This window comes from Neoarius graeffei, chromosome 18 (genome assembly GCF_027579695.1).
Source record: "Neoarius graeffei isolate fNeoGra1 chromosome 18, fNeoGra1.pri, whole genome shotgun sequence".
NCBI lineage: Eukaryota > Metazoa > Chordata > Actinopteri > Siluriformes > Ariidae > Neoarius > Neoarius graeffei.
The window spans coordinates 61,307,237-61,416,649 of record NC_083586.1 but is presented as its reverse complement, the minus strand read 5'-3'; the positions used below and the strand labels follow the sequence as shown (position 1 = coordinate 61,416,649).

Here is a 109,413-nt window from a genome sequence, read left to right as displayed (position 1 = left end):
CACAGAACTGTCATGTTGTTTTGAGCTTTGCAATGGTTTTAAAACTAGCGTTTTGTATCGGCAAAAAGACATCCCCCAGCCACTGCCGTGTTAGCGCTTTCCGGTTGAAATCGCAAAAAACAAATTTTCTCAAAACACAACCGATTGATGTGATTGTGGTAGCAACTCAACGTATGTACCCCCAATAATGCAAAAATACACCTAGAAAGCATTTCACTCCGGAGTATTCCTTTAAAACTAATTTGAAGTTCAAGGAGGTTTACAGAATTGAATGGCTTGTGTGTCTATTTTGCTTCCATTCCCCATGTGTAGTCCTGCTTTTGGTGCTGTGTGGCTCTTATTGAGGTTTTTCACCCACGTGACCAAGTCATGTGATGCATCGTTAGGCTGCCATTTTGGACGTCACGGCTCGAATCAGTTTGAATGCGAGGAAGGCGACAAACGAAAAACATAAAAAGGAGCGAGATGCAGAAAACACCTTCACTATCCAGCGACGTAGGGCATTTACAGGGCGAGCAGAAGGAGAGGTATTTGCAAAAATTGAGGTTAGCAGGCTTAGAGAACGACGTTTACCTGCTTCCACCAGGATTGTTCACTGACGTACGGAAGTACACCAAGCCCTCGTCTTTACCTGACTTCGGCCCACATGATCTGTATACCTATGTCGTTAAAAACCCATCGCCATACACAGGTATTGATCTGAAAGCGTATAAGAGTTTGGATGCCTACAAATATTTTGTGTCAGGCTGGGTAACATGCCTATCAGTGGGTCGTCCCTGGAGCCGGTGGTCGCCATCTTATTACAGCTAAGGTTTGTTCACATTTTCATTTACTTTCGGTCCTCAGGATAAACAAAATGTTATTAAATGTCATTGAAATAACTTCTTAGTCTGTTGAGACATGGCCCGTTATAAATTTGCTGTTACCAGGCAATGACCAAGAACTGTATTATTAAGGTCGGTGTCTGTGTTGTAGCAGTGTACTAGCAGCTAGCTGTTAGCACTAGCTAATGTCAACAACATAGTAGCTAGTATGTTACTGTAGCAATGTTTACGTTCAGTCATTTGGATGACTGTTAAAACCTTTCAGTCTCAAGTTTTTCCTTTACTGTATTTACTAGTTTACTGTAATTATGATCCGGCAGCTATTTACACCGGATCCAGTGTAAATAGCTGCCGGAGCGTGCTTCGGCTTGCTCCCCCTCAAATTAAGCAGCGCGCTCCGGCTTGCTCCCCCTCAAATTAAGCACTCCGGGAGCAAGCAGGAGCGCGCTGCTTAATTTGAGGGGGAGCAAGCCGGAGCGCGCTCTGGAACCTCGGCTGGAGCACTCCAGGAGCAAGCCGGAGCGCGCTGCTTAATTTGAGGGGGAGCAAGCCGGAGCGCGCTCCGGCAGCTATTTACACTGGATCCGGTGTAAATAGCTGCCGGATCATAATTACAGTAAACTAGTAAATACAGTAAAGGAAAAACTTGAGACTGAAAGGTTTTAACAGTCATCCAAATGACTGAACGTAAACATTGCTACAGTAACATATTAGCTACTATGTTGTTGACATTAGCTAGCTTGACCTTCAAAATGGCGGACACCGGGGCGTCACATGACCTTGTGAAATCAGGTGAAATGCCTCAGTTGGTGAGCTGAGTTCATTAGTGTGTCTCTCAGAAAGAGCTGGGATTCCCACCATGTCCTCCAATCCTGGACCTTCATCACATTCTGATCTGTTTCAGGTCTCCAGGGTCTGTTTCCTATAAACCACACTGAGTGCTGAGGCTGAGACCTTCACTACTGAATAACATGACAAATAACAGAGTAAACACTGCTTTAATGGTGGAATCTTCTACATGTTTAGAAATTCTTGAGTATTTTCAGAAACGTCAACAGGACGCTCACTGCGTTTCCAGTATTCAGGACATCTGTCTTTTAAAAAGGAGTAAATACTGCCCCATCTAGAGGCAGGATCACATAACTGCAGCATCATTGAAGGGTTTCAAAAGGAAAGCATGTTTTCCCAAAGGCCAAAATAATGGAATTAAAAATATTATAAAGAGCAGTAAACATTAATAAATGAAATAAAGTTAGTGTTTATTGTGATGACCCTTTGCGTTAGGAAAAAAATAATCTCAGGGACAATGTGTGCAGTTTTATAAGGAAATGAGCTGGTGAGTTTGGGTTGTGGGTTTGTCTGGGAAAATGCAGCCATATTCTGAAGTTGAAATGTTGGTTATGAGTCACAATTAATATCATATTTTGACTTATTTAAAAGTAAAAATAAAGCATTTTTCAGCATCACATTACTGTGTTTTGACAATCCATTTGTTTATAAAGTTGAAAGTTTAAATAAAATTAAAAGTTATAAATGCTGAGATAATAGCTATCTGCTATGCAACAAACTAGCAGGTTGTACATTTTATCAGTTTATAATTACATTTAATGTTGAACTTTCTAGTTTGTCTTGTCGTGTTCATGACATGGAATGTTTATAATCCTGCTAATTATGGAAATCAAACATGTTTAATTGCTTAAGTACATTTTACCAAATCAGGTGGGCTAATAACATGGTGCTGTTTACCAGTTCGTGTCGATATAAAGCTGTCTGTTAGCTGAACACTGCAGCTTTTAGTCGGGGAGCCAAAGTCTCAAAAACCCTTTAAAATGGGTTGAACCTGACATGGCTTGTTATACTTTTTATTTGTGATTTATTTGATAGTTTTATCCCTAAGGACAAATAATTGGAGGGTCTGCTCTGTCGGAAATATCGCGAAAAAAAAATTGTGCCTATTTTAGTGTATGTACCCTTCATTTTTCGACGAAAAATGAAAAATTCCCTGAAATCCTCAGTGGCTTGGGTAAGTTGTCAATAAATGCTTTCCAGGTGCAAAGGACACATATGTTGACAACATTCAGTGAAAAAACAATTCTTAAACCACATTTCTACATGGCTCCATTTAATGCAAAAAAAATTAGGCGGTTTTTCACTTTTTTGCAATATTTTCATCTTTACTTCATTGGCAATCAACCTTTTCCCCAAGTTATGACATCAGACAATATGCCATTCTTTATACCACGCAGTATACTGATTCCACAGAAAAAACTATAAAAATCCAACCAAAATCAATGGATCTGTGGTGATTTCACTTCTAGTTGGTGATCAACAGGCCCAGAAACTCAATAGAATTTCAGGCTACAATCAAAATTCTGAAAGGCACACTGAATACTTAGCAATATGACACACATTCTCTCTCTCTCTCACACACACACACACACACACACACACACACGAGTAATTTGGGGATCCTACAATGATTTGCACCCCTGTGACACCCCCCACAGCACCCATTTATCTGAGGTAAGTTTTATGTTTTGCCTTACTTTCTCTATGGCTATGGCTTAAATGTCATGAAACTTATACCATCTGTGTGTAATTAAATCTAATTTAAGAGTGTTTATTTACAATTTACATTCTACTATTTTGTACACATATCATCAATATCTGAGCTACCAAGTTGCATCTGTTAGTTAGCAAGCTTATTAGCTAATGCTATTACAGCTATACCTAATTACTGGTTTGGTAGATTGAGGGTACTGAAGCATGAATTTTAAACGTATATCACCTAAATATGTCAAAGGAAGTAGTAAATTATTTCTTGTCTGTCCTAAAGTTAGCATAACATAGCTTAATGATTAACTTAGCATGCTGAGGCTAGCTGATGATGGCATGATATTAAGGGTGAAGGAACACTTTCGAATATACAGCTGAACTTGTAAGAACAATGTAAAACACATGGTTAAGCATTATATGTGATTTGATTTTGTAAATAAATATAATGTAAATAAATAAATACAGGGTGTCCCAATAAAATTTACACACACTTTAAATCTATGTAGAATAGGTGTTTTTCGAAATTCATGTAATTTTCAAAGTGCAATGGAATGTACAGTCATCATTTTATTGTTTTATCACCACCTGTTTTCAAACTGACATCCATTCTGGTCCAGGCACTGTTGACAACCTGAATCACACATAATTCTATCAGATTTTTTGTGCTTTCACTCCCAATGGTTTCACTTTCAGTGACTGTTGCAGGTCTTATAGCATGGGCATTAGATATCAGTTTGAGAATCAGTGGTGTCAAAACATTAAATTGGTGTCTGTAAATTCTTTTACACTTTGAGAATTACATGGCATGTCCATGGCATTCAAAACCAAACAGGTCTATGAGGAGGAGAGTGCAGTTATGAGGAACCTGTACTTTGTTCATGACTTAGAGGAAGACAGGAAGGTGGAAGTGTTTAGCCATGAATGGACAAGTTGCCCTGCCTCCCTGTTTGAGCCAGATCCATCCCTTGACCAAAGGTATGGTATGCGCAAAAGAAACAAGGCAGACTACCTGGCTGCAATTAAGACTGACCTTGGCAGCTCATGGGGGGGGAAGTGGACACACTACCACCGTCTGACAAGCCTGTTGTAATGGTAGTTGATGCCATGGCATTCATTCAACGTTACCAGCATCTTGGGAGCAGCACCTTCTATGAACTGCAAGGGAATTATCTGAGGCAGCTACTTGGAATGCTCCCAGACCAGTGTGACTGCATCCACCTTGTTGGTGATAGATATGATTTCTCTCCAGCTGAAAGTCTGAAACATGAGGAGCGAGAGAAGAGGATGAAGACCTGCCCCAGCAAAATGAAGGAGTATAAGCCACATGACACACTCCCTGTACCTGAATGGAAAGGCTTCATTCACAATCCACGGAATAAAGCTAATCTGTTGAACTACCTGGGGGAAGCATGGACTGCTCAGAACAAGTCACTTCCTGCAGGGTGCACACTTATTCTTGGTGGAGTCTTTTGTGATCCTGGTCGCACTGTGCTCTTGTCAGCAAATTGTCAGATTGAGCTTCCAGAACTTTCCTGTGAAAAACATGAGGAGGCAGATACTAGAATGTTTGCTCACATTGCATATTCAGTACGCATTATGCACCACAAACGGGCTGTGGTAGTTGCAACTGACACAGATGTGATCATGATGTGCATCTACTACATCAGACACATGATTGGGCTGCAGGAGCTGTGGGTGAAGATGAATGACAACTTCCTACCTGTTCATGCCATGACAGAAGCTCTGGCAGGGAAGTATGACACTGCACCTGCAGAATTTACATCCATTCTCCTCAGCACGTACATACTTACTGGATGTGACACAGTGAGCTATCTTTACAGAAGAGGGAAAAGGCGGGCCTACACAACTACCATTAAACACCTGACAGACCTTCTGCCACTCTGCAGGTACGGTGACCCTGAGGAAAGCCTAGATGTTCAGGAAGAGGTCATCACAGCAGCACGTCAATATATGGTGTGTCTTTATGACAGGAGTGACTTTGTTGGGACACTGGATGCCCTGCGAGCCCATCTCTTTGTTAACATCAAAGGAGACATGCGTTGCCTTCCTCTAACAGAAGATGCCTTCTTATTACACCTTCGCCATGCTCTTCATCAATTAGCTGTGTGTAAGCGGGCGCACCTGGTTCAGCCAAACCACCCAGCTGCTACTGAGTTTGGGAGGCAACTTGTAAACGGCAAATTGGTGCCAGTTATGATGCTGAAAGAGGCAAAACCATCGGAACTCAAACTCAGCAAATACTGCAACTGCAAGAAGAGCATGTGTGCCCGAGGATGCTCCTGTGCAAGAGCAAATGTGAGGTGTGGCATTGCATGCCTCTGCACCGGGGACCCCAACAGATGTTCAAGGATTGAACTTGCGCTTGAAGAAAGAGACATGTAAGTTGACTGTGTGTGTGTGTGTGTGTGTGTGTGTGTACACGTGTGTACACGTGTGTACATCAATGTGGAGGGGGGCATCTTTTATCCAGCTGCTGTATGACCCACCCCGTCGGTCTTGTTTGTTGTCTCATCAGGTGACAGGAAGGATCTGCAGTGTGCCACCCTCCTGATTATCCCAATTCACAGGGACTCACGCAGGGACCCCACGTTTACTTTTAAATTACTTTGTTCTATTAAAGTTGTCAGTGAGTCAATAAAATTGTGAGATAATAAAGTATTTTTGTTGAATTTTTTTTTTCTATTTTATTTATTTCCATTGGGAGAACAGTTTTTTTTTTTATTTAAAAGCTCCCTAGGCTATGATGTTTAGTAATGTGGACATTAAAACCATGTTAAGTACACAGTGTACCTTTCAGAATGTTGAGAGTAGCCTAAAATTCTATTGAGTTTCTGGGCCTGTTGATCACCAACTAGAAGTGAAATCACCACAGATCCATTGATTTTGGTTGGATTTTTATAGTTTTTTCTGTGGAATCAGTATACTGCGTGGTATAAAGAATGGCATATTGTCTGATGTCATAACTTGGGAGAAAAGTTCATTGCCAATGAAGTAAAGATAAAAATATTGCAAAAAAGTGAAAAAACGCCTAATTTTTTTGCACTAAATGGAGCTAAAATCATGTAGAAATGGGGTTTAAGAATTGTTTTTTCACTGAATGTTGTCAACATATGTGTCCTTTGCACCTGGAAAACATTTATTGACAACTTACCCAAGCCACTGAGGATTTCAGGGAATTTTTCATTTTTCAGAATTTTTCGTCGAAAAATGAAGGGTACATACACTAAAATAGGCACAATTTTTTTTCGCGATATTTCCGACAGAGCAGACCCTCCAATTATTTGTCCTTAGGGATAAAACTATCAAAAAAATCACAAATAAAAAGTATAACAAGCCATGTCAGGTTCAACCCATTTTTGGGACTTTGGCTCCCCAACTATTTATATCTCCTGCAGGTTGTAATAACATTGTGGTAAATTAATGCTAAACCACAAGAAGTACACAGTGTTACATTTCAGAGAAACTCTGGCCTTCTTCTCGCCTCCTCATTGTTGCACACAGGAAATTACATCAGCATCATCAGCAGTGAACAAAGCAACATAAATGTTAGACTTACATTACAGGTATTTAGCAGACACTTTTATCCAGAGCGACATACAACATACCCAGAGCAGCTGGAGGTCAGGTGTCTTGTTCAAGGGCACTTCAGCCATTCCTGCTGGTCCAAGGAATCAAACCAGCGACCTTTTGGTCCCAAAGCTGCTTCTCTAACCTCTAGGCCATGGCTTCCCCATGAATTAGTAAATAATCATGTCGAGTTTCATGTGCTTTTGTTTAATGGTCAGTGTGGATGAGCGTTAAATGGCATCATTTGTCTCACTGCCGCAGTAAACATCTTTATCATATTTGGTCATCATGAGCCTTGTGTGAGTGTGAGAAGAGCGCTGGTCTGAGGTCAGGTTTGTGACCAACTTCTCGATAAACCAGACAGGAAACTGACCCTGAATCAGCACTGAGCTACAGCGGAGCTTCAACACAATGAATAGTCTCCTACAATACAGTAATATTGTTTATAAAATGACAACACGTGTTGAAAATGTTGAGTAAAATCAGTTGCATGTTTCCTGATTAAATAAAAAAGAAAATAAAACATGCAATTTATTTTAAAGTATATAACATGTACATTATAAACATTGGGCCAAAGTGAACAGGGAGTGTCAGTGGTTTGGGTATTTCTTAATACGTAGAGGGAGGAAGGACTGACTCAATCACAAAAGAGGAAGAAACCTGCAAATCAGTGTGAAATTTAAACAGCAGCACATTTGAACTTGGACAAGTTGAACAGTTTAAACCCTCAGAGCTGCTCCTCTTATTTCTGGTTTTCTCTCTCTGGATGCAGGAGATGAACATCTCATAATGAGGTCAGAAAAGATTTTTGTTTGTTTTGTAGTAATTTATTCAGTTTGAATTTTATAATTGTATTACTTGTTTATTCTCTTATGAACTGAAATTAAACTGTGCATTTTTCATAATTTATAAAACAAAACACTCTCAGAGCAACACAAGACTTTCCCCATTCAAAGTAGATTAATTACTTACACACACACACACAATGTGAAATGTATTTTTGTGTCCTGTGCCCCCCCATGTTTTCATTATTGTATTGCTTTTACTTTTGCAAATGACAGCTATTTTATCTCATTTTACTGATTTGATTCAATGATTCCTGTAAATTGAGTTTTGTGAGCTTTGATTCAGTTGATTCATGACTCAGTGGGACACACATCCAAACACTGTGTACAGTAAAGGAAGGAAATGATTCAAAAATTTACATTAATGTTGATGAATCAGAATTTTTTTTAACTTTTTTTTTTTTACATTTTTTTACTCTGAATTATTCTGTAAAAAGTATCTGATTCGTACACATTTGGGAATCGATTCATTTGATTCACTTAAATGATTCTTTTAAAAAAAGAAAGTCTCATATGAGTGTATCCATTGTGCATTGTATATTAAAGAGAGGATTTACAAATATTTTATTTACTCCATGTTATTCCTCCCACACTGAACTGTACAACACATGATGTCTAGAATGGAGAGTTAAAAGTGCTGACTGCAATGTCATCTGAAATTTAAAAAAAAAAAATTTAAACTATTCATGGCATTTTCCTCTGTTTCACAAGAATAATATAATGCGGACAAGATGTGATCATGTTGATGTCCTGAGGGTCGCTCTTCTCCGTTTTGGGACCGTTTTCCTCCCTCTTGAGATAAACAGTGCGGCCCTGCGGAAACAGGAAACAGCCGAACGCGAGGGGCTTTAACTAATTAGCATAACTATGGAACTGCGTCACGCCAAGATGGCGACGTGCAGAAAACATCGTGACTCTGCATCGACCTTGGAGAGTTTTGAGCCGCAGGGATGTAATTTGTGGTTGACATTCACGAATAGATCTGTGAAACAAAAGTCAAATACATCTTTTCTCTGTTCCCGCTTTTGTGTTCTCGTTTCTTTCTCTGTAAGATCAAAACATTAGGTGTAAAACTCCAGACTCAGACTCACCAATCCAAGACAAGTGCTGCAAATTCTTTGTCAGATTTCGCGCCCGCTTCATCCTTCAGTTGATTCCAGTGGTCGATCTGTCCCTTCACAAAAATTCTTGCTGACAACCTTTTGGTTACCGTCACTTTTCTGGAGCGCTTTCTTTCTGATTTACTTTTATATTTTTCTTTTCCTCTGGCGGGAGGGCGGAGTCCACCATGTTTGCCCTCACCGACTTGTTTTAGTTAAAAGTAGGTCAGACACGCCCCACGGTGGTCACGTGATCTTGTTGCTCACTTGCTTCAGCAATCTCCGGAATCGTAAAATGAGAGACGCTTTTTATCTCGGCAAAACATTTACACACAGGATCCACGGTGTGTGTGTGCAGCAGCGAAACATCTCGAAACTCCAACAGCAATAGAAATAGAACATTTTACCCAGAATTCAACTTTGCAATCAGAACCTTTAATGTCCCTGCAGGTGGAAACCCACAGCACTTTGCTTTACATACATTTACAGGGTTCCCACTCGAAGTCCAATGTCAAGTTCACTGACTTTCACTGACTTTCAGTCACTAAACAGCTGGATTTTCATGACCTATAATGAACAGAAAAACAGCTGCCTTTATGCTGAACAGACAAAAACCAGCCACAGTTTTTTAAACCCATCAGTTTGAGCTTTATTTACGAATTCACAGATGTTTTCAGGACAGAAATTAGTTTTCGCTGCTTAAACCCAGTGAAATGCTGCAGGGAAAATATTACCCTTTTACCAAAATGGCAGCGAAAATTTCAACATGATCAAAACAAAATCTCCTGACTTTCCATGACTGGAATAGACTTTTTAAAATTCCATGATATTCCAGAAATTCCATGACCCGTGGGAACCCTGTAATTATGAACACACCACAGATTTAAGGGCGTTTTTATGACATTAAAACTGAACATTATTTTCTCTCTGTGATGTTTATACAGGCAGCAGTGATGACGTCACTCGGATTGACTCCTCCCCTTTCTCTGCTGTTTCTGCTCATGGTTTCAGGTGAGTCATTTGAAAATGTGTGCTGTTTATTTTTCTAAATATATAATATACATGTTCATATTTTTAATGGAGCCTTGAGCTTTATGTCATTAGTGTTTGTTCAGCAGTTCAGGGTTAAATTCCTCTTTTCCACAGCTCTCTCTCTCCTCCCCTTTATCTCTCTCTCTCTCTCTCTCCTTCTGTTTAGTGCTCTCTCTTTCCCCTTTAGTGCTCCCCCCCCTTTAGTCAGTGGCATCAGAAGCATTTTTAATGTGGGGGGGACACACTGGCGGGGGGTCTGGGGGTCGTCCCCCAGAAAATTAATTAATTAGATGCCATTTCCTGCATTCTGGTGTATGTTTAGCAGGTTGTTAAACACCTAATTTTACCTACAAAAGTCACTTAATTCAATGACTATTTTAGAGAGTCAACAATAAATCCTCATTCAACTCGTCCATATATTCATCAGCCTGTTTTTAAACCCACCGCTCTGCCAAAGATAATGAGATGAATGTGACACAGTTTATCACCAACAATGACTTTATGGGTGCATTTTACTTTTTATTTTGTGTTTCCTTTTTTATTTAGTTTTAGATGTAACACAACATGCCACTGCGCCAAGCAATAGTGACACTCAACTGTCTGTTTAAAAATAAGAATATTCATAACTTCACACAATGAACAGGCATGACATGGCATCATGCAAACTTCATAACACACAATCACACTGTGTCAAGCAACGACACATAAAAAATAACTTCACACAATGAACAGGTGCGATTTTGTTCACCACCAACAGTGACTTTAGTGGGTGCGTTTTACTTTTTTCCAATTTAGTGATACGCATAACAAAAATGACATGGCATCATGCAGTCTTCATAAGACAAAATCACACTGTCAAGCAACGACACATAAAAGAGAACTTCACACAATGAACAAGTGCAGTTTTGTCAGCCTACATGCGATGGCGGTACTACAGTAACATTTACAGATCAGTATAACAAATAGATTTATAGATAGAACTCCTTCTTACATTGGTGCCACCACAATTTTATCCCCCTTTCCTTCACAATCCACCTGGAATAACATCCATCTCTCTCCATTGCTTTCCTTTCTACTATTCCTTCCCCAGACACTGATTTCTCATGTTACTTTCCAGAAAACTGGCAAAGACCAGACAAAACAAGTTCTTCACATCACAACAGGGAATCAGTAAATATCATCAGAGCAGACTTGACCTCATTCTTGGCATTACAATAAGGCAGGCCTACTGGGTTTGAATTAAATGATAGCTAACATTAAGCTAGCTGATACATCTCCTAACATTGACTAGCCAGCTAACTGCACTAACATTTCCATTGGGACAAAAAACCCTGTCCTGTGGGGAAATTCTGACTGACTTTCCGCTTCTTTGTAAAGAATGTCCTTATGTCCATTGTGTCTGGGGAGGAGCAAATATTGCAAACAATCCATCATCAACCAAGAATACCCCATTAGGCTAAGCTCATTTCATTGTTTAGTTGAACATTAATTTAACGTGGCCTGGGGTTAATTTTGAGGGGATATAACAAAAGAATAAGATTTTAGCAAAAGCTATCCATTGAGGTGGCAATGGGGCTGACGTCACCTCCTCCACTTTCAAGCAGCTGCACCGAAATGTCTCTGCTCACGCTGAGAGTCACTTCACTCGCGTGCGGTGAGTTGTTGTAGGGAACGCCCGGAAAACCCAGAGTGGATTTTCAGTGGTCTGTGTATTCTCTTATCGATCAAGTGGAATGGATTCTTTCACGAAGCAATAGAAACGGCGCTGGGTGAACTAATGTGTTATGTTAAATGTGGGCGGGTCCAAACGAAGAATTATGAAATGTGAAGGGGACACACCCCTGCCACATTGAATGGTGGCGACACCCATGCCTTTAGTGCTCTCTCCCTCCCTCCCTCTCTCCCCTTTAGTGCTCTCTCTCCCTCCCTCCCTTTATTGCTCTCCCTCCACCAGGCCCGGCGCCAGGAACAGTTTACTAAGGGGGCAATTAGAAATCGCAAGGGGGCAAATATTTTTCATATAGTGTGTAGTAGTGATGGCGGTCTGACAACGTGTTTCAAACAATTAACTGCGCCAACCACAAAACCACGGCCCCGAAGGTTGCTTTAGTCCGGGAAAATCATGTGACATATTACCAGGGCCGTTGCGCTTTATCAACCCCCGTGCCCACCTGTTACCCCTCCCCTCCGATTTTCTCACAGACACGTGTTACAACCGGAAGGATGCCAAACATAAAACAACACACACAAACCTACAGGCAAGTCCTTTAAAATACATACAAATAGCTCCGCGGCATGAAAACAAAACGTCAATGCAAGTCTAAGGTACTTGGCTCGGCGGCCAAAATCATAATTTTAAAACTAGACAGGGACACTCTAACGAGTGCAAACCCCGCCTTTTCCCTATTAAAATACATTGGGCGAAAATTTCGAAGTTCTGCCATGACCTTGACCTTTGACCTCCAAAATTTAATGGTTTCCTTCCTGGGTGATTGGCAACACGTACAAAATTTGGTCCAAATCGATCCATTGGTTCTTGAGATATCTTGCAGACACACAGACAGACAGACAGATACACACACACACAGACTGACGCAGGTGAAAATAATAACCCCTCCGACTACTGTCGGCGGGGTTAAAAATCAACAGACCCCGCGGCTGCACCAGTAATAGCCTTCCTGACTCGCACCGAGTCAACGCTAACCACTTAATCCGCGATCCCAGTTTAGGCGTGTAGGGGACAAAACACTCTGAAGTGATGAATTTTCACCCCCGCTGCATGGGGGGTGACGTCAACGACCCATATTCTTACGCTATTTGCGCACAAAGCGGACCATATATGAACACATACACCAACATAAACGGAGATAAACTTAGCCTACAAAGAAAGAAAATGGATTCACAATATTGTGATTTAATTCGGTGGGGGAAAGACTACTCCCGTAAACTTGACTGCATATTACAGGATATTGCAGAGACAGTGCACTTGTAAGTGTGCATGTAAAACCCCCGCCCGCCCGCCCGCCCGCACGCCCGCCCGCCCGCACGCCCGCCCGCACGCCCGCCCGCACGACCCCTCCCCTTGTCCTTATCACAGGTCTGTGTGTGCGCGGCTGTGTCAGCATTTCACACATACACCCACAATAACTAGTCCCCAGTAGTTAGGATTGATACATATGTCTAAAACAGGGTTAATATTAAATTCAGGCTATTTGAAATAATCCTACCTTAATACAGTTGAATTCTACGATTTATTAATACGTCTATTATACATTATATTTTCATAAGAAAACAATTAAGTGATCTGAGTCTCCGTTGAGGGGCGGGGCTGTAGCCACGAGGGGGCGACGCCCCCTTTCGCCCCCCCAAGACGCCGGGCCTGCCCTCCACCCCTTGAGTGCTCTCTCTCCCTCCCTCCCCCCCTTTAGTGCTCTCTCTACCTCCCTCCCTTTATTGCTCTCCCTCCACCCCTTGAGTGCTCTCTCTCCCTCCCTCCCCCCCTTTAGTGCCCTCTCTCCCTCGCATTTTCCCCTTCAGTGTGCCCTCTCTCCCCCCTTTAGTGCTCTCTTTCTCCCTCCCCTTTAGTGCTCTCTCTCTCCCTCCCCTTTAGTGCTCTCTCTCTTTCTCCCCTTTAGTGCTCTCTCTCTCTCTCCCCCCTTTAGTGCTCTCTCTCTCTCTCTCCCCTTTAGTGCTCTCTCTCTTTCTCCCCTTTAGTGCTCTCTCTCTCTCCCCCCTTTAGTGCTCTCTTTCTCCCTCCCCCTTTAGTGTTCTCTCTCTCTCCCCTCCCTTTAGAGCTCTCTCCCTCCCCTCCCCTTAGCGCTCTCTCCCTCCCCTCCCTTTAGTGCTCTCTCCCTCGCCTCCCCTCCCTTTAGTGCTCTCTCTCCCTTCGTGCTCTCTCCCTTTAGTGCTCTCTCCCTTTAGTGCTCTCCCTCTCCCCTCCCTTTAGAGCTCTCTCCCTCCCCTCCCCTTAGCGCTCTCTCCCTCCCCTCCCTTTAGTGCTCTCTCCCTCGCCTCCCCTCCCTTTAGTGCTCTCTCTCTCCCCTCCCTTTAGTGCTCTCTCCCTCCCTTCCCCTCCCCTTGATACCCTTTCATGCTCTCTCCCTCCCCTCCCCTCCCCTCTCCTCTCTTTAGTGCTCTCTCTCCCCTCCCTTTAGTGCCCTCCCTCCCTCCCCCCTTAGTGCACTCCCTCCCCCTCTTAGTGCACTCCCTCCCCCTCTTAGTGCACTCCCTCCCCCTTTAGCGCTCGCCCCCATTAGCGCTCTCCCCCTCTAGTGCTCTCCCTCTCCCCTCCCTTTAGAGCTCTCTCCCTCCCCTCCCTTTAGTGCTCTCTCCCTCCCCTCCCTTTAGTGCTCTCTCCCTCGCCTCCCCTCCCTTTAGTGCTCTCTCTCTCCCCTCCCTTTAGTGCTCTCTCCCTCCCTTCCCCTCCCCTCCCCTTGATACCCTTTCATGCTCTCTCCCTCCCCTCCCCTCCCCTCCCCTCTCCTCTCTTTAGTGCTCTCTCTCCCCTCCCTCCCTCCCTCCCTCCCCCACTTAGTGCACTCCCTCCCCCCCTTAGTGCACTCCCTCCCCCTTTAGCGCTCGCCCCCATTAGCGCTCTCCCCCTCCCTCCCCCCTTTAGCGCTCCCTCCCCCCCCTTAGCGCTCCCTCCCCCCCTTAGCGCTCTCCCCCCCCCTTAGCGCTCTCCCCCCCTTAGCGCCCTCCCCCTCCCTCCCCCCCTTTAGCGCTCTCCCCCCCCTTTAGCGCTCTCCCCCCCTTAGCGCTCTCCCCCCCCTTTAGCGCTCCCCCCCTTCCCCTCCCCTCCCCTTGATACCCTTTCATGCTCTCTCCCTCCCCTCTCCTCTCTTTAGTGCTCTCTCTCCCCTCCCTTTAGTGCCCTCCCTCCCTCCCCCCCTTAGTGCACTCCCTCCCCCTTTAGCGCTCGCCCCCATTAGCGCTCTCCCCCTCCCTCCCCCCCTTTAGCGCTCTACCCCTTCTCCCCCCCAGCGCGCTCCCCCCTCCCCCCCTTTAGCGCTCTCCCCCTCCCCCCCCTTTAGCGCTCTCCCCCTCCCCCCCTTAGCGCCCTCCCTCCCCCCCCCCCCTTTAGCACCCTCCCTCCCCCCCTTTAGCGCTCTCCCCCCCTTTAGCGCTCTCCCCCCCCTTTAGCGCTCCCCCCCTTTAGCGCTCTCCCCCCCTTTAGCGCTCTCTCCCTCGCCTCCCCTCCCCTCCCTTTAGTGCTCTCTCTCTCCCCTCCCTTTAGTGCTCTCTCTCTCCCCTCCCTTTAGTGCTCTCTCCCTCCCCTCCCTTTAGTGCTCTCTCCCTCCCCTCCCTTTAGTGCTCTCTCCCTCCCTCCCTTCCTTCCCCTCCCCTCGATACCCTTTCATGCTCTCTCCCTCCCCTCCCCTCCCCTCCCCTCTCTTTAGTGCTCTCTCTCCCCTCCCTCCCCTCCCTTTAGTGCCCTCCCTCCCTCCCTTTAGTGCCCTCCCTCCCCCCCTTAGTGCACTCCCTCCCCCTTTAGCACTCGCCCCCTTTAGCGCTCCCCCCCTCCCTCCCCCCAGCGCGCTCCCCCTCTCTCCCTCCCTCCCCCCCTCCCTCCCCCCCAGCGCGCTCCCCCTCTCTCCCTCCCTCCCCCCCTCCCTCCCCCCCAGCGCGCTCCCCCTCTCTCCCTCCCTCCCCCCCCAGCGCTCTCCCCCTTAGCGCCCTCCCCCCCCTTTAGCGCGCTCCCCCTCTAGCGCTCTCCCCCTCCCTCCCCCCTCTAGCGCTCTCCCCCCTCCCCCCCTTTAGCGCTCTCCCCCCTCCCCCCCTTTAGCGCTCTCCCCCCCTTTATAGTAGCTAGTATGTTACTGTAGCAATGTTTACGTTCAGTCATTTGGATGACTGTTAAAACCTTTCAGTCTCAAGTTTTTCCTTTACTGTATTTACTAGTTTACTGTAATTATGATCCGGCAGCTATTTACAACAGATCCAGTGTAAATAGCTGCCGGAGCGTGCTCCGGCTTGCTCCCCCTCAAATTAAGCAGCGCGCTCCGGCTTGCTCCCCCTCAAATTAAGCAGCGCGCTCCGGCTTGCTCCCGGAGCACTCCGGGAGCATGCAGGAGCGCGCTGCTTAATTTGAGGGGGAGCAAGCCGGAGCGCGCTCCGGCAGCTATTTACACTGGATCCGGTGTAAATAGCTGCCGGATCATAATTACAGTAAACTAGTAAATACAGTAAAGGAAAAACTTGAGACTGAAAGGTTTTAACAGTCATCCAAATGACTGAACGTAAACATTGCTACAGTAACATACTAGCTACTATGTTGTTGACATTAGCTAGCTTGACCTTCAAAATGGCGGACACCGGGGCGTCACGTGACCTTGTGACGTCAGGTGAAATGCCTCAGTTGGTGAGCTGAGTTCATTAGTGTGTCTCTCAGAAAGAGCTGGGATTCCCACCATGTCCTCCAATCCTGGACCTTCATCACATTCTGATCTGTTTCAGGTCTCCAGGGTCTGTTTTATATAAACCACACTGAGTGCTGAGGCTGAGACCTTCACTACTGAATAACATGACAAATAACAGAGTAAACACTGCTTTAATGGTGGAATCTTCTACATGTTTAGAAATTCTTGAGTATTTTCAGAAACGTCAACAGGACGCTCACTGCGTTTCCAGTATTCAGGACATCTGTCTTTTAAAAAGGAGTAAATAGTGCCATCTAGAGGCAGGATCACATAACTGCAGCATCATTGAAGGGTTTCAAAAGGAAAGCATGTTTTCCCAAAGGCCAAAATAATGGAATTAAAAATATTATAAAGAGCAGTAAACATTAATAAATGAAATAAAGTTAGTGTTTATTGTGATGACCCTTTGCGTTAGGAAAAAAATAATCTCAGGGACAATATGTGCAGTTTTATAAGGAAATGAGCTGGTGAGTTTGGGTTGTGGGTTTGTCTGGGAAAATGCAGCCATATTCTGAAGTTGAAATGTTGGTTATGAGTCACAATTAATATCATATTTTGACTTATTTAAAAGTAAAAATAAAGCATTTTTCAGCATCACATTACTGTGTTTCAACAATCCATTTGTTTATAAAGTTGAAAGTTTAAAATTAAAAGTTATAAATGCTGAGATAATAGCTCTCTGCTATGCAACAAACTAGCAGGTTGTACATTTTATCAGTTTATAATTACATTTAATGTTGAACTTTCTAGTTTGTCTTGTCGTGTTCATGACATGGAGTGTTTATAATCCTGCTAATTATGGAAATCAAACATGTTTAATTGCTTAAGTACATTTTACCAAATCAGGTGGGCTAATAACATGGTGCTGTTTACCAGTTCGTGTCGATATAAAGCTGTCTGTTAGCTGAACACTGCAGCTTTTAGTCGGGGAGCCAAAGTCTCAAAAACCCTTTAAAATGGGTTGAACCTGACATGGCTTGTTATACTTTTTATTTGTGATTTATTTGATAGTTTTATCCCTAAGGACAAATAATTGGAGGGTCTGCTCTGTCGGAAATATCGCGAAAAAAAATTGTGCTTATTTTAGTGTATGTACCCTTCATTTTTCGACGAAAAATTCTGAAAAATGAAAAATTCCCTGAAATCCTCAGTGGCTTGGGTAAGTTGTCAATAAATGCTTTCCAGGTGCAAAGGACACATATGTTGACAACATTCAGTGAAAAAACAATTCTTAAACCACATTTCTACATGATTTTGGCTCCATTTAATGCAAAAAAATTAGGCGTTTTTTCACTTTTTTGCAATATTTTCATCTTTATTTCATTGGCAATCAACCTTTTCCCCAAGTTATGACATCAGACAATATGCCATTCTTTTTACCAAACAGTATACTGATTCCACAGAAAAAACTATAAAAATCCAACCAAAATCAATGGATCTGTGGTGATTTCACTTCTAGTTGGTGATCAACAGGCCCAGAAACTCAATAGAATTTCAGGCTACAATCAAAATTCTGAAAGGCACACTGAATACTTAGCAATATGACACACATTCTCTCTCTCTCTCTCTCTCTCTCTCTCTCTCACACACACACACACACACACACACGAGTAATTTGGGGATCCTACAATGATTTGCACCCCTGTGACACCCCCCACAGCACCCATTTATCTGAGGTAAGTTTTATGTTTTGCCTTACTTTCTCTATGGCTATGGCTTAAATGTCATGAAACTTATACCATCTGTGTGTAATTAAATCTAATTTAAGAGTGTTTATTTACAATTTACATTCTACTATTTTGTACACATATCATCAATATCTGAGCTACCAAGTTGCATCTGTTAGTTAGCAAGCTTATTAGCTAATGCTATTACAGCTATACCTAATTACTGGTTTGGTAGATTGAGGGTACTGAAGCATGAATTTTAAACGTATATCACCTAAATATGTCAAAGGAAGTAGTAAATTATTTCTTGTCTGTCCTAAAGTTAGCATAACATAGCTTAATGATTAACTTAGCATGCTGAGGCTAGCTGATGATGGCATGATATTAAGGGTGAAGGAACACTTTCGAATATACAGCTGAACTTGTAAGAACAATGTAAAACACATGGTTAAGCATTATATTTGATTTGATTTTGTAAATAAATATAATGTAAATAAATAAATACAGGGTGTCCCAATAAAATTTACACACACTTTAAATCTATGTAGAATAGGTGTTTTTCGAAATTCATGTAATTTTCAAAGTGCAATGGAATGTACAGTCATCATTTTATTGTTTTATCACCACCTGTTTTCAAACTGACATCCATTCTGGTCCAGGCACTGTTGACAACCTGAATCACACATAATTCTATCAGATTTTTTGTGCTTTCACTCCCAATGGTTTCACTTTCAGTGACTGTTGCAGGTCCATGGGCATTAGATATCAGTTTGAGAATCAGTGGTGTCAAAACATTAAATTGGTGTCTGTAAATTCTTTTACACTTTGAGAATTACATGGCATGTCCATGGCATTCAAAACCAAACAGGTCTATGAGGAGGAGAGTGCAGTTATGAGGAACCTGTACTTTGTTCATGACTTAGAGGAAGACAGGAAGGTGGAAGTGTTTAGCCATGAATGGACAAGTTGCCCTGCCTCCCTGTTTGAGCCAGATCCATCCCTTGACCAAAGGTATGGTATGCGCAAAAGAAACAAGGCAGACTACCTGGCTGCAATTAAGACTGACCTTGGCAGCTCATGGGGGGGGAAGTGGACACACTACCACCGTCTGACAAGCCTGTTGTAATGGTAGTTGATGCCATGGCATTCATTCAACGTTACCAGCATCTTGGGAGCAGCACCTTCTATGAACTGCAAGGGAATTATCTGAGGCAGCTACTTGGAATGCTCCCAGACCAGTGTGACTGCATCCACCTTGTTGGTGATAGATATGATTTCTCTCCAGCTGAAAGTCTGAAACATGAGGAGCGAGAGAAGAGGATGAAGACCTGCCCCAGCAAAATGAAGGAGTATAAGCCACATGACACACTCCCTGTACCTGAATGGAAAGGCTTCATTCACAATCCACGGAATAAAGCTAATCTGTTGAACTACCTGGGGGAAGCATGGACTGCTCAGAACAAGTCACTTCCTGCAGGGTGCACACTTATTCTTGGTGGAGTCTTTTGTGATCCTGGTCGCACTGTGCTCTTGTCAGCAAATTGTCAGATTGAGCTTCCAGAACTTTCCTGTGAAAAACATGAGGAGGCAGATACTAGAATGTTTGCTCACATTGCATATTCAGTACGCATTATGCACCACAAACGGGCTGTGGTAGTTGCAACTGACACAGATGTGATCATGATGTGCATCTACTACATCAGACACATGATTGGGCTGCAGGAGCTGTGGGTGAAGATGAATGACAACTTCCTACCTGTTCATGCCATGACAGAAGCTCTGGCAGGGAAGTATGACACTGCACCTGCAGAATTTACATCCATTCTCCTCAGCACGTACATACTTACTGGATGTGACACAGTGAGCTATCTTTACAGAAGAGGGAAAAGGCGGGCCTACACAACTACCATTAAACACCTGACAGACCTTCTGCCACTCTGCAGGTACGGTGACCCTGAGGAAAGCCTAGATGTTCAGGAAGAGGTCATCACAGCAGCACGTCAATATATGGTGTGTCTTTATGACAGGAGTGACTTTGTTGGGACACTGGATGCCCTGCGAGCCCATCTCTTTGTTAACATCAAAGGAGACATGCGTTGCCTTCCTCCAACAGAAGATGCCTTCTTATTACACCTTCGCCATGCTCTTCATCAATTAGCTGTGTGTAAGCGGGCGCACCTGGTTCAGCCAAACCACCCAGCTGCTACTGAGTTTGGGAGGCAACTTGTAAACGGCAAATTGGTGCCAGTTATGATGCTGAAAGAGGCAAAACCATCGGAACTCAAACTCAGCAAATACTGCAACTGCAAGAAGAGCATGTGTGCCCGAGGATGCTCCTGTGCAAGAGCAAATGTGAGGTGTGGCATTGCATGCCTCTGCACCGGGGACCCCAACAGATGTTCAAGGATTGAACTTGCGCTTGAAGAAAGAGACATGTAAGTTGACTGTGTGTGTGTGTGTGTGTGTGTGTGTACACGTGTGTACACGTGTGTACATCAATGTGGAGGGGGGCATCTTTTATCCAGCTGCTGTATGACCCACCCCGTCGGTCTTGTTTGTTGTCTCATCAGGTGACAGGAAGGATCTGCAGTGTGCCACCCTCCTGATTATCCCAATTCACAGGGACTCACGCAGGGACCCCACGTTTACTTTTAAATTACTTTGTTCTATTAAAGTTGTCAGTGAGTCAATAAAATTGTGAGATAATAAAGTATTTTTGTTGAATTTTTTTTTTTCTATTTTATTTATTTCCATTGGGAGAACAGTTTTTTTTTTTATTTAAAAGCTCCCTAGGCTATGATGTTTAGTAATGTGGACATTAAAACCATGTTAAGTACACAGTGTACCTTTCAGAATGTTGAGAGTAGCCTAAAATTCTATTGAGTTTCTGGGCCTGTTGATCACCAACTAGAAGTGAAATCACCACAGATCCATTGATTTTGGTTGGATTTTTATAGTTTTTTCTGTGGAATCAGTATACTGCGTGGTATAAAGAATGGCATATTGTCTGATGTCATAACTTGGGAGAAAAGTTCATTGCCAATGAAGTAAAGATAAAAATATTGCAAAAAAGTGAAAAAACGCCTAATTTTTTTGCACTAAATGGAGCTAAAATCATGTAGAAATGGGGTTTAAGAATTGTTTTTTCACTGAATGTTGTCAACATATGTGTCCTTTGCACCTGGAAAACATTTATTGACAACTTACCCAAGCCACTGAGGATTTCAGGGAATTTTTCATTTTTCAGAATTTTTCGTCGAAAAATGAAGGGTACATACACTAAAATAGGCACAATTTTTTTTCGCGATATTTCCGACAGAGCAGACCCTCCAATTATTTGTCCTTAGGGATAAAACTATCAAAAAAATCACAAATAAAAAGTATAACAAGCCATGTCAGGTTCAACCCATTTTTGGGACTTTGGCTCCCCAACTATTTATATCTCCTGCAGGTTGTAATAACATTGTGGTAAATTAATGCTAAACCACAAGAAGTACACAGTGTTACATTTCAGAGAAACTCTGGCCTTCTTCTCGCCTCCTCATTGTTGCACACAGGAAATTACATCAGCATCATCAGCAGTGAACAAAGCAACATAAATGTTAGACTTACATTACAGGTATTTAGCAGACACTTTTATCCAGAGCGACATACAACATACCCAGAGCAGCTGGAGGTCAGGTGTCTTGTTCAAGGGCACTTCAGCCATTCCTGCTGGTCCAAGGAATCAAACCAGCGACCTTTTGGTCCCAAAGCTGCTTCTCTAACCTCTAGGCCATGGCTTCCCCATGAATTAGTAAATAATCATGTCGAGTTTCATGTGCTTTTGTTTAATGGTCAGTGTGGATGAGCGTTAAATGGCATCATTTGTCTCACTGCCGCAGTAAACATCTTTATCATATTTGGTCATCATGAGCCTTGTGTGAGTGTGAGAAGAGCGCTGGTCTGAGGTCAGGTTTGTGACCAACTTCTCGATAAACCAGACAGGAAACTGACCCTGAATCAGCACTGAGCTACAGCGGAGCTTCAACACAATGAATAGTCTCCTACAATACAGTAATATTGTTTATAAAATGACAACACGTGTTGAAAATGTTGAGTAAAATCAGTTGCATGTTTCCTGATTAAATAAAAAAGAAAATAAAACATGCAATTTATTTTAAAGTATATAACATGTACATTATAAACATTGGGCCAAAGTGAACAGGGAGTGTCAGTGGTTTGGGTATTTCTTAATACGTAGAGGGAGGAAGGGACTGACTCAATCACAAAAGAGGAAGAAACCTGCAAATCAGTGTGAAATTTAAACAGCAGCACATTTGAACTTGGACAAGTTGAACAGTTTAAACCCTCAGAGCTGCTCCTCTTATTTCTGGTTTTCTCTCTCTGGATGCAGGAGATGAACATCTCATAATGAGGTCAGAAAAGATTTTTGTTTGTTTTGTAGTAATTTATTCAGTTTGAATTTTATAATTGTATTACTTGTTTATTCTCTTATGAACTGAAATTAAACTGTGCATTTTTCATAATTTATAAAACAAAACACTCTCAGAGCAACACAAGACTTTCCCCATTCAAAGTAGATTAATTACTTACACACACACACACACACACACACACACACACACACACACACAATGTGAAATGTATTTTTGTGTCCTGTGCCCCCCCATGTTTTCATTATTGTATTGCTTTTACTTTTGCAAATGACAGCTATTTTATCTCATTTTACTGATTTGATTCAATGATTCCTGTAAATTGAGTTTTGTGAGCTTTGATTCAGTTGATTCATGACTCAGTGGGACACACATCCAAACACTGTGTACAGTAAAGGAAGGAAATGATTCAAAAATTTACATTAATGTTGATGAATCAGAATTTTTTTTAACTTTTTTTTTTTTTTTACATTTTTTTACTCTGAATTATTCTGTAAAAAGTATCTGATTCGTACACATTTGGGAATCGATTCATTTGATTCACTTAAATGATTCTTTTAAAAAAAGAAAGTCTCATATGAGTGTATCCATTGTGCATTGTATATTAAAGAGAGGATTTACAAATATTTTATTTACTCCATGTTATTCCTCCCACACTGAACTGTACAACACATGATGTCTAGAATGGAGAGTTAAAAGTGCTGACTGCAATGTCATCTGAAATTTAAAAAAAAAAAATTTAAACTATTCATGGCATTTTCCTCTGTTTCACAAGAATAATATAATGCGGACAAGATGTGATCATGTTGATGTCCTGAGGGTCGCTCTTCTCCGTTTTGGGACCGTTTTCCTCCCTCTTGAGATAAACAGTGCGGCCCTGCGGAAACAGGAAACAGCCGAACGCGAGGGGCTTTAACTAATTAGCATAACTATGGAACTGCGTCACGCCAAGATGGCGACGTGCAGAAAACATCGTGACTCTGCATCGACCTTGGAGAGTTTTGAGCCGCAGGGATGTAATTTGTGGTTGACATTCACGAATAGATCTGTGAAACAAAAGTCAAATACATCTTTTCTCTGTTCCCGCTTTTGTGTTCTCGTTTCTTTCTCTGTAAGATCAAAACATTAGGTGTAAAACTCCAGACTCAGACTCACCAATCCAAGACAAGTGCTGCAAATTCTTTGTCAGATTTCGCGCCCGCTTCATCCTTCAGTTGATTCCAGTGGTCGATCTGTCCCTTCACAAAAATTCTTGCTGACAACCTTTTGGTTACCGTCACTTTTCTGGAGCGCTTTCTTTCTGATTTACTTTTATATTTTTTTTTTCCTCTGGCGGGAGGGCGGAGTCCACCATGTTTGCCCTCACCGACTTGTTTTAGTTAAAAGTAGGTCAGACACGCCCCACGGTGGTCACGTGATCTTGTTGCTCACTTGCTTCAGCAATCTCCGGAATCGTAAAATGAGAGACGCTTTTTATCTCGGCAAAACATTTACACACAGGATCCACGGTGTGTGTGTGCAGCAGCGAAACATCTCGAAACTCCAACAGCAATAGAAATAGAACATTTTACCCAGAATTCAACTTTGCAATCAGAACCTTTAATGTCCCTGCAGGTGGAAACCCACAGCACTTTGCTTTACATACATTTACAGGGTTCCCACTCGAAGTCCAATGTCAAGTTCACTGACTTTCACTGACTTTCAGTCACTAAACAGCTGGATTTTCATGACCTATAATGAACAGAAAAACAGCTGCCTTTATGCTGAACAGACAAAAACCAGCCACAGTTTTTTAAACCCATCAGTTTGAGCTTTATTTACGAATTCACAGATGTTTTCAGGACAGAAATTAGTTTTCGCTGCTTAAACCCAGTGAAATGCTGCAGGGAAAATATTACCCTTTTACCAAAATGGCAGCGAAAATTTCAACATGATCAAAACAAAATCTCCTGACTTTCCATGACTGGAATAGACTTTTTAAAATTCCATGATATTCCAGAAATTCCATGACCCGTGGGAACCCTGTAATTATGAACACACCACAGATTTAAGGGCGTTTTTATGACATTAAAACTGAACATTATTTTCTCTCTGTGATGTTTATACAGGCAGCAGTGATGACGTCACTCGGATTGACTCCTCTCCTTTCTCTGCTGTTTCTGCTCATGGTTTCAGGTGAGTCATTTGAAAATGTGTGCTGTTTATTTTTCTAAATATATAATATACATGTTCATATTTTTAATGGAGCCTTGAGCTTTATGTCATTAGTGTTTGTTCAGCAGTTCAGGGTTAAATTCCTCTTTTCCACAGCTCTCTCTCTCCTCCCCTTTATCTCTCTCTCTCTCCTTCTGTTTAGTGCTCTCTCTTTCCCCTTTAGTGCTCCCCCCCCTTTAGTCAGTGGCATCAGAAGCATTTTTAATGTGGGGGGGACACACTGGCGGGGGGTCTGGGGGTCGTCCCCCAGAAAATTAATTAATTAGATGCCATTTCCTGCATTCTGGTGTATGTTTAGCAGGTTGTTAAACACCTAATTTTACCTACAAAAGTCACTTAATTCAATGACTATTTTAGAGAGTCAACAATAAATCCTCATTCAACTCGTCCATATATTCATCAGCCTGTTTTTAAACCCACCGCTCTGCCAAAGATAATGAGATGAATGTGACACAGTTTATCACCAACAATGACTTTATGGGTGCATTTTACTTTTTATTTTGTGTTTCCTTTTTTATTTAGTTTTAGATGTAACACAACATGCCACTGCGCCAAGCAATAGTGACACTCAACTGTCTGTTTAAAAATAAGAATATTCATAACTTCACACAATGAACAGGCATGACATGGCATCATGCAAACTTCATAACACACAATCACACTGTGTCAAGCAACGACACATAAAAAATAACTTCACACAATGAACAGGTGCGATTTTGTTCACCACCAACAGTGACTTTAGTGGGTGCGTTTTACTTTTTTCCAATTTAGTGATACGCATAACAAAAATGACATGGCATCATGCAGTCTTCATAAGACAAAATCACACTGTCAAGCAACGACACATAAAAGAGAACTTCACACAATGAACAAGTGCAGTTTTGTCAGCCTACATGCGATGGCGGTACTACAGTAACATTTACAGATCAGTATAACAAATAGATTTATAGATAGAACTCCTTCTTACATTGGTGCCACCACAATTTTATCCCCCTTTCCTTCACAATCCACCTGGAATAACATCCATCTCTCTCCATTGCTTTCCTTTCTACTATTCCTTCCCCAGACACTGATTTCTCATGTTACTTTCCAGAAAACTGGCAAAGACCAGACAAAACAAGTTCTTCACATCACAACAGGGAATCAGTAAATATCATCAGAGCAGACTTGACCTCATTCTTGGCATTACAATAAGGCAGGCCTACTGGGTTTGAATTAAATGATAGCTAACATTAAGCTAGCTGATACATCTCCTAACATTGACTAGCCAGCTAACTGCACTAACATTTCCATTGGGACAAAAAACCCTGTCCTGTGGGGAAATTCTGACTGACTTTCCGCTTCTTTGTAAAGAATGTCCTTATGTCCATTGTGTCTGGGGAGGAGCAAATATTGCAAACAATCCATCATCAACCAAGAATACCCCATTAGGCTAAGCTCATTTCATTGTTTAGTTGAACATTAATTTAACGTGGCCTGGGGTTAATTTTGAGGGGATATAACAAAAGAATAAGATTTTAGCAAAAGCTATCCATTGAGGTGGCAATGGGGCTGACGTCACCTCCTCCACTTTCAAGCAGCTGCACCGAAATGTCTCTGCTCACGCTGAGAGTCACTTCACTCGCGTGCGGTGAGTTGTTGTAGGGAACGCCCGGAAAACCCAGAGTGGATTTTCAGTGGTCTGTGTATTCTCTTATCGATCAAGTGGAATGGATTCTTTCACGAAGCAATAGAAACGGCGCTGGGTGAACTAATGTGTTATGTTAAATGTGGGCGGGTCCAAACGAAGAATTATGAAATGTGAAGGGGACACACCCCTGCCACATTGAATGGTGGCGACACCCATGCCTTTAGTGCTCTCTCCCTCCCTCCCTCTCTCCCCTTTAGTGCTCTCTCTCCCTCCCTCCCTTTATTGCTCTCCCTCCACCAGGCCCGGCGCCAGGAACAGTTTACTAAGGGGGCAATTAGAAATCGCAAGGGGGCAAATATTTTTCATATAGTGTGTAGTAGTGATGGCGGTCTGACAACGTGTTTCAAACAATTAACTGCGCCAACCACAAAACCACGGCCCCGAAGGTTGCTTTAGTCCGGGAAAATCATGTGACATATTACCAGGGCCGTTGCGCTTTATCAACCCCCGTGCCCACCTGTTACCCCTCCCCTCCGATTTTCTCACAGACACGTGTTACAACCGGAAGGATGCCAAACATAAAACAACACACACAAACCTACAGGCAAGTCCTTTAAAATACATACAAATAGCTCCGCGGCATGAAAACAAAACGTCAATGCAAGTCTAAGGTACTTGGCTCGGCGGCCAAAATCATAATTTTAAAACTAGACAGGGACACTCTAACGAGTGCAAACCCCGCCTTTTCCCTATTAAAATACATTGGGCGAAAATTTCGAAGTTCTGCCATGACCTTGACCTTTGACCTCCAAAATTTAATGGTTTCCTTCCTGGGTGATTGGCAACACGTACAAAATTTGGTCCAAATCGATCCATTGGTTCTTGAGATATCTTGCAGACACACAGACAGACAGACAGATACACACACACACAGACTGACGCAGGTGAAAATAATAACCCCTCCGACTACTGTCGGCGGGGTTAAAAATCAACAGACCCCGCGGCTGCACCAGTAATAGCCTTCCTGACTCGCACCGAGTCAACGCTAACCACTTAATCCGCGATCCCAGTTTAGGCGTGTAGGGGACAAAACACTCTGAAGTGATGAATTTTCACCCCCGCTGCATGGGGGGTGACGTCAACGACCCATATTCTTACGCTATTTGCGCACAAAGCGGACCATATATGAACACATACACCAACATAAACGGAGATAAACTTAGCCTACAAAGAAAGAAAATGGATTCACAATATTGTGATTTAATTCGGTGGGGGAAAGACTACTCCCGTAAACTTGACTGCATATTACAGGATATTGCAGAGACAGTGCACTTGTAAGTGTGCATGTAAAACCCCCGCCCGCCCGCCCGCCCGCACGCCCGCCCGCACGACCCCTCCCCTTGTCCTTATCACAGGTCTGTGTGTGCGCGGCTGTGTCAGCATTTCACACATACACCCACAATAACTAGTCCCCAGTAGTTAGGATTGATACATATGTCTAAAACAGGGTTAATATTAAATTCAGGCTATTTGAAATAATCCTACCTTAATACAGTTGAATTCTACGATTTATTAATACGTCTATTATACATTATATTTTCATAAGAAAACAATTAAGTGATCTGAGTCTCCGTTGAGGGGCGGGGCTGTAGCCACGAGGGGGCGACGCCCCCTTTCGCCCCCCCAAGACGCCGGGCCTGCCCTCCACCCCTTGAGTGCTCTCTCTCCCTCCCTCCCCCCCTTTAGTGCTCTCTCTACCTCCCTCCCTTTATTGCTCTCCCTCCACCCCTTGAGTGCTCTCTCTCCCTCCCTCCCCCCCTTTAGTGCCCTCTCTCCCTCGCATTTTCCCCTTCAGTGTGCCCTCTCTCCCCCCTTTAGTGCTCTCTTTCTCCCTCCCCTTTAGTGCTCTCTCTCTCCCTCCCCTTTAGTGCTCTCTCTCTTTCTCCCCTTTAGTGCTCTCTCTCTCTCTCCCCCCTTTAGTGCTCTCTCTCTCTCTCTCCCCTTTAGTGCTCTCTCTCTTTCTCCCCTTTAGTGCTCTCTCTCTCTCCCCCCTTTAGTGCTCTCTTTCTCCCTCCCCCTTTAGTGTTCTCTCTCTCTCCCCTCCCTTTAGAGCTCTCTCCCTCCCCTCCCCTTAGCGCTCTCTCCCTCCCCTCCCTTTAGTGCTCTCTCCCTCGCCTCCCCTCCCTTTAGTGCTCTCTCTCCCTTCGTGCTCTCTCCCTTTAGTGCTCTCTCCCTTTAGTGCTCTCCCTCTCCCCTCCCTTTAGAGCTCTCTCCCTCCCCTCCCCTTAGCGCTCTCTCCCTCCCCTCCCTTTAGTGCTCTCTCCCTCGCCTCCCCTCCCTTTAGTGCTCTCTCTCTCCCCTCCCTTTAGTGCTCTCTCCCTCCCTTCCCCTCCCCTTGATACCCTTTCATGCTCTCTCCCTCCCCTCCCCTCCCCTCTCCTCTCTTTAGTGCTCTCTCTCCCCTCCCTTTAGTGCCCTCCCTCCCTCCCCCCTTAGTGCACTCCCTCCCCCTCTTAGTGCACTCCCTCCCCCTCTTAGTGCACTCCCTCCCCCTTTAGCGCTCGCCCCCATTAGCGCTCTCCCCCTCTAGTGCTCTCCCTCTCCCCTCCCTTTAGAGCTCTCTCCCTCCCCTCCCTTTAGTGCTCTCTCCCTCCCCTCCCTTTAGTGCTCTCTCCCTCGCCTCCCCTCCCTTTAGTGCTCTCTCTCTCCCCTCCCTTTAGTGCTCTCTCCCTCCCTTCCCCTCCCCTCCCCTTGATACCATTTCATGCTCTCTCCCTCCCCTCCCCTCCCCTCCCCTCCCCTCCCCTCTCCTCTCTTTAGTGCTCTCTCTCCCCTCCCTCCCTCCCTCCCTCCCCCACTTAGTGCACTCCCTCCCCCCCTTAGTGCACTCCCTCCCCCTTTAGCGCTCGCCCCCATTAGCGCTCTCCCCCTCCCTCCCCCCTTTAGCGCTCCCTCCCCCCCCTTAGCGCTCCCTCCCCCCCTTAGCGCTCTCCCCCCCCCTTAGCGCTCTCCCCCCCTTAGCGCCCTCCCCCTCCCTCCCCCCCTTTAGCGCTCTCCCCCCCCTTTAGCGCTCTCCCCCCCTTAGCGCTCTCCCCCCCTTTAGCGCTCCCCCCCTTCCCCTCCCCTCCCCTTGATACCCTTTCATGCTCTCTCCCTCCCCTCTCCTCTCTTTAGTGCTCTCTCTCCCCTCCCTTTAGTGCCCTCCCTCTCCCTCCCCCCCTTAGTGCACTCCCTCCCCCTTTAGCGCTCGCCCCCATTAGCGCTCTCCCCCCTCCCTCCCCCCCTTTAGCGCTCTACCCCTTCTCCCCCCCAGCGCGCTCCCCCCTCCCCCCCTTTAGCGCTCTCCCCCTCCCCCCCCTTTAGCGCTCTCCCCCTCCCCCCCTTAGCGCCCTCCCTCCCCCCCTTTAGCACCCTCCCTCCCCCCCTTTAGCGCTCTCCCCCCCTTTAGCGCTCTCCCCCCCCTTTAGCGCTCCCCCCTTTAGCGCTCTCCCCCCCTTTAGCGCTCTCTCCCTCGCCTCCCCTCCCCTCCCTTTAGTGCTCTCTCTCTCCCCTCCCTTTAGTGCTCTCTCCCTCCCCTCCCTTTAGTGCTCTCTCCCTCCCCTCCCTTTAGTGCTCTCTCCCTCCCTCCCTTCCTTCCCCTCCCCTCGATACCCTTTCATGCTCTCTCCCTCCCCTCCCCTCCCCTCCCCTCTCTTTAGTGCTCTCTCTCCCCTCCCTCCCCTCCCTTTAGTGCCCTCCCTCCCTCCCTTTAGTGCCCTCCCTCCCCCCCTTAGTGCACTCCCTCCCCCCCTTAGTGCACTCCCTCCCCCTTTAGCACTCGCCCCCTTTAGCGCTCCCCCCCCTCCCTCCCCCCCAGCGCGCTCCCCCTCTCTCCCTCCCTCCCCCCCCAGCGCTCTCCCCCTTAGCGCCCTCCCCCCCCTTTAGCGCGCTCCCCCTTTAGCGCTCTCCCCCTCCCTCCCCCCTCTAGCGCTCTCCCCCTCCCTCCCCCCTCTAGCGCTCTCCCCCTCCCTCCCCCCCTCTAGCGCTCTCCCCCCTCCCCCCCTTTAGCGCTCCTCCCCCCCTTTAGCGCTCTCCTTTAGCGCTCTCCCCCTCCCTCTCCCCCTTTAGCGCCCTCCCCCCCCCTTTAGCGCCCTCCCCCCCTTAGCGCCCTCCCTCCCCCCTTTAGCGCCCTCCTTAGCGCTCCCCCCCCCCTCCCCTTAGCGCTCCCCCCCCCCTCCCCTTAGCGCTCTCCCCCCCCTCCCCTTAGCGCTCTCCCCCCCTCCCCTTAGCGCTCTCCCCCCCCTCCCCTTAGCGCTCTCCCCCCCCTCCCCTTAGCGCTCTCTCCCTCCCCTCCCTTTAGTGCTCTCTCCCTCGCCTCCCCTCCCTTTAGTGCTCTCTCTCTCCCCTCCCTTTAGTGCTCTCTCCCTCCCTTCCCCTCCCCCTTGATACCCTTTCATGCTCTCTCCCTCCCCTCCCCTCCCTCTCCTCTCTTTAGTGCTCTCTCTCCCCTCCCTTTAGTGCCCTCCCTCCCTCCCCCCTTAGTGCACTCCCTCCCCCCTCTTAGTGCACTCCCTCCCCCTCTTAGTGCACTCCCTCCCCCTTTAGCGCTCGCCCCCATTAGCGCTCTCCCCCTCTAGTGCTCTCCCTCTCCCCTCCCTTTAGAGCTCTCTCCCTCCCCTCCCTTTAGTGCTCTCTCCCTCCCCTCCTTTAGTGCTCTCTCCCTCCCCTCCCTTTAGTGCTCTCTCCCTCGCCTCCCCCTCCCTTTAGTGCTCTCTCTCTCCCCTCCCTTTAGTGCTCTCTCCCTCCCTTCCCCTCCCCTCCCCTTGATACCCTTTCATGCTCTCTCCCTCCCCTCCCCTCTCCTCTCTTTAGTGCTCTCTCTCCCCTCCCTCCCTCCCTCCCCCACTTAGTGCACTCCCCTCCCCCCCTTAGTGCACTCCCTCCCCCCCTTAGTGCACTCCCTCCCCCTTTAGCGCTCGCCCCCATTAGCGCTCTCCCCCTCCCTCCCCCCTTTAGCGCTCCCTCCCCCCCTTAGCGCTCCCTCCCCCCCTTAGCGCTCTCCCCCCCCTTAGCGCCCTCCCCCTCCCTCCCCCCCTTTAGCGCTCTCCCCCCCCCTTTAGCGCTCTCCCCCCCTTAGCGCTCTCCCCCCCCCTTTAGCGCTCCCCCCTTCCCCTCCCCCCCCTTGATACCCTTTCATGCTCTCCTCCCTCCCCTCTCCTCTCTTTAGTGCTCTCTCTCCCCTCCCTTTAGTGCCCTCCCTCCCTCCCCCCCTTAGTGCACTCCCTCCCCCCCTTAGTGCACTCCCTCCCCCTTTAGCGCTCGCCCCCATTAGCGCTCTCCCCCCTCCCTCCCCCCCTTTAGCGCTCTACCCCTCCCTCCCCCCCAGCGCGCTCCCCCCTCCCCCCCCTTTAGCGCTCTCCCCCTCCCCCCCTTTAGCGCTCGCCCCCATTAGCGCTCTCCCCCTCCCTCCCCCCCTTTAGCGCTCTACCCCTCCCTCCCCCCCAGCGCGCTCCCCCCCTCCCCCCCTTTAGCGCTCTCCCCCCCTCCCCCCCTTTAGCGCTCTCCCCCTCCCCCCCTTAGCGCCCTCCCTCCCCCCCTTTAGCGCTCTCCCCCCCCTTTAGCGCTCTCCCCCCCTTTAGCGCTCTCTCCCTCGCCTCCCCTCCCCTCCCCTCCCTTTAGTGCTCTCTCCCTCCCCCCTTAGCGCTCCCTCCCCCCCTTAGCGCTCTCCCCCCCCTTAGCGCCCTCCCCCTCCCTCCCCCCCTTTAGCGCTCTCCCCCCCCCTTTAGCGCTCTCCCCCCCTTAGCGCTCTCCCCCCCCCTTTAGCGCTCCCCCCTTCCCCTCCCCTCCCCTTGATACCCTTTCATGCTCTCTCCCTCCCCTCTCCTCTCTTTAGTGCTCTCTCTCCCCTCCCTTTAGTGCCCTCCCTCCCTCCCCCCCTTAGTGCACTCCCTCCCCCCCTTAGTGCACTCCCTCCCCCTTTAGCGCTCGCCCCCATTAGCGCTCTCCCCCCTCCCTCCCCCCCTTTAGCGCTCTACCCCTCCCTCCCCCCAGCGCGCTCCCCCCCTCCCCCCCTTTAGCGCTCTCCCCCTCCCCCCCCTTTAGCGCTCTCCCCCTCCCCCCCTTAGCGCCCTCCCTCCCCCCCCTTTAGCGCTCTCCCCCCCCTTTAGCGCTCTCCCCCCCCCTTTAGCGCTCTCTCCCTCGCCTCCCCTCCCCTCCCCTCCCTTTAGTGCTCTCTCCCTCCCCTCCCTTTAGTGCTCTCTCCCCTTCCCTCCCTTCCTTCCCCTCCCCTCGATACCCTTTCATGCTCTCTCCCTCCCCTCCCCTCCCCTCCCCTCCCCTCTCTTTAGTGCTCTCTCTCCCCTCCCTCCCCTCCCTTTAGTGCCCTCCCTCCCTCCCCCCCCTTTAGCGCTCTCCCCCCCTTTAGCGCTCCCCCCCCTTTAGCGCTCTCCCCCCCCTTTAGCGCTCTCTCCCTCGCCTCCCCTCCCCTCCCCTCCCCTCCCCTCCCCTCCCTTTAGTGCTCTCTCTCTCCCCTCCCTTTAGTGCTCTCTCCCTCCCCTCCCTTTAGAGCTCTCTCCCTCCCTCCCTTCCTTCCCCTCCCCTCGATACCCTTTCATGCTCTCTCCCTCCCCTCCCCTCCCCTCCCCTCTCTTTAGTGCTCTCTCTCCCCCTCCCTCCCCTCCCTTTAGTGCCCTCCCTCCCTCCCTTTAGTGCCCTCCCTCCCCCCCTTAGTGCACTCCCTCCCCCTTTAGCACTCGCCCCCTTTAGCGCTCCCCCCCTCCCTCCCCCCCAGCGCGCTCCCCCTCTCTCCCTCCCTCCCCCCCCCCTCCCGCCCCCCCAGCGCGCTCCCCCCTCTCTCCCTCCCTCCCCCCCTCCCGCCCCCCCAGCGCGCTCCCCCTCTCTCCCTCCCTCCCCCCCAGCGCTCTCCCCCTCCCTCCCCCCTCTAGCGCTCTCCCCCTCCCTCCCCCCTCTAGCGCTCTCCCCCCTCCCCCCCTTTAGCGCTCTCCCCCCCCTTTAGCGCTCTCCTTTAGCGCTCTCCCCCCTCCCTCTCCCCCCTTAGCGCTCTCCCCCCCTCCCCCCCCTTTAGCGCCCTCCCCCCCTTAGCGCCCCCTCCTCCCCCCTTTAGCGCCCTCCTTAGCGCTCCCCCCCCCTCCCCCTTAGCGCTCTCCCCCCCCTCCCCTTAGCGCTCTCCCCCCTCCCCTTAGCGCTCTCCCCCCTCCCCTTAGCGCTCTCCCCCCCCCCTCCCCTTAGCGCTCTCTCCTCCCTCCCCTCCCTTTAGTGCTCTCTCCCTCGCCTCCCCTCCCTTTAGTGCTCTCTCTCTCCCCTCCCTTTAGTGCTCTCTCCCTCCCTTCCCCTCCCCTTGATACCCTTTCATGCTCTCTCCCTCCCCTCCCCTCCCCTCTCCTCTCTTTAGTGCTCTCTCTCCCCTCCCTTTAGTGCCCTCCCTCCCTCCCTCCCCCCTTAGTGCACTCCCTCCCCCTCTTAGTGCACTCCCTCCCCCTCTTAGTGCACTCCCTCCCCCTTTAGCGCTCGCCCCCATTAGCGCTCTCCCCCTCTAGTGCTCTCCCTCTCCCCTCCCTTTAGAGCTCTCTCCCTCCCCTCCCTTTAGTGCTCTCTCCCTCCCCTCCCTTTAGTGCTCTCTCCCTCCCCTCCCTTTAGTGCTCTCTCCCTCGCCTCCCCTCCCTTTAGTGCTCTCTCTTTCCCCTCCCTTTAGTGCTCTCTCCCTCCCTTCCCCTCCCCTTGATACCCTTTCATGCTCTCTCCCTCCCCTCCCCTCCCCTCTCCTCTCTTTAGTGCTCTCTCCCCTCCCTTTAGTGCCCTCCCTCCCTCCCCCCTTAGTGCACTCCCTCCCCCTCTTAGTGCACTCCCTCCCCCTCTTAGTGCACTCCCTCCCCCTTTAGCGCTCGCCCCCATTAGCGCTCTCCCCCTCTAGTGCTCTCCCTCTCCCCCTCCCTTTAGAGCTCTCTCCCTCCCCCTCCCTTTAGTGCTCTCTCCCTCCCCTCCCTTTAGTGCTCCCTCCCTCCCTCCCCCCCTTTAGCACTCTCCCTCCCCCCCCTTTAGCGCTCTCCCTCTCCCCCCTTTAGCGCTCTCCCTCTCCCCCTCCCCTCCCCTTAGCACTCCCCCCCCAGCGCTCTCCCCCCCTTAGCGCCCCTCCCTCCCCCCCCAGCTCCCTCCCCCCCCCAGCGCCCTCCCTCCCCCCCTTAGCGCCCCTCCCTCCCCCCCTTAGCGCCCTCCCTCCCCCCCTTAGCGCTCTCCCCCCCCCTTAGCGCTCTCCCCCCCCTTAGCGCTCTCCCCCCCTTAGCGCTCCCCCCCTCCCTCCCCCCTCTAGCGCTCTCCCCCCTCCCTCCCCCCTCTAGCGCTCTCCCCCCTCCCCCCCTTTAGCGCTCTCCCCCCCTTTAGCGCTCTCCTTTAGCGCTCTCCCCCTCCCTCTCCCCCTTAGCGCTCTCCCCCTCCCCCCCCTTTAGCGCCCTCCCCCCCCTTTAGCGCCCTCCCCCCCTTAGCGCCCTCCCTCCCCCCTTTAGCGCCCTCCTTAGCGCTCCCCCCCCCCCTCCCCTTAGCGCTCTCCCCCCCCCTCCCCTTAGCGCTCTCCCCCCCCTCCCCTTAGCGCTCTCTCCCTCCCTCCCCTTAGCGCTCTCTCCCTCCCCTCCCTTTAGTGCTCTCTCCCTCGCCTCCCCTCCCTTTAGTGCTCTCTCTCTCCCCTCCCTTTAGTGCTCTCTCCCTCCCTTCCCCTCCCCTTGATACCCTTTCATGCTCTCTCCCTCCCCTCCCCCTCCCCTCTCCCCTCTCCTCTCTTTAGTGCTCTCTCTCCCCTCCCTTTAGTGCCCTCCCTCCCTCCCCCCTTAGTGCACTCCCTCCCTCCCCCCTTAGTGCACTCCCTCCCCCTCTTAGTGCACTCCCTCCCCCTCTTAGTGCACTCCCTCCCCCTTTAGCGCTCGCCCCCATTAGCGCTCTCCCCCTCTAGTGCTCTCCCTCTCCCCTCCCTTTAGAGCTCTCTCCCTCCCCTCCCTTTAGTGCTCTCTCCCTCCCCTCCCTTTAGTGCTCTCTCCCTCCCCTCCCTTTAGTGCTCTCTCCCTCGCCTCCCTTTAGTGCTCTCTCCCTCGCCTCCCCTCCCTTTAGTGCTCTCTCTTTCCCCTCCCTTTAGTGCTCTCTCCCTCCCTTCCCCTCCCCTTGATACCCTTTCATGCTCTCTCCCTCCCCTCCCCTCCCCTCTCCTCTCTTTAGTGCTCTCTCTCCCCTCCTTTAGTGCCCTCCCTCCCTCCCCCCTTAGTGCACTCCCTCCCCCTCTTAGTGCACTCCCTCCCCCTCTTAGTGCACTCCCTCCCCCTTTAGCGCTCGCCCCCATTAGCGCTCTCCCCCCTCTAGTGCTCTCCCTCTCCCCTCCCTTTAGTGCTCTCTCTCCCTTCGTGCTCTCTCCCTTTAGTGCTCTCTCCCTTTAGTGCTCTCCCTCTCCCCTCCCTTTAGAGCTCTCTCCCTCCCCTCCCTTTAGTGCTCTCTCCCTCCCCTCCCTTTAGTGCTCCCTCCCTCCCTCCCCCCCTTTAGCACTCTCCCTCCCCCCCCTTTAGCGCTCTCCCTCTCCCCCCTTTAGCGCTCTCCCTCCCCCCCCGCCCCCCCCGCCCCCCCCCCAGCGCCCTCCCCCCCCGCCCCCCCCGCCCCCCCCCCAGCGCCCTCCCCCCCCCCCTCCCCCCCCCCAGCGCCCTCCCCCCCCCTCCCCCCCCCCAGCGCCCTCCCCCCCCCCCCAGCGCCCTCCCTCCCCCCCTTAGCGCCCTCCCTCCCCCCCTTAGCGCCCTCCCTCCCCCCCTTAGCGCCCTCCCTCCCCCCCTTAGCGCCCTCCCCTCCCCCCCTTAGCGCTCTCCCCCCCCCCTTAGCGCTCTCCCCCCCCTTAGCGCTCTCCCCCCCCCTTAGCGCTCTCCCCCCCCTTAGCGCTCCCCCCCCAGCGCTCTCCCCCCTAGAGCCCTCCCCCCCCTTAGCGCCCTCCCTCCCCCCCTTTAGCGCTCCCCCCCCCTTTAGCGCTCCCCCCCCTTTAGCGCTCCCCCCCTTAGCGCCCTCCCCTCCCCCCCTTTAGCGCTCTCCCCCTCCCCTTCCCTTAGCGCCCTCCCCTTCCCTTAGCGCCCCCTCCCCTTCCCTTAGCGCCCTCCCCTCCCCCAGCGCTCTCCCCCCCTTTAGCGCTCTCCCCCCCTTTAGCGCTCTCCCCCCCTTTAGCGCTCTCCCCCCCTTTAGCGCTCTCCCCCCCTTTAGCGCTCTCCCCCCCCTTTAGCGCTCTCCCCCTTCCCTCCCCTTCCCTTCCCTTAGCGCCCTCCGCTCCCCCAGCGCTCTCCCCCCCCCAGCGCTCTCCCCCCCTTAGCGCCCTCCCCCCCTTAGCGCCCTCCCCCTCCCTCCCCCTTAGCGCTCTCCCCCTCCCTCCCCCTTAGCGCTCTCCCCCTTAGCGCCTCTCCCCCCCTCCCCTTAGCGCTCTCCCCTCCCCCCCTTAGCACCCTCCCCCTCCCCCTCCCTTAGCGCTCTCCCCCTTAGCGCTCTCCCCTCCCCCCCCTTAGCACCCTCCCCCTCTGCGCTCTCCCCCCCCTCCCCTTAGCGCTCTCCCCTCCCCCCTTAGCACCTCTCCCCCTCCCTCCCCCTTAGCGCTCTCCCCCCTTAGCGCTCTCCCCCCCCTCCCCTTAGCGCTCCCCCCAGCGCTCTCCCCCCCAGCGCCCTCCCCCCCTTAGCGCCCTCCCTCCCCCCCTTAGCGCCCTCCCTCCACCCCCTTTAGCGCTCTCCCCCCCTTTAGCGCTCCCCCCCCCCTTTAGCGCCCTCCCTCCCCCCTTTAGCGCTCTCCCTCCCCCCCCTTTAGCGCTCTCCCCCCCCTTTAGTGCTCTCCCCCCCCCTTAGCGCTCTCCCCCCCCTTTAGCGCTCTCCCCCCCCCTTTAGCGCTCTCCCTCCACCCCCTTTAGCGCTCTCCCCCCCTTTAGCGCTCCCCCCTTAGCGCCCTCCCTCCCCCCCTTAGCGCTCTCCCCCCCCCTTTAGCGCTCTCCCCCCCCTTAGCGCTCTCCCCCCCCCCTCCCGCGCTCTCCCCCCCCTTAGCGCTTTCCCCCTCCCTCCCTCCCTCCCTCCCTCCCCCCCTTTAGCGCTCTCCCCCCCCTTAGCGCTCTCCCTCCCCCCCTTAGCGCCCTCCCTCCCCCCCCTTAGCGCCCTCCCTCCACCCCCTTTAGCGCTCTCCCCCCACCCCCCTTTAGCGCTCTCCCCCCCCTTTAGCGCTCCCCCCCTTAGCGCCCTCCCTCCCCCCCTTTAGCGCTCTCCCTCCCCCCCTTTAGCGCTCTCCACCCCCCCCTTAGCGCTCTCCCCCCCTTAGCGCTCTCCCCCCTCCCTCCCTCCCTCCCCCCCCTTTAGCGCTCCCCCCCCCTTAGCGCTCTCCCCTTCCCTCCCCCCCCTCCCTCCCCCCCTTAGCGCCCTCCCTCCACCCCCTTTAGCGCTCTCCCCCCCCTTTAGCGCTCCCCCCCCTTAGCGCCCTCCCTCCCCCCCCCTTAGCGCCCTCCCTCCACCCCCTTTAGCGCTCTCCCCCCCACCCCCTTTAGCGCTCTCCCCCCCCCTTTAGCGCTCCCCCCTTAGCGCCCTCCCTCTCCCCCCCCTTTAGCGCTCTCCCCCCCCCCCTTTAGCGCTCTCCCCCCCCTTAGCGCTCTCCCCCCCCTTAGCGCTCTCCCCCTCCCTCCCTCCCTCCCTCACCCCCCTCCCTCCCTCCCCCCCCTTTAGCGCTCCCCCCCCCTTAGCGCTCTCCCCCTCCCTCCCCCCCCTCCCTCCCCCCCTTAGCGCCCTCCCTCCACCCCCTTTAGCGCTCTCCCCCCCTTTAGCGCTCCCCCCTTAGCGCCCTCCCTCCCCCCCTTTAGCGCTCTCCCCCCCCCCTTTAGTGCTCTCCCCCCCCTTAGCGCTCTCCCCCTCCCTCCCTCCCCCCCCCTTTAGCGCTCTCCCCCCCCCCTTTAGCGCTCTCCCCCCCCCTTTAGCGCTCTCCCCCCCCCTTTAGCGCTCTCCCCCCCCCTTTAGCGCTCTCCCCCCCCCTTTAGCGCTCTCCCCCCCCCCCTTTAGCGCTCTCCCCCCCCCTTAGCGCTCTCCCTCCCCCCCTTAGCGCCCTCCCTCCACCCCCTTTAGCGCTCCCCCCCCTTTAGCGCTCCCCCTTTAGCGCCCTCCCTCCCCCCTTTAGCGCTCTCCCCCTCCCTCCCTCCCCCCCCCTTTAGCGCTCTCCCCTCCCTCCCTCCCCCCCCTTTAGCGCTCTCTCCCCCCTCCCTCCCTCCCCCCCCTTTAGCGCTCTCCCCCTCCCTCCCTCCCTCCCCCCCCTTTAGCGCTCTCCCCCCTCCCTCCCTCCCCCCCCTTTAGCGCTCTCCCCCCCCCTTTAGCGCTCTCCCCCCTCCCCTTTAGCGCTCTCCCCCCCTCCCCCTTTAGCGCTCTCCCCCCCCCCTCCCCTTTAGCGCTCTCCCCCCCCTCCCCTTTAGCGCTCTCCCCCCCCCCTCCCCTTTAGCGCTCTCCCCCCCCCTCCCCTTTAGCGCTCTCCCCCCCCCTCCCCTTTAGCGCTCTCCCCCCCCCCTCCCCTTTAGCGCTCTCCCCCCCCCTCCCCCTTTAGCGCTCTCCCCCCCCCTCCCCCTTTAGCGCTCTCCCCCCCCTCCCCTTTAGCGCTCTCCCCCCCCTCCCCTTTAGCGCTCTCCCCCCCCTCCCCTTTAGCGCTCTCCCCCCCCTCCCCTTTAGCGCTCTCCCCCCCCCTCCCCTTTAGCGCTCTCCCCCCCCCTCCCCTTTAGCGCTCTCCCCCCCCTCCCCTTTAGCGCTCTCCCCCCCCTCCCCTTTAGCGCTCTCCCCCCCCCTCCCCTTTAGCGCTCTCCCCCCCCTCCCCTTTAGCGCTCTCCCCCCCCCTCCCCTTTAGCGCTCTCCCCCCCCCCTCCCCTTTAGCGCTCTCCCCCCCCTCCCCTTTAGCGCTCTCCCCCCCCCTCCCCTTTAGCGCTCTCCCCCCCCTCCCCTTTAGCGCTCTCCCCCCCCCTCCCCTTTAGCGCTCTCCCCCCCCTCCCCTTTAGCGCTCTCCCCCCCCTCCCCTTTAGCGCTCTCCCCCCCCCTCCCCTTTAGCGCTCTCCCCCCCCCTCCCCTTTAGCGCTCTCCCCCCCCCTCCCCTTTAGCGCTCTCCCCCCCCTCCCTTTAGCGCTCTCCCCCCCCTCCCCTTTAGCGCTCTCCCCCCCCTCCCCTTTAGCGCTCTCCCCCCCCTCCCCTTAGCGCTCTCCCCCCCCCCTCCCCTTTAGCGCTCTCCCCCCCTCCCCTTTAGCGCTCTCCCCCCCCTCCCCTTTAGCGCTCTCCCCCCCCTCCCCTTTAGCGCTCTCCCCCCCCTCCCCTTTAGCGCTCTCCCCCCCTCCCCTTTAGCGCTCTCCCCCCACTCCCCTTTAGCGCTCTCCCCCCCCTCCCCTTTAGCGCTCTCCCCCCCCTCCCTTTAGCGCTCTCCCCCCCTCCCCTTTAGCGCTCTCCCCCCTCCTCCCCTTTAGCGCTCTCCCCCCCCTCCCCTTTAGCGCTCTCCCCCCTCCCCTTTAGCGCTCTCCCCCCCCCCCTTTAGCGCTCTCACCCCCTTTAGCGCTCTCACCCCCTTTAGCCCTCCCTCCCCCCCCTTAGCGCCCCTCCCCCTTTAGCGCTCCCCCCCCTCCCCTCCCCTTAGCGCTCCCCCCCAGCGCTCTCCCCCCAGCGCTCTCCCCCCCTTTAGCGCCCTCCCTCCCCCCTTTAGCGCTCTCCCCCCCCTTTTGCGCTCTCCCCCCCCTTAGTGCCCCCCCCTTTAGCGCTCTCCCCCCAGCGCTCTCCCCCCCTTTAGCGCTCTCCCTCCCACCCCTTAGCGCTCTCCCTCCCCCTCCCCCCCAGCGCTCTCCCCCCCGCTTTAGCGCCTCTCCCCCCCCTTTAGCGCTCTCCCCTCCCCCCCCTTTACTGCTCTCCCTCCCCCCCTTACCGCTCTCCCTCCCCCCCCTTACCGCTCTCCCTCCCCCCCTTACCGCTCTCCCTCCCCCCCTTACCGCTCTCCCTCTCCCTCCCTTTAGCGCTCTCCCCCTCCCCCCCTTAGCGCTCTCCCCCTCCCTCCCTTTAGCGCTCTCCCCCCTCCCTCCCTTTAGCGCTCTCCCCCCTCCCTCCCTTTAGCGCTCTCCCCCCTCCCTCCCTTTAGCGCTCTCCCCCTCCCCCCCTTTAGCGCTCTCCCCCCTCCCCCCCTTTAGCGCTCTCCCCCTCCCCCCCTTTAGCGCTCTCCCCCCTCCCCCCTTTAGCGCTCTCCCCCCCCCCTCCCCTTTAGCGCTCTCCCCCCCCCCTTCCCCTTTAGCGCTCTCCCCCCCCCTCCCCTTTAGCGCTCTCCCCCCCTCCCCTTTAGCGCTCTCCCCCCCCCTCCCCTTTAGCGCTCTCCCCCCCTTTAGCGCTCTCCCCCCCTTAGCGCTCTCCCCCCCTTTAGCGCTCTCCCCCCCTTTAGCGCTCTCCCTCCCCCCCTTTAGCGCTCTCCCTCCCCCCCCTTTAGCGCTCTCCCCTCCCCCCCCTTTAGCGCTCTCCCTCCCCCCCTTTAGCGCTCTCCCTCCCCCCCTTTAGCGCTCTCCCTCCCCCCCTTTAGCGCTCTCCCTCCCCCCCTTTAGCGCTCTCCCTCCCCCCCCTTACCGCTCTCCTCCCCCCCTTACCGCTCTCCCCTCCCCCCCTTACCGCTCTCCCTCCCCCCCTTACCGCTCTCCCTCCCCCCTTACCGCTCTCCCTCCCCCCCCCTTACCGCTCTCCCCTCCCCCCCTTACCGCTCTCCCTCCCCCCCTTACCGCTCTCCCTCCCCCCCTTACCGCTCTCCCTCCCCCCCTTACCGCTCTCCCTCTCCCTCCCTTTAGCGCTCTCCCCCTCCCCCCCCTTAGCGCTCTCCCCCCCTCCATCCCTCTTCCTCTAGCCTCCTACCCTCCCCTCCCCCCCTTTAGCGCTCTCCCCCCCCCCTCCCCTTTAGCGCTCTCCCCCCCCCCTCCCCTTTAGCGCTCTCCCCCCCCCCCTCCCCTTTAGCGCTCTCCCCCCCCTCCCCTTTAGCGCTCTCCCCCCCCTCCCCTTTAGCGCTCTCCCCCCCCCTCCCCTTTAGCGCTCTCCCCCCCCCCTCCCCTTTAGCGCTCTCCCCCCCCCCTCCCCTTTAGCGCTCTCCCCCCCCCCTCCCCTTTAGCGCTCTCCCCCCCCCCTCCCCTTTAGCGCTCTCCCCCCCCCCTCCCCTTTAGCGCTCTCCCCCTCCCTCCCTTTAGCGCTCTCCCCCTCCCCCCCTTTAGCGCTCTCCCTCCCCCCCTTTAGCGCTCTCCCCCCCCCCTTTAGCGCTCTCCCCCCCCCCTTTAGCGCTCTCCCCCTCCCCCCCTTTAGCGCTCTCCCCCTCCCCCCCTTTAGCGCTCTCCCCCTCCCCCCCTTTAGCGCTCTCCCCCTCCCCCCTTTAGCGCTCTCCCCCCTCCCCCCTTTAGCGCTCTCCCTCCCCCCCTTTAGCGCTCTCCCCCCCCCTTTAGCGCTCTCCCCCCCCCCTTTAGCGCTCTCCCCCTCCCCCCCTTAGCGCTCTCCCCCCCTTTAGCGCTCTCCCCCCTCCCCCCTTTAGCGCTCTCCCCCCCTTTAGCGCTCTCCCCCCCTTTAGCGCTCTCCCCCCCCTTTAGCGCTCTCCCCCCCTTTAGCGCTCTCCCCCCCCTTTAGCGCTCTCCCCCCCTTTAGCGCTCTCCCTCCCTTTAGCGCTCTCCCCCCTCCTCCCTTTAGCGCTCCTCCCCCTCCCTCCCTTTAGCGCTCTCCCCCCTCCCTCCCTTTAGCGCTCTCCCCCTCCCCCCCCTTTAGCGCTCTCCCTCCCCCCCTTTAGCGCTCTCCCCCCCCCCCCTTTAGCGCTCTCCCCCTCCCCCCCCTTTAGCGCTCTCCCCCCTCCCCCCCCCTTTAGCGCTCTCCCCCCTCCCCCCCTTTAGCGCTCTCCCCCTCCCCCCTTTAGCGCTCTCCCCCCCCCCTCCCCTTTAGCGCTCTCCCCCCCCCCTCCCCTTTAGCGCTCTCCCCCCCCCTCCCCTTTAGCGCTCTCCCCCCCCCTCCCCTTTAGCGCTCTCCCCCCCCTCCCCTTTAGCGCTCTCCCCCCCCCTCCCCTTTAGCGCTCTCCCCCCCCCTCCCCTTTAGCGCTCTCCCCCCCCCCTCCCCTTTAGCGCTCTCCCCCCCCTCCCCTTTAGCGCTCTCCCCCCCCTCCCCTTTAGCGCTCTCCCCCCCCCCCTCCCCTTTAGCGCTCTCCCCCCCCCTCCCCTTTAGCGCTCTCCCCCCCCCCTCCCCTTTAGCGCTCTCCCCCCCCCCCTCCCCTTTAGCGCTCTCCCCCCCCCCTCCCCTTTAGCGCTCTCCCCCCCCCTCCCCTTTAGCGCTCTCCCCCCCCCTCCCCTTTAGCGCTCTCCCCCCCCCTCCCCTTTAGCGCTCTCCCCCCCCCCTCCCCTTTAGCGCTCTCCCCCCCCCTCCCCTTTAGCGCTCTCCCCCCCCCCTCCCCTTTAGCGCTCTCCCCCCCCCTCCCCTTTAGCGCTCTCCCCCCCCTCCCCTTTAGCGCTCTCCCCCCCCCTCCCCTTTAGCGCTCTCCCCCCCTCCCCTTTAGCGCTCTCCCCCCCCCTCCCCTTTAGCGCTCTCCCCCCCCCTCCCCTTTAGCGCTCTCCCCCCCCTCCCCTTTAGCGCTCTCCCCCCCTTTAGCGCTCTCCCCCCCTTTAGCGCTCTCCCCCCCTTTAGCGCTCTCCCCCCCCTTTAGCGCTCTCCCCCCCTTTAGCGCTCTCCCCCCCCCCTTTAGCGCTCTCCCCCCCCCCCCCTTTAGCGCTCTCCCCCCCCCCCCTTTAGCGCTCTCCCCCCCCCCCTTTAGCGCTCTCCCCCCCCCCCCTTTAGCGCTCTCCCTCCCCCCCTTTAGCGCTCTCCCTCCCCCCCTTTAGCGCTCTCCCTCCCCCCCTTTAGCGCTCTCCCTCCCCCCTTTAGCGCTCTCCCTCCCCCCCTTTAGCGCTCTCCCTCCCCCCCTTTACCGCTCTCCCTCCCCCCCTTTACCGCTCTCCCTCCCCCCCTTTAGCGCTCTCCCTCCCCCCCTTTAGCGCTCTCCCTCCCCCCCTTTACCGCTCTCCCTCCCCCCCCTTACCGCTCTCCCTCCCCCCCTTACCGCTCTCCCTCCCCCCCTTACCGCTCTCCCTCCCCCCCTTACCGCTCTCCCTCCCCCCCTTACCGCTCTCCCTCTCCCTCCCTTTAGCGCTCTCCCCCTCCCCCCCTTAGCGCTCTCCCCCTCCCCCCCTTAGCGCTCTCCCCCTCCCCCCCTTAGCGCTCTCCCCCTCCCCCCCCTTAGCGCTCTCCCCCTCCCCCCCTTAGCGCTCTCCCCCCCCCTCCCCTTTAGCGCTCTCCCCCCCCCCTCCCCTTTAGCGCTCTCCCCCCCCCCTCCCCTTTAGCGCTCTCCCCCCCCCTCCCCTTTAGCGCTCTCCCCCCCCCCTCCCCTTTAGCGCTCTCCCCCCCCCCTCCCCTTTAGCGCTCTCCCCCCCCCCTCCCCTTTAGCGCTCTCCCCCCCCCTCCCCTTTAGCGCTCTCCCCCCCCCCTCCCCTTTAGCGCTCTCCCCCCCTCCCCTTTAGCGCTCTCCCCCCCTCCCCTTTAGCGCTCTCCCCCCCCTCCCCTTTAGCGCTCTCCCCCCCCCTCCCCTTTAGCGCTCTCCCCCCCCCCCCTTTAGCGCTCTCCCCCCCCCTCCCCTTTAGCGCTCTCCCCCCCCCCTCCCCTTTAGCGCTCTCCCCCCCCCTCCCCTTTAGCGCTCTCCCCCCCCCTCCCCTTTAGCGCTCTCCCCCCCCCTCCCCTTTAGCGCTCTCCCCCCCCTCCCCTTTAGCGCTCTCCCCCCCTCCCCTTTAGCGCTCTCCCCCCCCTCCCCTTTAGCGCTCTCCCCCCCCTCCCCTTTAGCGCTCTCCCCCCCCTCCCCTTTAGCGCTCTCCCCCCCCTCCCCTTTAGCGCTCTCCCCCCCCCTCCCCTTTAGCGCTCTCCCCCCCCCTCCCCTTTAGCGCTCTCCCCCCCCCCTCCCCTTTAGCGCTCTCCCCCCCCTCCCCTTTAGCGCCCCCCCTCCCCTTTAGCGCTCTCCCCCCCTTTAGCGCTCTCCCCCCCTTTAGCGCTCTCCCCCCCTTTAGCGCTCTCCCCCCCCCCCCTTTAGCGCTCTCCCCCCCCCCCTTTAGCGCTCTCCCCCCCCCCCTTTAGCGCTCTCCCCCCCCCCCCTTTAGCGCTCTCCCTCCCCCCCTTTAGCGCTCTCCCTCCCCCCCTTTAGCGCTCTCCCTCCCCCCCTTTAGCGCTCTCCCTCCCCCCCTTTAGCGCTCTCCCTCCCCCCCTTTAGCGCTCTCCCTCCCCCCCTTTACCGCTCTCCCTCCCCCCCTTTAGCGCTCTCCCTCCCCCCCTTTAGCGCTCTCCCTCCCCCCCTTTACCGCTCTCCCTCCCCCCCTTACCGCTCTCCCTCCCCCCCTTACCGCTCTCCCCTCCCCCCCTTACCGCTCTCCCTCCCCCCCTTACCGCTCTCCCTCCCCCCCTTACCGCTCTCCCTCCCCCCCTTACCGCTCTCCCTCTCCCTCCCTTTAGCGCTCTCCCCCTCCCCCCCTTAGCGCTCTCCCCCTCCCCCCCTTAGCGCTCTCCCCCTCCCCCCCTTAGCGCTCTCCCCCTCCCCCCCTTAGCGCTCTCCCCCTCCCTCCCTTTAGCGCTCTCCCCCTCCCTCCCTTTAGCGCTCTCCCCCTCCCTCCCTTTAGCGCTCTCCCCCCTCCCTCCCTTTAGCGCTCTCCCCCTCCCTCCCTTTAGCGCTCTCCCCCTCCCTCCCTTTAGCGCTCTCCCCCTCCCCCCCTTAGCGCTCTCCCCCTCCCCCCCTTAGCGCTCTCCCCCTCCCTCCCTTTAGCGCTCTCCCCCTCCCTCCCTTTAGCGCTCTCCCCCTCCCTCCCTTTAGCGCTCTCCCCCTCCCTCCCTTTAGCGCTCTCCCCCTCCCTCCCTTTAGCGCTCTCCCCCTCCCTCCCTTTAGCGCTCTCCCCCTCCCTCCCTTTAGCGCTCTCCCCCTCCCTCCCTCCCTTTAGCGCTCTCCCCCTCCCTCCCTTTAGCGCTCTCCCCCTCCCCCCCTTTAGCGCTCTCCCCCTCCCCCCCTTTAGCGCTCTCCCCCTCCCCCCCTTTAGCGCTCTCCCCCCCCCCTCCCCTTTAGCGCTCTCCCCCCCCCCTCCCCTTTAGCGCTCTCCCCCCCCCCTCCCCTTTAGCGCTCTCCCCCCCCCCCCCCTTTAGCGCTCTCCCCCCCCCCTCCCCTTTAGCGCTCTCCCCCCCCCTCCCCCCTTTAGCGCTCTCCCCCCCTCCCCCCTTTAGCGCTCTCCCCCCCTCCCCCCTTTAGCGCTCTCCCCCCCCCCTCCCCTTTAGCGCTCTCCCCCCCCTCCCCTTTAGCGCTCTCCCCCCCCCTCCCCTTTAGCGCTCTCCCCCCCCCCTCCCCTTTAGCGCTCTCCCCCCCCCTCCCCTTTAGCGCTCTCCCCCCTCCCCCCTTTAGCGCTCTCCCCCCCTCCCCCCTTTAGCGCTCTCCCCCCCTCCCCTTTAGCGCTCTCCCCCCCTCCCCCCTTTAGCGCTCTCCCCCCCTCCCCCCTTTAGCGCTCTCCCCCCCCCCTCCCCTTTAGCGCTCTCCCCCCCCCTCCCCTTTAGCGCTCTCCCCCCCCTCCCCTTTAGCGCTCTCCCCCCCCTCCCCTTTAGCGCTCTCCCCCCCCCTCCCCTTTAGCGCTCTCCCCCCCCTCCCCTTTAGCGCTCTCCCCCCCCCCTCCCCTTTAGCGCTCTCCCCCCCCCCTCCCCTTTAGCGCTCTCCCCCCCCCTCCCCTTTAGCGCTCTCCCCCCCCCTCCCCTTTAGCGCTCTCCCCCCCCCCTCCCCTTTAGCGCTCTCCCCCCCCCCTCCCCTTTAGCGCTCTCCCCCCCCCTCCCCTTTAGCGCTCTCCCCCCCTCCCCCCTTTAGCGCTCTCCCCCCCCTCCCCCCTTTAGCGCTCTCCCCCCCCCTCCCCTTTAGCGCTCTCCCCCCCCCCTCCCCTTTAGCGCTCTCCCCCCCTCCCCCCTTTAGCGCTCTCCCCCCCCCTCCCCTTTAGCGCTCTCCCCCCCCCCTCCCCTTTAGCGCTCTCCCCCCCCCTCCCCTTTAGCGCTCTCCCCCCCCCTCCCCTTTAGCGCTCTCCCCCCCCCCTCCCCTTTAGCGCTCTCCCCCCCCCCTCCCCTTTAGCGCTCTCCCCCCCCCCCCTCCCCTTTAGCGCTCTCCCCCCCCCCTCCCCTTTAGCGCTCTCCCCCCCCCTCCCCTTTAGCGCTCTCCCCCCCCCCTCCCCTTTAGCGCTCTCCCCCCCCCTCCCCTTTAGCGCTCTCCCCCCCTCCCCCCTTTAGCGCTCTCCCCCCCTCCCCCCTTTAGCGCTCTCCCCCCCTCCCCCCTTTAGCGCTCTCCCCCCCCCTCCCCTTTAGCGCTCTCCCCCCCCTCCCCTTTAGCGCTCTCCCCCCCCTCCCCTTTAGCGCTCTCCCCCCCCCTCCCCTTTAGCGCTCTCCCCCCCCCTCCCCTTTAGCGCTCTCCCCCCCCCTCCCCTTTAGCGCTCTCCCCCCTCCCCCCTTTAGCGCTCTCCCCCCCCTCCCCCCTTTAGCGCTCTCCCCCCCTCCCCCCTTTAGCGCTCTCCCCCCCTCCCCCCTTTAGCGCTCTCCCCCCCCCTCCCCTTTAGCGCTCTCCCCCCCCCCTCCCCTTTAGCGCTCTCCCCCCCTCCCCCCTTTAGCGCTCTCCCCCCCCTCCCCTTTAGCGCTCTCCCCCTCCCCCCCTTTAGCGCTCTCCCCCCTCCCTCCCTTTAGCGCTCTCCCCCCTCCCTCCCTTTAGCGCTCTCCCCCCTCCCTCCCTCCCTTTAGCGCTCTCCCCCCCCCTCCCCTTTAGCGCTCTCCCCCCCCCCTCCCCTTTAGCGCTCTCCCCCCCCCTCCCCTTTAGCGCTCTCCCCCCCCCTCCCCTTTAGCGCTCTCCCCCCCCCTCCCCTTTAGCGCTCTCCCCCCCCCTCCCCTTTAGCGCTCTCCCCCCCCCCTCCCCTTTAGCGCTCTCCCCCCCCCTCCCCTTTAGCGCTCTCCCCCCCCCCTCCCCTTTAGCGCTCTCCCCCCCCCTCCCCTTTAGCGCTCTCCCCTTTAGCGCTCTCCCCCCCTCCCCTTTAGCGCTCTCCCCCCCTCCCCTTTAGCGCTCTCCCCCCCCTCCCCTTTAGCGCTCTCCCCCCCCTCCCCTTTAGCGCTCTCCCCCCCCCTCCCCTTTAGCGCTCTCCCCCCCCCCTCCCCTTTAGCGCTCTCCCCCCCCCCTCCCCTTTAGCGCTCTCCCCCCCCCTCCCCTTTAGCGCTCTCCCCCCCCCCTCCCCTTTAGCGCTCTCCCCCCCCTCCCCTTTAGCGCTCTCCCCCCCCCCTCCCCTTTAGCGCTCTCCCCCCCCCTCCCCTTTAGCGCTCTCCCCCCCCCTCCCCTTTAGCGCTCTCCCCCCCCCTCCCCTTTAGCGCTCTCCCCCCCCCCTCCCCTTTAGCGCTCTCCCCCCCCTCCCCTTTAGCGCTCTCCCCCCCCCTCCCCTTTAGCGCTCTCCCCCCCCCTCCCCTTTAGCGCTCTCCCCCCCCCTCCCCTTTAGCGCTCTCCCCCCCCTCCCCTTTAGCGCTCTCCCCCCCCCTCCCCTTTAGCGCTCTCCCCCCCTCCCCTTTAGCGCTCTCCCCCCCCCCTCCCCTTTAGCGCTCTCCCCCTCCCCTTTAGCGCTCTCCCCCCCCCCTTTAGCGCTCTCACCCCCCCCCTTTAGCGCTCTCACCCCCCCCCTTTAGCGCTCTCACCCCCTTTAGCCCTCCCTCCCCCCCAGCGCTCTCCCCCCCTCCCCTTTAGCGCTCTCCCCCTCCCCTTTAGCGCTCTCACCCCCCCCCTTTAGCGCTCTCACCCCCCCCCTTTAGCGCTCTCACCCCCTTTAGCCCTCCCTCCCCCCCTTTAGCCCTCCCTCCCCCCCTTAGCGCCCTCCCCCTTTAGCGCTCTCCCCCTCCCCTCCCCCCAGCGCTCTCCCCCCCTTTAGCGCTCTCCCCCTCCCCTCCCCCCAGCGCTCTCCCCCCCTTTAGCGCCCTCCCTCCCCCCTTTAGCGCTCTCCCCCCCTTTTGCGCTCTCCCCCCCCTTAGTGCCCCCCGCTTTAGCGCTCTCCCCCCCTTTAGCGCTCTCCCTCCCACCCCTTAGCGCTCTCCCTCCCCCTCCCCCCCAGCGCTCTCCCCCCGCTTTAGCGCTCTCCCTCCCCCCCTTTACCGCTCTCCCTCCCCCCCTTTAGCGCTCTCCCCCCTCCCCCCCTTTAGCGCTCTCCCCCTCCCTCCCTTTAGCGCTCTCCCCCTCCCTCCCTTTAGCGCTCTCCCCCTCCCTCCCTTTAGCGCTCTCCCCCTCCCTCCCTTTAGCGCTCTCTGGGACTGACATGGGCCTGCGAGAGGTTCCGCAACTTCCTGATTGGAAAACACTTCCAGCTGGAGACGGATCATAAGCCTCTAGTCTCCTGGGGTCTCAAGCTCTAGATGCCCTACCTCCTCGGATCCAGCGTTTCAGAATGCGTCTGATGCGCTATTCCTACTCCATATCACATGTGGCAGGGAAAAGTCTGTGGACGGCAGATACACTGTCACAGGCGCCAGTCGAGAGAGCAGAGACACCGGCTGAAAAAGAGCTGTTTGAAGACACGAATATCTACGTAGACATGGTGATGGAGAACCTACCTGCGAGCACCGTTTACCTAGCTGAACTGCGGGGCGAGCTGCAGAGGGACAGCGTGTGTGCACGTGTGATGCAGCTGTGTACAGAGGGATGGCCAGCCCACGGCACCAACGAACCTGCACTCAAGCTGTACTGGCCTGAACGCGCTTTCCTCACAGTTCAAGATGGTCTACTGTTAAAAGGACAAAGACTTGTTATCCCCTCAACGATGAGAAATGATGTTCTTGTCAAGTTGCACGAAGGTCATCAAGGTGTGGTCAAGTGCAGAGAGAGGGCGCAACAGTCAGTATGGTGGCCGGGGCTGAGCCAGCAGCTGAACGAGGTGGTTCTGAGCTGCCGGGCATGCTGCCAGGAGAGACAGAACCACAGGGAGCCGCTGATGCCAACGCCGTATCCAGGCCGACCATGGCAAATGTGTGGAGCAGATTTGTTCGTCCTAGAGAGCAAGACCTACCTGCTAGTGGTGGACTACGCATCAAGGTATGTGGAAATCGCACTGCTGACCCACACAACGTCCAAAGATGTGATCAATCACCTCAAGTCCATTTTTGCACGTCACGGGATCTGTGAGACACTGGTCACCGATAACGGGCCACAGTTCTCAGGAGCCGACTTTGCCGACTTTTCTGAGTCCTATGGGTTTTGCCATGTGACCAGCAGTCCAAAATACCCCCAGGGAAATGCTGAAGCTGAGCGGGCAGTACAGACCGTGAAGGGACTCCTGAAGAAGTCTGACGATCCGTACCTCGCCTTGCTTGCATACAGGTCTACTCCACTGCAAAATGGATATAGCCCAGCGCAACTTCTCATGGGGAGGAGACTTCGCACCACTGTGCCTATTCTGCCTGCACTTTTGGAGCCTGCTCTTCCTGATGGAGGCGCTGTTCTTCGGAAGGAGGAGGAGAGGAAGAGGAGAGATGCACAGCGCTACAATCTGCGACACCGTGCACGGGACCTCAACAGCCTCACTCCTGGGCAGGACGTGTGGGTCACAGACCAAAAAGCGTCTGGAGCTGTCATCGGAAGTCACACCACCCCTCGCTCATATCTGGTGGAGGGTCCCCATGGGATCATCAGGCGAAACCGTCGCCATCTCATCGCCATGCAGCCTTCACCAGAGCAAAGCAACAGTGGTGCAGCCGAGCAGATTCCAGTAGGGGTTCCAGAACGACCAGCACCACCGCAGCAGAATGTTCCAGAACCACCATCTACTCCCACGGTCAGAACCAGGTCTGGGAGAGCTGTGGTAAGACCGACCCGGTTCAACTTGTGATTCTGCTTATCACAGACTTTACAGAGACTGAGACAATCACACACACACACACACACACACACACACTCACACAAAGGAAGACAAAAATGTGTTTTATATTGTGATTGAGCTATTTTTATTATTGCAGTGTTTGAATGTAAATGTTCCAAGTTTCAGAGTTAGAAGAGCATAGACAGTACAAGATGTTTTGTATTGTATTTTATAATTTCCTGTTCCAAAGTAAGGTTAAATTGCTGTGTGTCTGTTGGGAGTGTGAATGACTCAGATAGGAGCAGACCTTCCAGCCACAGGGGCAGAATAATTCCCTAAGGTCCTGCTGAATCAATGGTAGTCTACCCATTGATTCTAAAAAGGGAAGATGTGGTGTAACTGTTTTGTGTACAACTACGGAGCGCGAGATGATGACGTCAGAGTTGGAACGTTAGGCAGTTAGAGTCAGGTCAGTCAGGCTGCCTGTGTGTAGTAGAGAGAGACACGCTATGAAATAAACATTCACGCTTTACAGTCGGACTCCACGCAGTTATTGGATAACACGACACCCCTTTAGTGCTCTCTCTCTCCCTCCCCCTTTAGTGCTCTCTCTCTCTCCCTCCCCCTTTAGTGCTCTCTCTCCCTCCCCCTTTAGTGTTCTCTCTCTCTCCGCCTTTAGTGCTCTCTCTCTCCCCCTCCCCCTTTAGTGTTCTCTCTCTCTCCGCCTTTAGTGCTCTCTCTCTCCCCCTCCCCCTTTAGTGTTCTCTCTCTCTCCGCCTTTAGTGCTCTCTCTCTCTCCCTCCCCCTTTAGTGCTCTCTCTCCCTCCCCCTTTAGTGTTCTCTCTCTCTCCGCCTTTAGTGCTCTCTCTCTCCCCCTCCCCCTTTAGTGCTCTCTCCCCCCCCCCTTTAGTGCTCTCTCCCCCCCCCTCCCCCTTTAGTGCTCTCTCTCCCTCCCCCTTTAGGCTACGTTCACACTGCAGGCTGAAGTGACTCAAATCCGATCTTTTCGCCCATATGTGACCTGTATCCGATCTTTTATTGACAATATGAACGACACAGATCCGATTTTTTCAAATCCGACCCAGGCCGTTTGGATATGTGGTGCTAATTCCGATTCCTATCCGCTCTTTTCATATGCGACTTCAGTCTGAACCGCCAGGTCGCATTCATCCGACTTACACGTCATCAACAAGCCACAAACGTCACTATTCTGCGCTGAAGTAGGCGGCGGGTCTCTCAAAAAAGTTACAACAACATGGCGCATAATCACGGGCGCAGATAGAGGGTGGGACGAGTCATATTTAAATTCACCTTGTTCGGTCCCCCCTACTTATAGGGAGGAAAAAACGTATATGCTGTCTTTCTTTGCATAAGGCAAACCTCACGGAAAAATCAAAAGACTAATTACCATTCGGTTTATTGAGGTGCACAGCAGTGTATACATATAGTTGCAACAACTCACATAAAACAAAACAAAGACTGATATTCGGTTGGTTGAGCTGCGCAGACTGCACAGGTTGCGAGCTCGAGCTTGGTTGCTATGGTTACTAACAACAAGTTTGACAGGCATATCGGGGTTGGGGTTGGTTTGCTGGCAGCTTTGTCCCCCCCAGTTTTTTGTCCCCCCCAGTTCAAAAAACGTATCTGCGCCCCTGCGCATGACATCAATGCGAGGGACGCTTCGGGCTGTGAAGGTTCTGAATCTTCTCAATGGAAGGACGCAGAGGTTAGGGAGCTGATTTCCATTTGGGGGGATGCAGCTATTCAAGCTAGATTGGATGAGTCATACCGCAACCGGGCGGTTTTACTTCCGTAAACACTGGCCATGCTCACTGCGTGTGACGTCGTCATATCCTGCAGTGCGCATGCGGAACACTTTTAGGTCGCTTTTCGTTCATACTGAGGATCACATACAAGTCGCATATATTTGTTAATGTGAACGACCTCACAAAAAAATCGGATTTCACAAAAAAATCGGAATTGAGCATTAAGCCTTGCAGTGTGAACGTAGCGTTAGTGTTCTCTCTCTCTCCGCCTTTAGTGCTCTCTCTCTCCCCCTCCCCCTTTAGTGCTCTCTCCCCCTCCCCCTTTAGTGCTCTCTCTCCCCCTCCCCCTTTAGTGCTCTCTCTCTCTCCCCCTCCCCCTTTAGTGCTCTCTCTCTCTCCCCCTCCCCCTTTAGTGCTCTCTCTCTCTCCCCCTCCCCCTTTAGTGCTCTCTCTCCCTCCCCCTTTAGTGCTCTCTCTCTCTCTCTCTCCTGCTGTACTGTGTGACCTGTGGACCTTCTCCCTGTGTGTTTTTAGTTATAAATGAGCTCAGATTGTTACACTGGAGAGTTTATCCAGGTTTGCTCACTGTCTGAGGCCTGCATGTGCATCATCAACATGTTTCTGCATTTCATGTTGCAGGAGGTGTTGTTTCTCAGCGGTGGGCTGTGTTTTACACACCGAGATCCATCTGTGCTGGAAAGGGATCTACAGTGACTCTGGGCTGCAGATACACATATCCAACATCTCGAAATCGGTCTAAAGTTGAGAAAACTTTCTGGAGCAGAGAACGGGTTCAAAGACGTAAAGAGCCTCCTGATCTGTCTTCAGACCCAGAGTACAGAGACAGGGTTCAGTACCTCGGAGACACACTGAGTGACTGCAGTCTCAGACTGAGTGATGTGAGAGAACAGGACCGAGGCACATACTACTTCACATTTATAACAGACGGATATCGTGGAATTTTTCAAGGTGTACCTGGAGTTTTTCTTTCTGTCAGAGGTAAGCCACATCAGCTCAAATAATAATAACACACTGCACTTTATTCACCGTAAAAATATTTAGCTTTTCAACATTAGTACCACGGTTTTCCATTTAAGAATTTTAATTTTCTACAAAGAAAACATCTCAATAAAGAGCTGTGTGAGTGCTCGCTTTAGTTATCTCACTCGTTAACAGTGACTGAAGGTACAAAACTCAACAACTCGGCGAGAAGAACCCGGCTGCAGCCCGGAGAGCAAGGTGGGGCATGTGTAGCCCCGCCCCGAACCCTATCCCCAGAGGTGGACAAAGTACCCAACTTTATTACTTATGTCAAAGTCCAGATCCCACTGGTCCAATGTTACTCCGATACAAGTGAAAGTTCTCCAGTCAAATTTTTACTCAAGTTAAAGTACTGAAGTACTTGCTTTTAAAAATACTTAAGTATTAAAAGTATATTTTCTGTTAACGCATCGTTGTATTATTGCCACAACGCTGATAATACCTCATGCCTCTGAAGCAGCGTACTGGATTATTTTGAGAATTCATAAAATGAACGCAGGGGTGGCACGGTGGTGTAGTGGTTAGTGCTGCCGCCTCACAGCAAGAAGATCTGGGTTCGAGCCCCGTGGCCGGCGAGGGCCTTTCTGCGTGGAGTTTGCATGTTCTCCCCGTGGGTTTCCTCCGGGTGCTCTGGTTTCCCCCACAGTCCAAAGACATGCAGGTTAGGTTAACTGGTGACTCTAAATTGACCGTGAGTGTGAATGGTTGTCTATGTGTCAGCCCTGTAATGACCTGGCAACTTGTCCAGGGTGTACCCCGCCTTTTGCCCGTAGTCAGCTGGGATAGGCTTAAAATTAATAATGAGAACACATTCCACGTTTATGTAATTTTAAAGGCAGGAGAAATTACTAATATTCAAAAATAAATCAGTTTGAGCCTGGTATTGCACTGACACTATATTTATAGTTCAGTCATGAGTCTTTCCTGTGAACTGTTAGATGAAGCACTAGGTCTGGGTTTAATATAAATAAATACTGTCATGCGTCTTACTTGGTAGATTTGCTATAAACATATTTTAGAAGAGTCAAATAATTCTTAAATTATATTTCTCTTCAAAGGACATTATTTAGTGTCACCAGTTGCATTTATTCTGTATGAAAATGTATCAGCTGTAACCCAAAAGCACACAGAAGCAGGCACTGCCACCCAGTACAGTAACAGGTGCACTTTATCATTCTGACCACCAGATGGCACTAGTGTGCACAGTGTTTCAAAGCTTCCAGTCAGGAACCTTTCATAGATCCAGTTGAAGGAAAACTTTAGAAAGGTTCATTTTGACATCACTAACAGATCAGATCGATAAGATCGAGGAGGCTTCGACTCGCTACAGACACACTGCTGGAGTGAGATCTGGCAAAGTGTGTTTTGGCATTCCTATTTAAAGAGAGACATCTGACTGTAGACAGGAGAGCGCCATTAGTAATCAAGGGACTTTGAAGAGAGAAGGTCGACTAGAGGTCATGGTTGAGAATCAGGGTTGTTGTCCACATGTCCTATTGTCCTACTGCATGTGAAAATATTGTTGCAGATTGCGGTCCTAAAAAGGCCTTTAAAAAACCTCAAGAAACACGTGTTCAGACGCCACCTCACACATGTGCAGAAGAGACTCCACAGTACTTACCCACCCTGAAGATATAAACAGTTACTCATTTTTTAATAATTACACGTTGCAAATACATACAATTAATAATTAAAACACGTTTGTAAAGAGTGAAAGTGAAATGGCAGTATATTGTTCTTTATGTGCAGCGGCTCAGTCTGAGCTGTAAGTAGCTACCACGGGCGATTGCTCTAAGACAGCGAGGGAGGCTCAGCCTCCTCTAAAAATGACGAACATCGTGTGGGATGAATTGCGCTAGGCTTATGTTATAGCCGACCTTATAACATTGCTATTTCAGATCCAGAATCATAGAAATATATGTGCTCAACCCAACTACAGTGCGAAATCATTCCGTTATAACTTTAATGTGCGCGTGAGTTTTTCCCCCTCGTGACAGCGCGATGCAGCCCAGCCTCAGTGGACTTCAATGGCATTTGGGAGCTATGCGCTTTTCAATCTCAAAATGCAAGACGGTTATTGGACAAACACTGCGAAAATGCCCACCCACGGACTTCGAGCCTCACATGGGAGGGACATGGCAGTTTCCACGAGGAGACTGGTGATTGGTGAAAGCGGCTGGATATTTTCTTTGATTGACAGCTCGTTTCAACTATAGACAGGCAGCGGTGAATCTCAGTTCAGTCCCATGCGGATTCACAAGTGCTGTGGTGTATTGTAAGAGATCAGCTTACATTTCGATTTCATTCATTACATACGGTTTCTACCAGCTTTTTTAGTTTGTATATATTTTCATTGTAAATAAAGTGTAAATATAGTGTTGTCAAGTTTGCTATCTTAGTTCCAGAAATTTCGTTTATTTGAGTGACTGAACTTGAACTTGAGGGGGCTAGTCAGCTAGCAAGAAAGCTGCGCATGGATGCCAAGCATTGCTGATTTAATTTTGGCGAAGCCATTTGCGAAGCCATTTGGCGAAGCCAGTCTTCCTTTCGAGGAAAAAATTTAAATTAAAGAGCAGGGTAGACCAACGCCTCAAACTGACTTGGTGAAAAAGGTAGGGAATAATACTCGTTCCTTTCAGCTTTCCTGGTACGAGAAAGTGAATTGGCTAACAGCAAGTGACCCACATCAACAACAGTAAATAGGCTACTTTAGTAATATGTCATGGATGGACCAAAAATATAGAATCTATTTAAAATGTTTATGCTGAGTATATTATATTGGAATATGTATTTTTCTGGATATGAATTAAACACAGCTACAATTTGGAAAACATTTTTAAACAAAAACACAGCCGAGAACATTTCACACTACAGACCTGGATTAAAAGTGAAGGGTTATCAAAATTGTCAATAAAACATTTCTCAGTCAAAATAAGTAAAATATAGGGAAAGTGTCATTGAATGAAATGTGTGGCACCCAGCTCTACTGCTGAGGTTCCTGACAAAGAGCTGCTTTCAATAATGATCAATTTTTAAACAACATGCCACAATTTTAAAATATAAAATGTTAAAATATACCCCTCCCCCCCAACACCACCATCATGTATATTGGACAGTAGGCTAATGGGCCAAAAGAACCTGTTATTTCACAGTTTGTGACGCTGCCAACAATCAGCCAGATCAGAGGCAAGAGTATGGGCAAAATTGATGTTTTTTCTTTTAAAATCTGGAAATATCGTAACCGACCAGCCTCCCGTTTGAAAGACTACCAGCCGCCACTGGTAGCTACGTGGTTTAAATTCAGTTTTAATGTCCTGGATTGGTGTTTGGTGTAATCTGTAGAGAAAACTGTAGAACTTCAGCGACATATTAGTTCAACAAACTTGAGCTCGTCATACAAAGTGTTTACTGCACCCACGATATTCAGCATCTCCTCACTGACTAATTAACCAAGCAACGACTTTTGAAGTGTGTGAAAGTGTCAGTCTACATGGAGGTCATTCATTCAGTGGATTAATATTTATTTAACATTAAAAGGAACAGTAAATGACTTTCTTCCATAAAACAGCATCATTAATCACTGAACCACTGACAGCTAATTATACAGAACAATCATGAACATGTGCTCGCTGTATTTGGGGAGGCAGTTCAGTTCAATTCAGTTTGATTTGCATCGTGCTTTTAACAACAGACAGTGTCACAGCAACTTTACAGAAATCTGGAGCTAGAGGTTTAATAATAATAATAATAATAATGACTGTTAATGACGGTGTAGCTCACTCCGGCCCCGTCTAGTCCAGAAGGAAAGACCTAAAGTGGGCCACCTAGCTTCTCTGTTTTGGCGCAAGAGTAGCATACTTTCCACTGGCACCCTGTTGACCAACAGTACCGGAGGCGGCCGTTGTTAACCCGGCCCCGACTGATCCGGTATGGTATTTCTCTTTTCAATCCGCATGTTAGATTCGGCACAGTTTTACACCAGATGCCCTTCCTGACCCAACCCTCTCCATTTATCCGGGCTTGGGACCGGCGCCAAGAGTACGCTTATGCACCCCCTGTGGCTGGATTTATACAAGCAATCGTATAAACCCAGCCACTGTGGGTGTATAATATGCAAGCAATATATACTATATAGAAGCTAAGCTACACTATATTGCCAAAAGTATTTGCTCACCCATCCAAATTATCGGAATCAGGTGTTCCAATCACTTCCATGGCCACAGGTGTATAAAATCAAGCAGCTAAGCATGCAGACTGTTTTTACAGTTTGGAGCTGGCCCCTTCCTCTTCGAACATGACTGTGCATAAAGCAAGGTCCATAAAGACATGGATGACGGAGTCTGGTGTGGATGAACTCGGCTGGCCTGCACAGAGTCCTGACCTCAACCCGATAGAACACCTTTGGGATGAATTAGAGCGGAGACTGAGAGCCAGGCCTTCTCGTCCAACATCAGCGTGTGACCTCACAAATGCGCTTCTGGAAGAATGGTCAAAAATTCCCATAAACACACTCCTAAACCTTGTGGACAGCCTTCCCAGAAGAGTTGAAGCTGTTCTAGCTGCAAAGGGTGGACCGATGGCATATTGAACCCTATGGATTAATGGGATGTCACTTAAGCTCATATGTGAGTCAAGGCAGGTGAGCAAATACTTTTGGCAATATAGTGTATATATAGAAGCTATATACACCTTAGGAATACCGACCTATTTACCAGAAATAATTCAAAACGGCGAGGAACTGACTGAGAAGAAACGATTTTTGTTGAACTGCTCATTAAGAATTAATTAGTCCATAACTTCATGATTAATTGTAATTAAGCAAATCTGGGTAGAAGTTACATGCACCCTAGGTACCCCTACCTTCATGCCAGAAAGAATCAAAATCAGAGAAGAATTGAGGGAGAAGTGATTTTCATGAAATGTGAACGACGCCGGACAATACATGATGGCACAAGTTCATCACCTATCGGCCGGATGAGATGATATTATTATTATTATAATAATAATAAGATGGAATATATATTGTTTTATATTTATAGTATAAACATGAGGCATGTCTCCCCTCAGCTAATATCTGCTAGTTAAAATGCAGTAAGTTTATGATTCGGAAGCTAAACGATGTGATTCAATAACAGGAGAACAGACACTAATCCCCACAGGCTGCACTGCATGTTTTCCTCTTTCCTCTCAGCCTCAGAGCTTCAGGTGGAGATGAGTCCTGATGAAGTGGTTGAGGGAAAGACAGTCACTCTCACATGTAAAATCACCTGCAGCCCGACTGTCTCCTGGTACAAAAGTGGAAATCTTTTATCCTCCTCTTCTAACCCTCTCCGTCTGCAGCCAGTCAGTCAGAGGGATTCAGGTGATTACAGCTGTGCTGCACAGGGAGAAGATTATCGCTCCCCTGCTGTCACTCTTGATGTCCAATGTAAGTCCAGATTTATTCTTCTCATCTCATCATCTCAAGCTGCTTTATCCTTCTACAGGGTCGCAGGCAAGCTGGAGCCTATCCCAGCTGACTACGGGCGAAAGGCGGGGTACACCCTGGACAAGTCGCCAGGTCATCACAGGGCTGACACATAGACACAGACAACCATTCACACTCACATTCACACCTACGGTCAATTTAGAGTCACCAGTTAACCTAACCTGCATGTCTTTGGACTGTGGGGGAAACCGGAGCACCCGGAGGAAACCCACACGGACACGGGGAGAACATGCAAACTCCACACAGAAAGGCCCTCGCCGGCCACGGGGCTCGAACCCAGGACCTTCTTGCTGTGAGGCGACAGCGCTAACCACTACACCACCGTGCCGCCCCCAGATTTATTCTTTCACTCATGAAACTAGCAACACAAAGTTGGTGCTGAATCCACATGTAAAATGAATCCCATCAGTAATGAAGCAGGAACCAGCAGCACAGCAACACAAGTCATCAGTTGATGTGAAGTTTCACTGGATGCATTCTGATCAGGTTTACACTGGACATGATTAACGGCTTTAGTCCTACAGAATACTGCAGAGAGAACTTCATTATTCTTTTACAGAAAAGATATTTAGATATGAACAGTTCACATCTCTCAGAGAGCCAACTCGCTCCAAAACTGTACAAGGTACCATGATGATAAATTAGCTGCTCATTAAGCAAACATGTCTCATTACATCATGTGTCAGTAATTAAAGTGGCCTCTCTCTCGGTATCTAGAGTTAAATCTGTCTGTGGGTTAAACCTCCACAATGCAGACAGACTCGCATACAAGCATCCATATGGATCTGCATGCTTACATACTCGCACACTAGAATATTTTAACATTAGCATACATGTGTATTATCATACTTGCACACCAGACTAGCATAAACTTAAGTTTGCTGGGAATCAAACCCGGGTCGCTGGTGTGGTAACTCAGCAAACCCCCACTAGGCCACCAGGGGATTGACTCAAGTGCAGAGGAGTGAGACAAAAGTAGAGCTCAAAAACAGTTTGCCAACACACAGAAGATCAGAAAAGTCCAAAAAAATCCACAAAAGTAAAATCCAAACTCACAGGAGACACAAGGGAAAAACACATCCAAAAGCTCAAAGTCCAAAAAAAATCCAAAACCAAAGAGGAAGGTGCAAAAAATCCAAACACTCAGAAGATACAAAAATGGCAAGTCTCTAGTTAACAAAACACAGTCCAAAAAGTCCCAAGAAAGCAAAATACCATAAACACAAGTACACAGGCAAAGGTACACGGAACAGCGGTGACTAGCCATGAACAGCACAAAGACTCAGTAACTAGAGAGACCAAATGGGGGAGTATAAATACCCAAAAATAATTGAACACAGGTGATAATTGGTAATTAAGACTAGGTGGGGCACAGGCACATGAAAAACAAAGAAGCACATGGCTGTCAAAACAAAACACAAACCCCCTAGCTGTCAAAACAAACATAACAAGACAAAGATAAAATAGCGGCCTCTAGAGGCCAAGATAGTCCCAAGTCCTAACATAAATGCTCATTAGTGTTCTAGCGTGCTGAAATATTTGAATATTAGCATACATGTGTATTTGCAAGCTTACATACTTGAACACTACAATATTTGAATATTAGCCTACAGATGTATTTACATGCTCACAGACTAGAATACATGAATATCAGCATGTGTGTGTTAACGTGCTTTCATACTTACTTGCTAGAATATTTGAATATTAGCATACAGAAGCACTCAAAAGTTTTGACACACTTGTTACTGTGAATGAGTAGGTGTGTCCAAACTTTTAACTCATACTGTACGTGTATTAGCATGCTTACATACTTGCATGCTAGGATATTTTAATATTAGCATAGCATATAGATATATTAGCATGGGCGGCACGGTGGTGTAGTGGTTAGCACTGTCGCCTCACAGCAAGAAGGTTCTGGGTTTGAGCCCAGTGGCTGATGAGGGCCTTTCTGTGTGGAGTTTGCATGTTCTCCCCGTGTCCGCGTGGGTTTCCTCTGGGTGCTCCGGTTTCCCCCACAGTCCAAAGACATGCAGGTTAGGCTAATTGGTGGCTCTAAATTGACCGTAGGTGTGAATGTGAGTGTGAATGGTTGTTTGCCTCGATGGGTCAGCCCTGTGATGATCTGGTGACTTGTCCAGGGTGAACCCTGCCTCTCGCCCGTAGTCAGCTGGGATAGGCTCCAGCTCACCCGCGACCCTGCACAGGATAAGCGGCTACAGATAATGGATGGATGAATATATTAGCATAATTGTATATTCTCACACTTCAATTTTAGCTTACAAATATATTTGCATATTAGCATTGTCACGTCCCCCTGTGCCCCTTCAGGTACACATCTGCAAGTGCACGTGCAGTACTGGAGCCTGAATGGGGGGAATTGATTGCACCTGTGCACAGGTGACAGGTGGCGTTAAATACCTCCTTTTCTCTTTTGCAAGGGGGGGGGGGCACTCTGACCTCGACCTCACCGCTGGTACTCTGTTTCATTTTATCTTCACTAACTCTGTCCTCTCACTCTTTTGCTCTTCCTTTACAGCTGACATACTGATACTGATACACCCACTCAAACATCATTCACTCGCATACATCCATACATTATTACTCCCCTAGACACTTGTTGAAATACTGGTTGTTGTTGAAAATCAATAAATGACCTAAAATTTGAATTCTGTTGTCGTCTCCTTTTCATGTTGCTCCCTAAACGAGCGGGGTCGTAACATGAATTGGGGGCTCGTCCGGGAGTCCTGTTTGGCTTTGACTCTTGGACTGTGAGCGCATCCAGGTGAGAACATTTGTTGTTAATTATCAGTCTCTGGTTTAGGAAGAGTGCTTCAGCCAGGCTTTGCCTGTCCATCGAAGTCCTGTTTATTATTTTCGATCTGTGTTTGTTGTTTTTAGGGGTAAATCCGATCGGGAGTTTTATATTCCTGTCGGGGGCACGCTTCAGACAATTTTTGATTGTACTGAGTTAATGCGTTATCCAGTCGCCCCGAGGTCGGCAAGCCTCCGAAGACTAGGTAGGCAAAGTTAGTATTTTGTCTATGTCAGGTCACCAGAGGACTGTAACTTTTCTACTCTGTACATTTTAGTGATGTTAATCAGTGGTCTCATCTGGATGCAATCGCAGTAGTTTGGGCCGTGCCAGCAGGATGGGTGAGTGAATTTTGTATTGTGTATCAGTAAATGTTAGCGGTTTGTTGTAACGCTTGCTTGTTTTGCGGTTATGTTGGGTTGGAACGCGGGTTTGTTTTAGATCGATTGTGTGCGTTCATTAATTAGTAACCCATTTTCCCGTTTGTGGTGAAGGCAGCGCGTAGGCTTTGTAAGTTACCGAGGAGGTATCTCCGTTTATAATTGGTTGTAACTTGGCCTGTGAGTGAGGTGTACAGATTAAACGCGTCTTCGCGTATCTGTGAATTTGGACAGCAAGCGAGTAATTATTTCTAAACATTACATAATTGTTTGTTTAGTTTGTGCAGATCGTAATTTGAATGCTTTCTGTAGCTGCTGTCGTTTGTAAAAGTGGGGATAGACTTTTGTTTAATCACCAGTGGTAGGTTTGTGCCTCACGTTTTGTTTTGTCACGTTTTTTCCCTTCTCTTTGTATGGTTAGTAGCCTATGCCTGATTCGTAATTAATCACTGATGTTAGCGTGAGACTGACACGTTTGACTGTGCTGGATAGTGTAGTCAGTAGGCTATTGTGATTAATGAAAGTGTATGTTCTCATTGAGTAGGTACTTCTTTACAATGGCATCTGTTGAAGATTTTGTTGCTCAGCCGTCTGTAGAATTGTTGTTAACTTTCACTAAAGAACAACTTCTGGCTGTAGCGCAACAGTATGGTCTAACCATTAGTAGTGGAGATAAAAAGTTAAAGGAGACGTTGGTTACCATTATTAAGTACCAGCTGATTGAACTCTCCATTATTAAAGAGGAGGTGGAGGAGGAGCTTGAAGAGGCTGATGGTGATGATGACGATGATGATAATGGTGGTGGTGGTGATGTTGACGGTAAAGTGGATGTTAAAGGGGATGTTAATGCAGAGCGGAAGGAAGTGGTGGCTGCTAATGCTCCACCTGTGAATACTCATGGGCCACCAAAGCCTAAGAGTAAAAGGGCCATGAGTACTCGTGATAGGGAGCTGGAGGTGGAGCTCCGGAGATTGGAGTTGAATCAACAATTGGAACTCCAGGTAGCACTTCAGCGTATGGCCAACGACCATGCTCTGGCCATGAAAAGGCTTGAGCTGGAGGTAAAACCACCTCTTGAACTTCCTCAGACTTTTGCTTCTTCTGCCTTGTCTGCTGAGACAAAGTTTGACGTCTGTAAAAATATCCGTCTTGTGCCACCCTTCACAGAGAAGGACGTGGACAAATACTTTAACCATTTTGAGAGGGTAGCTACCTCGCTGAACTGGCCTAAAAATGTGTGGACGATGCTACTCCAGTGTGTGTTTACTGGCAAGGCCAGAGAGGTGTTTACTGCTTTACCTGTTGCCGAATCCAAGGACTATGACATTGTGAAGAAAACTGTCCTGCATATCTTTGAGTTAGTCCCTGAGGCGTATCGCCAACGCTTCAGAAATGTAAAAAAATCTGATCAGGAGACATATGTCGAACATGCTCGTGAGAAGGAGCATTTGTTTGACAGGTGGTGCAGTGCACATGATGTTAGAACTAAGGAAGACTTGCGTGAATTGATTCTCCTTGAAGATTTCACCAATGGTCTTCCCGAGTCTGTGGCTGTACACCTGAAGGAGCATGATGTTAAGACCTTGGAGAATGCTGCAGTTTTAGCTGATAAATACATCCTAACCCATAAAGGCATGTTTGATGGCCGTGGGCCTAAACCTCATGGTAAGGGTAAGTCATTTACCAAGAGTAAGCCACCTAGTGGAGGTAGTAATAGTCCACCGTCCTCTCAATCTGTGTTTCCTAGCCGTCCACCAGATAAATCTGATCTTGTCTGTTTTTACTGCAAGAAAGTTGGGCATAAAGCGAATGAGTGCTTTTCCCGTAAGAAGAAGGGTAATAACCCTAAGTCTTCTGGTCTAATTACAGCATGTGGTACTGGGCCAGTCCTCTTGCCCAAGTCTAAAAAGAGTAAACGTGCTGTGGTTACCATTACAGGTAGTGAGGAGAGGGGAGATTCCGATTATGCACCTTTCATTACACCTGGTTTCGTTTCTGTGTCTGGCCAGTCCAATGTTAGCCTTCCAATTCGCATACTTAGAGATACTGGGGCTGCACAGTCCTTTATGCTAGCTGGTATCTTGCCGCTTTCTGAGAGTACTGCAATGGGGACTCATGTAGTTATCAAAGGCTTTGAGATGACTCCCATGTTGGTGCCCCTACACCGGGTACACTTAGTGTCTGAACTGGTCACTGGTGATGTTGTGGTTGGAGTCCGTTCATCTCTACCTATCCCAGGAATTTCCTTCATCTTGGGCAATGATCTTGCTGGTGCCAGGGTGTGGGCTGACTCTAATGTAGTGTCTCTCCCTATTGTTGGACCTGTGTCTGAAAATTCCAGAGTGTCGGATGACTGTAAACGTGAATATCCTGGTGTATTTCCTGCATGTGTGGTAACTCGTGCTATGACTGCACGTGGGCTCAACTCAGATGTTGTGCCACTTACAGATACCTTCCTTGCCCAACCTCCAGTTGTAGACGATCTCCCCCCACAGGCATGTGTAGAGGAGCCAAAAACTGGTAATGCCGACTTTGATTCAGTAGGGGATGGGGAAGATTCTGACAGTGAAGTTGTATCTGTGAATGTGAGTCCTCCTGTTGATGAATTGACGGAATCTGATAAGTTTGATGCCTGTTCATTACCAGAACTGTTTAAGGTCTCTCGTGAGGAGTTAATTCAGGAACAGACTCGTGACTCTACTCTTGAACCTCTCTTTGCAATGGCTTCATGTAAAGAAAATTCTGATGATGAAAAGAGCCATTATCTTCTGCAGAATGATTTACTATGTAGGCAGTTTGTGTACCGGCATGGAACCTTTTCAAAAACAGTGATGCAGGTTGTGGTTCCCCATAAATTTCGAATGGCTGTTATGGATTTAGCTCACACTGGGTTGGCAGGACATACTGGGGTAAGAAAAACGTATGATAGGATTATGCGGCGATTTTTTTGGCCTAGGTTGAAGAGGGATGTTTCCTCTTATGTAAAAGCATGTCATGTGTGTCAGATGACGGGCAAGCCAAACCAACAAATCCCTGTTGCCCCATTGCAGCCCATCCCTGTGATGTCTAACCCCTTTGAGCATATAATTGTTGATTGTGTAGGACCACTACCTCGCTCCAAGGCTGGACATAGTTTTCTTCTTACCATAATGTGTCAGGCTACCCGCTATCCAGCGGCTTACCCACTTAGATCAATCACCACAAAGTCTGTACTGAAAGCGTTGGTCAATTTTATATCCATCTTTGGCATCCCAAAGATTATCCAAAGCGATCAAGGTTCCAACTTTATGTCCAAACAGTTCTCTAGGGCTTTGAAACAACTAAAAGCACGCCACAATATCTCAAGTGCATACCATCCCCAAAGCCAGGGGGCGTTGGAAAGATTCCACCAGACCCTCAAGTCCCTCTTGCGATCCTATTGTGTTGAACTAGGCTTTGATTGGGAAGAGGGACTCCCTTGGTTACTTTTGGCCATTAGAGAGGTGGTGCAAGAGAGCACAGGTTTTAGCCCTAACGAACTTGTGTTTGGACATACTGTTAGAGGGCCAACAGCTGTCTTAGCTGACGACTGGTGTGATGCCGCCGAAGCACCGACCAACGTTTTGGATTACGTTAGTGGTTTCCGTTACAGATTGTATGAAGCAAGGGCTGCTGTGAAGCGTAAACTGGGTAAGGCCCAGTCAAAGATGCAGAGCCTTTTTAACCGTAAGGCTAAACATCGAAGTTTCCAGCCAGGGGAAAAAGTACTTGCAATGTTGCCCCTGGTACACAGTCCTTTTCAAGCGAAATTTTGTGGGCCATACGAAGTGGTGAAATGTTTGCCTGATTACAATTACTTACTTAGTACTCCTGACAGGCGTAAGAAAGTTCAAGTTTGCCACATCAATCTTTTAAAACCTTATGTTGAGTCTGAGCCACCTACATCTGTTGGGCTAATTGCTTCCTTGCCAGCAGAGGGCGCTACTGTGTCTCCTTCTGTTTCCATGGATAATGAGTCTGAATGTTTGAGCTCTGATGTTTGTGAAATAGATGATGGGGTGAAGTGCCCATCTCAGGCAGTTGTAGAGGGACGCCTCAAAAACTCTGAGTATTTAGCAGCATTGCCATTCCAACTCTCCCATTTATCTGATTCCGAACAAGACAGCATTATTGAGTTAATCAAATCATTCCCTTCTCTATTCCCTGATGTTCCTACTCGTACCTCAGTGATTGAACATGACATTGACGTTGGTGGGGCCCCGCCTATAAAACAGCATGCATTTCGTGTTAATCCTGTTAAGAGGGAACTGTTGAGAAAGGAAGTTGACTATCTGCTAACCCATGGTCTTGCCGAGGCTAGTACCAGTGCATGGAGCTCCCCCTGTCTGCTGGTTAACAAACCAGACGGGACCTACCGCTTCTGCACTGACTACAGGAAACTTAACTCTGTCACCAAACCTGATAGTTACCCATTGCCTAGGAGTGATGATTGTATAGATCGTGTAGGCTCTGCAAGATTTGTCAGCAAATTTGATCTTTTGAAAGGATATTGGCAGGTCCCTTTGACTGCCAGGGCAAAGGAGTTGTCTGCTTTTGTAACCCCTGATGATTTCCTACAGTACCAGGTCATGCCATTTGGAGTCAGGAATGCTCCCGCAACTTTTCAAAGGCTTGTCAACCGGACTTTGGTGGGCATGCGTGGTTGCGATGCTTACCTGGATGATTTAGTCTTATACAGTTCTACTTGGGCTGATCACTTGGGGCAGATCAAAGAACTCTTCACCCGTCTTGCTAAGGCTAACCTGACCATAAATCTAGCTAAATGTGAATTTGGGAAGGCTAGTGTCACATACCTGGGTAAGGTAGTGGGAGGTGGGCACGTTCGTCCTATCGAAGCTAAAATTGAGGCCATCTGCAATTACCCTGTACCAAGTACCCGTCGAGAGCTCCGGCGATTCCTTGGGATGGCTGGCTATTATAGGGCCTTCTGTAAGAACTTTGCCACAGTTGTCACACCCCTTACTGCTCTTCTTAGTCCTAAAGTTCCATTTGAGTGGTCCACTAGCTGTCAAGCTGCATTTGTTAATGTAAAGGCTTTACTTGCTACTGCTCCTGTTCTGTCTGCACCAAACTTTGACCGTCCCTTTTGTGTTGCAGTGGATGCCAGTGAGAGTGGCGCTGGCGCGATCTTGCTGCAGGTGGGTTCTGATGGTGTCGAGCACCCAGTGTGCTATTATTCAAAATAATTTAACCGTCACCAGAGAGCCTACTCTACAGTGGAAAGGGAGGCTCTTGCTTTGATTTTGGCTATTCAAAACTTTGAGGTCTATGTGGGGTCCTCTTCTAATCCCACTGTTGTTTATACAGATCACAACCCCTTAGTCTTCATTGACCGTATGCGGAATAAGAATCAACGTATCATGCGTTGGAGTATTCTTCTCCAACAGTATCCGCTACAGATCAAGCACATTAGAGGCAAAGATAATATTGTGGCTGATGCCTTGTCTCGTGCTTAGAGTTTTCTACCTCTAGGGTTGTCTGTTAACTATTTCACACGTAATGTATTTTTATATTGTATTTTTATTCACATTGAACACTACTGACTCTGTCCTTTTGTCCTTTCGGCCGGGGATATTGGATAGAGGGGTGTTGGTTTGTTTTGAATTTTTTTCTTTGTCTGAGGTTTTAGTAAACCTCTTTTAGGGAGGGAGGTGTCACGTCCCCCTGTGCCCCTTCAGGTACACATCTGCAAGTGCACGTGCAGTACTGGAGCCTGAATGGGGGGAATTGATTGCACCTGTGCACAGGTGACAGGTGGCGTTAAATACCTCCTTTTCTCTTTTGCAAGGGGGGGGGCACTCTGACCTCGACCTCACCGCTGGTACTCTGTTTCATTTTATCTTCACTAACTCTGTCCTCTCACTCTTTTGCTCTTCCTTTACAGCTGACATACTGATACTGATACACCCACTCAAACATCATTCACTCGCATACATCCATACATTATTACTCCCCTAGACACTTGTTGAAATACTGGTTGTTGTTGAAAATCAATAAATGACCTAAAATTTGAATTCTGTTGTCGTCTCCTTTTCATGTTGCTCCCTAAACGAGCGGGGTCGTAACAGCATCCATGTGTATTAGCATATTTGTACACTAGAACACTCATACATTCAACCAGGCTTGTAGTACTCAAGTCCAGGACTCAGACATGAGTCCAACTTGTGACTCGGACTCAGACTCGTGCATTAACTGCATTCGGACTCGTAAATTGGACATGAGGACTCAGATTTTTTCTTTATTTTTTGGCATAATAATTTGGCATAAGGTAGATTAAGTTTTGTACTATTTTTGTGCAAGATTGTCACACCTACGCGCCTTGGCACATGCATCAGATAGACTCTCATGCGCGCCGTGAACGACTCGCACCTGCACAGGATTAAAGACGCAATCAGCACGCCGATATAAAAACCGTGAAAACACACTTACTTTGCGAAGTATTGAGTTACGTTGCGGACACGTTACCGAGCCTTATTTCCTTGTTTGGTTTCCTGATCCCTGATTTCCTGTTTCTCGTCTTTGATTCTGCCGAGTCTACGGTAGTTTGTTTGTGCCTCGTTCGACCTATCGCCTGTTTCACCATTTTACAATTTTGCCTGCCGTTCTGGATTGTTTATGTCTTCACTTGTATTAATAAACACACCTTCTGCACTTACATCCGTCTCCCAACCATCTCTGACAGAATACTTCACACTCCCTGACAAAGAGAAGCACATTCACCTGTTCATACGTCATGTTCAGGAACAAACTCATGTTAATGATGCTAAAACAGCTACCGTCACATGTTGTGGTTGGAGTCTTGTTTTCAGACTCGACTCAATTTTTTTATTTTTTTTATTAACACTGGGGACTCGAGACTGGACTCGGACTTGAGGTTTAGTGACTCAACTACAACGCTGCATTCAACATTCATACACACTAGGGTTATGACTGTGAAAGTGTTTTCAAAATTTCTACTTTCCTGATGTTGCATTTGGTGAACTTTTACTCATATATTACTTTTTTTAAGTTATTTTTATTGGGTCATGCAAAAACCTCCCGCACCCAACATCACCTCACTTTTGATAAATACATGTACAGTGGTGCTTGAAAGTTTGTGAACCCTTTAGAATTTTCTATCTTTCTGCATAAATATGACCTAAAACATCATCAGATTTTCACACAAGTCCTAAAAGTAGATAAAGAGAACCCAGTTAAACAAATGAGACAAAAATATTATACTTGGTCATTTATTTATTGAGGAAAATGATCCAATATTACATATCTGTGAGTGGCAAAAGTATGTGAACCTCTAGGATTCGCAGTTAATTTGAAGCTAAAATTAGAGTCAGGTGTTTTCAATCAATGGGATGACAATCAGGTGCAAATGGGCACCCTGTTTTATTTAAAGAACAGGGATTTATCAAAGTCTGATCTTCACAACACATGTTTGTGGAAGTGTATCATGGCATGAACAAAGATTTCTGAGGACCTCAGAAAAAGCATTGTTGATGCTCATCAGGCAGGAAAAGGTTACAAAACCATCTCTAAAGAATTTGGACTCCACCAATCCACAGTCAGACAGATTGTGTACAAATGGAGGAAATTCAAGACCATTGTTACCCTCCCCAGGAGTGGTCGACCAACAAAGATCACTCCAAGAACAAGGTGTGTAATAGTCGGCGAGGTCACAAAGGACCCCAGGGTAACTTCTAAGCAACTGAAGGCCTCTCTCACATTGGCTAATGTTAATGTTCATGAGTCCACCATCAGGAGAACACTGAACAACAATGGTGTGCATGGCAGGATTGCAAGGAGAAAGCCACTGCTCTCCAAAAAGAACATTGTTGCTCATCTGCAGTTTGCTAAAAATCACGTGGACAAGCCAGAAGGCTATTGGAAAAATGTTTTGTGGACGGATGAGACCAAAATAGAACTTTTTGGTTTAAATGAGAAGCGTTATGTTTGGAGAAAGGAAAACACTGCATTCCACCATAAGAACCTTATCCCATCTGTGAAACATGGTGGTGGTATCATCATGGTTTGGGCCTGTTTTGCTGCATCTGGGCCAGGACGGCTTGCCATCATTGATGGAACAATGAATTCTGAATTATACCAGCGAATTCTAAAGGAAAATGTCAGGACATCTGTCCATGAACTGAATCTCAAGAGAAGGTGGGTCATGCAGGAAGATAACGACCCTAAGCACACAAGTCATTCTACCAAAGAATGGTTAAAGAAGAATAAAGTTAATGTTTTGGAATGGCCAAGTCAAAGTCCTGACCTTAATCCAATTGAAATGTTGTGGAAGGACCTGAAGCGAGCAGTTCATGTGAGGAAACCCACCAACATCCCAGAGTTAAAGCTGTTCTGTACGGAGGAATGGGCTAAAATTCCTCCAAGCCGGTGTGCAGGACTGATCAACAGTTACCGCAAACGTTTAGTTGCAGTTATTGCTGCACAAGGGGGTCACACCAGATACTGAAAGCAAAGGTTCACATACTTTTGCCACTCACAGATATGTAATATTGGATCATTTTCCTCAGTAAATAAATGACCAAGTATAATATTTTTATCTCATTTGTTTAACTGGGTTCTCTTTATTTTCTTCATTTACTTTTAGGACTTGTGTGAAAATCTGATGATGTTTTAGGTCACATTTATGCAGAAATATATAAAATTCTAAAGGGTTCACAAACTTTCAAGCACCACTGTATATTAAATAAATAAATCATGATTATAAAATAAATTCATTGAAAGATGTGTAAAGTACTTTTATATAACAATAAATTGCTTAACAATTGTTGTAATAATAATTATAATTGTTATTAACAATTATGTTATGTTATGCGGGAGGTTTTTGCATGACCCAGTAAAAATAACTTCAAAAAAGTAATATATGAGTAAAAGTTCACCAAATGCAACATCAGGAAAGTAGAAATTTTGAAAACACTTTCACAGTCATAACCCTAACACACACCTGTATATGAGCACACACGCTATTTTAGTTCACCCTGTCACGTTTTAAAACTCTAATGCGACCAAAAGAACTTCCTATTAATTAAAAGTTGCTGTTTGTGATTTTATTTTATTTGTTGATATTTTTCCTCCTAGAACTGCCACCTTATTGTGGTGGAGGGGTTTGTGTGCTTGAATGATCCTAGGAGCTATGTTGTCGGGGGCATTATGCCCCTGTTAGGGTTTCCCAAGGCAGACAGGTCCTAGGTGACAGGCCAGACCAAGAGCAGTTCACCAAAAAACCCCTATGGAGAAAAAATCCAGGACCGTGACGTCGCCCGGTAGGACGCAGCCGGGGCCCCACCCTGGAGCCAGGCCCGGGGTTGGGGCTCGTATGCGAGCGCTTGGTGGTCGGGCCTTTGCCCATGGGGCCCGGCCGGGCTCAGCCCGAAGAGGCGACGTGGGCCCGACCTCCTGTGGGTTCACCACCCACAGAGGTAGCAGTAGGGGTTTGGTGCAGTGTGGATTGGGTGGCAGTCGAAGGCAGGGGCCTCGACGACCTGACCCCCGGACACAGCGGCTGGCTGTTGGGACATGGAATGTCACTTCGCTGGGGGGGAAGGAGCCTGAGCTTGTGCGGGAGGTTGAGAGGTACCGGCTAGAGATAGTCGGGCTCACCTCCACGCACAGCTTGGGCTCTGGAACCCAGCTCCTCGAGAGGGGCTGGACTTTCCACTTCTCTGGAGTCGCCCATGGTGAGCGGCGGCGGGCTGGTGTGGGCTTCCTTATAGCTCCCCAGCTCAGCCGCCATGTGTTGGAGTTTACCCCAGTGAACGAGAGGGTCGCCTCTCTGCGCCTTCGGATTGGGGAGAGGGCTCTTGCTGTTGTTTGTGCCTACGGGCCAAATAGCAGTATAGAGTATCCGGCCTTCTTGGAGTCCCTGGGAGAGGTACTGAGGGGTGCTCAGACTGGGGACTCCATTGTGCTACTGGGGGACTTCAATGCTCACGTGGGCGATGACAGTGACACCTGGAGGGGCGTGGTTGGGAGGAACGGCCTCCCCGATCTGAACCCGAGTGGTGTTTTGTTATTGGACTTCTGTGCTAGTCACAGTTTGTCCATAACGAACACCATGTTCGAGCATAGGGGTGTCCATAAGTGCACGTGGCACCAGGACACCTTAGGTCGGAGGTCGATGATCGACTTTGTAGTCGTGTCATCTGATCTCCGACCCTATGTCTTGGACACTCGGGTGAAGAGAGGGGCTGAGTTGTCAACTGATCACCACCTGGTGGTGAGTTGGATCCGCTGGCGGAGGAGGAAGCTGGACAGACCTGGCAGGCCCAAACGTATGGTGAGGGTCTGCTGGGAACGTCTGGCCGAGCACTCTGTTGGGGAGGTCTTTAACTCCCACCTCCGGGAGAGCTTTTCCCAGCTTCCGAGGGAGGCGGGGGACATTGAGTCTGAGTGGACCATGTTCTCTACCTCCATTGTGGACGCAGCTGTTCGGAGCTGTGGCCGCAAGGTCTCCGGTGCCTGTCGTGGCGGCAATCCCCGAACCCGGTGGTGGACACCGGAAGTAAGGGATGCCGTCAAGCTGAAGAAGGAGTCCTATCGGGCCATGTTGACCTCCGGGACTCCTGAGGCAGCCGACGGGTATCGGCAGGCCAGGCGTGCTGCAGCTCGGGCAGTTGCGGAGGCAAAAACTCGGAACTGGGAGGAGTTCGGGGAGGCCATGGAGAAGGACTATCGGTCGGCCTCGAAGAAATTCTGGCAAACCGTCCGGCGCCTCAGGAGGGGGAAGCAGTACTCTGCCAACACTGTTTACAGTGCGGGTGGGGAGCTGTTGACCTCGACTGGGGACATTGTCGGGCGGTGGAAGGAATACTTTGAGGATCTCCTCAATCCCACCGTCATGTCTTCCACTGAGGAGACTGAGGCTGATGACTCAGAGGTGGACTCGTCCATTACCCAAGCCGAAGTCACTGAGGTGGTTTGCAAGCTCCTCGGTGGCAAGGCACCGGGGGTGGATGAGATCCGCCCTGAGTATCTCAAGTCTCTGGATGTTGTGGGGCTGTCTTGGTTGACACGCCTCTGCAACATCGCGTGGCGGTCGGGGACAGTGCCTCTGGAGTGGCAGACTGGGGTGGTGGTCCCTCTTTTTAAGAAAGGGGACCGGAGAGTGTGCTCCAATTATAGGGGAATCACACTTCTCAGCCTCCCAGGGAAAGTTTACTCCAGGGTACTGGAGAGGAGAATTCGACCGATAGTCGAACCTCGGATCCAGGAGGAACAATGCGGTTTTCGTCCTGGTCGCGGAACACTGGACCAGCTCTATACCCTTCATAGGGTGCTCGAGGGTTCATGGGAGTTTGCCCAACCAGTCCACATGTGCTTTGTGGATCTGGAGAAGGCATTCGACCGTGTCCCCCGTGGTATTCTGTGGGGGGTGCTTCGGGAGTATGGGGTTCGGGGCTCTTTGCTAAGGGCTGTCCGGTCCCTGTACGAACGGAGCAGGAGTCTGGTTCGCATTGCCGGCAGTAAGTCAGACCTGTTCCCAGTGCATGTTGGACTCCGTCAGGGCTGCCCTTTGTCACCGGTTCTGTTCATAATTTTTATGGACAGAATTTCTAGGCGCAGCCAGGGGCCGGAAGGAATCCTGTTTGGGAACCACAGGATTTCATCTCTGCTTTTTGCGGATGATGTTGTCCTGTTGGCTTCTTCAAACCAGGACCTTCAGCATGCACTGGGGCGGTTTGCAGTCGAGTGTGAAGCGGCTGGGATGAGAATCAGCACCTCCAAGTCCGAGGCCATGGTTCTCGACCGGAAAAGGGTGGCTTGCCCTCTCCAGGTTGGTGGAGAAGTCCTGCCTCAAGTGGAGGAGTTTAAGTATCTCGGGATCTTGTTCACGAGTGAGGGAAGGATGGAGCGTGAGATCGACAGGCGGATCGGTGCAGCCTCCGCAGTGATGCGGTCGCTTTACCGGTCCGTCGTGGTGAAGAAGGAGCTGAGCCAAAAGGCGAAGCTCTCAATTTACCGGTCGATCTACGTTCCGACTCTCACCTATGGTCATGAGCTTTGGGTAATGACAGAAAGAACAAGATCGCGGATACAAGCGGCTGAAATGAGTTTCCTTCGCAGGGTGGCTGGGCGCTCCCTTAGAGATAGGGTGAGAAGCACAGTCACTCGGGAGGAGCTCGGAGTAGAGCCGCTGCTCCTCCACATCGAGAGGAACCAGCTGAGGTGGCTCGGGCATCTTTTTCGGATGCCTCCTGGACGCCTCCCTGGGGAGGTGTTCCAGGCATGTCCCCCCGGGAGGAGGCCCCGGGGAAGACCCAGGACACGCTGGAGGGACTATGTCTCTCGGCTGGCCTGGGAACGCCTCGGTGTTCTTCCCGAGGAGCTGGCCGAGGTGTCTGGGGAAAGGGAAGTTTGGGCTTCCATGCTTAGACTGCTGCCTCCGCGACCCGGTCCTGGATAAGCGGAAGAAGACGAGACGAGACGATATTTTTCAGTAATTTCACTGCTGTTGCTTTTTAGGTAAATTAATCTGTTACTGCAGTAAAACAGGAAGTAATGACGGCTTTCATTTTCTCATCTCATCTCATTATCTCTAGCCGCTTTATCCTGTTCTACAGGGTCGCAGGCAAGCTGGAGCCTATCCCAGCTGACTACAGGCGAAAGGCGGGGTACACCCTGGACAAGTTGCCAGGTCATCACAGGGCTGACACATAGACACAGACAACCATTCACACTCACATTCACACCTACGCTCAATTTAGAGTCACCAGTTAACCTAACCTGCATGTCTTTGGACTGTGGGGGAAACCGGAGCACCCGGAGGAAACCCACGCGGACACGGGGAGAACATGCAAACTCCGCACAGAAAGGCCCTCGCCGGCCACGGGGCTCGAACCCGGCCCTTCTTGCTGTGAGGCAACAGCGCTAACCACTACACCACCGTGCTGCCCGCTTTCATTTTCTGATTATTAAAAAAAGAAAAACCCTTCATACTGTGCAGTTTGTATTTCTATCTCTAGATCCTCCAAAGAGTGTCTCAGTGTCCATCAGTCCCTCTGGTGAGACGGTGGAGGGCAGTTCAGTGACTCTGACCTGCAGCAGTGATGCGAACCCACCTGTGGAGACCTACAGCTGGTATAAGGTGAATGAAAGCTCACCTGTAGGATCTGGACAGAGTTACAGCTTCACGTTGAGCTTCAGCAGCAGTGGATGGTTTTACTGTGTGGCTCAGAATAAATACGGGAATCAGAGAGCAGCTGCAGTGCCTCTCACTGTAAATGGTATTACAGTTATTATAACAAATAGCACTTGTAGCATTGATAAAGATGAATGAGTTATAGCTGACTAATATTTGTCTGCACACAGGGGGCAGAAGTGTCGTTCTGTATGTAGTTCTTGGAGTCACGGTTGGATTTGGATGTTTATGTGCCGTCATTGGTGTTTTATTCATGTGGTAAGCATATGTATTTTTCATCAACTTGCTTCAAATGTCTGCGATATGAGCCCTCTGATTATTGTGACTTTTTAGGAGAAAGAGAAGACGAGGTTCAGCTGATGATGCCATGTCCAGTCAGGTAAGTGAATTGTAACAGGACAGAGGGACGCAGTGTGACTTACTGCCTCAATAGTCCTTTGTTTTTTGGTAACCACTTAGGACAGCAACATAAAACCCTCATGCTTACCTGGAAAACAGTACAACAGAGAGTGATAATCTGCACGAGACACAGTGCATCTTTATACTGAATATGAGGAAAACACCAGGGTCGAGGCACTTTTCATCGTGAAACATAGCTATAGTCGTAAATCCTGTGATGTATTAAGTCATAGAATGCAATCTGAGGCACATCATCTTCACTCAGACATTCAGATCTGGAGGAATTCTGAAAAAGACCCAAAACATTTTTTATATCTTCACACAGAATGTTCACTTCAGTCCAACTGATGACACGTACACAGCTCTCGATCCTCAGACCAGGTCCTACAATGACACGTACGACACACTTGCAGTAAGTCTTCAGAGACACACTTCACTCAGACATTCAGATCTGGAAATAATCACTCTGAATGATGAACACATGATTTATTTCTCTTTCTCTCACACAGACGGTTCACCCGAGTCCTCCTGATGACACGCCCGCAGCTCGGGATTCTCAGTCCATCTCTCCTGATTACAACAATCTACCAGTGAGTGTTTCCATTTGGTCACCACTTCACTTACAATCTCAGGATATGACACCAGGCTTTGGAAAACTATAAATCATTAAAGTTTTTATGACAAGAAGACAGTTTTATGAACAAATTAATACAAGAGTTCTCACCAATTAATGCTCTTCCATTTTGAAAGTAAATAATCATTTTAATTGTTTGTTCAATTTTTCCACTTTAAGCTCTTTGTCACGGTTTTCTTTTTCTAGGCTTCAAGAAAGCGACAGTGAGCTCATCAACCTCAACAACACCAGAGAGAGAGAGAGAGAGAGAGAGATGCTAGAATAATTCTGTTTTTGCGCTGTGGATCAATATTGAACTCAATTTTTAAATAGATGAAGAGTGAAAGCTTTATGTTTATGAGCAGTATATTGTATGTAACTGCACGTGATTCTTAATTCCTCAAAACTAAGCATTAACAAGAGTGTGCAGGGATTTTTATCTGTTTGGCGTTGCATCTATGAATTCTTTTTCTATATGTGTTCTGTATCCTCCCATTTTCGTTAGTTTTATATCTTTATACTGTAGACATTGCTAAAGTAACACGCCGTACTCTTGCTTCATTTATTCTTTAAGCACAAAAATGTGAGCCGTGAACGTTTTACACATTTTACTAAATAAACTCAAATATGATGCATAATCTGTCAGTATCCTGAAGGTTTTATGAGTTTGTAACACTTTCATGGTTCAGGGGAAATGAGGAAACAGAAGGCCGGCTTGTGACAACTCAAAGGTGCATTTCATTTTGGCTTACTTTCATTTTTCAGCTATTTTTTGCAACACACACACACACACACACACACACACACACACACACACACACACACACACACACACACACACAGAGTGTTGGGTTGCTCAGCTCTCTCTCTCTCACTCTGATTAACAGCTTCTCTTCCCTAAACCTCATGCCAGCATGGCATTGAGCCCACCATTGCTACTGAACTCCGCCATCTCTCATAGTCTTGGCTGAGTGCCGGGATGTCCTCCAGCTTCAAATTAAGCTACTGGAGGTCTTGATGAACAACATCATTCCAATGGGTGCGTGGTCAGCTGCGAGGGCATCTCCATCCCACCGCTGGTGGATCAAACTCGTAAATGGCTCTTGTCAGGTGGTTGTCTGTGCAGCGCAGGACATGTCTGGACCAACAAACATGGCGTTATGCGATGGTGCAGAGGATATTTGGTTGGTTAGTCCTCTGACGGAACTCTTCGTTGGAGACAAAGTTGTACCAACGCACCCCCTCAATGGTCCTGAGAGCACAGGTCTCAAAGCTGAGAACATGGGTGGCCAGGGTCTTGCTGAGAGGCCAGGTCTCTGCACCGTAGAGCAGCACAGACAAAACCACAGCATTGTGGACACGTGGCTTGGTGTGTCAGGAGATATCACGTCGTCTCCAGAGTGGTCTCCAAAGGCTTCTCATGATGCCTGCCACCAGTCCAAGTCGCCTATTGATCTCAGTTAGGAGGTCACTATTGTTGCCAACTTCTGATCCCAGATAAATAATAGAAGCATAGAAATAAATTGCAGGTTGTGGCAGCGGGGGCGTGGTCAAGCATCGGTCTGTGAATGGAGGGCGGAGTCAGGGAAGGTAAGTGGTAGAATCACTGCACCTGATGGGAATTAACCTGTGTTTGTGTGTCTTCCCCAGTGACCGCGCCCTATAAGAGGAGAGGGAGAGCAGAGGAAGGGAGCTCTCCCCCAACCAGAACACTTACGTGTGTGTGTGTGTGTGTGTGTGTGTGTGTGTGTGTGTGTGTGTGTGTACATTTCTGGTTGAGATGGGACTTTACAGCAAATCCAACGCCTGCCTCTCACCGTTCAGTACTGCTATGACCACTCCAGAAGAAGGTATAACTACCACCATGTTCCATGAGCTTGCTCTTGTCTGCTAGATGTGTTTCGCTGAGGGCAGCTATGGCCACATTGTAGCAAGCTAGTTCCCTGGCAACTAGTGCAGTTCTCCTCTCTGGCCTGTCTGCTTGGATCTTATCCAATAGAGTGCGCACGTTCCGTGTGCCAATGTTGGGTACCTTCACTATCTTATTTAATTTCTTATTTTGTTGTATTTCAACCGCTGAGTGGAATCCCCACCAGCCACGGTGTGCCGGCCAGGGTGAGGTGAAGCAGGTTGTGTTTGGGGCACTTTTCTAGCTCTTCCTCCATGGAGGTGAGCAGAATTTATCCTAAACAGGGCTGCTGAGACACCCGGGGGCTGCCAAACTCCGTTGCTTTGTTCCAGCAAAGAGCAACCCTATTCCCTGGGCCCCCTGTGTGCAGGTTCATGACTACAGCTTCCAGTGTTTCTGTACCTGCTGCTTTGCCACTTGCCCAATGCCACAGGACTTGAATTTGAAGTCATGACTTGCGTGTGACTTGAATTAGAGTGAGCGAGAGTTGCGCAGCCATCAGCCTCAATCTCTTGTCCTGACCTAACTGGGTCCAGGGGCAAGATAGAATCAAAAAGGCTGGAGCTAGGTTGAGATGAAGTGGATGCCCAACAGTGTTCTACATGTTGTACTGTACCCGATCACACTCCACAAACGCTTTGCTGGATATGCCTTCCTGCCTGTTGAACCACCAGGTGGTGGTCTCCTCCACGCAGTCTGCCAAGTCCAGTCTTTGGTCGTAAGCCTGACCAGGGGGAGTGAAGTGTTGCTAGTGCTTGCTCAAAGCACCACCCCAGGCTAGTGAAGGGAAGGAGACTCCTTACTACTCCATTGCATGGCGGTCAAGGATGGCACATGCCCACTGCCTTCATACAGATTCTACCCAGCAGGTAGTATTGGAAGGTGAGGACTGCTCACTTGATAGCCAGACAGTCCTCTATTGAGGTATTTCACCTGACGTCACAGGGTCACGTGACGCCCCGGTGTCCGCCATTTTGGACGGCAAGCTAGCTAATGTCAACAACAGTAGCTAGTATGTTACTGTAGCAATGTTTACGTTCAGTCATTTGGATGACTGTTAAAACCTTTCAGTCTCAAGTTTTTCCTTTACTGGATTTACTAGTTTACTGAGCCAGCCAGCCCCGGAGCGCTAGCTAGCCGGCCAGCGAGCCCCGGAGCGCTAGCTAGCCGGCCAGCCAGCCCCGGAGCGCTAGCTAGCCGGCCAGCCAGCCCCGGAGCGCTAGCTAGCCGGCCAGCCAGCCCCGGAGCGCTAGCGAGCCCCGGAGCGCTAGCTAGCTAGCGCCAGCCAGCCCCGGAGCGCGCTCAGTAAACTAGTAAATACAGTAAAGGAAAAACTTATAACGGGCCATGTCTCAACAGACTAAGAAGTTATTTCAATGACATTTAATAACATTTTGTTTATCCTGAGGACCGAAAGTAAATGAAAATGTGAACAAATCTTAGCTGTCAGTGAACAATCCTGGTGGAAGCAGGTAAATGTCATTCTCTAAGCCTGCTAACCTCAATTTTTGCAAATACCTCTCCCTCTGCTCGCCCTGTAAATGCCCTATGTCGCTGGATAGTGAAGGTGTTTTGTGCATCTCGCTCCTTTTTCTTTTATGTTTTTCGTTTGTCGCCTTCCTTGCATTCAAACTGATTCGAGCCGTGCCGTCCAAAATGGCAGCATCACATGACTTGGTCACGTGAGTGAAATACCTCAATAGTGCTGTATTTGGCATCTCTCCTTGTGGCTGATGTACAGCATGAGATGCTTCTCCCCCTGCACCACTTGGGATAAAATGACTCCTAGACTCCAGACTCTCTCTGATGCATCTGTTTGTAAAAAGGGAGAACAAAGTCAGGTGAATGCAGCAGTGGGCCCCTACATAAAGCCACTCTCACCTGGGTGAAAGTCCATCAGCACGGCTCCGATCACTGGAATGAATCTGGTGTCCCCTTTTTAGACAGGTCGGTCATCAGGCTGGTGACATCTGAGAAATTGGGTATAAACCTCCTACAATAGCCAGCCAGTCCCAGGAACTGATCCTTAACAGCTGAATCCCCCTGAAGGACTGTTCTGACATCTAAGATCATTCTACCAATTTTACCAAGGACTAAAATTCTCTTTTGTTCAGAGAATTTTCTCAGATGCATGTGTGTATGCTGGGTGTTCTTAAAGCACTCACAATCCAATGAAACATTCAAGGTGGGACCTTTCCACTGAAGCACACCTACCTAGCCTCTGAAGGATCCAACTTGGAAAGATCCAGCCAACCAAGGAAGCATCCCTGGCTTTGAGAAATGCTTTTAGTTTGGGAACATCTGGCTTAAACCTTTTTTTTTCCTTTTTTTTTTAAATGATGTTCTACATATTTTTCTACATTATTTGCATTTGTCAGAAATAATTTTAAAAAATCACCAATTGCACCTTTAGTGTGTTCCTTAGGTACTTCTCAAAACTGAGTGCCTTCATCACTGTTGTGTCTGACTCTAACCAAAATCTCCCAACATATTTTGTATCGATTCTCAAAACAGTTGCCTGCTGGTGCCAACAAGTCCCACTATTTTTTCATCCTCCTACATTTTCTTCGTTGAATATATACACACTGCTGAATTGTCTCCATTTTCTTCTTGCCTCTTCTTCACAGAAAGGGCGTGAAAGGTCACATCACCTAGCCTTGTGCTAGGCATGTAATAGACAATATAATAGAAATGTAGAAAACACAAACAGAAAAACAGAAAAAGATATATTGTCAAAGATATTACCTGGTGTTCAAAAATGATTTCAAAATCAGCCTTAAAGGGTAAGGTCAGAATGTAATATCTTGAGGTTAAAAGCATATTTAAGATATGTTAAGACCATAAAAACTCAATTTTATGACTTTTATGCCAAATAAGTCATGAATATTAATTATGTTTATGTTTAAATGTTTCAGGGAGGAGGTTTTACAATGATTACTGAGGCTTTGGATGATTTTTACAGACTTATTTTGTGGGATTTTTATATTTTAAAGTTAAAAAAATTCTACATAAACAGTTTTATCATTTTAAGTTAAACCAAAAGGACAAGGTGTGATTACGGAGGCTGTAAATGCGCTAACATCCCTTGTTAGCCACATGTGGCAGCGGGGGCGTGGTCAAGCACCGGTCTGTGACAGGAGGGCGGAGTCAGGGAAGGTAAATGGCAGAATCACTTCACCTGAGAGCAATTAACCTGTGTTTGTGTGTCTTCCCAGCAATCACGCCCTATATAAGGAGAGAGAGAGCAGAGGAAGTGAGCTCTCTCCTGCACCAGATGCCTTGTGTGTGTGTGTATGCATGCATGTGGCTGGGAGAGTATACATTGCTACTGAAAAGTGCAAAATAAAATAGTTTTTGGAACTCAGTTCTGGCCTGCCGTACTTCTGTGCTCCACCCACCTGCTCTGACTTCTACAGTGGTGCTGAAACCCGGGATCTGGAGCACAGCAGCCTCACAGCCCTATGGAGTCCTCCCCGTTTGCTGAACTGGTCCACGCCCTTGCCACGGCCCAGCAAAGCCAGCACCAGGCGCTACTCACCCTCCGAAAGGAGCAAGAAGAGCGGTTCGAGGCCCTGGTGTTGGCCCAACAAGAAGATCGACAGGCGTTCCGGCACCTCCTCGCATTGGCGGGGTCCACCAGCGCTCCTACCACGGGCCCGTCTCCCCTCACTGTCACCACGATGGGCCCACAGGATGACCCCGAGGCGTTCATCACGCTCTTTGAGCAAGTCGCCGAAGCCTCGGGGTGGCCGATGGAGCAGCGCGCGGCGCGCCTCCTCCCCCTGCTCACGGGAGAAGCACAGCTGGCCGCGCTACAGCTCCCCGCCGACCGCCGGCTGGCCTACACGGACCTCTGCCGGGCCGTCCTCCAGCGCGTGGGGCACACTCCAGAACAGCAGCACCAGCGCTTCCGCGCGCTGCGCTTGGAGGAAGTCGGCCGGCCGTTCGCATTTGGCCAGCAGCTCCGGGACGCCTGCTGGCGGTGGCTGAGGGCCAACAACCGCGACGCCGAAGGAATTCTCGACCAGGTGGCGCTGGAACAGTTCGTCGCTCGCTTGCCAGCAGGAACTGCGGAGTGGGTCCGGTGCCACCGCCCGGCGTCGCTGGATCAGGCAGTCGAGCTGGCGGAGGACCATTTGGCAGCTGTCCCGGCGGCAGGACGGCAGATGGCATCTTCTCTCCTCTTCTCTCTCTCTCCCTCCTCCTGTGTCCCGTCCTCGCCCCATTCCCCCACCGCGGAGGCGGGGGCCGGCCCCACCCCAGCCGGCCCGCCGCACCCGCGGTGCCCTCCCGTTTCTCCCTTCTGTGTCTGTCTCTCCCCCACCTCAGGTGAGTGAACCCCAGATCACCGGTGCAGAGGGAAAGCCCGGGCCGGTTGGCTGGCGCTGCGGGGAGCCGGGCCACCTTCAACAGCAGTGCACGACAATGGAAGTGGGTGCGGTGGTTCGGATCCCCGACGCGCCAGAGGCCGCCCTCGATCGGGCCGGAGCGTATCGCATACCGGTGAGTATCCAAGGGGCTACATATCAGGCGTTGGTGGATTCTGGTTGTAATCAGACCTCAATTCGCCAAAGCCTGGTTCAAAACGAGGCACTGGGGGGAGCACAAGGGGTGAGGGTGTTGTGTGTGCACGGGGATGTTCACCGCTACCCTTTGGTGTCGGTCCACATTATTTTCAGAGGGGAAAAATTTATAGTGAAGGCGGCGGTTAATCCTCGCCTTACCCACTCTTTAATTTTGGGGATTGATTGGCCGGGATTTTGGGGTTTAATGACGCGCCTAGTAGAGAGTGGGTCCTGCCAGTTGACAGGGGGAGGTCCCGGTGTCGCTTTGGCGGGAGCAGCTGTCACAGAGTCGTCTACGTCATCTCCGCGTCAGAGTGAGGAGCCGCTGGCTCCTCCTCTCTCTATTGGGGAATCCCTCGCGGATTTCCCATTAGACCAGTCGCGAGATGAGACTCTGCGGCATGCGTTTGACCAAGTGAGAGTAATCGATGGTCAAACGCTCCAGCCGAACGCCACCCCGTCCTTCCCCTACTTCGCGATTATGAAGGATAGATTATACAGAGTGACGCAGGACACTCAAACTAAAGAGCGAGTCATGCAGCTGTTGATTCCAAAGAGCCGCCGGGAATTGGTATTCCAGGCGGCTCACTTTAATCCCATGGCTGGACACTTAGGGCAGGATAAAACACTAGCCCGAATAATGGCCCGATTCTATTGGCCGGGGATTCGCGGCGATGTCCGTAGGTGGTGTACGGCATGCCGCGAATGCCAGTTAGTAAATCCAGCGGCCATTCCAAAAGCACCTTTGCGCCCTTTACCGTTAATCGAGACCCCGTTTGAGAGAATTGGGATGGATCTCGTCGGGCCATTAGATCGGTCAGCACGAGGGTACCGCTTTATATTAGTTCTGGTGGACTATGCAATGCGATACCCGGAAGCAGTGCCTCTGCGCAATATCTCAGCACGCAGTATTGCAGAGGCACTCTTCCGTGTCATCTCCCGAGTTGGAATCCCGAAAGAGATTCTGACTGACCAAGGCACTACGTTTATGTCACGAACACTGCGCAAACTGTATGGGTTATTGGGGATTAAGCCGATCCGCACCAGCGTATATCACCCACAAACGGACGGTTTAGTGGAACGGTTCAACCGCACCCTCAAAAATATTATTAAGAAATTCGTAAGTGAGGACGCACGTAATTGGGATAAGTGACTCGAACCCTTGCTGTTCTCAGTGTGAGAGGTCCCCCAAGCCTCCACGGGGTTCTCCCCGTTCGAATTATTATATGGGCGTAAGCCGCGCGGCATCCTGGATGTGCTGCGGGAAAATTGGGAGGGACCTTCACAAAGTAAGAACGAAATTCAGTACGTTATGGACCTGCGCGCAAAACTCCACACGCTCACCCACCTATCTCAGGAGAATTTGCGGCAGGCCCAGGAACGGCAAGCCCGCCTGTACAACAAGGGTACGCACCTTAGAGAGTTCACACCGGGAGATAAAGTACTCGTACTGTTGCCCACGTCGAGCTCCAAATTGATCGCCAAGTGGCAAGGGCCCTTTGAGGTCACATGGCGAGTCGGGGACGTCGACTATGAGGTGAGGCGAACAGACAGGGGTGGGGCGCTACAGATCTACCACCTCAATCTGCTGAAACTCTGGAACGAGGAGGTCCCCGTGGCGTTGGTGTCGGTAGTTCCGGAGAAGGCGGAGCTGGGGCCGGAGGTTCAAAAAGGGACATTGGCATCACGTACCTCTCCAGTCCCCTGTGGAGACCACCTCTCCCCGACCCAACTCACGGAGGTCGCCCAGTTGCAGGCCGAGTTTTCGGATGTGTTCTCGCCCCTGCCCGGTCACACTAACCTCATAGAACACCACATAGAGACGCCCCCGGGGGTGGTAGTGCGTAGCCGCCCTTACAGGCTACCCGAACACAAAAAAAAGGTGGTTCGGAAAGAACTTCAGGCCATGCTTGAAATGGGCATCGTTGAGGAGTCCCACAGTGACTGGAGCAGCCCGGTGGTCTTGGTTTCCAAGGCCGACGGCTCGGTCCGGTTCTGTGTGGACTATAGAAAAGTCAACGTGGTGTCTAAATTCGACGCATACCCAATGCTTTGTATTGATGAGCTGCTCGATCGACTAGGCACGGCTCGCTTTTACTCGACACTGGATTTGACGAAGAGATATTGGCAGATCCCCTTGACTCCATTATCCCGGGAGAAAACGGCCTTTTCCACACCGTTCGGCTTACACCAGTTCGTCACACTTCCGTTTGGGCTGTTTGGGGTGCCCGCTACGTTTCAGCGGCTGATGGACAGGGTCCTCCGGCCCCACGCCACCTATGCGGCCGCGTATTTAGATGATATTATCATTTATAGTAATGACTGGCAGTGGCACCTGCAACACCTGAGGGCCATCCTTAGGTCGCTGAGGCGGGCGGGACTCACTGCCAACCCAAAGAAGTGTGCGATTGGGCGGGTGGAAGTACGGTATCTGGGCTTCCACTTGAGCAACGGGCAGGTGCGTCCCCAAATTAATAAGACAGCAGCGATTGCGGCTTGCCCGAGGCCCAAGACCAAAAAGGGGGTGAGACAGTTCCTGGGGCTGGCTGGCTACTATCGTAGGTTTATACCTAATTATTCGGACGTCACCAGCCCGCTGACTGACCTCACTAAAAAGGGGGCGCCAGATCCGGTCCAGTGGACGGAGCAGTGTCAGCGGGCTTTCTCTGAGGTAAAGGCTGCACTGTGTGGGGGGCCACTTTTACACTCCCCTGACTTCTCTCTCCCTTTTACGTTACAGACGGATGCGTCGGACAGAGGGCTGGGGGCCGTTTTGTCCCAGCAGGTGGAGGGGGAGGACCGCCCGGTCCTTTACATCAGTCGGAAGCTGTCAGTGCGTGAGGGGCGCTACAGCACGATTGAAAAGGAGTGCCTGGCGATCAAGTGGGCGGTCCTCGCCCTCCGTTACTACCTGCTGGGGCGCCCTTTCACCCTCTGTTCGGACCACGCGCCCCTCCAGTGGCTCCACCGCATGAAGGATGCCAACGCACGGATCACCCGTTGGTATCTGGCACTCCAACCCTTCAACTTCAAGGTGGTCCACAGGCCGGGGGCGCAGATGGTCGTGGCGGACTTCCTCTCCCGTCAGGGGGGGGGAGTCGGCTGCAGGCCGGACGGGCGCCCGGCCTGAGTCGGGCGGTGGGGGTATGTGGCAGCGGGGGCGTGGTCAAGCGCCGGTCTGTGACAGGAGGGCGGAGTCAGGGAAGGTAAGTGGCAGAATCACTTCACCTGAGAGCAATTAACCTGTGTTTGTGTGTCTTCCCAGCAACCATGTCCTATATAAGGAGAGAGAGAGCAGAGGAATGAGCTCTCTCCCGCACCAGATGCCTTGTGTGTGTGTGTGTGTGTGTGTGTGTGTGTGTATGCATGTGGCTGGGAGAGTATACATTGCTACTGAAAAGTGCAAAATAAAATAGTTTTTGGAAATCAGTTCTGGCCTGCCTTACTTCTGTGCTCCACCCACCTGCTCTGACTTCTACACCACATTAGCAAAAACACTTAAAGCATATATGTAGAACTATGACCTCACTTTTCGTTTATGTCTTGAGACCTCAAGAATGGCACAGGAATAGTTTTAAGCATTAATAAATCTAATATAGTAATTTTTACGATTAAAATGATTTATATAGGTAGTGGTCTGAGTGAATGACCTTGACATCCGTGACATCACAGCAGGAAGTCTATCGGTCTCATCGCCATTTTCTCTATACTAAAACACAGAGCTGACTGCAACTCCGATCCTCCATTTTGAGCTAATTTATCGCCATGCCACGTAGATGTGTTGCTGGAGGGTGCAGCAACACGACAGAAGGTGGATTTACGTTGCATTCATGGCCCAAGAATGTTCAAACTGCAAAGATTTGGACATGTTTTGCAAGAAGTTCACAGGCACATTGGGCGGCTATGAAGTGGTCTCTCCTCTGCTCTGCACATTTTACTGAAGACTCGTACGACACTTTTACTGCCAGGGGACCGTCGTTGTGACGTCATTCAAGGCAAAAAGACAGGGAGCAGTTCTGTGTTTACTTGTGAACCGAGCACACGTGTACGGACTTTGGTCGTTAGAGGTTGTGTAAAATGTCTGAAAGCGAGAGCGATTTTGAAGTAGGAACTCTCCAAATTGAATATCGAGAGGTGAAACAATATATTTATGAACCTATGGCCATTGCGAAACAATCGGTGAATGCGGCTCACTGGTTTGACCACGCGGCCTCGGAATTGGACAGCGACTCGGCCGACTCTGATTGCGGTGACCCCGGACCGTGACAAGACTCGCGCCCAAACGATTTATCCTGGTAGTTATGATAAATTCCTACTTTTGTCGTAATACTAAATGAGAGCCCTTTTGAAGAATAATTAAACCACATGGGCACACACATAATCCCTATAATATAACGTGGATTTGTTTATATTGCTAATATAATATATTGCTAATAGTAATACAAGCATTATACTATTTATAGCCGACTCTAAGCGAGGAAATATCCCTTTGTCTCATTTCCACAATGATTGTACAGGATCCCTCAGGATTCTTGGTTTGTCAATTGCAAGCAAAGGTAAAAATGTTTACCTCCAATCTTCTCCTTTTTGCTTGAGCGTTGCTGCTCCATTTCTCCTTTGACTGCTTGATTTTGTGTTCGAATTTTGTCAGAACAGCGTCAGGTTTGAGCTTCTCTGTCTGACACCGACACCTAAACTCTCCAACAGATGGAGATTCTTCAAAAAGTGATCGGAGCACAGAGTGGCGTATTTACCCGGCTGCCAACCCTCTCGCTTCACGCGCATAATCCACTCTCTCTGCCTCTTCTCCTCTCTCAGTAAAAGGTAAAAACTTCTTCCTGAACCAGTCCCGTTGTTACAGTTCACTGCACAACAATACGGCATGGGGGTTTTGCTTTGGAAATTCCTGAACGCACGTCTGCACTCAAGCCGAATGGCAATGTAAGTAAACGGAAGTGGACTCAACTCAAGCGATTTGTTTGCCATGAATGACGTCACGCGTCGAGTGGTCACAAAAATCGCCGAGCAGAAATTCGCCGCGATCCGCGCTAACTTATTTTAATTATTACTTATTAACAATACTTCTTGGGACCAGAAGAAAATCACAGAGGGTTTTTTTTAACATATAAAGTTTCAAATGTGCATAAATTGAAAACCTTTGCCTATGAGCTTTAAAACCGGTTCCCGCTGTGACGTCGCGCGCTCAGGGCTGGCTGGCTCAACGGGGCAGCTCCAATGCCAACTTTGCGGTGGATTTTCACTCTCAAAAAAACCCTACATATATATATTTTTTTTTAATTCCCAATGATGCAGCATACAAGAGTCAAGGATGGAGATGCTATCCACTCAGAAATGTAGTTCTGAGTATCTGCTTTAAAGAAGCTAACTTACTCCGTTTGTGAACGCTAGGTGGCGGAAGTGTGCCATGACAGGGAAAGAGAAAGGCGCTCGTGCAGGATGGATGAGTGCACGAGCCGGGTGTTTGTTCCGCTTCCGGCTTGCGGGGATGTTGCTATGCGATGTATTGGTGGGACATGGCGATTCATTTCCGCCAGTTCGTTCACTTTGATGACGTCACACCAAAGCGGCACAACAATGGCTGTCGTCCGAAGTTTTTTTTTTTTTTTCTCTTTTTTTTATTTCCAAAAACATTCAAAATACAAACAAATAGAGCACCATATATATACAGATCCAAAAAACATCAAAGAAGCAAAAACACACACATCAATAAAGTTAAAAACATGAACAAGAAAGGGGCCACTCAACCATCCTTACACACGTCAATCGAGCAAATCAAAGTCATCCAAAAAGGATATAAAATAACCAACATCCCTATTTTCAACCAACCTTAAAGACCTGGCAAAAAAGCCTGAGGTCACTCCTCCAGTGTGCAACACAAGGTCCAGTTTTAAAAAAACGACATTTGTGAATAAAGTGTTTACCTAAAAGTAGCAAATTATTAACACCATATTCAATTTTGTTATTATTTAAAAACACTCCAAATTTAATTTCCTTAATGGATAAAGGGGCAAACTGAATCCCCCTAGACTGTAGCCAAGCCTGAAAATCAATCCAAAATCTTTGTATTAAATCACATAGAAAGAAAAGATGTTCCAAATCCTCCTCCTCTGTTTCACAAAACACACATTTACCAGTTTCAAATTTAAATTTCTTCTTAAGAAATTCTTTGGTTGGGTAAATTCTATTCAAAATTTTGAACTGTATTTCTTTCGCTTTGAAGGGAATTAGAAAGGAGAGATATTTAGTTCTAATCTTTTTAATTTCTACTGTTTCAAAATCTTTTAATATGTAATCTCTTTTGACAGAATTAGGAAAGCAAATATTTTGTAAGGAACATCTTAAAAATTTGTTATCGCACTTTTTATTACAAAATTCGACCCCTTCAATCCAAAGTTGTCTCAGTCTAGGAGAGATGTCAGAGTACACCATATCCTGTTCCACCATAGTTCGGATTGGTACAGGAATAGCCTTTACGATTTGGTTGTATTTTCTTTTTGTACATTGAATCTGAAATTTCTGACAGAAATGACCATGTTGTAAAATCTGTCCATCATTCATAAAGTGAGCAATAGCCCACACACCTTTGGAAAACCATTCCTCAATAAAAATAGATTTTCTATTAACCAATATATACCTATTATTCCACACTGGGCTATTATGAGGGGTAAAATTATGCTTAAATATTATTTTCCAATAAAGGAGGACCTGTTGATGAAAGTCAGAAAGTGTCTGAGGAAGTTTATTTAACTCAAAATCACATTTTAATAGGAAGTCGATTCCACCGAGCTTATTAAAAATAAGGTTGGGTATGTAGTACCAAATAGAGTGACTATTATTTAGAAAAGACTTTAGCCATTTAAGTTTTAGTACACCGTTCATGATGTCAAAATCTATTGCATTTCCCCCTCCCTCACCATAGGGTTTGATTAGATCATCTTTACCTATATAATGACATTTGTTCTTCCAAATGAAATTAAAGTTTAATCTATTAAATGTTTTTATCATTCTTTTTGAAATAGGGAGGGAATACGCAGGATAAATTAATCTAGAGAGACTCTCCATTTTGGTCAGTAATATCCTGCCAAAGACAGTGACATCTCGCTTTAACCATCTATTTAAGATTAGTTTACATTTGTCAACATTATCAGATATATTTGCTTTATCTCGAATATTACTATCTTTTGTAATGACTATACCTAAGTATTTCACCTCTTTCTTCACCTTTATATTGTACAACGATTGCAAGGGATGGTCTTTTAAAGCAAATAGTTCACATTTATTCAAGTTTAGTTGCAGGCCTGAGGCTTTAGAAAATTTAACAATAAGTTGTTGAGCCAAGGGAATTTGATGTTTATTCTTTAAAAAAAGGGCTGTGTCATCAGCTAACTGACTAATTATTAATGATTTACCCATGACCTCAATACCAGCAATATTACTGTTTTTAATTAAAATGGCGAGCATCTCTGCAACCATTATAAACAGCAAAGGTGAGCTTCCACAACCTTGACGAATGCCCCTTTTGATGCTGAATCTTTTGCATGTTCCGTGGCCTAAAGACACTGAGCTATTTATATCGTTATAGAGCATACTAATTGTATTTCTAAATTTTTTCCCAAATCCAAATCGTGCGAGAGTTTCTAAAATAAAAGGATGCTCTACAGAGTCAAATGCCTTATAAAAATCTAAGAAAAGAATAAAACTGTCACTCTCAATTAAATCACTATAATCAATTAAATCTAAGACAAGTCTAATGTTATTATGAATATTCCTTTCTTTTAAAAAACCTGATTGTGTCTCACTGATTATATCCGACACCCCATGTTTAATTCTTGCTGCAAGTGAGCTAGAGAAGATTTTGTAGTCTGTATTTAATAGTGTTATGGGTCTTAAGTTATCTAATTGCCGTTTATCTTTTCCTGGCTTAGTAATTAAGGTGATTATCCCTTGTTTCATACTTGTCATTAGTTCTCTATTTTCCATACAATCTAATAATGCTTTAAATAAGATTTCTCTCACATCCTCCCAAAAGAATTTGAAAAAATTAACTGTGAGCCCGTCTGACCCTGGGGACTTATTTGGTGTCATTTTTCTGATAACTGCATCTAATTCTTCAATTTTAAGGTCCGATTCACAGAATTCTTTAAATGAACTATCAATCTGTGGAATCAAATGACCAATTTTATCAAAAAAAGCATCACAATCTATTTGGGAAAAGTGAGAAGAGTACAATTTAGAATAGAATGCATAAATCTCATTTTCTAAGACTTTGGGATCTTTACATTCTTTATCATCAATTAATAGGCTCGATATAAAGTTTCTTTTTTGTCTACTTCTCTCCAGGTTGGAAAAATATGAGGAATTTTTTTCTCCAGCTTCAATCCATTTAGCACGGGATCTTACAAAAGCTCCCTGTGCTTTATTCAGATAATGTTGATCTAATTGAGTTTGCAATTCCATAAGTCTACTTTTTTCTTGCATCGTCAGATTGCTTTGACTGCAGCATTCACTTATTTCTTGCAGTAATTTGCTTTCATCTTCTTTTTGTTTTCGAATTTGGTCTTTACTAAACTGAATACTAAATTCTCTAATTTTAAATTTTATAAATTCCCATTTATTGATATACCCTACAATCGAACCATTAGCCAAAATATCTTTAATAATCCTTCTAACTATATTACAATAGTCTTCATTTTGTAAAAGTTTAGCATTAAACTTCCAATAACTCTTCTTATTAACTTTCCTTTTTTCAGGTTCAAAATTCAGCTCTATAAAACAATGATCTGAAAGAGGTGCATTTGAGATCAAAGCTTTTGAGGTTTGATTAAGTACCCTGTCACTTCCCAACCAAAAGTCAATTCTAGATTTAGATGCCCCATTTGGTTTAAACCATGAAAAACACTGAAGCCCTGGATTCATTGCTCTCCAAACATCTGTTAAATTATTATTTGCCATAAAGTCACAAATTAAATTGTTATACTGGGGTCTGCTAGTTCTTGAGGGCCACCTGTCATGCCACTCATTCGGTGTCATATTCCAATCACCCCCCATCAAAATGTACTCGGTAGGATATCGACCTTTTAGTTCTGAAATACTATTTGTTACTTCTTCCAACATTATTTTGTTCTGATTGTCATTGTTATACCCGTATACATTGGTTAGAATGACAAACAAACCTTCAACTTTCATTACAGCAATCAACCAGTGTCCATTCATATCAGTGCGGTGTGTCATGATATCTCCAGGAAAGTTGTTGAAACATATAGCCACACCTCCCGATCGTGATGAGCCGTGGCTGAACAGGATCTCATCACCCCATTGATTTATCCAAAAAGTTGCATCACTGTCTGAAGAATGAGTTTCTTGTAGAAATACACAGTTAGATTTTCGACCTTTGCAGTATAAAAATAAAGCCTTTCTTTTAACAATTTCTTTCAAGCCCCTAACATTTAAAGAACCAAATAAAATATTAACATTTATCATGAACTATAAAGAATTATAAATTTACTCCACGTGTGAAAAGGAAGAAAGAAAGAAAAAAAACGGTATAAAGGTTGAGCTCCTCAAACCGCTCACTAATTTCCACTGTTTCAGTTTTTGGCATATTTAGTTCACTTGTTTATCTTCAATTTTACGCCCGTCGATGAATCCGTGGGGACCTCGAAAGTAGGCCCGTTTACCTGCACGTCTTGCCTCGTCAATCAAAGGCCACAGGCGCCTTCGATCTTCCAGGTCCTCTTGCGGTAACATCTCTGTGAAGCTAACGCCTTCTCGTTTGCAGACTGATGAATCCTTGCTGCGTTTCCAGATTTCCTCTTTGATTCGTCTTTGAGTGAAGAGAACAACAACATTTCTGTTTCTGCCGTCTGCTCGTTTTCCTAATCGGTGGACGATATCCACTGCCTCTTCCAACTTCAGCTCCGGAGTAATCTTCTGGAGGATTTGTAAAACATTTTCTCTGATGTTCTCGTCTTTGGTTTCTTTCATACCTTTCAATCGTAGGCACCATCTCATTCTGTATCGCTCTTGCTCCCTCACTCTTTCTTTCAAATCTCTGTTTTCTTTGAGCAGTTGTTCATTTTTCTTCTCCAATTGGATAACTTTGTTTTTACAATCCTTCACTTCTGCAGCGTTAAACTCTACTGCCTTTGCCAAACTAGCAATCATGGCGGCGCTCTGTCTGTTTTGTTCTTTAATGTCCTCCAGCTGTGCTTCACATTTCTTCTCTAGCCCCAAGATAGCTTCGAGTATTTTTTGGTTGGAGATACCATCTCCTTCCTCCGCTGGCTTGGACCTTTTCTCCTCTGGTGGTTGTTTTGAAGGAGTTGGGGGCGCAGAATCTTCTCCCCTCTCCCGTTTGTTTAGCCCTGCGTTAGCTAGCTTCACATTAGCATAGTCGTGTTCAACTTCCATTTCTTGCGACTGCATTTTGCGGTTGGATTTTGAACGTGCTAATGGAAGTTTTGTCGGTTTAATCAAGTTCTGTACGTCCATTGTTACATTTCAAGCGGAAAATAACACGTTTTACAAACAAATTTTGCGGGGGTTTTTCGGAGCTCCTACAAAACACGACTTATCAGTCCGCCATCTTGGTGCTTCCCCCCTGTCGTCCGAAGTTTAGTTCATCTTGAGTGAACGAGAGGCGGCAGAGGTGCCATCCACAATAGATTTTCATACATTGCAATGTGCTTGAGAAAAAGATGGAAGAAAAACATTATCCTTTGCATTATGCATTGCAGACTGTTTCATGCAGTTGTTCAAACCCATTACGTAACACCCATTTTGCTCATATTCAACAGCAACGCTCATTACAAAGAACAAACCACTTCATTACAAATTGCATTAACATTAAAAAAACGAACACAGTATGCCGCGATCTCCAGAGCCACTCCAGTTCTAGTCATTATACGACTCCAGTTCTAGTCATTATAAGTAACCGGAGGATAAACACTCCACTAACCACACCCACCAACTACTCCTAGCGATTTCGCGCCCCCTTGCGTTGTGGCAGTGAATAACATTGCGCACGCCTATTACTCCCCGCTCAACGATAAGTTACAACTGTCTGCGAAAAGCTATCTGCGAAAGCCTTGTCGCAAGAGCATGCAGAGGCCTTACTACTACTAGGCTAGGCTAGATACAACAAATCCATGGTCCTTTACTGCCACCTACAGACGAATATTGGTAACTGCAGCATGAACATGAAGTCACAAGCACATCTGCAGTGAAAATCATAACACGTTACGAACACAGAAACAGGCAACAAAAAGACAAAAAATGGGGGGTATACTACAAATGCAATACTAATGTAATCATAATCGTGCTATAATAGGCAATCACTAAATTATATATCCAAATATCATTTTAACTAAATTTCAAATCAAATCAAATCAAGTTTATTTGTACAGCGCTTTTAACAATAAACATTGTCGCAAAGCAGCTTTACAGAATTTGAGCGACTTAAAACATGAGCTAATTTTATCCCTAATCTATCCCCAATGAGCAAGCCTGTGGCGACGGTGGCAAGGAAAAACTACCTCAGACCACATGAGGAAGAAACCTCGAGAGGAACCAGACTCAAAAGGGAACCCATCCTCATTTGGGCAACAACAGACAGCCTGACTATAATATTAACAGTTTTAACAGGTATAACCCTCAACTGTACTCATGGGGCCATCCTTCACAGGAGTGGGGCGATAAAACTCCGACCAGACACAGGGCACCAGGATGGATCAAGCAGGTCCGAGGGGCAGAAGAGGCCAGCATCTCAATCCCAGGATCAACGTGTAACTCAGAGGGACAGATGGGTGGGGAGGTTTATTTGAGCTTAATTACAGAATAGAAAATGCCACCAGTAGCACCTATTTATGAGTGTCTCAATAAGGCAGTCAGTGAATTTTGAGACCCCCCGCCCCAATGTCAAACAATACAGATATTGAATTTAAAAAAAATATTTAATGCTAAAAATGCTTAAAGTTTTTAATTCTTATTTTCATGTATTTCTGTGGAAGAGACAGAACGACTGCTTAAACACAAATTAGGAATTGTGTGGTGTAAAAGTAATAAATCAACAGATTCTAGCAGGGGCACTTCAGCCATGTAGGGAAAGGTAAGGGTGGGATTTGAACCTGCAATCCTAGGAGCCAAAGACCAACTCTTTAACCACGGCTGCCCTCGTTAACCTATAAGATCTGCATGACATGAAATTATGATTGCTAATGGAAAAAAAAACACCTTTCGGAAGCTCTGCCTTGGATCACTTTTGTTTCCCCACCAATGTCAAAATCAAAGTTACTCCCTTGCTATCCACTCAGAAATGTATTTAAAAATAAAAGTTCTGAGTATCTGCTTTAAGGGCCCCATACACGTTCAAAAAAGTCATCAAAATTTTGTATCAAAATTCTGATATCAAAATTTTGATGCAAAATTTTGATGTAAAATATCCACACATGATTCAATGTTTTTTCTATCAAAAATTCAGTATTGTCAAAAACTTTGACATGGACGCAGCAGTTGCCGTAGCACTTGTGTTCGCTTTGGACAATGAACCGCCTCGGCATCGACGGAAATGGTCGGAAGACTGGTTTGTGAAACGGCGAACGTACGGTCACGTCAACCTCCTCAGAGAACTTCATCTCAAAGAACCAGAGGACTTCCGTAATTTCCTTAGGATGGATGCCCCATCCTTCGATGAATTATTGGACCTTGTCAAGCCATTGATATTGAAAGAAGACACTGTGATGCGTTCATCTATACCACCAAGTGAACGCTTGTCCATCACACTGAGGTACAGCCCCCCACACACGCATCAATAATTTGACGACTCTTCAAAAAATATCAAAGTGATTTCTCATCTCATCTCATCTCATTATCTCTAGCCGCTTTATCCTGTTCTACAGGGTCGCAGGCAAGCTGGAGCCTATCCCAGCTGACTACGGGCGAAAGGCGGGGTACACCCTGGACAAGTCGCCAGGTCATCACAGGGCTGACACATAGACACAGACAACCATTCACACTCACATTCACACCTACGCTCAATTTAGAGTCACCAGTTAACCTAACCTGCATGTCTTTGGACTGTGGGGGAAACCAGAGCACCCGGAGGAAACCCACGCGGACACGGGGAGAACATGCAAACTCCACACAGAAAGGCCCTCGCCGGCCACGGGGCTTGAACCCGGAATATGTCAAAATTTGGGGTCAAAATTTTGACATCAAATTTTTGACATCAAAACACCCTACACACGATCAAACTTTGTATCAAAATTTTGATAAAATTTTGACGACTTTTTTGAACGTGTATGGGGCCCTTTAAAGAAGCGAACTTCAGCTTGAGCAACTCTGTTTGTGAACGCTAGGTGGCGGAAGTGTGCCATGACAGGGAAAGAGAAAGGCGCTCGTGCAGGATGGATGAGTGCACGAGCCGGGTGTTTGTTCCGCTTCCGGTTTGCGGGGATGTTGCTATGCGATGTGGAGTGGAGCTGTTGATATGTTGGCCGGACCCTGGCGGATTTCACACAGCAGGTAATTTAGCGTGTTGGTTTAAGAATGTTAATATATATAAACCGCCAGAGGTGAGTGCTGGAGGACTGTCAGCTCGCGCTCGACGCGTTTCCGGTCTAAATAAAGTTAGCCAGCCTGCTTGGCTAAGGCGCGCGCGAGCTAGCGAGCTAACCTGGAGCTCCGAGCGGCTTTTATTTCCGGAAATTCACTGGCGCGCGAGCGCTTCTGTTCCTGCAGCTGAAAAACTTTACTTTCACTTTGTGGCCTTCAGTGTGTGCGATAAAGAGTGTCTCTATACATTTCACCAACTCTGGGAGTGTGATTCTAGCCAAACACTGCATGGACTCTATGAATAATAATAATAATAATTTGCATCGTGTTCAGATGACGTCATAATGTTGTCATTAACCTTGCTGTCATAGGCTCCACTGTGTAATTAATGAGTAGTGTCTGGGTGTCATGGTTTCATTTAAAGGAAAATTAAACCCACACTGGTGTTCCCCAAAAACCTGATCTGCTTCAAAGAAAGCTTGGATTTATAAATGTAATAAATAGCTCCAGTTATTATAAATCCAGGATATCGGTATCGGCCTGAAAGACAAGATCGATGTATCAGATGTTGTGTTGTGATTGAGTCAGAGTGAGGGTGTTGGGTCAGCAGGTCGTGTTGTCGTCTCTCGGCTCTGTGGTTCCTGGTTTGATCCTGAGAATCGTTCTGAGACCTTCGACGAAAATTTCTTCTACCATCCCGGTTGAAGGTTGGCGCACTCTGACGAAAGCCCTACCTGTCCGCTTTGACAGATTCCCATAATTGATGAAGATGAGAGAGAGAGAGAGAGAGTATGCCCCTCCCACCTTTTGCTCTCTTGATCAATCACAGATAGGATTCAGGATTCGGTCTCAAGACGAGAGAAGAAACTCTTTGCTGTCGTGCCACTCAGGATCCCAAGTCAGTTCTCCTCGAACCTCTTCCCAGAGTGGCAGTTATCTGGTGTCCATAGAACCACAATGACCTCTATATCGAGCGTATCTTCTCCCGTAGCACCTGTGTGTGCTTCCTCTGGGTTCTCTGGTCTCCTCATACCTCTCAGAAGCAGGTCAGTAGGTGGATTGGTGACTCTAAACTGCTCCTAGTGAGTGTGTGTGCAATCAACGAGCGTCCCATCCAGGGTGTATTCCCGGGATAGGCTCCAGATCCGTCCTGGCCGGCTTAACCAGGATAAAAGCGCTTACTGAAAATGAACGAAAGGATGAACTTACATGTGTTATATCGACTAAGACGACGCAGATCAGATCAAACATAACGCAGCGTCTTTGGGCGTTTTTTTAACACCTTTCATCCGTTTGTTGAGTTTGAGTCAGAGTGAAAGTGGGTTCGTTTGCTGTTTTGGTTTCATTTTTGTGGCGTACTGCACAAAATTTAAATAAAGCGAAAAGAAGAAAACGTGAGCGTAAGCATGGAAATGTCCTTGTAAATCTCAGGAATATGCTGGGAAAAGTTAAACAAGCCTTTATTTTTTTGGGCTTTTTTTTTCACCTTTATTGGATAGGACAGTGTAGAGACAGGAAATGAGCGGGGAGAGAGACGGGGAGGGGTCGGGATCGAACTTGGGTCCCCGGATTTATGGTATGGCGCCTTATCCACCTGAGCCACGACGCAAAGAAATCACACAGAGAAGCTGCTTAATAAATGATAAGAGAAGTGTATATAAACAACGTGTTTAAATCATTAAGCACCACATCCTGCGTTTCTTTAAAGCTGGACGGCCTTTTGATTTCATAAAATCGGTGGAATTTAGTTCCGTCTGAAATGTGGTCACTGTGATGTATGTTTATTTCTGTAATATCTCACAAAATATCAGGCCATTCTGTGGCTGGGAAGTTATTTAATTTGAGGGGATTAAAGCAAATAATGTGCATGAAATCGCTTGCTTCGCGCAGTCAAGCAGACAGAGGAAGTCCGTGTGTGTGTGCGCATGCGCAGGCTTCCCTTTGAGCGTGCACTGACAGTTCCATCATTCTGTCGCTAAACGAACAGCTGATCACACCGAGGTGCTCGCTGAGCGCCCATATTTATTAGTTTGATATTTCCTGTGTTTCCTTTCCTTCGTATATAACATAACGTCTTTTCTTCTCGCTTTCTTTCCGTTACTGTAGTCGCTCTTTCACGTTTTGTTCGCACACTCACGTCCTCCATTTTTCTCTCCTGTTTCAAATTTGTATCTCACAATGCCTTGCATGAACAGGGAAAGCCCACCATGTGATGTGATGTGATGTGATGAATGGCATAGTATCTTGTATTGGGTCATGGTGAAGCAGGAAAAAATAGCGGAGAATTTAAAGTTACGTGGATCTAAAGTCATTAATTGTTCCGTTTAGAAAAAAACGAATAAAATAATCGGAAGTCTGTGATTCGACCTCAGTAGCTTTCGATCACTAAACAAAGAAAAATAATAATTGTCTGTCGGGGAAAGTTCTTTTTATGACCTAAACATTAAAAACCTGAAAGGCAGTCTAGCTTTAATTTAAAGTTTGTGTTTCATCAGTCGAAATTCTCCAAAGTATTTCTGCCGTGCTACGGCTCTGTGCTTTCGCTCAGGTTAGCAGCTTGTGCTGCATTCATGACTACTGGGAACTTGAATTTTTTTCCAATTCACAATCTTCTGCTTCTCAGATTAAAGCCGAGAAACTTAAGTAAATACTCACCGTAAGACGTCGACAGACGGAATCAGAGTCATGTTTGTTGGCTAAGAATATCGACACGCACAAGGAATTTGGTTCCGGCTGTTGATGTCTCTGTAGCGATACAGGGGAGGGGAAAAGTGTGACGATGTGTATGTGTAAGTTATGTATATGTAATATAAGAAAAAAAATGTGCAGTATATATGGAATGGACAACATAGACTTTACACAATATAATAAATATGCAATCTACAATAACTATTATATACATAATATACAATATGTCTAAAATATCTGTATGATACAATATCCGTCTGTAATCTAAATATCTGTCTATAGTAAACACTATCAATAATATACAAGATCTATAATATACAGTATTCACCGTTAATAGAACTAAACCTTGCATGAAGGAGCGTTCTGATCAAAAACTAGCGCAGAATGTAATTTAACAGTGATTTATATTTTCAAATGTAAACAAAGAGTCGATGCTTAAAACTCAGTGTTATTTATTGTATCTACTTTTCATGATCTGGCATTTTGAAGTAAAGTCGCGGAATCGCAATTCGAAAAACTTTCCGAGTTCAAACGGAGCTTCGCTTCTGGGAAGTCGGGGGATAAAAAAATCTACTTCCTCGTTCCCACTTGGTCACGAACGCAGCGTTACGTCGACGAAACAGTGCTGCAAACCAAAACACGCAGCAGGTTTGATTCACTTTCTGAAGTGATTCGATTCAGAGTCGAATCAGTTTGTCGCTGGAGTTCGTTTAGGAGGAGACCAAGCCCACCTCGCTCACACCTGACTAAAGAACCGCACAGAGGCAGAGAACTCGCCCAGAATCTGTTCAAAGCAAATACAAGCTGAATGTGAACGCCTCCTTTAGACACCCACCGTGTTCCTGCGGCTGAGGAAATGAATCAGGAGTCGGTTCGGTTGCTGTAATTATCCGGTCAGTGTCCGGTATCGGCTCAGCCCTCAGCCCTGGTGTCAGTACTGTGTTGTGGTGCAGCTGTAGCGGATGTTCCACATCTGTTCCCTCACACAACCGTTTATAACGTTCCTCCGCCGTTATGCTGGAGATCAGAGTTCTGTCATGACCAGAGTCTCTACTGGTCACATGATCAGAGTCGAGGGTTGCGAATTAACGACTTACACACTGTGTGTCATGCTGTTATAGGAAAGTAATCAGGAACAAGGTGATGTCCTGATTACTGTTACCACCACACAATGTTGATTAATTTCCAATAACAGCATGTCCCCGAGTGTGTTGTTTTTCTTTTACACCATAGTGAGAAGCGATCGCATCAGCAACATCAGGTGTGTTGCTTGTTTTGCATGATGATGATATTTCTTGTAATGTTTCGCTGAGATCGACTGAGAGGTGCTGGAGCTGCGCGCTCGACCTCGAACGTGTCGGGTGAAAACGTCGGCGCTTTCACTTCCGTTTCTAGTCAATCTGAGACCAGCACAAGTGTAGAAAATGTAGAAAGCTCAGCAGGAATAAGACAACTCTGTTCTTTGTCTGCGGTTTGTGGAGTTAATCAGGGATACAGTGCAACATGGTGGTGTTATCGTGAACAGGTCCGATGACTTGCGTTCTATGCGCAATGTCCGTCTATGCACTTTTTTTTTTTTTTTTTTTGGACTGAAATATGTTTAGACATGACAGCAGTGTGACTCCGTTTCCTTGATTATTCTCCTCAGCTGGAGGCTGGTGTGAGGAAGCGGCGCTGTCATGGCGTCCGGACCAGGCTCGGTGCCCGCGGTTCAGCCTGGCGTGGGCCCTGCTGGCACTGACCGGCTCTTCCGGAAGCCCAGAGACCTGACGGGCTCATCTACACACTACAGACCCCCGCGCTGTCTCCCTGACGTCTGCCCCAAGGAGCCTACAGGTGTGTGTGTGTGTGTGTGCGTGTGTACAACCAAATTCAGCCTATGTTGTATATGTGTCTGTTAAAGTGCCAAAAAATCAGAATACCTGTCCCTTATGGAGACCAATATGATACTATATAGTGTGTGTGTGTGTGCTGAAGCTTCAATCTACATTAGAATTGTGAGTTTTCTAACTGAATGAACACTGGTAGACAAAGGCCTACCTGGTCAGCACTAGCCGTACATGATCAAATTGTTATGTGTCTGGTATGTTAATCACGCTCCAAAACTTCATGTCTTCTGCATGTTTTATTTAAACATTTGCTGTTCTCAGCAGGATGAAGAATCTCATCACAGAAACTTTAACTGTAACTTCTAACAAAAAGGGAAATGTCCAAAAATTAATAACAAAATAAAATTGAAATGATTCACACTCGTGCCTTCATGTAAATGATTAGAAACATACAACCCCGATTCCAAAAAAGTTGGGACAAAGTACAAATTGTAAATAAAAACGGAATGCAATGATGTAGAAGTTTCAAAATTCTATATTTTATTCAGAATAGAACATAGATGACATATCAAATGTTTAAACTGAGAAAATTTTATCATTTAAAGAGAAAAATTAGGTGATTTTAAATTTCATGACAACAACACATCTCAAAAAAGTTGGGACAAGGCCATGTTTACCACTGTGAGACATCCCCTTTTCTCTTTACAACAGTCTGTAAACGTCTGGGGACTGAGGAGACAAGTTGCTCAAGTTTAGGGATAGGAATGTTAACCCATTCTTGTCTAATGTAGGATTCTAGTTGCTCAACTGTCTTAGGTCTTTTTTGTCGTATCTTCCGTTTTATGATGCGCCAAATGTTTTCTATGGGTGAAAGATCTGGACTGCAGGCTGGCCAGTTCAGTACCCGGACCCTTCTTCTACGCAGCCATGATGCTGTAATTGATGCAGTATGTGGTTTGGCATTGTCATGTTGGAAAATGCAAGGTCTTCCCTGAAAGAGACGTCGTCTGGATGAGAGCATATGTTGCTCTAGAACCTGGATATACCTTTCAGCATTGATGGTGTCTTTCCAGATGTGTAAGCTGCCCATGCCACACGCACTAATGCAACCCCATACCATCAGAGATGCAGGCTTCTGAACTGAGCGCTGATAACAACTTGGGTCGTCCTTCTCCTCTTTAGTCCGAATGACACGGCGTCCCTGATTTCCATAAAGAACTTCAAATTTTGATTCGTCTGACCACAGAACAGTTTTCCACTTTGCCACAGTCCATTTTAAATGAGCCTTGGCCCAGAGAAGACGTCTGCGCTTCTTCTTTGAACTATAGAGTTTTAGTTGGCAACGGCGGATGGCACGGTGAATTGTGTTCACAGATAATGTTCTCTGGAAATATTCCTGAGCCCATTTTGTGATTTCCAATACAGAAGCATGCCTGTATGTGATGCAGTGCCGTCTAAGGGCCCGAAGATCACGGGTACCCAGTATGGTTTTCCAGCCTTGACCCTTACGCACAGAGATTCTTCCAGATTCTCTGAATCTTTTGATGATATTATGCACTGTAGATGATGATATGTTCAAACTCTTTGCAATTTTACACTGTCGAACTCCTTTCTGATATTGCTCCACTATTTGTCGGCGCAGAATTAGGGGGATTGGTGATCCTCTTCCCATCTTTACTTCTGAGAGCCGCTGCCACTCCAAGATGCTCTTTTTATACCCAGTCATGTTAACGACCTATTGCCAATTGACCTAATGAGTTGCAATTTGGTCCTCCAGCTGTTCCTTTTTTGTACCTTTAACTTTTCCAGCCTCTTATTGCCCCTGTCCCAACTTTTTTGAGATGGGTTGCTGTCATGAAATTTCAAATGAGCCAATATTTGGCATGAAATTTCAAAATGTCTCATTTTCGACATTTGATATGTTGTCTATGTTCTATTGTGCATACAATATCAGTTTTTGAGATTTGTAAATTATTGCATTCCATTTTTATTTACAATTTATATTTGGTCCCAACTTTTTTGGAATCGGGGTTGTAAAATGTGTATGAAAACAGAAGTATAAACACTTGAACAGCAGATTCACACAAATAAAAAGTATTTTTTCCAATAAACAAAATTGATCGAAAAAAAAAATTTCCCTCTGCAGCCAAACAAATTTACCGTCTAGAAGCAGACTCAATAGGTCCCCAAAACATTTCTCCTCCTTTCATTTCCCTGAACATATTGCTGGGCAATATCTTGTCTGTCCGGGTGAACCGCAGTGCCATTGAGCCTTTTTTTTTTTTTTTTTAAAGATATTTTTTTTGGGCTTTCTGCACCTTTTATTGGATAGGACAGTGCAGAGACAGGAAACGAGCGGGAGAGAGAGAGACGGGAAGGGATCGGGAAACGACCCCGGGCCGGAACCGAACCCGGGTCGCCCGCACCCACGGCACGGCGCCCCAACCACCCGAGCCACGACGCCCCCACCATTGAGCCTTTTTTGAGTCATGGTTGATCGCAACCATGTTTTCAATCTGCGTAACGCACTGAAGCTGCGCTCTGCCTCCGCAGATGATCTGGGCACAACCATCAGCAACCTCACTAGTGTCTCTACCTGATCAAACAGGCCACGGACTTCAGGGTGCATTTCTTTCACAGCATCTGCAGTTGTGTTGACCTTGTACTTGTTTTTAAACAAGGCTAGTTGAGTTGAACTCTCAAGTCTTCTCCATTCAGTTCAGGATATTTGCGGACTGCTGTATCGTTTGTCATGGGAGTTGGGAGTGAGTTTTCCAGTCCTTTTAATGTTTGAATGCCTGGTTGCATCAACTTCTTCTCAGTGATTTGTGCATCTACTGTATCTAGGACACGGTAGAACTCTGGACTGTAAAAATCCACAGCTGATCCAGGTGTGTATGCAGGAGCCTGACCAGAAAATCTTTTAGGGGGCCTATGTGTGTGTGGTGGAACAATGGGTCCTAGAGACAGATTGTCACACTTGTCCTCTGCCTCCTTAAAGATCGCCTCAAAGTGTTCAGTGTTTCTTTTGGATTTCAAGCTGTCTTAGACAAGGGAGACTGCAGACAGCATGCCCTCCATTGTCTGAGTGTTTTTCTGAAGAGATGCGTTCAGAACCTCTAGTTCACTGATCACATCTAAGCCCATGTTTACATTAGACCGTATCAGCGGATCATCAGATTAACGTTTTTAAAACGATTCGCGTGCACACAGCAACACCAATACACGGATACGCTCGGCTCCGCAGGCGTCCTGCGCTCCAAATCACTCCGCCCTGAACAGCGAGTGCCCTCTGGAGGGTGCGCACTCCGGCCCTGCGCAGCTCACAGAGCACGCGAGTGAAGTGAACAAGCTGTGATTCGGGACTGAGCCGCTGTGTGTGTGATCCCAGCGCAGATCACTTACCACTTGCAAGTGGAAGGATGGCAAGCCTAAAGACAATCATAACTACACAATGGGCAGTATTTGCATCAGTATTTGCAGTATTTTCATACTTTTATACTCTTTAATGAAAGGTGATACAAGGCAGAAGTCCGCGCCGTTTTTCAGCAGTCGCGTCACATGACCAACGCCAGTGAATCAGGAAGGTGGATGTCACAGTGACGTTGTCCAATGAGACGCCAGCTAGCGCTCAGCACAGCGTATCCGCGTATCCTCAATGTTTACACAGCACTGGAGCTGACACGATCTGGACTGAATACGTGGACGCTGGCGGATTCCCGTTTCCCGGCGTTTCCAGGCGGTTTAATGTAAACGGACAGTGCATCCGCGAAGAAAACGAGACAGATACGGTCTAATGTAAACTTAGCCTAAAGCAAGCAGAAGTCCCAGTACAATATTACCCTGTTGCAGTCGAACACGTAAACCCTCTGCCTCAGAATGATTTGCAGCCATCTCGTCTAGCACACTTAGCATCATCCCATATTGGCTGAGAGCAGCACGGATAGCAGGTGAGCGCACAGTCCACATTGTGGGACATAAATATCAATCAGTTTTGTGCCAAAATGTTCATACAATACTTTTGAAATATCAAACAAAAACGACAAATCAAAATACACAAAAAGAAGTCAATTTTTTTTAGACTGGCAAACAAACTATTCGTGTAATCGTGCAAAATATCAGTCTATTACTCTTCAGAAACCTTTTATTTTTGTTCCGCGTCTTTCTCAGTTTTGTTTGACGTAATTAATTTTGGTTGCGATTCCAGCTTTCTCGTTTGCGCTCCCTGACTTTTTGCTTGCGGTTTTGGCACAAACTTCCCGTGTGGATGGGCTGTCCAGGAATGCATTCCCATTGGCTAACTTGTGTTTGACTGACAGCTACGCTCAGCCATTCCCTACTTGGATTCTGGCGGACTGTTTGACGAGTGACCGATCCATTGACGGTAAACAAGGATGGAGTGGACTTCAGTGGCGACTATGATATTGAATTTACACTTTGTTGAATTAATTCAATATCATAGTCGCCACTGAAGTCCACTCCATCCTTGTTTACCGTCAATGGATCGGTCACTCGTCAAACAGTCCGCCAGAATCCGAGTAGGGAATGGCTGAGCGTAGCTGTCAGTCAAACACAAGTTAGCCAATGGGAATGCATTCCTGGACAGCCCTCCCACACGGGAAGTTTGTGCCAAAACCGCAAGCAAAAAGTCAGGGAGCGCAAACGAGAAAGCTGGAATCGCAACCAAAATAAATTACGTCAAACAAAACTGAGAAAGACGCGGAACAAAAATAAAAGGTTTCTGAAGAGTAATAGACTGATATTTTGCACGATTACACGAATAATTTGTTTGCCAGTCTAAAAAAATTGACTTTTTTTTCTTTTTGTGTATTTTGATTTGTCGTTTGATATTTCAAAAGTTTTGTATGAACATTTTGGCACAAAATTGATTCCATACATAAAGGCCTGATGGACACCGCTGGCCCTTCCCCTTCAGCAGCAACAATGGCTTTAAACTTGTCTTTCAGTTTACCAGACTCCATAATTTCAGTTAACAGTTGCTGCTTACTAAAATAACATTTATACATAAAAATAATAACATTAAAAGATATTCACCTACAGCATAGAATGCTGTTATTTTACATTTGGCCTACTTCAGGTAAGTCCAAATTCCTTCTTATTATTATCAGTCTAGCTACTCAACATTACAAAACAAGTATTTGTCACATCTGGGAAAGGCAGCAGGCAGCAGGCAGAGGATATTTATATCTTTTGGTTCTTGAAACAAACACTGTGATATTTTTTTTTCCCCTCTTCTCTGGCTTAATGTGGCAGAAAGATCACCAGCTTGGTCATTAGACAGTTGTTTATGATAGGGTTGGGCGGTATTACGGTAAGAAGGTATCCCGAGGTATCCAAAAGTACCAACGGTATCGGTCTCATTACCGTCATTTTAAAAAAATATATAATATCTAAATAAATATGGAGTACATGAGGTCATAATATAAAATAATAAATTGAAGATCATCCCGAATAACTGTGTGATCGTATTTTCACTAATTCTATCAATTTCCTAAAGAAGTTTTCATCGCGTGCAGGGTTGTTTATGTCGTTACCATGGCAACCCTGCGTGACATTTTGGAGTCTGACAGAAAGCTTCGCAAGAGACTGAGACCGGGGGTGTCATGGCTCAGATGGCTAAGGCACCGTACCATAAATCCGGGGACCCGGGTTCGATTCCGACCCGAGGTTATTTCCCGATCCCGTCTCTCTCTCCCCCGCTCATTTCCTGTCTCTCTCTCCCCCGCTCATTTCTTGTCTCTCTATACTGTCCTATCTAAAAAAAAAAAAAAAGAGACTGAGACCGCGGTTGAAAGATGGCAAGTCAAGATAACGAGTTAGTGGCAAAAAAAAAATACAACATCGGCAGTGTGGCAGCATTTTGGTTTCAAACCAAACGAAAAGGAAGAGCCAGCAATAATGTAAATGACCGCGCAAAATCGAAAAAAATCTAATATGTCCCCTAAGGCACACCATAGCCTGGGGTACTCCACTTCCACGAGATCTCGCCAATGAGTTGTGTTTTGAGTAGGTTACATGAGTAACAACAAGGTAAAATAATATAACGTATGACATTTGGGATGTGGGTAATAAACGTTTGAAATGTCATCTACTGAAGAAACGGAAGAAAACATCGTAGCGTAAACTGTTAGGTTTCTGGTGGGAATTAGCAATGCGCTTGCTATCTTTGTTGGGTGTGTTAAACCGTATGGATTTAAGTGGAATAATTGTAAGGAGTTATGTGATCAAGACAACGTTTTAAGCAAGGTAAGGCCATTTGATGATTAATTTCCCCGCCATGGCATGACGTGGGCCCATATGATTTTGCCTTGTGCAGCTACCGTGCATTTGAATTAGGTTCGCCTCATTTGCACTGAAGAATATGGTTTATCGCGCAGTCTAAACGGACTTGGGTGTTGGTTGATTCTTTTTCTTGTTTTTATTTCCCATGCTTGAAAGGGTATGATCCTGCTCATCGTGTACTTTTTTTTGATGGAGTAGGTGAAATAGTGCTGCAAATGGCGTTTCAACGCAGACATGTGTAAACGACAGTTGAATGCTATTTTCAAGATGAAGGAAGAGTTGCGTGATGCTTTGAAATATCTCTTAATCCATTCATCAATGCACAAAATTCGCTTTGCTGCTTAATCCATACCACAATGCACACAATTCGCTATGCTGCTTTTAAATAGTACATTTGAGGCATAGGCGCACGTTACACAGTAGGCCGAAACAAAATATTATTTTTTTCTCGGTAATACCGTATACCCCGGGAAAACACAGAGACGGTTTAAAGGTATCAAAATTTGGATACTGCCCAACCCTAGTTTATGATCACTATGGTTACCACGACAGGCGAAGTAGAGGTCTGCGCGGGTCGGATTTTTCAGTCCCGCCCGCGCCCGCATTGCGCAGTCCCGCTCCCGTCCACAAAGAATTATGAATTTCAGTCCCGCTCCCACCTGCGCCCACAAAAAAATTATGATTTTCAGTCCCGCTCCCGCCCGCGCCTGCCATATTTTGTCCCGCTCCCGCCCACAAATCCCGCATGATGCAGACGTTCGCGTTATTTCTCAGGAAAGTTCTTGTCTTGACACAGCGTGATGGTGCCCCGCCCCCTACTTTGAGTGGATTTGAGCATAAATATCTACAGCTCACGTTCACGTTTGTTATTATTTACCTTGTTTCTGAATTCAGCATGTAGTGTCTCTAATAATAATAAGTGCTGTCAAGCGATTAAAATATTTAATCGCAAATCGCACATTTTTATCACATGAGAAACCATTGTAATTCTCTGATCAGCATAAAAAAGTGAATGGGCTTGCTTTGTACCAATGGTGTGTTTTGTTTTGTTTTTTTTTTTTTTTTTATTGCAAAGCAGAGCTAGTAAGAGAAGTGAATTGATTTACTGCTTGAGTTAGTCTACAACTCTAATCAGAGAGACAGGTTACACAGTGACGGTAGGCTTGACTCAATGCTATCCCAGAAATCCTTCCTGTAATATGCAAATTTGGCCACCTCTGATTGGACAGCCAAATTTGCATATTACAGGAAGGATTTCTGGGATAGCATTGAGTCAAGCCTACCGTCACTGTGTAACCTGTCTCTCTGATTAGAGTTGTAGACTAACACAAGCAGTAAATCACTTCACTCATGATTGTCTTGCTAGCTGGGTGTGAACTGCGAGTCATTAGAGTGATCAAAGGATTTCCCGTTAGGGTGATCAATGGCAAATTTAAGATGCTATTCCTCACTCAATCTGGCAATCTGACTCTCTCTGCAAATTTAGGCATCTTAAAATGTTTTTATTAATGCCAAATAAAATATCCAGCACAAATTATATATGATAGACATAAATTAATAATTTATAAATTTTATTTCAAACACGTTTTTAGTTAGCGGGACTGCAGCTTATCACCGCTCCCGCCCGCGCCGCATATATGCACTCCCGCGCATGCGCGCATATGTGCACTTCCGGTCCCGCCCGCGCCCGCAATGAGCTTTCAAAATTTGTCCCGCGCCGCACTGCTTTGCGGCAGGTCCCACGAGTCCCGCGGGACTCTCGCGGGAGTGCAGGGCTCTAAGGCAAAGTCCCCAGCTCCCCTTAGGACCCCGGGGTCGAGATGGTGTGTTACATTTACATTGGAAGTCGGAACTTGGAGCTCTGAACAACATAACCTCAGAACTGAGCGCTTCCCAGTTTAAAAACTGGGACATCATGGAACATGGAATTCGAAAAAAAAGGACAGTTAATGAAATGAAACAAAACCCCCAACGTTTATGCTGGTAGATGCTAGATTTCAATGCTTTTCCGACTTCAAACTTCCAACTTACGAGTACAACTGAACGCACCATTAGTCGTAGCAGAAATACTGTTGCTATCAAATGGATGAGCTGTGCAGTGTTATTAACCCAGAATTACGTGGAAAATTGAACACCTTGCTTTCCCAACTCTGCAAGGATCTGCTCCAGCCTTTCCCCTTCTTGAATCGGTGTAATGTGGATTGATCACAGACAAGGCTACTGCTGCTGCAATGTAAGTTAGCGTAACCAACAAAACATTAATCCTCACTTTTTCTACCTATGTTTGGCGCCTTACGTACGGACAGTGGGTGGGGGGGACAGATAGGGGTCACTATAAATCTGGGGGGGGACATGTCCCCCCCCCTGTCCCCAGTGCCATCTGCGCCCTTGTCTAGCCCGCTCAGAAACGTCGCTTCTCTGACCCGTCCTTTTAAACGTCGTCGGTATTCCACTGTTCTGCGTTTTACACACCGCTGATTTGGCTTTGACAGGAAGAAAACGATGAGAATTTCCTCGAGTGCTTTTATAACTGAAGAAATGTTGTTGTGAACACACAGACTTCTCCACCTGGGGAGAAATAAACTCTCGTCTTATAACGTGCAGTTGATTCTTTTATAAAGTACTGACGTGACGGATCTAAAATCCCAGAGGTTCTCTAGAAATAATTA

The 109,413-nt window shown here is 49.1% G+C and overlaps 2 protein-coding genes across 2 annotated transcripts in view; both read left to right on the top strand.

Moving 5' to 3' along the window:
- Nucleotides 1-22,383: 22,383 nt before the first annotated feature.
- On the top strand, nt 22,384-76,400 carry LOC132866401 (B-cell receptor CD22-like). Its single transcript, XM_060899166.1, has 10 exons — nt 22,384-22,449; nt 24,576-24,642; nt 52,593-52,952; nt 58,186-58,422; nt 74,691-74,951; nt 75,037-75,124; nt 75,200-75,245; nt 75,591-75,677; nt 75,775-75,855; nt 76,086-76,400. The coding sequence occupies exons 2-10, from the start codon at nt 24,585-24,587 to the stop codon at nt 76,104-76,106; spliced, it is 1,239 nt and encodes a 412-aa protein (XP_060755149.1). The 5' UTR covers nt 22,384-22,449; nt 24,576-24,584; the 3' UTR covers nt 76,107-76,400.
- A 19,414-nt stretch (nt 76,401-95,814) lies between these two features.
- Nucleotides 95,815-109,413, top strand: part of LOC132866399 (vacuolar protein sorting-associated protein 54-like) — a 45,953-nt gene continuing 32,354 nt past the window's right edge. The window contains exons 1-2 of the mRNA XM_060899164.1: nt 95,815-95,894; nt 100,261-100,448. Coding sequence (XP_060755147.1) covers nt 100,292-100,448 — 157 coding nt within the window. The 5' untranslated portion in view covers nt 95,815-95,894; nt 100,261-100,291. The remainder of the gene's footprint in view (nt 95,895-100,260; nt 100,449-109,413) is intronic.

What these genes read in the sequence shown, in the direction of transcription:
- LOC132866401 (XM_060899166.1), top strand. Translation starts at nt 24,585, where the DNA reads ATGACGTCACTCGGATTGACTCCTCTCCTTTCTCTGCTGTTTCTGCTC. An exon ending in AGTGCCTCTCACTGTAAATG is followed by an intron (nt 74,952 to 75,036) that starts GTATTACAGTTA and finishes GTCTGCACACAG; the next exon opens with GGGGCAGAAGTGTCGTTCTG. An exon ending in ATTGGTGTTTTATTCATGTG is followed by an intron (nt 75,125 to 75,199) that starts GTAAGCATATGT and finishes GTGACTTTTTAG; the next exon opens with GAGAAAGAGAAGACGAGGTT.